General features: G+C 39.6%; 2 protein-coding genes across 2 annotated transcripts; one reads left to right on the top strand and one right to left on the bottom strand.

The window, feature by feature from the left end:
• Positions 1–377: 377 nt before the first annotated feature.
• LOC119746545 (immunoglobulin superfamily DCC subclass member 4-like) lies at positions 378–77,072 on the bottom strand. The gene is made up of 19 exons (XM_038223524.1): positions 76,802–77,072; positions 71,412–71,702; positions 51,698–51,842; positions 49,710–49,984; positions 44,098–44,256; positions 42,550–42,825; positions 41,666–41,800; positions 40,800–40,958; positions 39,370–39,675; positions 36,081–36,284; positions 23,523–23,618; positions 20,748–20,928; positions 18,725–18,861; positions 15,253–15,423; positions 13,377–13,511; positions 12,692–12,791; positions 11,040–11,241; positions 9,307–9,516; positions 378–8,201 (listed from the first exon to the last, which is right to left on the bottom strand). The coding sequence occupies exons 1-19, from the start codon at positions 76,869–76,871 to the stop codon at positions 7,521–7,523; spliced, it is 3,933 nt and encodes a 1,310-aa protein (XP_038079452.1). The 5' UTR covers positions 76,872–77,072; the 3' UTR covers positions 378–7,520.
• Positions 77,073–79,677: 2,605 nt separating this feature from the next.
• LOC119745730 (methionine--tRNA ligase, cytoplasmic-like) lies at positions 79,678–99,335 on the top strand. The gene is made up of 17 exons (XM_038222278.1): positions 79,678–79,899; positions 80,464–80,554; positions 82,915–82,996; positions 84,296–84,415; positions 85,728–85,994; positions 86,925–87,016; positions 88,350–88,466; positions 89,165–89,368; positions 89,759–89,960; positions 90,508–90,849; positions 92,916–93,033; positions 93,555–93,768; positions 94,555–94,791; positions 95,936–96,119; positions 96,923–97,000; positions 97,756–97,878; positions 98,383–99,335. The coding sequence occupies exons 1-17, from the start codon at positions 79,797–79,799 to the stop codon at positions 98,554–98,556; spliced, it is 2,748 nt and encodes a 915-aa protein (XP_038078206.1). The 5' UTR covers positions 79,678–79,796; the 3' UTR covers positions 98,557–99,335.
• Positions 99,336–121,896: the final 22,561 nt, after the last annotated feature.

Raw genomic sequence — 121,896 nt, 5'->3', positions numbered from 1 at the left:
GTTTTTCGAAAATGGCTTGAAGAAGGTTTCAGGTTGGGTCAGTTTCGGTTTCGGGTTGGGTTTGTACAACATTACTGTGTCCAAACAAACAAGTAAAATTTTGCTTAATGCCAGACATGCTCAACATGATCTATTTTTTAGGCGAAAAAAACAATGTAAGTCATGTCTGCAATCCAACAGATCAAGTCCCCTCCTCCATATGATGCTAGTGTGTCCTCACGACTCTTAATGCTCTACATTTAAAAAAAAAATTCATGCATTTTTTACTTGGAAAACAAAATATTGATTTAGGCATGTTTGGTACACTGACCAATTGCTGTAGCACTTTTCAATATCGTGCAGGAAAACTAAAACAAAAGAACACAAGACACTAAATATTCCATCCACCCGTATATTACTGGCGTGTTTTATTTTTTAGTGTAAGACAATACGTATATATATATTTATATATAGAAACACTGCTAACAGCAATATTATCGTCGTAAACTCTGCTCTCTCTCTTGTTTTCCTCCGTGTTATGTTTCTATACTGTACAAAAAATCGTAATGTAATGCTGTACGCAAACATTCAGTAAAACCAGCTGGACCCAAAGGAGCCTAGAATTTTCAAAACAAGGCAGTGTAGTGAAGTAGAAATAACCCAACTGCTTTGTGGCTGTTTACATAATAGAGAGCCGTATCCCAATCACTTGGCTACGACCGGGAATCGCACACGCACCTATGGTAGCCACTGGCTAGCGGCTGCAGCCATGGACTCGTGCATTATTTCCGGCTGTGGCCAAGCGATTCGGACACGGCCCGAGACAGAGGAGAAAGAAGTTGGGTGCTGAGTTCATTCCCAGTTGGGTAACAAGAATGGTTGGGCACAAGGATGGTTCCAACTTGGCCAAAGGGAAAATGGATCATACCAATTTTGGCTGCTAACAATGTTTCAATCTACAGCAAAAAGAAAACCTCGATTTTTTACGATTTCCATTTTCAATACATGCTGAAGTGCAAGGACAAGTAAACCAAAATAGGTCTCTTTTAAAATGTGACCGTGAAAATCTTGTCGTCGTTAAACATGTACAAGAATTTCCATTTGGAAAAGTTACTTAAAATATTCACCCTGCACTCTTTCCCTTTGCCCTTAATACCACAAATGTCCAAAATTTTGTTTTTGATTAAGGGGTGCCATCCCATTTTGAAAACTATTTCAGCCGAATATTTTGCGAGATGATGTCCAGATAAGGCCAAGAAAGACAAAATTCTAGTTTCAGATTGGCCAACTGGTCAGAATGTTCTTCGAAAAAAGGGACAACGAATCGCCATCATCTTAAAAAAGGCTCGTTATAAGCCCGAGTATTTCTCTACACCGCCTCAATCGAACTATCACTTGTCTACTCTGAGTAATTAATTGATGATCACAATTTGGACAAACTATGGCACGTCATTTTTGTCCCCCTTTTTCATTAGGGAGTCCAGCTGCTTACGTGTATGTCACCTCTGCACATGCACCACGTCCTGATTAATTATAATACTTATAATCGTTAAAACAAACACGGAAAAACTCTTACACATACGTTAATTAATTAATTCACAAGTTTAAAAAAAAAAATGAGTGACAACCTCATACAACTTGGGACAGACACACTAAAGACATGACAAAGTGCTGAGACGTGTTATACTCATCTTGACATAAAGGTCAATAAAACATTTGAAAACCTTCCTTAAAAGTATCTTTCTGATATCATTCACTGAACACAAAGTGAGCCGAGACAAAGGCAATCCAACAGAAATATGCAACAGATGTTTTGGACAAATCCAGTTTGAATAAAATTCTTAAAATGAGAAAAAAAAAGTCAGGAATTAGATCAAAATGCAGCATAAGTCAATTCTTTTTTGCGTCACAAATGTTCGATAAAACATTACTAAAACCATTTTGGGATAAAAAACATTATTAAAAGGTGACATGATTTTTCTGTCTTAAGTCTCAATCAAAATAACTTCCAACAGCTGCTCATTTTTGATATGGCTAATCACTGAATAAATTTCCATGATTTGGGCACAATCGTATATATTACAGGACTTTATTAATGTCTCTATATAAATATATTATTATATATACACAGAAAAAGCGCTTCGCTTTGTTTTCATTCTTCAAACACTGTGATTAAGAAATAAAAAAAAAAATTCAAAAAAAATCTTCCAAGATTTGTATATGTTAATTCTGACCATCTTTTATAATTCATGAATTCTTTCCTTTTTTGTATTTCCTCCCAAATGGAACAAAATGGTGAATTTATTTCACTCAAACTTTGCCTCAAAATGAAACATCTGTTGCATATTGCTGCTTGACAATGTTCAAATTTCCTCAGTATTTTGAACATATTCGTATCTGTATTTTTAAAGGCCGCCTTTTTTCCACATGTTTAAGACAATAACTTCTGAAAGAAGATATGTACATGTTTCTTTCACCAAAAATTGCCCTCAAAAATTAATAACCCGGTAATACCAGCACATGACAAAAAAAAAACCATTGTTTTTTCTTTTGGACAAATCCCTATAAAAACGGGATTGTTTTGACATACAATCGTGCACTTTTAAAATAAAACGCTTAAAAGCCAGGAGACAAACTCCCCTGCACCCGTATATTATCAGCTTTTTAAAAAAATATGTACATAGAGGTTAGTATGTCACGTCTGCTTCTCTCATCCAAAAAAAAAAAAAAACCCACAAACTTCACTGTTTAATACAAACCAAAAGGGGAAAAAAACGGTCCGCGTAAACGATTCAAGGAACAAAACAAGGGACTCAACAAGCATGTTTATCTGAATAACTGTAAACTTTAAGAAAAGAAATCCAGTTGACCGCTGTTGCCGTTGAAGACCTGAATGTTGGCCCGTTGTTTTTACATTATACCCGTATTTTACGTCTGGCCTCCTCCAGGCCGTCACAAAATAAAAAAAAGACAAAAACAAGTCGCGGCCAATCGGAAGCCTTTCCGCGTTTAAAAAATATCCGGGCAAACTTCAGGTCGACGCGGCAACAGAGTCAACCGGAGAGATGTTAAAAACAATGGGCTTTATTTACATCGTGGTTTACGTTACTAGACACAGGTACAATTTGGAGACGGTAACAGTTTTATAACACCAAATGCTATGGAAGATAAATGCATTGAAACAAAAACGTACGTAATTAATTATTATTATTTTTTTTTTAAACACATCTTAAACAATATACACATGGATATCACTCTGAATCTCGATAGGGGAATAACAGGGACGTATTTGACACACATATTTGAAACGGATATGTGAACATAAAAGTAACATGATTTGTGCATCAAGGTTTTGGTTCAACTGGGAAGAAAAAATCTCAGAGACCCCCCCCCCAAAAAAACCAACCCAAAACAAAACTAGAAAAAAGAAACAGAAATAAACAAACAATTCTAATGAACTCATATGGACACAGGTGCGACATTCATTTGTGTCATACAATTTACGCTCTCAAATTAGGATAGGCTTGCAAATAAACCTGTTTTTTTTTTACTATTCTTGAGGTAGTTGTGTGTATGATGTTTATTCAAAAAAAAAAAGACAAAAAAAGAGACAAAACACACACAGAAAAAGAAAACTGCATTGATCGATGAAAAATGAGGGCACACATTACAATGTACCAGGGTCTGATAACAGAACATACAATTCAAAAAATAAAAATTTAAAAAAAAAGGTTCCAAAATTAGCTGTACAAGTTAACTTTGATATATGGTAATTACATCATCCTGACTGGAACAAGACATTGTGGAGAGAACGGCAGATGTCATAACTTCACAAACGTAGCAAAATTACGATTAGCAAAAGTGTGATCGAGCATGAACATTTTGGGCGCAATAAATATGTCGCTTTTGTAAAAAGTTGATTCGTGAATGATTATAGAAATACATTTCTTTTCTTCCGAGACACCTGATATAACTGTTTGTTTGTTTTTAATCAAAAGCTGGGCAGCTTTACATGATTGCAACGTGAGGGGAAAAAAAAGAATAAAATATGAATGTTTCTGTACAGAGTATGACTTACGTTTACTTTATCGAAGTGAGGTAAATTTTTCAAGTAGAAGTGTGAATGAAACAATCGTTGAATTCTTGAATTCTTGACGGACTTGGGCCACACTTGAACAGAGCGTATTAACCTGAAATAGAATAACCGTTTACAGTTTCATAATAACTAGCGAACAGTAGTTATTACAATGCCAAATTAATTCTCATTGTTAGAAAAACTTGATGACAATTTTGTTGTTTGTACAAGATACACAAGTGCTACCGTGGCAAACATGAATACCCGTCATTGAATACAGTTCGGTTTTGATGTGTGTTTCTAATTGTGCAAGAAATTTACAAACACCTGATGATGAGAGAATGCCACAAACCAGACACAAAGTGGTCACGCATGCACTAAAGCAGTCTTGGACAGGGAACATGCTGGATTCACAATAAAATAGAGGCCGGGTGACAAAAATCCCCACGAAACTTCAAATTTGTGACATATCTATCCGAAACTGACAGAGAACTGTTTGAATATTTGAGTTCATCTCTCTGAGCCACAACAAAAATTGTTGATATATTATATTTACTTCTAGAGCGGAGTATATATTTCAACTATCCCCCCCCCCCCCCCCCAAGAAAGGTTTGTATTTTTGGAGGAAGAGATACCGGTACCCGGCCACAATTGATTACCATCACGGACCCCATCCAAACTGCGCTACAATACTATTTTACACTCAAGCTATTGTAAAGTGCACCTGAATATTCAAAAACCATTAGCATATCGTCACCGAAAAAAAAATCTACTTTTTGTGTGTGTGGATAAAACACGTGACAAAGAATACATGAACAATTATCTGTACAATGTTATTTTTTTTTAGCTTTTTTTTCTTAAGATATAAATTGTATAATAATGTATCATACATCATGTTTCCCTGAGTCGCATATGTAACACTTTTTCTTTTTTTTAATTTCTGAGGTAGAGTTAACCTTTTCCTCAAATAACGAAAAGGATGCATACCAAAAAAGAAGAATAATAAACAACAACTGAATAAAAATAAGACAAAAAGTGTATAAAATGACTAAAACCGTATATCAGTTGTAAAGAGGTGCAAAACGAACACAACATGCAACTTTACTTTTTTTTCTTTCTTAAACAATCGGTATATTACTACAATGATTTGTTTTAGATATATTACCGCCGTTACATGTGTAAATGTATATACACGCTGAAAAAAGAGTCAGTTTAGGAGCATGTGGGTGGATTTATGATGCCGCTAAACAAGAGGTTTGTCGGGGGAAGAGATGACTGTTTGTAAATGCAACTACATGGACGATTGAAAACAAATTTGCAATAGAGGGTGCGAGTCTCGCTAATTCACGCTCGCTTTCCACGTGAACGTCTCGGTACCAAACACTGACTAGTCTAGTCACAGACTCCCGTATATATCAGCGTGATTGATTAAACGGAAGTTGAGGTCAACAGTTTTCATTGTGCTATTCTCATCAATTGTGCAGTATTTCCAATATCTTATAAATTGTTATGATTTCTTTCCCTTCGCAGAGTCCGTCTGTTACCCTTGACTGGATAAGCCTAGTCGGAACGCAAAATTATTGCCAAAAAAGTAGGATGTTACACATCATGGATCATATAATGATACCAGGATGTACTGTATTCCCGTAAAATCTTGCAGGTTTTGAGGCCAACTCGCACGCTCTATTGCCGATACGGTTCAAGTATTATTGAAGATTTCACTGGCATCAAGAATATATCGTTTGCTGGTTATTGTAACTTCATCCGAACGTCGACTTTGAACAACTCCAAGGGGAATGGACATGCTTCACGGATTTCAACAACTTGCAATAAACACGAGTAGATTATGCTTGAATACCACACCTCTCATAAACAAACGGAGCGTCTCTGCTAACTACAAATTTTTGAGGTAATACAAGTTTTGTCCCACACAATCCCCACCGCGACCGTGAAAGATTGCGTGTTGTAGGCACTAGGCACGAAGTTCACAATCAAAACGATTGTGATTAAATGATATGGGAAAACTTATGATAGAGGTAAATTTTTTGGGGGGACAAAAAAGGACTCCCCTACGCATCTTGATATGTTGCTTTCTGCAGTTCAATATTTCAATTTGGCAGCATCTGCACCAATGTTAGATGTTTTTCACACTTTTAATGCGCAACTTTTTTTTTTCCTCAATTTTTTTCTTGGCATATTAATACAATCAATAGAAAGTGATAAATTATATCAGACAGTTACAAACTTCCACTCCGGTAGTATATCTGAATAGATCATGTAGATCAGCGCAGCTAAGCAATGCCACCTTGGCTATAAACCCGTCCGTTATAAACCAACTTTGTCTTCACCGCAAAGTGATTGGCAGGTAGAATATTAAGCAGAATCCATGAGATACTTGTTTTTTTCCCGAATCACAAATACTGTTATGAAACAGAAGACCCCGAAACGTCAACCAAACAAGCTTATAAATAAATAACAATTTTAGCAGCACAAAAATGGTTATTTCATGTTTTCATTTGAATACTCTTGCGTAAACTTTCCCAAAATTTCGGCACGGATCGGGGAAAGTTGTTCACTCCTCTTGAAAATGAATTGAGGAGTTGTCCACATATACCCGCAGTTAATATTTACTCTTACAAGCCAAAACGAGACTCAATCTCTAAAAATTGAGATTTCACTGATGAAAAATTTCTTGCCCGCGTAGGGATTTACCATTCAATCCTTGTGATACACAGAACAACCCGACTTCAAACTGAACATGATAAATACATATTAATACCTAAAATAAAAAAAAAAATCAAATTAATACATTTACATTAAAAGCAAAAACAACGCAAACGATAATAATAATAGTAATAATAATAATAATACAAATTTCAGTAAATAGATGTACATTCCATCTGGACATGTAACAATAGCAGCTATGAAGAGGTCACTACTTCAAACCCGTAGTGATTTCTGGGAGGTCAGATCAGGCGTGCGGCTTCAAGTTTTGTCCTTTCGTCCCTTTCACTCGGCGAAACGTCGCACAGTTTCCGGCGGTTTACAAAAACACACCGGGAGTTTCCTTTAAATTACTGTTTCACATCATCAATGCAAATGTGGTGTTTGTTTAACCTTTAAACATATTCTCAGCTGTCTGCAAAACTTCCACTCTCTTGTGGAGTCCGAAATAGCGGCGCCAATCCACTAAGTTGGCCGGTCTCGCATATTGTCCATCGGCCGTGTGTCGGTTTAATAGTTCTTCATTTTTTAATACAAAAACAATTTCAGTTTGATTTGTGCCCTGGTGAATGGCATGGTCCTGAGCAAGTGTATTGTTTTATGCCAAACACACAAATTGCGGCACCAAACTGATACTCCAAATACAATGTACAATGGTACATATCAGGTAGATCGGTTATATAAATTTATCTCTCTCTCTCTTCGTCATCTCTGCGCATTTTTTTGTCTTTTTCTCTCCTTCTTAGACAGTGGTTGAACAAGACCCTGAGCTTAACTCGTCCAGGACGCGGTCGAGGAAGTCCGGGCTGGTGTCCTGCCCCAACGACTCGGGATCCGTTGACCCGTGATCCCCGAGGGCTCCGTTGCTGCTGGCGCAGGCCGACGGCGCAGCGTTGGTGCTCTGCCCGCTGGGACTGATGACCCCGTCACTGACAGTCTGCTTCTCCCAGACAGATGACGGTCCTGTTCTACCCCCTGTCCCCTCGGCCTTGCCCAGAACTCGGCCCGTGTGTCTGGGCCACGTCAGTTCGTTCCTGGGCAGGCCGGGGGCCGGGGGCGAGGAGCGACAGCCCGGCGGCGACCTCCCGTCTGAATAATACCCGCTGGACCCTGAGCCTTCGCAGCTTCCGTTGCCGCCGCCACCGCCGCAAATATTAACACCCGTATGCGCGGCGTGGCAGACACCCTGAGATTGTGGGAGAGGTTGTTGTGGTGATGGTGGCGATGGTGAGGAGGGCAGTACCCTGGTGACCTTTGACCCCATCATGGGTTCGCCGTAGGAACCCGTCGAGGAATCGGAGAGCTGGGGACAGGGGCCGAGGCAACAGCTACTGCAATGAGGTAATTTGGCCACTGTGCGGTGGTTAGGATCCTGAGAGAATGCGGAGAAGCCGCCGGAACTGCTGCTGGCTTCTGATTTGCCCTGCAGAACAAAACAAAACATTAATATTTTTTGTTTTTACAAGATTCATGCATGAGGTGAACACATTCATCGGATTTGTAAAAAAAAAAAAAAAAAAAAATCAAATTTGTGTGCTTTGCCACTCAATTTTCAAGGAAATCATATTTTACATCACAAGTCCAGAGTCCAAACAAATGACAGGCAATTCAAGTGAAAAGTGACTGGGGCATTTCTTTTGTCATTGTTCACCTCTCGGTGTATGTGGTTTGACTTAAAATTTTATAGTAAATGACTTGTAATTATTAGAAACCAGCTCTGGAGTCCACTTGAGACTAATCTTGGGATTGCTACTTCTCATGCGCACTATACCTGCAATCCTGGCCAAATCTCGCTGGGCCCCCAAACCCCCCAGCCCCCGTTCAATGTTGTCTCTCATTGCGCGGTGTGTGCTCCATCCGCTGGAGAGAACAACATTGACCGGGGGAGCGGGGGATTTGGTGACCGTTGGAAGTTAAGGTTATTTCCAAGTGTCCCGACCATTTTGGCCGGGATTGTAGTCTATGGAATATCCCCTGCACAGCAAGGGTCTACGATATGCGAGCAGATTCGGCAATTAATTATGCAACTAGACTGCGTCTTGACCTCGAGATTCTGATCATTCAGTGGGCGCCTTCTATATCGGGTCTTCGGTAACCTGTTGTTGTATTACACAAAACATGGCAGCCAAATTGACCAATTAACAGCTTAGTCCACATTTCTGATCAAAATGACATCACAATTTTTAAAAGTCGACTTCAATTGGCTTGCGCGCGGGGTCGCAAAAAATTTGCATTGCTCAGATATATATGAGATGTTGGTTACAGAGAGAGGGCCATTGGAAATAGGTGGTACTTCAAGACTACATTATACCATGCTTTCATAATGTGTGGCACGATGTAATCTGAAAACGCTACTGGTCAAAGGAACACTAAACCGCGCTTGTGCCACCTGCTTGTGAGCGTGGTACCAACTGAGTCATGGCTTCTAAATTTGGACGTCAAATAGGTCTACGTCGAGGTTGTTCCAAAGGCTGCTTTAAAGCCCCTAAAACCCTCCTCTTTCGCTTCTCCTGCCTTTGAGTGCCTACCTGAGAGTTGTCCTCCCCCAAGTCAGAGTTAGTGACGCTCTCGCTGCCGGGGAGGAGTGCCATACTGGAGGCATCGGGGTCAGCGCTGCACGGTCCCGGGGGTCTGGGGAACCGGGAGGGGATGACCATACCCACCCCACCGGCGGGGCCGTGGTGATGGTAGTGGGACCGGACGGGACCGTTGCCGTTGATGATCAGAGGGGTGCCGCCCTAATCACAAGAAAGGGAAAGTTTTAGCGAGTCAACACTTTTGATGATTGTTATAATGAAACAGTCGCCCATGTACTTTAGAACATCTCTGAGCGCTTTCAAAATGCACTCAACTGCTGCTTTAAAGAGAATATACATCATTTGCTTTTGCTGTAATTTTCAGAAATGGATGGAATTGGGGGGTTGGAAATATATAGCAAATATAGTTACACTGACTTTTTTGAGGTTTTGGGTTCGAAAATGCTATAAAAAACAAGAAAAACAATCATTTTCCTGTAGTCTGGTTCCCTGACTCCATTTAAGAAGAAACAGAGCAGTTTACATACATTGGAGAATTGTAAGGTCAGGGAACCAGTCTAGCTGGCTTGTACCCGTTCATAGGTGTGTAATCGATTGCAAACAAGTGCGATGGTCAACTGGGGCCAGTATTTGAAAAAAGCCAGTTTTTTTCCAACGCTGATCGGCCGATCAGCGTTGGAAATTGATACAAAAATACCACTTTTCTTGAAAATGACAGTATACCAGGTGCCATGATTTTTCAGGATGCTTTACACTGTCATTCACTAACAGTCCAGCAAGGTATTTCAAAATGATTTGGTAGTTTTATTTTTTGATGTTTGCAAATGTTGTATTTTCCCTTTAAATAATGAAGCCTAAACCAGAACAGCGTATTTAAATACTCTTTCGTTTTGTTCTGTAAACTCATTATTTCACTATTCAGTCATTTCGCCACCTGAAAGGGGAGGGAAATTATACAGAATAACATTAGAAATTCTGACCAAGTGCAAAAGGACTCTATCAATCTGTGTTATCACTGAGTCACATTTTCATGATGGCATTGTCAAAAGGCTACAAGCAGTCATGTGCACACACGGATTATTATGGATCATTATGAAATTGATCTTTTGATGAATTGTTTCCGGCAATTTTGATGAGATCAAAAGGCTGCAAGCAGTCATGTGCACACACTGATCATTACGAATCATAATGAAATTGATTTTATGGTGATGAATTGTTTCCGGCAATATTTGATGAGATCATAAGGCTACAAGCAGTCATGTGCACACACTGATCGTTATGAATCATTATGAAAATGATTTTATGATGAATTGTTTCCAGCAATTTTGATATCAAAAGGCTACAAGCAGTCATGCGCACATACTGATCATTATGGATCATTATGAAATTGATTTTTTTGATGATTTTTTCCCCGGCAATTTTGATGAGATCAAAAGGCTACAAACAGTCATGTGCACACACTGATCATTATGAAATTGATTTTTTGATGATTTTTTCCCCGGCAATTTTGATGAGATCAAAAGGCAACAAGCAGTCATGTGCACACACTGATCGTTAGGAATCATTATGAAAATGATTTTATGATGAACTGTTTCCAAGCAATTTTGATGAGATCAAAAGGCTACAAGCAGTCATGTGCACCTACTGATCGTTCAGGAATCATTATGAAATTGATTTTTTGATGAATTATTTCCGGCAATATTTGATGAGATCCGCTCTCTAACCTTTGTGTCCAGGTTGCTGGGCTGCGGAAGCACCGACCTCATCGGGATGAAGCCGTTCTGTTCCGTGCCGTCCCCGGACCCCATGACGTACATCCTGCCGTCGGGGCTGGGCCTGGCCGCGTAGCCCGTGCACACCGCGCTGTTGGCACCGCCGGTGTGGTTGTGGCAGGACGCGTTGGGGTGGGCTTGCTTAAGGAGACCCCTGTGAGTGTGGACGTTAAAAAAAACGGGGAGATATAAACCAATTCAACTTCCCTGAGTCTTTCCCGATTTGTTGGTGCTTTCCCCCACTTCCCTGAGTTTTCCTTAATTTTTTTTGAGTTTTCCCCCAAATTCAACTCATTTTCAAGTTTTTCCCCCTGATTTCCAGAGTGGCAGGGAACCCTGTTGAAACTTCTTGGCACACCTGCTGGGTAAATTTGACAGTCCGGTGTTGGCGAATCGGGCCCAATAATGTGGCTTTCACGACGGGAATCAAGAACACGTTACTAGGTTTCGATGAGTTTGCCGACGAGAGACTTATGTGATCAAGCATTCATCACAAGCACATGTAGCTCTGACTTTGTCAATCACGATGCTAGTCTGGGCAGAATTTGCTGCTGTGACAGTCAACAATGGGATGGCTAATATCCCAACACAGGCTGGCCACACCATGTGCGTGGCGGGCTCACTCAAGGAGGCTCGTGAGCCCGATCTGCTCCTCATCCGATGCGACTTCCGCTGCTAACGCCAAGCTTTGTTTCTGACTCATCTCCAGTCGGGATTGTTTCCCAGTTTTTGTGGTTAAAGTTTAATATGACAGTGACTCAACTGACTCTTGCCAACTTGATTGGTTTCTTGTGGTTTTTTTTTCTTCTTTCTTTTCACGAGTCATGAATGGGCACGCATTAAAATTTCTGACTTGATCTGACAAGTGCAAAAGATTAGGCTCCACGAGGAATTGTCATTTCAACGGGTGACTCAACGGTCAAACCACAAAAGTCCACAGAGAAACCCAGGCTGTGATTTGATGATACTTGGCTCTTGATCAGATGCACGTTCACTTCGGACTTTTTCCAAATCAATGCTTGGCTACAGCTTCACCCTAAACCCTGCCGCACCCAACACAGTTTTTCAAGTGTAAAGGCTGTGGGACCTTGCTGCATTCAGCCATCAACGCCAGTGCCTAAATGAAGGATTCTGAAATGACGACAGCTAGTTCCATCGAACAATGCCACAGTTGTATCCTGGCTGCAGTTGGCAACCACAGACTCTGAGGCTTGTTGACAATTGAAACAATGACGGCTAGTCCCATTGAACAATGCCACAGTTGTATCCTGCTGTAGTTGGCAACCACAAGACTCCGAGGCAGTTAAGCCTACACTGAGCAGGCTTGTCATCTTGACAAGTGTTACATGTTGCTGCATTCAGCAGAGTTTTCTATCCAAAATACCCCAAGGGGTTAGGGTTAAATGAGCTACTTTTAAGAGCAGTTTTGTGAGGAAATAAGGTAATATTTTTTTTACTGGGGAAGGAGAAGGCCTCTAAATATTTCTAGCCAGGTTTTGCAAAGTTACCAATGTTTTTACGAAATTTTGGGAATTATTGGAGGAAAACAGAAACTCGTACATAGAATTCTTTTCACTTGTCACTAGTTATGTAATCGTTCTGACCTTTTCTTGCAGATGACAACAAACACTAGCATCACAATCAGGACGAACGCCGAGCAGACACCAATCAGCATGCTCTCCTGCCACGGCTTGCTGCCTACACCTACACCGAGGGAGAAAAATAATGAGTGACTCTCAAAATCTAACAGATTATAAAGAAACAAATTCTTTTCATCATTTTCAGACAGGAAGCATAAACTACGAAATTCCCTCAGTATGAACTTTCACAGTTTCCCAAATGATCCACCCTTATTTTGAAAAAACCAAAGTCTAAAGACCGGAGTTCCCACAGCAATGTTAAAATGAAATTCCTTGACTTTTCCACATTTTTTCCAGGACGAAATCAGGGCTTTCCATGAGCAATTTCCACGCAAGTGGCAAGGCACGCCACTCCCTTTCAGCTTTCCAGTTTGACACAAGACCACTGAGCACCACAAAAGCATCAGACCATGGTGCATTGAACATACATGTCCAACAAGCATACAGCGTACACATGCATACAGGGGGAAGTATAGTAATCTCTAATGCAAACTGGACGCCTGCCAAAGCCAAATATTACGAATCATCACGTATGAGTTGTCCAGGATTCCACGACTTTTCTAGGAATATCAGGATTTTTTTTCATGACTGTAGGAACCCTGTAAGACAGACTTCGACACAGCCTGTACTCATTGCATGATCTGTATACCTGTCTTAGCAGTCAGCGTCTGAGCAGCCACAGTGTTGGTTGGGGGGCCTTCTCCCACCTGAGTGCCAGCCCGTACCTTGAAGTAATACTTAGTATCGCTGGCTAGGCCATCCACAGTCGAGTGGTGGGCGGTGCCTGTTGGGAGGGGTGGGGGGGGGGAGGGTTAGAAATAAATAAATCAAACAGCAAGAGGTTAGAAGTTTTATTTTCAATATGTGGGAACAAAGGCAAGTGATTGTTTTGTAAGTTTCTCTCAAATTCCAAGCGTTATGTGCAATACAAAAGGTGCCTATTTCGCGGAGCTGCTCAATGGGCTCCGCGCGCAAACTGAGAGGGCGCTCATTTACCACACTTAAGAGTCCCGTAGACGGGACACGTACACCGCATGCGTGTACTGGTTTGCGCGCGTATAGTACGAAATACACACGACTAGTTTTATTCTGGATGTGCACAATACCATGACGTCTTCGCGTTTGAATGTCTCGGCAATGCGTTCGAATGTTTCTTCCAGTGGTGTCCCCCAACTCTCCTTTTCTTGCCGTTGAGGGGGTACTTGTGCAAGGGGGCCATACAAGTACAGGATACCATTGTGCTTTTTTTGGCATGCTATTACTGTGAGAGGGTCATAAGACAAACTACGGTTCAAAGCATTCAAAGTCCTGCAGCTGGTTCTCTGCTGTGTGTAGTACAATTCATGTGGCTCTAGATGGATAACCAGTGATGTAACCATACATTCAATGAAAGTGAGTTAATACTATGGGTCACGACAGTCCTACGATCCCATTCATCGTGTAGCGTTCTTGCGCTCAAAAAAAGAGAAGCAGCCTAATTTACTGTGAGGCAAGTTGAGTACAATTTTCCATTGTGTGCCATGCCCAGGGTGAGCAGTGCCACAAATTACAAACTATATTAAGTTAAAAATTTTCAAATGAAAGCTAGTATTATGTTCACGTGGATAGATTCACTTTCAGACACGCGAATCACAATTTTTAAAAGTCGACTCAGATTGGCTTGCGCGTGGGGTCACAAAAAATTAGCGACAAATTCATGACAGTGCCTCTCATTGGCCTCCATTAAAGGCCATACAAAGCGTGCTCAGAAGTTCTGGCAGGGAGCCAACATTGAATTTTAATTTCAAAGTTATATGAGTCAATGGATACAAGATATTAAGGGCCCCTCACACTGATCATAACTGGCGTTTTATGAAATTACTTCCTATGACTAACGAATCCCCGTGTGAGTAATTCATTAACACACCAATTTTCTAACTTCCAAAACAAATTATACGGGCCTCCGTGATTGAAGTGACGGAGCATCTGGATTGGTCCATGGGCTCTCCGTGCACAAGTACCCCCTCAATGGTAAGAAAGGGAGAGTTGGGGAAGACCACTAGGAGAGACAATCGAATGCACTGCCGTCGCCGCCCGACGCCAACGTGAAGACGCAATGGCTTTTTGCACATTCAGAACAGGACTCTCTCAAATGACGTCATTTCCTACAGACCAGACACGTGCATCGGCATTTTGAGCGTGAACTTGCATAACGCGCATCGGCTGCGTCGTATTTCGAACACATTTTGAGCAACAAGCGCGCGTGTTTGAAACATTTTCAACACTGCGCAATGCGTGCTTGATCTTGCAGTTCTCCTACCGAGATGGCCGTCTTTATGAGAGACCTATAGAATTAGTCATGCGTACTTAGCGCTATATGCGCATGAACCAGTACGCGTATGCGGTGTGTCCCATCAAAAAGCGCCCTCTCTTGTGCGCTCACAGAGCACATAGCAGCAGGCGCCCCCGCAATCTATACTTTGAATGATTCGTAATCTACCATTTTATCATTTTGCATTCAACAGATTTTTTGTTCATTTTCTTACCATTTCTGGCCTGTGAGTGCCATGTGTCTTCCGGCTTGCTGACGTCCTCATCATACAGGATGACATAGTGGGTGATGATACCGTTGGGCTGCATAGGGGGCTGCCATTGAAGCTCCACGGCGTGGGGGTCCAGGGGCTTGGCTAGGATGTCCTCGGGAGGGGTGGACGGGCCTAAAAACAGGTGGAATTTTTGTTTTGAAAAATTAACATATACATATTAATGAGTCAAATGTGCTCCTCTCATTGGTCAATTTTACCAATGCATTGTTGAAGTAGAAACGCTCTATCCTGATTGCTTAATGTGCGTAGTCACTCCCAATGCAACAGGATTTATTTTGTAAAGCTGTGCACAATTATTGGTCTGTTTCAAAATAGTCCATTGTCTGACTTTGAATACTTCCATCTACATGTTTACATGTAACTTGATACTTCTATGCTTTGACTGTAGGTGATTGACAAGCCAGCTGTGCCCACCACTTCCCTGTTTTTGTCGTTGGACTGAATTTGACTAGTCACAGTGCTTGCTTGAAATGTGATCTGACTGTTGGTGACTAGCCTGTGTAAAAGGCATGTCAGGGGAGGAGGACTGACTTTTTGACTGTCTGTGGCAGTTCAGATAGCAGCAGGGTTAGCCATGCATACTTTGTGCAGCACTAGCATGAACCAGTACGCTTACGTGGTGTGCATCCCCACTGGAGCTCTTCAAAGTGGCCAGAAAAGCGCCACCTAGTGTTCGTGCACAGAGTCCATTGCATGTGTAGTACATAGTTAGTGAAGTACTCAACCAAAATAATGCTAATGATATTGACCGTGCGGAAATAAGATAATGTTACTTGATACAACTACGCGCATCATTGAGAATGTAACTCAAGGAAAGACCGAGGGATGACCTTTCAGGTAATGGGTAACTTTACCTCCTATTTTTCCTTCATCAAGATGTTAGATTTAGTTATCACCAACAGAACTTTGCGCCCGAAATTTGATTGCACTCGGAGTATTTTTTTACTACAGGTTCAATTGTTGAAAACATGGCTTTAAAGACAACGCTGGGTGAGATTTCAGTTGTCTCAAAAGTCATAAACAGAATAATCGGTTCCTGATTAGGAATTGTTGGAATGTGCCATTTTGTTTCAACAACTGAAAAGTACAATTCAGCTCTCAAAAAAAGGAACCAATTGCTGAAAGTAAATTTCTAATGAAAGATATTAACAACAGATTGATTATTTATTTCTGGTTACTAAAAAAAGAAAAAGAAAAGTTTGATCAGATCATCAGAGATATCTCGGAAGCTGCGGGGCCAACGATATTGTATTCACGTACGAGTCACGTGACTGTGCCATGTAATTTCTGGAAGGAGAAGTGTTTTGAGTAAAACAAAAAAAAAATCAGCTTTTTGACCCCAGTGACCCCATGATGACCTTTGACCCTAGTTTGGTCATGTGATATGTTAAGGCTGGGCTACTGATACTTTTGACATAGTTTGGTTGAAATCGGTCAAAATATGTAGGAGCGATCGACAATGTCACGTTTGTTACTAACTTACTAACTAACGGACTAACAGAGAGACATGATGATTTGTTGAACTGCTATCCTGCAGCTAAAAATGGGATGTATACATGTACCAGCAATGAGGCTGAATAAAAACAAAATTGGCAAGTCAGACGCATTGAGTTTACGTAACAAGGAATGAACAGATTTTTACAGTAAACAAGGGAAGGCCTTCAACGAAAGCATTGAGTTTACATAAGGAATGAACGGATTTCCACAGTAAACAAGGGAATGCCTTCAACGAAAGCATTGAGTTTACATAAGGAATGAACAGATTTCCACAGTCAACAAGGGAAGGCCTTCAACGTAAGCATTGAGTTTACATAAGGAATGAACGGATTTCCACAGTAAACCAGGGAAGGCCTTCAACGATAGCATTGAGTTTACATAAGGAATGAACGGATTTCCACAGTAAACAAGGGAAGGCCTTCAACGATAGCATTGAGTTTACATAAGGAATGAACGGATTTCCACAGTCAACAAGGGAAGGCCTTCAACGAAAGCATTGAGTTTACATAAGGAATGAACGGATTTCCACAGTCAACAAGGGAAGGCCTTCAACGAAAGCATTGAGTTTACATAAGGAATGAACGGATTTCCACAGTAAACAAGGGAAGGCCTTCAACGATAGCATTGAGTTTACATAAGGAATGAACGGATTTCCACAGTCAACAAGGGAAGGCCTTCAACGAAAGCATTGAGTTTACATAAGGAATGAACGGATTTCCACAGTCAACAAGGGAAGGCCTTCAACGAAAGCATTGAGTTTACATAAGGAATGAACGGATTTCCACAGTCAACAAGGAAAGGCCTTCAACGAAAGCATTGAGTTTACATAAGGAATGAACGGATTTCCACAGTCAACAAGGGAAGGCCTTCAACGAAAGCATTCAGTTTACATAAGGAATGAACGGATTTCCACAGTCAACAAGGGAAGGCCTTCAACGTAAGCATTGAGTTTACATAAGGAATGAACGGATTTCCACAGTCAACAAGGGAAGGCCTTCAACAAAAGCATTGAGTTTACATAAGGAATGAACGGATTTCCACAGTCAACAAGGGAAGGCCTTCAACAAAAGCATTGAGTTTACATAAGGAATGAACGGATTTCCACAGTCAACAAGGGAAGGCCTTCAAGGAAAGCATTGAGTTTACATAAGGAATGAACGGATTTCCACAGTCAACAAGGGAAGGCCTTCAACGAAAGCATTGAGTTTACATAAGGAATGAACGGATTTCCAGAGTCAACAAGGGAAGGCCTTTAACGATAGCATTGAGTTTACATAAGGAATGAACGGATTTCCACAGTCAACAAGGGAAGGCCTTCAACGATAGCATTGAGTTTACATAAGGAATGAACGGATTTCCAGAGTCAACAAGGGAAGGCCTTCAACGAAAGCATTGAGTTTACATAAGGAATGAACGGATTTCCACAGTCAACAAGGGAAGGCCTTCAACGATAGCATTGAGTTTACATAAGGAATGAACGGATTTCCACAGTCAACAAGGGAAGGCCTTCAACGAAATTGTTTATTAACCAAGACTTGTAGTGAAGGCCGACAAGTCGGCCTTTATTTTTGGTAACAGGAAGGAAGGAAGGAAATCATCAATAATATCAGTCAGACTTTTATGGGCTCCTCATAAGAGGCACTTAGCAGAAGGAAACTACTGCTTGGTACATTCCATTTTTTTTTTCTTCAGAAAGAGCATCAGCTATCGAGCAAAACTGCAGGGAGAAGACACTGTAGAAGTTTCAGTTTTAGACGTGGGAGGGAAAACCCGAGAAGAATATTCTGGGGGAAAAACCCACGGAATCAGGTAGGGACTGACAACCCAATCCGAGTGTGGGCCATGGCAGGAATCGAACCCGGGCCACCGAGGTGGAAGGCGAGAAAAAAAAATTCTGTGTAAGTGTCAAACTTACGGTCTTCTAAGGTTTTTGCAACTCTGGCGTCACAGAACGGTCCCGACAGCTTTGTGCTGACTGAGCACACATCAAACACATACGTGGTGAAGGGGTCCAGACCTTCCAAGATCAACTCACTGATGCTGTTATTCTTCCTGTTAACCAAATTTTTTAAAAAGATGAAAAGGAAGAAAAAAAATTAATCACAATAAATACAGAATTTCCATCCGTCAAGCTTCCCTGAAATTTTTGGGCCTTAATACAGAAGCCGCTGGCATCTTGCAAGAGCACCTGAAAATGTGAAAATCTCGGTGAAATGAATTTCCTTTGCATGACATTTAACCCACATGACCCTCCGACACCATCCATTAACATACAATAACCAATTTCAATCATGTTAACAATTCCCAAGGTGTATATTCAGAAGACAAAACGTAAATTATTATTCTTAATGCAATCCCGGTGTTGTACACAAGGATGGTCTCAAATATCAAACTTCCTAGTGATTCTCCAGATGCTTGGGGTTGTATTTCACATTTTGTAATTTTGTTTTTAATAATTAAACAAAAAACATAAAAGGTGTAAGATAATAAGCAATTTAGGCTTGCTATAGGAGCCACAAATCAGAAATCTGATAAGCTTTTTCTGTCCTTTTTGTCTCCTTTGATCCTTTATCAAGATGTGGGTGGTGGTGCATGAAATAATTATCTAATGATTTCAGTGCGTTTTGTTTTTCAAAAGTGTGGGCTGAACTGTCAAGCGTTACTGATTCTCAATTCGGTGGTTGAAAACAAAGGTGTCCAGATGCTATCATGTTCAGGTGTTTCCAAAGAAAAACAATTAAGGACGGATAACTTATTCTATCAGGTCAGGTTGGCGTAGCGGTACTTTCCTCGCCTTCCACCGCTGTGACCCGGGTTCGAATCCCGCCTGGGCCAACATGTGGATTGGGTTTTCAGTCACTGTCTGAATCCGTGGGTTTTCCCCAAGAATATTCTTCTGGGGATTTACTCCCACCTCTCAAACTGTAATTTCTTCTCACTGTCTCCTCTCTACAGAATACTTCAGGCTTGCGAGCTACAGGACCAAGGGCGCTTTTGAGGAATCCTTGGTTTCATTACCAGAAGTTAAAAATAATAATAACTGTTGGATATTGCACAATCAATGTGGACAAATTTGAGGTAGATGCTTGGTGTTCTGCAGAGACAATTCTGACCAGTGTTCTAGTCAAGTCCACTAAAAGTCCTCGCAAGTAATGTTGAAGTAGATCACAAGTCCATCGCAAGACCTCCAGTCCCAAGTCAAGGGCGGATCCAGGGGGGGGCCAAAGGGGGCCATGGCCCCCCCCAAAACGAAACCAATTTTTTTTTTTTTAATGTGACATCGCAATAAAGGCAGGCAATGAGTACACCACCATCTTTTCCTCAAAAAAAATTGGTTAAAGTGGTCAGAAATTGCCTCAGATCGCACCACAGAGCATCTAGAATCCAAAAAATTTTCGGGGCCCTCACGGGCCCCGAACCCCACGCCGTAATTTTTTAGACCCACTTTTTTGGCGGGGACCAAATTTTTTTTTGGCCCCCCCCCAAAATTGTGTTCTGGATCCGCCCTTGTCCCAAGTCAAGTCACAAGCTCTTCAAATGAACTGTGACACGGGCGGTCCTCTTTCTTTTTTTAAATTTTATTTCTTTCTGGTAATGAAACCAAGGATTCCTCAAAAGTGCCCTAGGCACTGTAGCTCGAAAGCCTAAAGAAACCAGTAGGGAGACAATGATAAGAAATGACAGTTTTAGAGGTGGGAGGAAAAGCCCAGAGGAATATTCTGAGGAAAACCCACAAACTCAGGCAGGGACTGAAAACCCAATCCACATATTGGCCCGCGGGGGATTCGATAAATAGCCTGCGTACGTGTTCATCCACTTGTGAGCTGACTTGCAATACGTCTCCGACCAGACCTTGCGATGAGCTCATGACGGACTTAACTACATCACTGTTTCTGTTGCATGGGGGTTAAAATTAAAATACCACGGACTGCACTCACTCTAGGTCCAGTTGGATGGGCAGCTCCGTCTGCGACCGGTTCCCCTGCGGCCAGTAGCGCACGATGTAGCCAGTGACCAGCTGGTTGGTGACCGGCGCCTGCCAGCTCAGCCTCACGGCCCGGGAGCTGAGGGACTGCACAGCCAGACTGGTGGGGGACTCGAGGAACTGGTTAGGAACGCCTGCGAAAAACAGACGGCAAGGAAAGGGGGCAAGGGGAGGAAAGAAAACATCTGTAAATTCAAAATTCTATGAAATATGTATGCAGGTCATTCTATAAAATTCGGGATCCACGTTTTTTGCCGTAGGTCCCTGTTACATCTGACATCTGTGATTTTATAATTCTGATGCACTCCTTAATGCAGTCGTCCGAGAGAGTGGTTACGAATAGCCATCTACCTAACCCAACAAATAAACAAAATGGCTTTGCAGTCATTCTTAATGATACTTGAATGGCGAACTACAAAACACCAAGTCAACAGGGACAGGAAAAAATGTCTTACACTTTGGACCCTATCTTAAGAATGGCCAAAATCTATTTCTCCCTTGCAGTGGCCCTTGAAATTGTGGTTGGCAATTTCCATAAAAAAAAATCTTTCTGTGCACATTTCATTTGCATCGAATATGTATCGCCTCTAAGAAAATCAATCTACAATTTCTGCCCTCTGTTTGAGTGAGCAATAATTTAAAAGAAATATCGTTTACTCACTGACAAAATACATAATTCATTCCCTCCCCCAGGCAACGGGGACAAGAGAAATGGCACACTTTGGACCCTTAAATGAAGAATGACCATAATTTATTTCTCGTTTGCAGTGGTCTTTGAAATAGTGGTCGGCAATTTACATAAAAAAAATCTCTGTGTGTATGCATGTACATTTAATTTGTATATATGTCAACATTTGTATCACCTCTATGAATTTTTTTTTATTTAGCACACGTATCTACCAACAATTAGGTACTCACTGGTAATTATGTCTATTTTTAACGACAGGTAAATGAAGTTTATGAGAAATATGAGACCCATTATGTAGCACCTTTATAAAAGGCATTCAAGGTGCTGCGGCGCATGAGGCAGCCACTGCAAGAAACCATTTCTCTTAGGCCAAAAAAAAAAAGTATTCGGTCTCTGGTCAGACCAAAGTTCCGGAATTGACGCGGCTACGCGGCTTCTTTTTTTTTCTTCAAGCTTGGATTGTACAGACAAGTTGGGGTACTATTTTGCTTTTTTGGTGTCCTCATGTACATTGGTGTCCTCCATAATTTGCCATGGTGCTTTCGATCATTTGCCTTGGTGCAATTTCCCATTCCTTGGTGCTCTTTGGTAAAAAAAAAATTGAGGAGGGGCGGAAATAGAGGGCGCTGTTGAAGCTACCGCGGAACATTTTGGAAAAAAAAAGATCGACGCGCATGATTAAAATCGACGCGCGCGCTGACCAGAGACCGACTTATTTTTTTTTTTGGCCTTAGCGATAAGTGTTACCGGATTCTTAAACATCCATTACACAACTCACTGGACCTACGGCTCTACGTCCCATCCGATAAACGAAGCAAGAATGATCAAGTGCCTTGCTCATCAAGAGCACTTAAGCACCATGTTCCCACGATCAGGATTTGAACCCATGTACCACGGCACATGAGTCAAACACCGTAACCATTGGACCAAAGCCCCCCACATAAATATCAGTGTTACTTCCAGAGTGTTGCTAAAACCCCAACCATCAATATTTTGAAGGCTTAAGTGAGATTTGGATAATGCTGTCACAGTTAAAAACCTTTTGAGCTGGGGTATTAGGGGGAGAATTCCTCCATAATCCTCCAAAGCTCGTATTGATTTACAGGGAGATTATCCGTGGATATAGGCAACAAATTCCCTCGCTTATCGGGTACAGCTTAACCGGCTTTAACTCATCCCATCACACATGAATTTGTCCACGTGTTTTAACCACGGCTTTGTACATGTCTCCAAGAAGCAACAGCACACATGTAAATCTCAAAATGCAGGGTCCCAAATCGCACAATGCAAGGGGAGGGAGAGGCTTTTGAGGTTTGGCAGAGCATCAACCCTCCATGTGGTATGTAAGTCGGTGATTACGCACTGCTGCAGACCTTATGGAGATTTATGTGTTGCATGTTTCTCAGACGTGTGTTCTCTGTTAGGCCACAAAAAAAAATAAGTCGGTCTCTGGTCAGCGCGCGCGTCGATTTTAATCATGCGCGTCCATCTTTTTTTTTTTCAAAATGTTCCGCGGTAGCTCCAACAGCGCCCTCTATTTCCGCACCTCCTCAATTTTTTTTCACCAAAGAGCACCAAGGAATGGGAAATTGCACCAAGGCAAATGATCGAAAGCACCAAGGCAAATTATGGAGGACACCAATGTACATGAGGACACCAAAAAACAAAATAGTACCCCATCTTGTCTGTACAATCCAAGCTTGAAGAAAAAAAAAAAAAAAAGCCGCGTGGCCGCGTCAATTCCGGAACTTTGGTCTGACCAGAGACCGAATATATTTTTTTTGGCCTTATACACAAAGGTTTACTCACCCCCATCCCAGTGAAATATAATCATTGCCCTCTAAGTCCGCCCTAACGCGTAAGGTCTATACTCTGCCTTTGAGCCATTACCAAAAGTCACTCTTGTGAATCGCCTTTTAGCTGGGGTTCTCTCCAACACCAGCATGTGAGCATTAACGGCACAAATATATTTTCAACAGATGTTCAGTTTGGTTAATGGTTCCCTGTTAATTTGCAAATCTAAACTACTCTGGCCCGTACCTGGCTTTGAGGTGGTTCTGACGTCCTGTACAGTCTCATGTCCGTCACTGGCAATTGTGTAGGCTAGCAGTTTGATGACGTAGGTCGTATCTGGCTCTGTGCATGGGAAAACACAAAAAACATCCGAAATTTCAAAACAGAAAATTAATGAACATAAATGCAATTGGCCAACAGCTGGCCATGACAGGGCGAGTGACTTGTGACTGGCCAGTGGCTGGCTAGAGACTGGCCTGTAGCTGGCTAGGGACTGGCCAGTGGCTGGCTAGGGACTGGCCAGTGGCTGGCTAGGGACTGGCCAGTGGCTGGCTAGAGACTGGCCTGTGGCTGGCTAGAGGCCGGTCAGTGGCTGGCTAGAGACTGGCCAGTTGCTGGCTATGGACTGGCAAATGGGCTTGCTAGAGACTGGTCAGTGGCTGGCTATGGACTGGCCATTGGGCTTGCTAGACACTGGCCAGTGGCTTGCCGCTGGCCATGGGCTGGCCACTGGCTAGCTTGGGACTGGCAAGTGGGTTGGCTAGGGAATGGCCACTGTCTGGCCAGGGAATGGCCACTGTCTGGCCAAGGGCTGCGTAGCGGCTGGCTAGTGACTGGCCAGTGGACTGGCTTGTGGTCAGCCAGCAGTTTGAAGGCCATTGGTAAGTCAGTAGCTACATGTACATAATGCCAATGATTCCTATCATTGCTTCTTCAAGTAATACAGGTATGTATACACGTACCGGTATGGTGAATGTTTTGCAGAGTTTTTAGAGATCTATTCCCACAACACTTTCCATTGAATGACCACATAAATTAGCTACATGAAAACTTATTAAAATACTGGTAATATGAAGAACATCATGTTGGTATCGATACATTTTTTTTCCCGAGGTAGCGGAACTGCTGATACTTGACAGATTTAAAGAAGAACTTTCAGCTAATTTTCCTCACGGAAGTTCTCAAATCATGCCTGTTAAGTGGCTTTCGGTAAAAGTGTGGCATCTGACAAACAAAACAGCGCCTACGATTAAAATAACACAGGTCTAATATAATTTCCTTGAGACCGCTCATTTTTTCCCCGAATATTTGCATTGGAAAAAAAAAAAAAAATTATTCGGATATCCGATGGATGAACGAATATTCGAATATTCAGTATATTCAGCACAGCCCTATCACTAAGGTATCTCGTTTTGATCCTGATTGTTTACGAGCAATACTGACAAAACACAGCCATTCGTGCCTACATTATCCCAGTGCTGACAATTTGACATAAACACGTATACACAGGTACGTTCTTTAGCAATAAATATTTATTGCAATAAATTTTTTGGAATCGGCTTATGCCCTCCCATTTTTGGGTCAGGCAAAACAGTTATAAATACAACCTATGAAATAGCAATTATTTCCCAGAATGCAAACTGGTCTGTGTAATCTCCCATACCCAAAATGCCAGTGGGACTTTTGGTTTTTTTTTAGTGGGGGGCTCTTTCTTCATGAATACGATTAGAGTATGCACTCAATAGAATATACATTTTGGGAGGCGGAGCTTGCATAAGAACCACGTTCAGTGTGCACAGGCATCGGTTGTCACTGCCAGCCTATCAGCACAGTCCACCCAACTAAAACAACAACAACAACGCGGTGGACGAAATGAAAACACCCCGACAATAGATACATCCTGTTGACAACTGGTGATCTTTTTAGCCGGTCCCTATACATCCCACCCTGCAAAAAGAGAGTGTACGTGTGCGTATTTACATGGCCTCTGGTGGCCCGAGCGTGAGAATGGTACCCGGGTCAAGGATGCCCAGCTTGGCTTGGTCCCAAGTGCTTTTTTTCCGCTAAGCCAACCACATATCAAAAAAAAAAAAAAAAGAGAAAAAAAAAATTACAAAAGAAAAAATAAATAAATAGAAACCGCAAAACAAATGAGGAATGTACGTGTACGCACACAGTGCAGGGAAGGTGTAGCTGAATGCAAACGAGGATGAATAATATAATTACCGGCCGATCATGACCTGTGATAAGCGCTGGCTAGTATTTATGAGGGCCCGCAATGAAATCAAACCCTTTGATATCAGTTACAGCGGGCTGCCGAGCGCTCCCTGTGTTTTTCCACCGGGTCTTTTTAAAGGCTGGTACATTTTTATTCATCGGGCAGAATGGTATGAATTCTATTGTTACACATGTACATTGTATATAACAAAGGTTCAATTTTTTTTCCCCCAGTTGCTGATTTGCTGGTTCGGTAGTTTTTTTTTGGGGGGGGGGGGCCAAATCATGTGTGGTATCTGCTGGGTACAATGGTCCATCTGTTGTGATTTAAAATGATTTTTTTACCTATCGACTTTGATTAACATTAGCAAGTCCAAAAACAGAAGGTCTAACATAATGGTTATTAAATATCAGCACAAAAACAAAAATTCTACTCCATGAAAAGATAGTAGCAACATGTACTTCCTTAAATTCTTTTTTTTTTTTTTTTTTAAATAATACTTCATTTCGCTAAATTTAAACCATTATTTCCCCTTTCTCATACCTTTCAAGAAGAAAAAAAATATGTATTTTCTTTCATTTTAAAGCAGCATATCACACACTTTTTGACAACATGTAAAGCCTCATTAACAGAAATTGAATAACACATTTAAAAAAAATAATAATAATAAGGCAAAAAAAAAAAATATTTGGTCTCTGGTCAGACCAAAGTTCCGGAATTGACGCGGCCACGCGGCTTTTTTTTTTTTTTTTTTTTTCCTTTTTTTCCCCTTTTCTTCAAGCGTGGATTGTACAGACAAGGTGGGGTACTATTTTGCTTTTTTGGTGTCCTCATGTACATTGGTGTCCTCCATAATTTGCCTTGGTGATTTCGATTATTTGCCTTCGTGCAATTTCCCATTCCTTGGTGCTCTTTGGTAAAAAAAAATTGAGGAGGTGCGGAGATAGAGGGCGCTGTTGGAGGTACCGCGGAACATTTTGGAAAAAAAAAGATCGACGCGCATGATTAAAATCGACGCGCGCGCGGACCAGAGACCGACTTAATTTTTTTTTTGCCTAAAAAGGGTTATTTTTTATTTTTTACTGAATGAATTCGCAACAAAACATACCCTTGAAGACTATTTTTTAAAAATGCAATTATATCTTCTAAGGTGGGCTGGTACAAAATTTGCTAAAACTTCGCATATAATTGAATACCCCATTCAAATTATTCATGACAGGGCACCTCAAGCCAAGACAAAAAAAAAGTAGAAGGTTCTTGTTTCTGACCACGACCAGTAATTCAATACAGTCAAACCTGGAGTGCGGTTGGAGACCCTAGGAGCACTTGACCTCACACTGGACAACCTACGGCCATTATATCCCCCCCCCCCCCTTCAACCTGTGGTCAACAGTCCATTCCTAGAGTTCACTTCTTTACAAGCAACAAACACTTGTGTCAACAATGCAGGGCTGAAAAAAAAAACTTGCGGTATTCAGAACCCCACTATTCAGAGCCGATACTCTCACCAAACAAAGGCAGCAATTTTCTTCTTTTTTCCTTAACCCATTTTTTTCCCCAACCCATAACTTTGACCTTTTCCAATGGGGAAAAAAATCTATACTAATCTTTTCTAAGGTCAGTTAAGGTTGATTTTTTTTTATGGGACTCTATAAAAAAGAAATTGGTTGAAATTATTTTTCTCAGAATGTAATACATATTGGAATTGGTAGTTAACAAAAAAGACTACTCCCTTGCTCTTTTTGCTCCACAAAGGATTGACATACATGTAACTGATCCCTTCATGTGATCCTTCACGGTGATTTCCCTTGTTATTATTTTTTTTAACGACATTTTTTCCACGTAAGAAAACGATAAATAGTACACAGAGACAATATTCGGGGTAAAAAATACTTGAATTTTTTTCTTCAATTTCTTTAAGATAATGTACTAAGATTTGCTCAATAATAAAATCCACTGTTCTATGAACAATAAATTTGGCCTTCAAAGAAACTGACTATGGAAAATTATAGTGGGGGAGGAAGTACAGTAACAATACTCACCCTGATTAGCATGGCCTTAAACTTGGTCACCTTGGTCACATATCGATTATGACAGCAGCAACAAGAATACCCACTCAGTATAAACAACTCCGCCCATTTTGGCACGGCGCCAGAATTCAATCCCAAGACCAGATAAAAAAAAAAAAAGCGAAAGAGAAAGAATAAAACAAATTCCTGAGCCACAAGGGGACAGCGGTCAAGAGCGAGAGAGCCAGGTCATCCAGCCTGGCCAATGCCCCCAATGAGATTTACTTCGCTGGGGGAGTGGGGCAACCAGGGGGAACAGCCCTGGCAAGCCCAGGCTAGGCAAGGCCAGGGCCGAAGGGCAACTTACAGCAAGGACCTTTTTATATATCTGTGGGTGGAGAGAGCGCAAAGCTGTTGTTGCAACACGCTCAATTTACAACCCATATTGGATATTTAACAAGGAGGCCACAACAATTCCTAGAAGGGGGGGGGGGAAGGAAAAAATAATTGATGCTTTGTGGGGCTATATATAAACACCAAGCAGTGAAATATCTCAACCCATATTGGACATGAACGAGGAAGCCTATCAAAAAATCTAGGTAATAAAAGGAGAAAAAAGAACCATTTGTGGTCTCGTGAAGCTACCGAATAACACAGGCATAATAGGAAAAAAATTTCAAAGAATTATTTAAGCCTTAACAAGGCGCACCATAGTCCAGTGGTTACGATGTTAAAACTCAGGTACAATGGTACGTGGGTTCAAACCCTACATGGTGTTTGTACCCTTGGGCAAGACATAAACAATTGCCTCTCTCCACCCAGGAGTATGAATGGGTACCTGTGAGAGGACCCAATGTGCAGTCATATTGGCTGCCGCGTGGTCCCATGGCCTGATAAACGGGGGAATAACTGTAAAGCGCTTTGAGATTGTTGATACAATGGAGAAAGTGCTATATAAGCAAATCTTCCAATTTCTTTCTTTTTATTTATTCTTCAGACGCAAATGCCTCTGAAGGCAGCCAAGTTTGCCAAGGCTGAAATATCAAGCCATCTTAATATTTTGATTTGTCATTTAGCAGGTTGCAGCAATTTAACTCATTTTCAATTTGTCAGGAAAACAAATTGGTGCACATTTTTGCATTTATTAATTTAGGAGATTTGAAATGCTTTTGCTTTTAATTCTTGCTTTGTTAAATCAACCTTGATATCTACATGTACATACCGACATATGCAAACTATTTTTCCATCAACTGTTTTCCTGACATTTCCGACTATCGCCTTCTATGGAGGAAAAGGGCAACCTGACCGTACGCACCTGGACGAACACCATTATACTGACCACAATATTAATTGAAATGGCCAAGTCCAGGTGTCCGATTAAGTTCATTAAATTTCTGAATAATTTGGAAATGAAAAAATCAGAGTTGTACATGTAGTCAAGTACTTTCGGATTATTGGTACTTTCCCAATACTTTGTTTACTTCCAAATATTGAGCTGTTTATTGTGAAAAAGTGAGAGAAACATAGAAAAAAATAATAACTTGGGACTTTGGATACATAAAAAATACTTCTTAATTAAACTGTTGGGACAGAAGTACTCGAAAAAGTACTTGCAAAGTACCCCCGGCGAGTACTTTCCAAATGCTTTTGCCTTAAAATGCTTAGTTCATACAAGATTCTGATTGTCAAAAGGCTTTATTTTATTTTTTTTGGGAATTAAAGCATTCATTGTTCAAATAATCCAATGTCTAGTTTTAAGTTTTTACTTGGAAAATACTTGACTACAAAATTGTGAAAAAAAAATGTAAACTATTTTGCATAATGTACCTGTAGTGTGCAGTGTTGGAAATTTAATACGTATTAAAAAAAAAGGAAATCTGACAAATCTGGATCAAAACTCCTTGTCTCCCCCCCCCCCCCCAAAAAAAAGAATCACCTATTTCAAAACCCAAGAACCATCATGAACAAACCACAGTTGTCATCTGAAACTAGCCGGTGAGACCCAAAATTGAAAAGTATGGTTTCAAATAGCCTAAAACTCTTTTCATTGAACCGACTGCGCTGGAAGAAAAAAAACACCAAGCTGGGCCAAGAATGCTGACTGTTTACACTGGTCTCACCGCGGGCTACCAGTTGTAATAACCGTCCCGCACCATGGGTGTGACTAAACCTATTGGACGCTGCCCCCACAAAACACCTCTGGACTAGGAACGGCCAACTCCCCCAACGGGACACCCTTAACTTGACCTTTTTTTTCCCTACTTCAGCTTGATTCAATTTTTTTAAAATCAGCAGGGGGGGCTCATAGCCTGATTCTCTTACCCACTGGCTTCGGTCAAAAAGGCTGGTTGCGCACTAGAGGTTGTTGGGAAGGGGGGAGGGGAGAGATGGTATCCCAGGGTGCTATGTGGATCGCCAGTTCAAAGGTTGCATTTGTACAAGTAGGCCGGGGCACCGTTGCATAGTTTCTGTCCGGGAGGAGACATACTAACACACTAACTTGGCATCAATGCGAGCCAGGCAGCGTTACACTTGACACTGATTCTTTAGAGGTGCACTTGTCCACTTTGGATTAATTTCCAGCCACATTCACTGTAATTTGCTTTGACATTTTGGGCTCCGTCCTTCATTTCTAGGGTAGGGCAAGGTCGTCATGCGTTAGCACATGGGTCCCCATCTTGCTAAACCTCTGTCAAAATGATTCAAGGGGGCAGCTTGGTGGTGCTGTTAAAAAAAGAAAGAACCGGACTTATGCAACAGTAAACCTGTTTTGTAACAGGTTGGGCAAAGCGATGATTACGCAGTCAGTGACACCCGTTTCCCATTGAACCCATACGTAATGAGGTCACCTTGCATAAGCTGACATGGTCCAATGATCACAGGAATAAAGGTAGATCAATGGATGAGTGATTGGTATTTCACTTACCCTACTCCCCCCCCCCAAAAAAAAAGCTTGAAAGCTTAAAAAAAAAAAAAAAAAAGACCAGAGATTGTTGTTGATAAGTGAACCAGATCAAAATAACAATTATTAGAATAAGCTCAGAGGTACGTACATTGTACATATGTAAGTTCTAACCCATTGAACACAAAATTGACAGAATACCAACAGTGGACAATAAAGTTTTTGCAAGTATAATTCAGTTGGAATTTCTTTTGGAAATTTAATACTGGGTTTAGACCTTGAAAGTTGTACTTTTATGTAAGCACGTACGTACATGTATGCTTGGTACTACGAGAGCTTGTGACAAAAGAAATTCACAAGCAAGGCCAAACCGAGTAAGCAAGAAGCTTGCCAAAAATAATCTGAAACAGTGGCTTGCAGTGCCTGGAAGATTCACAATTGAAATGCGTTTGATATTTGAACTCACAAAAGGGCATCAGTCACCAACAAGTAAAGCAGCCTGGGGGGGGGGGGGGGGGGGAGTATTTCAATCAATGCACTGCCCATAATTATGAGTCCCAAGTGTGAGTACCCCCTCAACGGTGGAAATCCCAACGAGTCCCATATTGAAGGACATGTTAGCATTGTTTCTGCCTTGTCCCCATGCTGATGCAGTTGACTTACACTGGGGTTCACACAGAAATCTTGAAAAGAAATTTCGTGACTTTTCCAGGACAGAGGCAACGGGACGCCACTCCCTTTCTGCCTTCCAGTTTGGCACAAGACTATGAGCACCACGAAGGCACCGCAATGGTGCACCGAACGTGCAACAAGTATTGGGCATACATGTACCGGCATCATGCATAAAAAGGAAGTATAGTCAATTAGAATGCAACCGGAAGACTGACTTGGCCAAACATTACGCATCATCATGTATGGGTTGTGCAGGATGTACGTGTACATGACTTTCCCAGGACTTTTTTCTTGGAATACCAACTTTCCACGACTCCTTAAAAATACAAAAAAATTCCATGACTTTCCATGATACCTTTAAATTCCAGGATTTTTCCATGAAACCTTTAAATTCCAAGATTTATCCATGACTGTGGAAATCCTGTCTCGTGTACAAATACGAGTTTGCGAACGGAGCATTTGAAAATCTGGCTGCGCATACCTCCACACCATGCCAACACGTGCACCCAAACGTGCGTTCACCGTCGATTGTGGACGTCCTATTGTCCCTCTTTTGTTTGCACTCTTAACTTTTTAGGAAGGCTCCCATAGGTTTTGTACACGACCCCAATCGCGGACGTATGCTGGGAATCGTGGACGATATTGTTCTCTTTTGTTCTCTGGTATTTTTCCTCCACGGTTTGAAAAGATGAACACGTACATGTACACACTAACAGTAACACACGCAAATGATTTGTCCTTCCCTGGCCCGCAACTTGGCCACAGTGCTACATGTAATAACCATAACAGTCCCTATGCCAAGCCCGTAGATTTAAATTGTGTCTTCATCCCAATGACCTAATCCACTAACTTTCTGAAATGACTTACACGGAGTGGGATGAATATGCATAACTAATCCTATGCGCAGATATTGGGAGGGGGGGAGGGGGGTGTCTGATATAGGTCTTAAATTTGATTAATTTTCTTAATGCGTGGTCGTTTTACTTGGCACATCTTACAAGATGAATTTCAAGCCGGCAGGCCTTGTTTATTGGCACTTTCTTTCCCCCTAAGTGTCCCGCAGCCATCCAACCACGACCCCGGCCGCCCGGATATCCAAAAAGCCGCTAATCATCAACAATTCATCATCTGGCAAAGCAATCTCCCCAAGGAATGAACACTGATTTCCTAATACGCGGGCTTGTGTCACTTCCCCCATTTATTGGATCCCCCCCCCCCTTTCCTCTCTTTTACGGAATTCGTATGAGGTCAACTCATCAAATTGAGAACCAGAAGAAAAAAAAAAAGTTCCGTTCTCACCGACTTATTCATTGCCATTAATCAACTCATCCGCTTTATGAATAATGGAAAGTGGTCATTGTTGTCGCCAATACTGACCGCTTCCCATCCCCCCCCCCCCCCCTTCCTCCGGCTGATGGCCATACAGCAGTTGTAGCCAGCTTTAATAATTCCCTATGAGCGGACGCAGTAGCTGGGTGAGAAAATATATACAAACAAACAAAAGAAAAACAAATTGCGCGTAGGCGTCGCTACAGGTCACTTGTCAATACTGTGCCCGTGTCCAAATTCATGGACACTCCATCAGGCTTGAACGCTGTCCACATACATCAGTGGACAAAAATAGCAATTTGAAAAAAAATAGCAATTTGTAAGTATGCAAGGGAGGGTTTTTCATGCATGAAAAAAAAAAGGTATTAACAATAAGGCAGTCATGGATGAAACTTTTTTTTTTTTTTAACCGGTTGTGATATACCGGTACATGTGTTCTGCCTGCAAATTCCGGTAGACGTACCCCCCCCCCCCCAAGGAAGGTGGATTTGTGACTAAATTTATGCCACAAGAACACAATCCTGGCAAAATATTGTACTTCAGTGCAAGCAAAATCCTGTCTCATTTCCTTGTTTTCCCCCTTTCTGTCAGCGCAATGACCGCACCCACCCATAATCATTCACCATGGCCACCAGAAAAACGTAAACAAATACGACATGTCAGGGGAAGCCGTTGGGTAAGTAGTTTGGGGGTTGATTGAGGGGTCACTGGCCAGGGCTTAGCCCCTACCCGCCCCTCTGGCCCTTTGCCAAGCCCACTTTCTCCCTCCCCCCCCCCCTCCAATGCTCCAACATCCCACCCCTTCCTTCCTTCAGTGATGTGGGTCAACTAGCTCATATTTCCCCTGGGGGGCCTCACAATGACAACATCAATTCCCAGAAATAGGCCAGGTTTTTTTGTTTTTTTTTAACAGGGGACATCTGTGCAGAGAAGGGTTGTGGTCGTGGGCTGAAAAGCTACAAACTTCTGACAGAATAACAGACAATAAGAGCTACTGGTCTAAGCGAAAACAAACAAAAAAACAAACAAACAAAAAGGCAAAAATCAATAATATTCCACGAAAACTCAAGAAAGTCCCCTTAAAAATAATTTTTAATTAATGACCTTTTGGCAGACGCAAAATAGTCATATTTTCCCCCTGCATTCTAAGCTGTTTCACAATGATTTCCGTAAGTTACTTCACTGTCTTGCAGTAAAATTTAAATCTGAATGCACAATGTACCAGTACATGTACATGTATAATTAAAACACCAAGAGGCACTCTTCCATACATTCTGAAGTACACAATAAGCTTGGTTCCTGCATCTTTAGGACAATAAAATTCCATGACCTTCATGAAAATCCATGACCTACCAATAGTACATGTACATCAAAATGCAGATCAAAACTGTCCAATTTGTTCTGTGAAAACTGCTCAACGGAAACAGAAAAACAACACAACAAAGCAATGAGGACTTATCAACATCAAAAACGCGTGTACCGTATCGGCGAAATTGGTCGCAATTTGTCGGGGATAAAAATCTGATTTTCTGATGCTTAATTATGAATAAACGTGTGTACAAAGTTTACAATTTAAAAGAAATTAGTCCTCACAAAATTCCACGACTCTTCCATGACTTCTGTCATTTTTACAAACTTTCAAGACTTTCCCAGGAATTGAAAATAAAATTCCATGAGTTTTTCAGGTTTTCCCCCCAGGCGGCACTTTGAAAACATAACTAGCAAAATGGAAAGAGGTCTGTTTTTTTTCTCAACACTTTTTCTATAGTGGTGCAGCCACACTGCCTGAATTAAATGTACATGTACCGGTATGCATCATTAACCATATTTGTTAAAGTTCAACCGGTACGTTCAATTTGTCAGCTGCAATGAAAATTAGCCACCCAAGGCCTGGCTCCTGTTTTGATATCAAAATTAACGAGTGCACCGCAATTGCGATACAACTTGTGGACCGCGAACAAAAGCCATAAGGTGGGCGGAGAGGCTTAAGTATATTTAGTAAATTGAATAGAATTTGCCAGCTGTTGCTTTCAGCTGTGGCTGAAGCAAAATTGTAAACAGATAAATTGAACAAACTGGTTCGGAATGGATGGAAAACACAAGCTCTGGATTTGAAAGTTTCTTCTTTCTTTTTTACCAAAAGAAATTGTGATCAGAGGAAGTGATTCAGAACGGCCGACCAGGTGATGAGAGCAGGGTTGAGCCGCGCTGCTGTTGGGAAATTAATTCGTGACCTGAATATTAGATTCCATATCGGCTCACACTGACAAATGACCCTGCATTTCATGCATCTCGGGACACATCTGCACAAAACAGTCTCGATTAAAAAGGGACATTTTTCAATACTTGTGTATAAGATCACTTGAATAATTGCTTCCACTACAGTGTAGAAGAATACTGGGGGAGGGGGGGGGGTGTACACCTATTGGACTTCATGCATTAAAAAAAGACCGTAATATTTTTACGGCAATCTATTTTGTAATTGAGTCATAGTTTAAATATCAAATCCAATTGTTTTGTGACCATTGCAAACGTTACGAGCTACAGTAAATTATTAAATTTGCTTCTGAACTTGTTAATTTGGACAATAAAAAACAGTGTCCAGATGTTTTCATCTATTATTCGTAACTGTCCTTAGGCCGTCCTTCTGATTTGAAAATTACAGGCGTGTGGAAAAAGGCACACCTACCAAATTTTTCTAGGCGTGTGATTTTTCTAGGCATGTGATTCTGTGGTCCAAGCGGGACTGAACAATCTGGTATTTTTTTTTGTTATTTTTTTTTTTTAAATAATATTCAACTTGGTTTACAGTAAAGCCATTTTCTTTTCACCGACATACTTTTTCCCACAAATTATGAAGTATAATTATGCCGTAAATGTATGCCGAGGTGTGCAGTACAGAGGGATTCAGGCATGCGATTATTGGCACTTCTTGGGAAGCTTTTAGGCGTGCGATGGCGTGGGGGTGTGATCGCACGCCTCAAAATCAAAAGGACTGTTCAGGTCAGCTAACTCTAACTACAAAATCAACTGCCTAAATTAGGCGGCATTATACAAGCACCTTCTTGATCCAATTTAATGGCTCACTGTGTGCAAAGAGTTAATGGGGAAAATACAATAAATTTCCGGGCTTATTGTATTCTTAATCCAAATCTTAGGAAACTTTGGTTTGGCCAGACACTGAAAAAGGTCTAGACCTATCCGAGTTGCAAACTTTTGTGATTCCTGGACTGGCTTTCCTCCATTACTCGGACGCCTAAAACAGACATGCAACTGGGAATTTAGAAAAAAAAACGAGGAAACTCCAAACCGCACAAGACTTTGTACAGTATTTTTCAATTTGTTACGGCATTCATGAGAAGTAAAAAACGAGGAAATCAGCGGATCCGAGGAAAAGTTACATGCCTCAAAAAAAAAAACCAACACGCTTTGTATTTCATACAATGCACTCCCGTGCAGTGACGTGTTCACAGCTATACAAAATGCATGTGTGATGGAAGTTCAGGCATGGAAGCGTTAGCAAGCGTTCAGGCATGGAAGCAGTAGTGGCTACCAGAACCATCACCATAATTTCAAAAATCAGATCGGTGTATAAATGGACTACCATCATTCTAGTTACAAGTTGGGGGAACAAAAAAGTACATAAATAAATAAATAAAATGGTTCCAACTCACCTAAACCAGTGATGATATACTCAGTGGTGTTGAGAGGCAGCAAGATCGGTTCCGTGGCCGCGCCAAGCCCGCTGTCGGCATCGTACACCGAGTAGAAGAGCTTCAGGCCCAGGAGGTTCATTTCCGAGGGCTGGGGCGGATGGGGACGGACGCTGATGGTGGTGAAATTGAGATTCACCGTCTCGAACTGTGGTGCCTCTGGCCCTGAGTATTCAACAAAACAAAAATAAGTGAAGAAAAGTCCAATAACTGGTGTCGGCCAGAAAACAAAACCAAGCCTTTACTGGCTTGAATAAGCAAACTTTTTGATTCATTTTTGAGTCTTAGAAGCCATCCAATTAATTTGATAAACAAATCAAAATGACAAACAAGCAAAATCAACCCACATTTTGATATTGTGACAATGTCCTGGACAACTTTTTTTTTGTCAGTTGAATGTCATTTTTACCAATGATAATAAAAGAGAAATTGATAACGCGCATACAATCACAGATCCATTTCATGGCGCTGTAACAAAGAATAAACACACAAAATGATTCAGGGAATAAATGTTGCAAATGGAATCTACTTTGTTTGGCAAATGGAATTCACTTTTTTTTAACATTGGGGAAATTCCCCTCTGGGAAACAATTTTTTTCCTAAGCACCGAGTGATTTAAAGGAGAAAAACTTCACAAACTTGTAAAATGTGATGCGATCAAGCTAAATGAGTCGTTTGTCGACCCTGGTCAAAAAATGTTTTATTATAGATTTTAATAGAGCACAATATCAGCATTACTACTGTGAAAACCGCATGCTGATACCATCTTTAGTTCAAAAATTATAGAAGTCGGAACACCACGAGATGTGATGAAGTGATGTGATGAAGTGGCCCTATTTTGGCCTGTATCTCCAAATGAAAATTCCCGACAAACGACTCATGTAGCTTGATCCCATCACAAATACTTGGGTGGGATTTAAACCCATGTCCTCCTGCAGTGAGACAGGGCAGTAGGATGAAAACACCTTAAAGGAGAAAATCCCCTTTTCGGATTCAACAAACAAAAGTTTTATGGTATTTTTCTCTTTTTTTTCAATTACAAAAGTACATGTCACCTCTTGCCCTTTATTATCAAATTATGACAATTATCATAAACAGATATTTCAATCCACAATTTCGCAAATTATTGTCTAAACATGTGGGACAAAGCCGGCATGTTAAAGCAATAAAATGCAGGAATACCACCATTAATATTTTGTAGAGGCCCTAATAGCCATAATATTATTAAAGGGAATGTACATCATTGGCTTATGCTTTAATTTTCAGAAATGAACTATTTGAGGGGTTAGTATAATAGATCAAATTATTGTTACACTGACATGCTTGAAGTTTTGTTTTCGAAAATGCTGGAAAAACCAAGAAAAACAAAAATTTTCAAGTAGTCTGGTTTCCTGACTCCACTGAAGATGAAATGGATCAATTTACAGATGCCGAAAAATTGTACGCTAAGGGAACCAGTCTAGTTGACCTGCACCCATTCATTAACATAAAACCAATTAGCAAACAAAATTGGACTGAAAAAAAAATGGGAAATTTGGAACAGTAGTAAAAAATAGTTAGGTTTTTCCTACGGTGGTCGGCCGACCACAGTTGGAAATGTAAACAAAAATACAATTTTCTTGAAAATGACTTCACACCAGGTGCCATCATTTTACAGGATGCTTTAGACTGTCATTTACCAACATCCTGTAAGGTATTTCGTAAAAACTTGGTCATTTTATTTTTCGATGTTTGCAAATGTTGTATTTTCCCTTTAAGTGCATCTTTAACATTATTAATTTATTTTACTATTGAATAATTGTATCAAATCAATATAAGTTTATAGTTTCATTTTATTGTACAAAATACATCAAAGTAAATTGCGCCCACCAGCCATGAAAATTGAAATTATTCACTATAATATCAAATATTGTATCAAATCAATATAAGTTTATATTTTTATTTTATGGTACAAAATACATCAAAGTAAATTGCGCCCACCAGCCATGAAATGACATTTCAAACAACCGACAAAAAAACAGACAAGCAATAAAATTCACCGAGGATGTGACTTAAACCATTTCCCAATTTTCTCCCCGAACAGCAACCCTTCCGGTGCCCCTTGCCCTTCCAGAAATCTTAGCTACGCTGCTACCCTTGCTGCCCCCGGAAAATATGCGACCATCTGGCGGTCAACGTCCAATAATAATGCAAGGGATACTGCGACATCACGACCTGTCATTCAACCTTGAAAAATATCAGCAGCTAAGTGACAGTACAAAGCACATGCTGTCCAAATGGGCCATGTAAACATGGCTCAGTTTTGCTCGGGCCAGAGTTTTATAATTTTTTTCTCTCTCTCTCTGTAGATTCCGGATCATAGCAGAGCATATATCAGCAACTTGAATTAAGAGCTCCGCTAGCAGCAAATATTTGTAAAACTTTGGGGGCATCGACACATAGGCGGGTTGAGAATCAACAAAGTGGGAACTTGAACTATCAATAAAGCAAGAAGCTCGGGAGAAAAAAACAGCCAGCAGGAGAGAGATTAACAATCTTTTCATCAGGCCACTGCTATGGGTCAACGAATTTATCAAGCTGTCAGCGGGCTTTAATCCCCTGTCCCTACACTGGCTGGAGGGAGGTTGGGGGTAAAACAGGGTCACCATTTCCCAGGGGGGAGAACAAGATAGGGTGAAAAGGGTCGGAAAAAAGATACTATGTTGAAATTTTTGGGAGGCTGGTTGGGTTTTGGGGAGGATTTTGTTAAGAGATCACAAACGATCCGGCCCCCTTCTTGCCTGTAGGAAAACACAGTGGAGGTGTGTATATGATCATGTACATAGCTGGGCTGAGTAATGTGAAGACTCCTCCTTTGAATGGTATAAAAGTAAAAATCAGTATTTTGATTTTGGACAAATTCATAAAAAGTGTAAAATGAAATAAAAGGAGGGAATTTTGTTTACTCTGTGTGACTTGAATGCTTCAGCATGTATACATCTTTAACCCTAAGCACGCGAAATGGGTCATTCTATCGATTTGGGCTCCACATCTGACACCTATGATTTTATAATTCTGATGCACTGCTCCAAGAGTGATTATGAATAGCCAACTACCGTACCTACCCAACAGATAAAAGAAAATCGTTTGGAGTCAATTTTTTCTAATTTGTGGAATAAAATCTAAAAGTGGGTACTATCTGTAACATTTTGGTGATCTCGGCAAGGATCATCGGCACCAAGTTAGTATTCAAACAATCTCCAAAACTTACGCAAATCGCCGGGGACGCGGGTCTGCACCGTCACCCAGTCTGAACTGACGCCGAACCCTTCGGTGGTGGCGGCCGCCATGCGCACCTGGTAGATCTGCCCCGCCAGCAACCCCTCCACGGTGAACTCCGTCAGGGAGGCGTTGTTGACCATCGTGTCCTGCGACTGTGTCTCGCCGGTCTCCCGCACTGTGATGCGGTAGCGCACGATGACACCGTGCCGGAACTTGTCCGGCAACGGCTGCCAGTTCAAGGTGACCGTGGTTGGGGTGTTGCTGGCCGCCGTGAATCTGGGCGCAAAGGAGGGCCCTGTGGGAATATCAAGAACACAAAATATAGGTCACCTGTTTTTTAAACTTTTAAAAGGACTGCAGCAGAATTCACGAAACTTTGGGCAAGTCCACTTGCGCCACAATTTGTTGTGCAACATTTCATGCTGCGCGACATTTCAGTTCTGCCAATGTTAGAAACTCTCATAGTGCCTAAGTCCGCGACTTGCGCAAAAAATTACGGCATAACTTGCGCAATCATTTAAGGTGGCGTAAGCTGTGGCGTAACCACTGAAAATGACCTACTTACATGTAACAAGCAAAACGCGACTGTTGTGGAGCCTGTTATTGCACAACTTATCAAGCTTGATACAAGACACTCACAGCTTTTGTGTTTGAAGAGAAAGAATTGCTCTCCTACTCATGAAAGACTTTTTAGAGTCGCCACACGATTCCGAGGAAATTTGCACAAATGTTTTTTTTTAAATGGCAGGCAGAGGTAATTTAACAACTGTTTCATGAACAAACAAAATCATACATGAACAGCCGTTGAAAATGCTGTTATTTTCCTCGTCCTAGATGTTTCGATTATTTAAAACGTTGTGCAGCTACGCCAAGTTTTGCGAAATCGATCATAAGTTTTTACGTAGCTGCGCAAATCCTACGCAGGGCATATGTTACGCACTGCTCTGTGAAATCGGCTCCTGTTCACGTAAATTTCCGTGCAAAGCAAATTAGTTTGAGTACTGGCTAATATCAAAATGAGACTTTAATTACCACGGATTTGCTTTGTGCTATAAAGTGAGCTTTGCTTTCACCTTCGCTTATAGTAAGAACCAACCTTAACCCTAATTCCCTAGGGGGTGTGCAAAATCGTATTACAATTGGAGGATTCAGGACTGTTAAGGGTCCCTTCAGATTGTTTCTTCAGGTAAGCCAACAAAAACCTAAGGGTTTTCTTTCTTCGTATGAACGAGATACACACACTACATACGTATAAACCTTTAGTCTTTTATCCTACAGTTGCTCCTGAGGTTACTCACATGGAATTATGCAAAGTAAAAAAAGAAAATCAACAATTTTCCCCCAAAAGGACTTTTTGAGGCTGTTGAAGCGAAATAACAAATAGATGTTGTTAGATACAGCCAAGAACCTAAAACTTACTTGACTGCTCCGTGAGAATGTAATGCCGCTTGGACTCCTCGCTGGGTCCGTTGGTGGTCCACGACTGCATATAGAAGGAGTAGTTGGTGTGAGGGCTCAAGTCCTCGATCATGACCTGCGTGTCCTCAGAGTCATGTATCGCTTGCTGACCAATGCCATCTGCCAAAACAGAAAATACAGGTTTCAGTTCTGTTAACTCACTTTGCTGGATACTTTCTATCTTTCAGCGACAAATTTGCATTTTTTTCTGATGCAGCTTCCACAAAAACTCACTAAACTGAGGGCTCAGATTCAAGGCGTTATCCTTGAATACCACTACTTGGTCCTTAGGACTTTTTGATGCAAACTTTGTGACCATTGACAAGATCACTCAAACAACAATCAAAGTTTCATTGAAGAGTGACCTTTGAACACAGGATTGGCTCCTTTCCAGCAATTTTTTTCCAAATGGCATTTAAACCCCATCTGTTTAATTGATTGCACTGCATCATCAATGCATCAATTGTATCTTGTCATCACTGTGGTACGGTTGAACTATTAGCACACATGCATCACATTATAAAAACGTATCGCCTCCATGCAATTGCTAACGACGAGAACTGTTGGTAGTGACCTAAGTGGCGTTGGCGGAGATGGGCAGCAAGTCCGGCTGCGCTCGCAGCCAGACTAAGTTAAAGTTGGCACATATTAATTGACACAATTCTCGAGCGATCTCACTACATTGTAATTTATTCCCTAATGATGCCATAAAACACAAGAGTGTTGGGACTGGCTGAAACGTTACTGGGCGGTTTGGGACAATACAGCGACTAATGAGCAAACCGTACATGTGTATGGACACCGTGCGGGGAAATACCAATACGCACCTTTGACGGCCTTGTAGTGGACGCTGTAGGCGATGATTTGGCTGCGTAGCCGCGTTGGAGGCGTCCAGGTCACCATGACCGTGTTGGGGTTGACGGACAACAGGCGGATGTTCTGGGGAGGATCCGGCGGGTTGCCTGCGGAGCAAAAAAAACCCAGTCCAATTCATTCATGGGTCTCAGTCTCCAGCGCTGCATCGACATTTAAATCTCACCTTCTTTAACAAAGCTGATGAAACTCACTCCGTAAAATTTGCCATGCATTGTTTGCATGATCTGAAATTTTGGTTTAATTCCATTGGTAAACATCAGAGTAATAGATCTCCCTCATAGGACGCCATCTTCATAGGAAAAAAAACTGCGTGTTCAATGTTATCAGGTGCGTGTGCGCGCAGTGTGTAAAATTGTCTCAACACGCACGCGTGTTGCTTGCAGCCGATGCGTGTCATGAAAATTTGACACCCAAAAATACCGATGCGCGTGGTATCTGTAGGAAATGACGTCATTTGAGACAGACCTAATCAGGATAAAAAGTAGAACATGATTTTTTTTGACACGTACAGGGGTGTGAGTGACCACTGATAAAAATAGCTGAAAACAGCTGAAAAAGGTGTAAAAAAGCTGACCTTTGGAAATCTCCTATACATTTGTACACAGTAAGTAATGGGAAAAAAAGCTGAAATCCAAAACAAAAAAAGCTGAAATCAGCTCTAAAGCTGAGATTTCACACCCCTGCACGTAGTACCAATGCAAGTAGAGTGTGCCAGTAAGGGTGAAAAACCAAGCCCAGTCATGGAGAACTTGGATTAGTCTACAATGCAATCTCTCCTATTGGGCCCACCATCCAGCATTGGCCTGTAATATCTCTCTCTCTCTTTGATACTCACCATCAATGCGGACTTCCAGCTCGGCCCCGGCCTGTATGCTACCCCCCTTGTTCTCCGCCACGCACTGGACAGTGCCCATGTCCTGCCGGCGGACCCCGATGAAGACCAGGTCGTCCGAGGGTTGCTGGACCACCCGTGAGTCCAGGGCTGCCGGGTTGCCGTTGTGCAACCAGCGGATGGTTGGGGCGGGTATGCCCGTCGCCGAGCAGGAGAACCGGACCGTGCTGCCCAGGGGACCAAAGAAGCGAGTGGGCGACACCCTGAATGCTGGAGGCACTGGAATTACCCAGGGGAAAAAATGGAAAAAATGATTTATTTTTTTGTAATCTCATTAACATAAGCACTGTACAATCTGAGTTGCAATTGGGGGACACAACTTCCGAACACACAGAAAATGAAACATGGTGTCAGGGATATGTAAGTAAGATTTGAGGCTTTGCATGGTGGAGACTAAATAATGAAAGGTTTGCGGAAACACCATGTGCGAATAATTTCTCAACTAAGAGAATGGTTCTGAAAAGAACCAGAGGTATAAACTTGACGTTCCGGTCAGTATGCTCTGACCGTCTTCAGGAGAGTCTATGGGATATGTAAATTTTATGTGGATTTTGCCCTTCACCAATGTACTTATTATATTGACCACCCTATACATTCTGTGCCAAGTTGTCCTTGCAGTCAAAATCAAATCTGTTTTCAACAGTTAAGAGCTCAAAGCCTACATAAAGCAGGATTGACTGGCTGTGACTGTTTATGTAACTTGATCGACTGCAGGTGATTGATAAGCCAGCTGTGCATACCGCTTGCCTGGGGTTTTTTTGTCTGTTGACTGAATTTGACAAGTCACAGTGCTTGCTTAGAATATGACCTGACTGTTGGTGAATAGCCTGTGTAAAAGGCATGGAAGGGGAGAGGATTTTTTTGTTTTTATTGTCTGTGACTGTGCAGATAGCAGGAGGGTTAACACTGTCAATGCAGTACTTAGACTACAACACGGTACCCCTTGCTGTAACTTTTCATTGAATAGACAGTCTTTCTTTTGATGTACATGTAGTTACTAATTTGTTTCAAACATGAACATTTTCACTTTATTCAAAATCTTTGGTCGCACCACAAAGCAGAAAGTCCATAGAGTGACGATACGTCACTTTGTGGTGCACCAAACAAAATCTTTGGAAATATTTTGGTTCAGCATGTCTCTGGAACGCACGCTAAGTTTGAAACGACTGTAACCGAATTTTGCTTGAAAAACAAATTTACTAAGCTGTTATTTTTTCTATCGTGAAATATTGGATGATGAAGACCGGGATGCAACACTCTCCCCCTATAGGCCTTTATCGTGCTGCCACCATTTCAGTCATGTGCCCTGCATCAAATAACAGTACTGAATGATGCTTTTTTTTGTGCAAAAAGGAACCAGACTATTTTTCCTTCCAGCCTCGCTTTGGTTATGTTAAATTGAATGGGAAAAAATCAAAATGGCCGCAACATGATAATGGGCTATATCCTGTGGTTGAGTGCAAACCCCCCCCCCCCTCCCCCCACACTCACCCACAATGAACAGCTGGGCCTGCGCCTGCACAGAGACCCCAGTTGCGGTGTTCTCGGCGGTGCAGACGTACACCGCTTCGTCCTCTGCTGTCACCTTCAGCAGCTGGAGATTGCTTCCCCCGAGGTAGTTTACATCCTGCGTTCTGATTGGTCGGCCATCTGCGGGCGTCATCAAACAAGAAAAAGGATTGGTCAGGCTTGAAATAAAAAATATCACATCAACTACGTGAGGATAATGTCATGTACTGAAACAACAACGAATCACCAAAGAAAAGAACATTTACGATAGCAAAATATCCAAAATTGTGGCAAGTTTTGATGCTGAAATAGCTGTAACATTGAGGCTTCTGCCTGAAATGACATCACACCTTTGGTCATGAATACGCAAATTTGCATTAGCATAAAAACCAAAAAGGCACCAAAATGCCCTTAAAAATGGCAAAACGAAAATTGAAAATGAGGTTAAATGGGACACAATGGTGCATTTCCAAGGATTGCATTAGATGGCCCTTTAATCCATATCAATACCACACTCCAACTTATCACAAATTTTGAGTTGACAAACCAACAAAAAAATCAGCTTGTAATGTGACAGATCTGATGATGTACGAGTGTCCTGACTCCAGAGCAGAAACTGTGAACTCCGAAATGACTTGAACATGACTCGCGGGCCGCAACTCTTGACAAGTCAGCTAAGCCGTGCAGATGTTGAATCTATGACTGCTGCAAATCCACAGAGACACTGATGTGCGGGCACATTGAACACCCTGCTTTTCTGGGTCGAAATCCACTTCCCAATTGATGCAAGAGGCTTTAAGCGTTTCTCAGGGAAATCTTCTGCTACATGGAATCCCCGAGAGACAAGTGAAAGAGGCACCGGTATGACCTCAAACTGTCAGCGAATGTTTCCAGGAGTCTGTTGTCAGAGGGAGGTACAATGTACCTGTAGAGAGAGCACGCAGGCTTCGATAATTTGCAGCGACTGTTCAGAAGTGGGACAAATGGTGAACTTATTGGGAACAAGTGCAAGTGCACAACAGAAGTGGGACAAATGGTGAACTTATTGGGAACAAGTGCGAGTGCACAATAAGCTCTGGCCGTCTTGCATGACATGATTGTGCGTACAAGCCCTAGTCTGTCCCCGAAAATTGACAAAAATAAGCCCCCTAAGTTTCCCATAAAATATAGCGTGCTATATAGCGCGGTACGCGTATACACCACGTGAAAGTAACATTACTGCACATATTTTGCCTCCATTTACAAAATTTTCATAAACAACTTTACGAATTGTTTACAAACAACATTTAATAATTTCAATATGATTTTGCACACCCCCTAGGGAGTTAGGGTCAACTTCCTAGGGGGTGTGCAAAATCATATTGAAATTGGAGGATTCAGGACTGTTAGGGAGTTTTGTTGGTTTTTTTAAAATTAAAATTTGGTAGTTATATTTTATGGGAAACTTACGGGGGCTCGTTTTTGGTCAATTGGTCAATTTGGTCAGACAGACAGACAGACAGACCAATACAAAGTGACATGTACAGTAAAAATTGCAGGGTTTTTTTGCTTAAAAGGGGATGGAAGATTTTTTCTAGGCTCAGTCAGTTATCCAAATATTCGTTCTAGTGCATTTTTAATTTTTTGTTGGTTTACTCAGGCTGTGTATTTGTTTTGTTTTACTGCCGTCCCAATGGGAACCCTCTCAGTTTTCCTGTTTTTATTATTTCAATCTTTTAAATGACATTTAAATGCCTTCTATTAGCCCAACTGGCGAGTCAAAGTTATTAGATAAGGTATGAAACTTTTACGCCTAGCCGCGAATTTCCATGTTTTTTTTTTTTAAACCGGTCTGAGAAAAAAATAATCAGATACTGACACGCGTTCGGCTTTATTTTTCATGCCATTGCATCGCCAAATATTGTGCCAAAATCGCTAGTATAAATACAGAAAAGACAAACAAAAAATTGCAAAGAAAAAGAAAAACTCTTTTGTGGACTAGTGAAAAGGCCCGCGGGCTAGTTAAGAGTCTGGTTCACTAGTCCGGCTGGCTAGTGAAGAAAAAAAATATTAAGGGCGAACCCTGCAGTCAAGGCATGGTACTTCAGTTGACAAAACTGCCACAGCCTGTCAATTGTAGCAATATGAGCCCAATTTACAAAACGGTTACAAACCGTCACTTGATAGATTTTGACAGATAGGGTATCTCTCTATTTTTTTGCACAGAGTTCCTTCACTGTATAAAGGCAACACTTTCTTGATTGTTGGAAGGGGTTTTACATGTGTATCTACATACATTACATGTACACACCAAATTGCCACAACCGATCCGCACAGCTGTGCAGTTACAGGACTTGCATCATAGCTGCATGAAATCCAACACGTGCATTATTAACCTTGCCCTTTTGAACTAGTCAAAGTAAAGGGCAAGTACATGTGCAACTATATGTGCACAGTAACAACTGTTCCTTTACACACGCATGCACTCCTGTTGACAATTCATAAAATGTGTACACACAGCAACGCTTGCTCATTCAAGGTCATTATATGCTCTGCTGAAGACCATCGAAGGTGAATGACCCACATGTACTGGTACATGTGTACTTCGTTTCATAATACATCGTAGTGACAGGGTCCGTACTCTACATGTACATGTACATGTATGTGCCTATCCTGTGACACTGAGCACCTCAGCAGATATTTTGTAAGGGGGGGGGGGGGCAGAGTTCATTTAGGGAATCAATACATGTAGATTTTAAATATGTTTTTAATTTTTTTGGTTGCTTGTCTTTCAGAGTTTGTGAAATGGTTGCAAAGGGTTTTTGGTTTGGTTTTGGGGGTTGTGTGCATTTTTTTCCTCTTTTTTGGGGGGAGGTGTTTGTTTGTTCATTTTTTTTGGGGGGGGGGGGGAGGGGGTTGAGGCGAGAATTCAGTTATCAACAGTCAGCATGCGTTCGTGGCTTGTCCTGTACGAGAACATGTGCATGTGTTCGTCAAACGGCACAGCAATGTCATCGCTCACGAGTGTTTGTTTCACTCTCTTGTTTTGATGTTAGGCACTTAAAAACACTTGGCGATCCAAATATAGCACAAACTCGGTTAAAGGGTTCATGTACTTGTGTATGCAGGACAAAGACCTTTTGTTGCACACATCGGAGATGTGCATGTATTGGTGAACGTTGTTGACATGTTCTTTGTAAATGGCCAAGTTCATGAAATTCATTTAGGACATTTACCATAAAATTTTAATAGTGAGGTTTGACTTTTCTTTTTTATTATTACCTTCTCAAATATGTTGCAATGAAATTCAGTTTGAATTCATGCATGAAACAGTTGGAACTGCATATGTACACAACTGTAAGGGTTTAAGAAAGCAACCTTTGTGCATTACACGTATACAACAGATCAGGAGAACAATTTTTAAAATTTAAGGCGAGCAGTGCAGAAACTTACACTCTCAACACTACAAATTATTTAGTTTGAGAGAAAATTGCGTGTGAAAGAAATCTTTGAAAAAACAATTGATTTCAAATTTGGACCCAACAAATAAGAGAATTTATCACAGCGCAAAGCCTTTACTGTGTGGGCCCCACGTTCAATGCATTTTGCGACCTTGACAAAAATTGACCGGTAAACAAATATGACAATTGTGCGGTATCAGGTTACTACAGTGTACCTTGTTTCGTTTTGTACACTTGCCAAACAAAAAATAAGAAAAAAAAATGGCCTCGCTCATTTCATAAACAAACATACGGGGGAAAAAGTGCAGAAAAAAAATGCGGAGAGTAAACACTGCTAGGTTGATATCTGCTGTTTGATGTGTGTCATACGGCATGGACTGACCTAAGCTTTTTATCAACCAGCAAAAAAAAAAAGTGCGCAGAGGAAGGAAGGTCAGTAACCGACCGTAACACCACATGATTTGTGGACACTTGCCCAATCATCTTGAAATAACAGTAAGGGGGAAAAAAAAACATGTAAATTTATTGCCATGTGATTGCCCGGCCCAGCAATGGCCATGTGATTGCCCGCCGGCCCGAGCAATGACCATGGTATGAACAAATAATGGTTATGGAAGTAAATGGCGTCTGTATCTTTTACTAAGCAATCAGATGGAATGGCTATCATTTTTTTTTTACCATAACGCTGTGGTGATTTGTAACAGAAGTACACTGACCGATGGAGACGCAGACTAGTGAAACATCACTGACCCATGTGTCTTTGTCATTGTGTAATCATACAGTCACTGTACTATCCCGCTATCGCTGAATAAACTATAACTTTTTCTCCTAACAAACTACAAATCATGGAACCTGACTAGGTGCATTAGGGTAAACTTGGTAAACTTGGGTAAAAACGCCCAATTTTGAATTTTTTGTACAATATCTCAGTACTACTTGGAAATAAATGTGCGGATTTATGCAATGGGGGGGGGGGGGGTGCTACACGTCTCCTCTATCGTGTGCAAATATAATATCATGGTCATTTTATTGATAAGGGGAGATTTTCCCCCCTTTTCGGGAGGAAGTTTGGCGCCACATAATCTACAACCTTCAAATTGTATGCATCATGTTCTGCTTAGTACCTATACACGTACGTTTACTTTAAAGGGAAAATACAACATTTGCAAACATCAAAAAATAAAACTACCAAATCATTTTGAAATACCTTGCTGGGCTGTTAGTGAATGACAGTGTAAAGCATCCTGTAAAGTCATGGCACCTGGTATACTGTCATTTTCAAGAAAAGTGGTATTTTTGTATCAATTTCCAACGCTGGTCGGCCGACCAGCGTTGGAAAAAACTGGCTTTTTTCAAATACTGGCCCCAATTGACCATCGCACTTGTTTGCAATCGATTACACACCTATGAACGGGTACAAGCCAGCTAGACTGGTTCCCTGACCTTACAATTCCCTAATATATGTAAACTGCTCTGTTTCTTCTTATATGGAGTCAGGGAACCAGACTACAGGAAAATGATTGTTTTTCTTGGTTTTTATAGCATTTTCGAACCCAAAACCTCAAAAAAGTCAGTGTAACTATATCTGCTATATATTTCCAACCACCCAATTCCATCCATTTCTGAAAATTACAGCAAAAGCAAATGATGTATATTCCCTTTAAACAAATTAGGGATAACAGCATGGGCCAACAGTAATTGAACAGATCAAAAACAAGTGGCAAAGAATTGACTTGAAATTGCAACAATTGCTCAGTAGTGAACGAAAAAGACACAAGGGAAACGAACTCCATTTTCTCCTTGGCACCCATGCTCAGGTTGGTTGCTCTGCACAGGCATGCAACTGGGAATTTCGAAGGAAAAAAATGAGGGAACTCCAAACCACACAAGACCTTTGAACAGTGTTTTTCATTTTGAAATGGCATTCATGAGAAGTAAAAAAACGAGGAAATCAGCAGATCCAAGGAAAAGTTGCATGCCTGTATGCAATGACACTTCCATTTGGGTTTAGCTTACTCGAATGAAAATTGGACATAACGTGACCTGCGCCATGAGTGCACCATGTACTTCTCATCTCCACGTACTGGCTCTCATCTCTCATGAACAGGTGTAACATTCCGAATCTTTTATTCAAAGGGTTCCCCCACAACTCACCCTCTCGACTCCACGTTACTCGTAAGGCCCCGCCGTCGGCGAAGCACTCAAAGAGGACCGTCTCTCCTTCCAGGACGCGGTGATCTCGGGGACTCCCCACGATGACCGGTCCTCGACTGTCGTCCAGCGGGACCGCGGGCTCCTGCACCAGCACGCTGTAGGAGGGACTCTTGATCCGACGCTCGGCCACGTTATTGGTCAAGCACCGGTAGTTACCCGCATCGCCGGTCTCCACGCTGGACACCTGAAGGACTCCGCTGGGCAAAATGTTTTTTCTGGATTTGAATAAAAGTGAAAATAGAAAATGAAAGAAAACGTCAACAGAAGTATACTTTGATACAGTGCTGGGCAGCCTTATTATTTACTGAGCGCCAGAAGTTTCTTCAATGAACAAGGCAGACAAAGTATGCCACTTCGGCTTCACCGATGAGGCATTTAAATAAGTTAGTTTGTTTATGATGTTGGACTGATTTGGAACCTTTGAAAATAGTGTGCTGCAACACAACATTCTAAACTCCAAAACTTGAAGAAGAAAAAAAACGAATAGCGTACTTTTCGTTTGACACCTAGAGCTAATTTCTCTCAATAAAAAAAATTAAACATGTTGATTTTTTTTTAAATCTGGTAATATTAGAAATTAAATACGCCACAACTTTTTGTTCTGACTTTCTCCATTGGTGGCTGTTAAGAACTTCTGATTTGATTTTAGCTGGAGAAACGATACTGTATTCTCCTTGGACTTATTTTAAATATTTCTATGGAATTGTCACCATTTTAAAGAAATTGGATACTCAGCATGTCAATGAATCTCTCATGTAAATGAAGATTGTTTTTAGAAAATGGATGCCTGCCACAACATACTTAGTAAAAAAAATTACTTGTTTTAACACTGATTCGACGTTAAAGAGTATTTGCAAGACTGAAGTAAACTGTTACAAACATTATTTACGTTATTCATTGGGGAGTCACGTTGGCGTAGCGGCACTTTCCTCGCCTTCCACTGCTGCGACCCGGGTTCGATTCGTGCCTGGGCCGTTACGTTATTGAGTTTTCAGTCCCTGCCTGATTCCCTGGTTTTCCTCGGAATATTCTTCTGGGGTTTTTCTCCCACGTCAATAAAACCTGTGATTTCTTCACATTGTCTTCTCTTTACTGGGCCCCAATGTAGATCAGTGGATTCCACTGAATGGGCTACCCAGTTAACGGAAGAATTTAATAAAAATCTTTTGTGTCTGTATTTGTGGAGTATCTCAACATGTATAATGGGTTTGTCTTTGATCGTAGGGCTGCATCTTCATCCTTGGACACATTCCACTGCATAGTGCCACTGACAGGATTCAGAGACGACCATTTTGGCACACATCAAGCTGGCGAACCCCAATCTAATTATCTCTCCAGTGATCAAAAATTGGGCCAGCACCACAGCGCAGCAGAAATTACGCTGAGCTACCCCACAGGAAATGGGGCATGGGCCATTTGTGCACTTTCACCTCATTAACCCACATGTACCTACACAAAACTATCTACATATTAATAACACGGTCAACTGCACCGTGCGATTGGCATTAAACCGTTGTCCCTTCCGAGGGAAATAATACTCGCAACGTGAATCTGTGATGCAAAATTTCTTGGTTTCTGCAATTATGGTACAGTTTGCCTGTACAATTATTTTTGTGCGTGTCCAATCAAGCTCGTTAGCATTTGGATTAGATGCCAGGCCAATGGAGCAAGTTTGTCACAGTTTTTGACAACACAAAAAAAATTCAACTAATGCTTTTTCTCATCACAGCGATTAGTTTGCCCGGAGCGATCTGGACCAAGTGATTTATCGTTTCTGGATAGAAAAACAGGGCATTTAATTGACACAATTAACAAAGTGTGGCGTGCTGCCGGTTTGACACTAAATAATACACTTTTTTGTCGCTATCTGTGATTGATGTTCTTATGCGCACGGGGCGAGATTCCAAGTGTTGTAAGAGCTAACCCACCTCTGATCCTCAGAGACCAAGGCCTTGCCCAGCTTCCATATCACCCCTGAAATGGGAAGAGCCCCTTCTGATGAGCATTCCAACCTCAGGACTCCACCCCTCTGGACAGTGTCGGGCAGCTGGACAACACTGTATCTTGGTACATCTGTAAACAAGACAAAAGAGAAATCCGTCAAAGTTCGCTTGTTAACCCCTTTTTTTTTCTTGCAGGACTTTGATAGTTAGAATGGGAGGGTTGATAACGCCATTTTTATCAGGGGGATCTATTATTCGACATTTAAAAAAAAAAAGCTATTTGTTTATTATTTATTATTATTTAGTTATCATTGGAGCAATTGAAAAGAAGAACAGGGAATGGAACCACGTGGGTTTTCGCACTATAAGAATGGAAACCAACCCATTACAGTCAAATCTAATCCCATGTACTGGTACATGTGCCAAACCTAATGCCTATACTCAAAACGAAAAAAATAATATTGTTTACAAGCTACTTATAACAATGGGTGTCAAAGTACAAAAACAAAATCTAAGATAAGCTAACAATTCATAAATGCCAGCACTTCCTATCTCTTTTTGGGGGAAAAAAAGAGGTCAAAATTAGACGTGCAAAAACAACTATGAGGCACGAGGAGCTGTCTTTAACTGTAACAGCACTTAACCCTAAAAGAGCGGAGGGGGGGGGGGCCTACTTTTCCGCGATAGCCTTGAAATTTTTTTTCTCGACCCGAGCTGTTATGACTTTTTAACCTCGAGCTTTGTGCATCTTTTGATACCAAAAACATAAAAATCGGACTACAGGTTGTCGCGTAGCGAATAATTTTCTGGCGCTAAACGCCGTATACACAGAGCAGAATTCACATTCGTACATATGAATAATTAATTAGCCATAATTCCAAAACCCTTTGACCTATAGTCAAGGAATTTCTTGAGTATGTTTGTGAAGAGTTGCTCTATGCATGTACCGAGTTTCAAAATTTTTCGTCACTCTATGGTCGAGATCTTGGGGGGGGGGGGGGGCGGCCCCCCTGACTGAGGACGGTTAGGGTTAAAATACAATTTTTTTTAATAAAGTGTTTAAGTTACATTTATGCCCACTGGGATACACAGGTGTATGTCGACCTTTGGAACTCTTAGGCTGTAACTTGTTTAGGGCAATTTTAATTTTCCTCAAGTGACACCTCCAGGAAAATGACCGATACAGAAGAAGCATTTTCATGAATTAATTAATTAAGTTGGAGCTGCAACGTGTGCAAGTGACCACCGGCATCGTTGATCTTCACCACCGCAATGAATGAAGACCTGTATCGTATGCTCCAGTCAAAATGTCAACCCTTGTAATACTCGTGTAACAACAAACACACATGATATAGGGCCGATCCGGCCAAACTAGACAACTTGTGTTTAATTGTATACATGTACATGTACATCTGTACTTGTAATCCACAACCCCAAATACACTTCGGCCTACATGTATGCATACACTCTAGATTTTTATGAGTCTTTCGACCTTGGATTGAATGGGTCATACTGAAGCCATTCTCCACAAATCAGTGGGCACGGTTTTCGCAACATCCACACACACACATATCTGCTGTACCCCTGCGTCCATTCCAACCATTACATTCAATGGGGGACTGCTATAAAAATGGCCTGCACATTTCTGGGCTGAGTAATGAACCGACTTGAAGGAAAGCAGGGTATAAATGCGCCGCCAAAGGAATCTAGATAAATTTAGTGGCTATTACTGTGTGATGTCAGAGCCATGCAACTTCATAAAAAAAAACTCTCCCAAACACAGAACACATCCACCAAATGATATCACAGCACTCTGCAGTACAAGTCCCGACTTTCTCTAAGTGATGGGCGAGGTATTTTGGTTTCCTTGGTGGATATTAAATTGTATCTGACAAGGAAAATACCTAGAGGGAAGCATTTCAAGGTGTATCATGACTAAGCCAGCATAGCATACACACACACTGGGCTGACAACCTTTGTACATGTGCATAATGTACATGTACATATTCTACCCTCAGCACAAGTCACTTTATTTTGTTTATTGCAAGCAAGGTTTGGTTACAAATGGTCTCACAGAATTTCGTTTTTTAACAGGCATGAAACTGGGGAATGAACAAACACACACACAAAAAACACGCATACTGAAACTTGTATTCTTGTGGAGACATTTCTTTATTCTCGTGTAGTAAAGTTTTCGAGTTTGAAAGTGAAGTTTCAAAATGCTCTTATTTTAATCAGAATTAATTTCCTTGGCTGAAATTCGGACTTAATATCCCTTTTCTAAAACTCTTCTATTTGCGACAGATCAACCCACCTTGGAAATTCCTACATGTAGTTTGAGAAAAATCCATATATCTACATGTATTTCGTGAAAATCTTGTGGAGACGTATTCATCTGTAGAAATTGCCCTGTGGAGACGTATACAATCTTTTGTTCCCTATTGTGTGCACGTCTCCAGAGGGCACAGTGTATCAGATCACAACAACAACAACAACAACATCCACCCCAAACCCCCCTCCTCCAAACATTAGAACACGAAGACAAACGATAAGGACATAATGACATAGGATGATAAACCCCAATATCATATTGTTCACACATAGAGCTAGGCATCACACTACATGTACTTCACAAATTACACACAACAGTATCGCAGATCTACATGTAGGTGATGGGATTGTGCCTTTGATGATACAAGCATGGAATTTGGCACACAGTCAGAGTATGTCATGAGACAGATATTTGGCTATAGGGCCATCGCAGATTTGTCCTTTGAAAAAATGTAGGTAGAATAACAAGCAATGGCAGCCATTTTGAAAATTTTGTTAATTGCTTGTTATTCTTCCTATATCTTTTCAAAGGCACAATTCCTGCCCCACTTTAAAAAAAAAGGGGTGTCAACATTAAAACCTAATAATAAAATTTTACAATTTAGCGCTTGTTGGTAGCTGTACTCATTTTAAAAATTAAAAAAAAGGAAAAAAAAAAAGACCAAAGAAAATAGAAACAGAAGAGCAGATGTCGAGATGTCAGGAGTTGACCGGGATCAATAAAGGCAACGACCCTGTCCAATCTGCCAGCATTATTACCGAGGAAACTAGGTCACGAAATTCCACCAACGGAATAATGGATGCGAGCATCCATCAAAACAATTCTGGGCCGCCCTGCATTTCTTGACGATGATTAAACTTGTCAACATCACAAAATGATGTTGGGGGTGGTAGTGGTGGGGTGGGGGTGGTAGTGGTGGGGTGGGGGTGGTGGGGTGGTAGGCCAACAGGATACACTTTAAAGCATGTTGCATTTGCAAACAAAAACATATCTTTTTTGTTGGGGGGGGGGTTCATTTTGTTTAAATGTCATAGTTAATGCTTTTGTATCCATCAAAAGCAAATTTCTGGGGAATACAAACGATTCAATTCAAACTGATTTCTGTGCTCTGAAAGGGCCCACGTAATGTAATTCTGTTAATGCAATCCTTGAAAATGCACTTTTGTGTCTCATTTAACCTTACTTGCAATTTTCATTTTGCCATATTTTTCAGGGCATTTTGGTGCCTCTTGGGGTTTTATGCCAGTCTCGAGATCATGAAAAACAGCCACTATGTTCTTTTAATCATGGCAGTTGCATGGTGTTATTGTCTGTTAAATGCCACACTTTTGTTGGAATGTCGAAAGCCACTGTTGCCCATGATTTGACAGCTTCTATGAGAAATATTAGTTCAATTTTATTTTTATTAAAAATCGGTAAAATATAGGGATTTCAGTTGGGCTTGTCCATTTTTGAATAATTTAGTTTTCGATTATTTGAAAATTGCGTTTTACCAAATATTTGAATATTCGAAACACACTGATCAAGTTTAAAAATCGATAAAATATAAGCATTTCAGTTGGGCTTGTCCATTTTTGAATAATTTCGTTTTTGATTATTTGAAAATTGCGTTTTACCAAATATTTGAATATTCGAAACACACCGATCAAGTTAACACACGTCAGCTGCAGCTGCGTGCCGCGCCAGCAGAAAGTTGCAAGCAACGATTGACGCTATGGGCCGCATAGTGTTTTACATTAAGTATTTTATAACTGTCAAGGATTTTAACTTGCTAATAGGATGAGAACAACGAACCGCCGTCGACCAAAAAGTTACTGTCAACAAAATGTGGCATCTGACAATAATACAGCGCTGCAACTTTACGACAGTCATGTACGTATACATGTATATGTGTGTATTTTCTTTTTTTATCTTTCTAATATTCCAACTGGTAAAAAGCTACTCGAGTTTTCGGTCGATGATCAAATATTCGAATATCGGGACAGGCCTGCAATTGACCTATCAATCGCGTTAGAATCGCGTCAACGCAGCTTGTGAGATATTGTCCAATTACATGATATATCGGCACAAATGGACGTGGAACGCGAAAATGTGAGACAAACAAAACTTAGTGTACAAAAACTTCAAAGGGTTGTCTAAAGGGCGTGGCTAACTCGCAAACGGCGATAGGCCAATTCAGCTACATGTACCCCTTCTTTATATTATTTTAACCCTAACCATCCCAAATCCTCCAAAATCCTCCTTGCAAAATGGAGGATTTTGCAGGATTGAGGCAATGCGGCAAAAATGCGTGGCTGATTTTTGGAGGATGCACCGTGTCAAGGTCTTGGGCCGGACCTTGTGTTGTTAGATGGTCAGCCGTGCATAAATTTAGGCCTGAATTATACTTAAAATCCTCCGCACAGCTCCAGGATGTCACTGGCTCTGCCTCAACATATTGACAGCGACTGCTGGAGGATTTTGCAGGATTGAGGCAGGGGTCACCCCTCCAAGGACCACATTCAAGAAATAACGGAGGATATTGCAGGATGGAGGCTGTATGCAATTTTTACAAGGAGGCAATTATATGGAGGATTTTGCAGGATTGAGGTTGCATCCCAGCAAAAATGCCTCGGGAGTTAGGGTTAATTAATGAGCTCTTTTTCAATTTTTAATCAGCACAATTAATTTGGCGTATGGTGGCAGTTCCCAAATGGCAGATAACTTCTTTTGATAGTCGGTGCCAACTAGTATTTAACAACCGTTGAAAATAATCTTGAAAGTAGTAGCAAAATATACAATATGAGCTAATCACTGAAAATATAATGTAAAAATATCAATGGACCAGGAGGTTGATAGGGACCTGGAAATTGATAAAGATCTGGGCTAACGGCATCGTCAACTATGCAGGACTTTGAACACATGTATGTTATTGTCAAGTGTAAATAAGAGGCTGAACAGTATAGTGAACATGTTAAATACATAAATTTTGTAAACAAGACATTAAAGGGAATGTACAACATTTGCTTTTGCTTCAATTTTCAGAAATAAATGGATTTGGAGGATTAGTATGTTATAGCAAATATTGTAAAACTGACTTGCTTCAATAATTTGGGCTTGTAAAAACTTGGAAATGCTGGAAAAACCACAAAAACTAATCATGTTCTTGTAGTCTAGTTCCCTGACCCCACTTAAGATGAAACAGAGTAATTTATAGACTTTGGGGAATTGTAAGGTCAGAGAATCAGTCTAGCAGACTTGTACCCCTTCACAGGTGTGTAATCAATTGCAAAGAAAATGCATAATAACTAATTATGAAAAATTAGGAGCGGTTTTTGAAGAAAAAAAAAACAGTTTCCTCCAACGCTGGTCGGCCGACCAGCGTTGGAAAAATACAATTTTTCTTGAGAATGTCAGCACACCAGGAGCCACAATTTGACAGGATGCTTCAGACTGTCATTCCCTGACAAAAACAATCCAGTAGGCACCGTATGTCGTGATAATTTGATAATTTCGTTTTTTGACGTTTGCAAATGTTGTATCTTCCGTTTAAAGTTGTTGAGCGTAAAATGCTGGTAGTGTGGCATATTCATGCATACAATTTTCGTATGGTGTCCTAAATATATCTACATGTACATATTGTTTTTGTGTGTGCTTCTTTTAAAAGTCTTTGCTAGAAACGTGAGGCTGAACAATGGACATACAATTTTGTACAAACAATTTTGGACATAGACTTTAAAATGTTTTTTGTGTTGAATATGGGTACTGTGGCATATTTGTACAAGTATTCAAAATATATTATGTCTTGTTTACCAATAGTTTCATTTGTCCAGAGTGATCATGTGTAAATGATCTATACATGTACATGTACAAAACACAGTTTTATGTACATGTACATGTACCTGCTTGGAGTATCACCAAAAGATCCCTGAAAAAAATTTCTCTGGCTATGAGGTCATTCCTTTATGCCGGAACTACTTTCTTTCCAGCCCTGACCATGCCAGATAAGAAGGAATTATTTGTGCGTAGTGTGTGTGTGTGTGTCGTATAATGCAGGCCAAAGGGTCATGCACAGTGAACAAGTGTGTCAAGTACATGTACATGGCCACTGTTCCTCTGGAGATGAAGGTTATGCATTATATAAGCTCAGTGTGTGCGTGTGTATATGTACATGTACATGTACATAATGTAGCTGCAGTGTACATAGGCCTATGGTTTATCGGTATCCATGTGTACATGTACATGTACATACATACTTAGTAAACTGCACTGGTACAGTGTGCATCCTTGCTAATGTCTCCACACACATGCAGGGAAAACAAAAAACCAGGCCTGTTGTTACTGTGAGACTTCCAAGCTTTTCCAATTAACAATGTTAAGAGGATGGACTTTAATAAGGAGGTGATTCATTCCTGAGAAATAAAACCATACAAAAGCAATCAGTGGAACTGAGCTTTTGAATGCAGTTATCCTGTGCATACACATGTAGTACGTATATTGCCTTCAATCAGTAGGCTCCACAGGGAGAGGGGGTGCGAGCGGTTGACGGAACGGCCAAACGGTGGCCACTGCCATTATGCCCTCAATGCAATGCATTAGCATGTTCAGGGGCCAAGGAAAGGGAAGAGAGAGCTGGACTTTATGCATGCAGGCAGGCAGGCAGTAGTGACACACACACACAGGCACCCACCGCAGAGGTCCGCTGTGTGGACAAGTGGCCTGGGCGCTCACAGTATGCACAGCCATCAAGAAGGAAGAAAATCCGTTTCTTACTGCATAATGTTGCATTGATTTTGAGGGAATTTGTGCAATCTAATATGTGTACAGTGTACATGTACAATTTGTGTACTGTGTTTTGAGTAAAAAACAGTTGGCCTGTTATTTACATACTGTAGGCATGTAACAAATACATGTTACCTTTTTGGAAGAGTGGTGTTAAATCACACTGTAACAAATTGAAGTTCATGTTCATACATGCATCATTCCCCGTGTAATTCAGGCAAAAAAAAAAAATTGGTTCTGCTTCCGATTTCCCCACCTACCGGTACCCTACTCTGACAGCCCCTATCCTAATTTTTTTTTTTATGGGAAAAACGAGGAAAAACACCCAAAACCATCAATTACTACCTTTTACCCTTGACTACATGCCGATGCCTCACTACGATCGTACACAGAAAAAAATTGCCGGAAAAAAAATTTCCATTTCCTACCTTCCCTATTTTCGAATGCCATGTAATCAGAAGATTTTTTGTAGCCTAATCAAACCATGACCCATTTTTTTGGTTGAAGAATTATTTAACCCATCACACGCAGATGTTCGTGCTTCGGGTGAACAACCTTGAATTGTCACAAATGAGCCTCGACGATTCGACTGGCAAAGAAATCTGACAATGGAAACTGTGGTTATTATATTTTTTTTTAGGAGGGTAAAAGATTTAATTTATAGAATTTCTTTTTTTTGTGGGGCGGGAGGGGTTAAAATCATGATTTTTTTGAGAATTATTTATTCAGATTACTTAAATGTTACTTTTGAGTTTAACCTTTGAGTAAACTTTTTCAATAAATAAGTTGTCTTTTTTCCAATTTTTTTCTCTTAGGTTTTTTTAAAAAATGGTTTTGTCCTGTTTTGTTTTTATTTTTAGGCCCCACAAAATTAATTATTAGATTATCATCCATGCCGCATGCAAAAACATCTTAATTTTTATTTTAAATTTTTTGTTAATAAGTTGTCGTGCGGCCCGCCAAGCTTGAGGTGCTTATATTAGTCTTGTCAGTGTCACTCGTTTGCAAGCTGCTTACGTTGCGATGACATGAATTTATGAGCGTGAAACCCCCAAAATAACGTGGGGAAAAAAATTCATACACAAGGAAGGAGGATTGGCGTTCGTAGACTCAGCAAATCTTCATTTTGACGTCTTTCCAAATCCAAATGAACTTTGCTTGATAACTTTTTTTTTTTTTTGAAGAACTACGAAGGCGTTGCCAAACTTCGAAAAGCATGTATGCATCGATCCGTCATCGGCATGTGGCCTAGTACAACTGCTCTCGTCCGTTCTGCTAGCGTTCTACCTATGGATTCTTTTGGTGATGGGATAGGACCCAGGATACCAGAGCACTGCTGCTGAGCAGCCTGTGCGGAACACGCAATAATTTTTGTACGATCGAGCAACGATATCGTAAGCAGCATGTGGCCGTGTGTGATGTACGAGTACATGTATTGTTTTCTCTGATATTTAGTCCGAAACCGGCATCGCGTGTTTAAAAGTGAAAAATAAATAAGCTTATTATTAATGCCCGAAAGGTGAGATAATTTTTTCTTGGTCGATGAAAGTGCATTTTTCCGTGATGATTTTTAATTTTATGTACAGTTTTTTTTTCCGGCGGCGATTCCGTAATCCAACTTAAAGGCCTAGGTTACTCAACCTGACGGCACGCGCTAGGTACCAGTTCCAGACTTCGTCAGAATTATCAAAAAACACGATGTACATCCTTGCAGGTAATTTGTAAATTTGGTCTAGAATCATTGACACCAGGAACTGAAGGATATCTTGAAAAATCTTGACAACAGCTTCTCTTCTTGGCCCTGTGGCCCTTGCAACATGCTCTGATTGCATTGTGCAGTTGGCATGAACATGTACACGTAAAACATGAACATGTACGATTCATACATCACTGTACTGTACACCACAGCATTCAAACTTGCCCGCAAAAAAAAAAAAAGAGAAAAAAAAAAACCACCCACCCGCATAATTTTTTCCCCCCATCTGATGACAACTTATTATTTATTTTATGGGACCTTATGTGCTTATTATTCGTCTTTTTAATGGATTATGAGAGGCAATTCATTCATGTTTGCGAGTCAAGTACTCGGTAAACATACGCGTCGATCTTTATGTCTTTCGACTCGTCCAAGTAACACGTCAGCCTGAATCATGCACTCCATTTGTTCTTCTTTTCATGTGTCAATGTCCCCACGCACAGGGACCCCAGCATTTGTTTGTTTGGATTGGCTGTTAGGAAAATTAGACAATGTCGACGGCGTCGCAAATTGCTCGGCCAACGCACCAGTATCGAGCAATAATTTGTACGGCCAATTCACCGGCAATAAGCAAAACAAAATACATGTATAGCTGAGTACCAGCCACATGTATTAATCATAACATCGCATGACATAGCATTAGCTGGTGACCAGTTTCTGCTTAGCTAATATCTGCTGTGCTAAGCAAAATTCCCATGCCCGGCAACACTTTGAATGTTTGGTTTTGATATTGCTCCACATTGTGTCAAGAGCAGCACACACTGCTACGTGTATTTGTTTAATCACACAGGTAATACCTGTGTGATTAAACTGAAAACATTTGTGATGTGATCAGGCCACATGAGTCGTTGGTCGACCCTGGTCAAAAAAACTTTTATTACAGATTTGAAAAGAGCACAATCTCAGCATTACTGCTGTGAAAACCGCATGCTGATACCATCTTTAGTTTAAAAATTCTGGAAGTTGGAACACAAGAGATGTGATGAAGTGATGTGATGAAGTGGCCCTATTTTGGCCTGTATCTCCAAATAAAATTCCCGACAAACAACTCATTTAGTTTGATCACATCACATTTGTGCAAGGCCAAGTCAAAAAAAAATTTAAAAATAGTTTCTCGTCACCGCCCGCCTCCATATTTTTCCGATATAGTTTGTAAAATATGTTGTCAATATATTGTCTTTCGATTTGTTTCCACCTAAACTGTAGCTACGTGTATGTAGAAAAGGTTATGGCTCCTTTGGACAAAATTTTGTATCAGCAAAAAAGTCGAGAAAATGGAAGAAACCTTCCACCATCTTGGAAAATCCACTATCGTGGGGGAAAAAAGGGGGAGGGGGAAGTACCCCCTTCTTCATTTCTTCAAAAAGCCCCAACAAGAAATGGTTTTTTTACTTGATCTACATGTAAGCACTGTTACTAAGAGCTATAAAACAGAGCTAACAAACAGAATAATAATTTTGTTCCATTTTTGTTCCTCTTTTTTTTCTCTCTGTGGAACTGCAATTCTTGGAAGAATTATGGAAATGGTTAATGTCAGGGCCCCCAACTTTGAGCAAGAGCTGAGAGGGAGAATTTGGAGATGGAGCTTGATCAGGATTAATCGTACGCGAATTACTTTTGGATTCTGATGGTGCATTTTAGGCAATTTCTGACCACTTTAACCAATTTTTTTTAGCAAAAGATCATCATTTTAACATCATATTCGAGTTTTATTAATTTTGCGTGAGAAATCTCGTGTGCGCGTGAGAATGCGAGAAAAATCTGAAATGCGCAAGTCTCACGCTCAATCTGTGAGAGTTGGCAGCACTGTTAACGTTACTCACTGAGCACGCCGGGCAGTTTCAGGAATTTTGCTAGACATTCAGTATTAAAGTATTATAATGGTGAAAAACAGTTTTCACTATTTCAGAGGAATTTTTGGGTTTGAGTTATCCGTCACAAAATGAAGAGTAACACTCCAAGAAATCATGATCACAAATTTGGGTTGAAAGAGTGTTCATAGTAAGTGCAAGAAAAATGAATTTCTTTTCTCCAATTTTTCTTAACTACACGAAACAAAGGAATGTCCACACTAGGCATGCAAAGTTGAACGTGTGATGAAAGGTCGGTGTGTCAGCATTTGGCACTGTTCCAAACGGTGTTTCAACGCCAGGGTTCAAAGCCCCAGGGCAAGCAGTTTTATTCTCAGAATGTCAAGGCCGGGAACAATATAGAAGAAATTAACTCTTGATCAGGTCAATGGATTTGTTTCTGGCATTTAATTGGTACTACAGGCTGATAATGGCTTTAGTTGGGGTGCATATTTGATGTGGCTGGCAAACGGCCAATTTCGCAGTGCAAAGTGGCACAAGTGTTTGGAGTTTTTAATGAAAAGGGTAAGTTTAGTTAGGTATGACAAATTGACTTGAAACCATTTTTTTTTCTTTTCTTTTTTCACTTAAAAACGGAAGAGGTGAAACTCTTTAAAACAGACAGAATGTTGTAACTTTACAAAACTGTACATGTAAGACATTTTATTCGGAAGTTAAAATCCAAAAAAATTGGGAGTGAATTTGCATTTTTGTTCAAGGGTTTACAGTGTCAGGAACAAGATACTGGGCTATTAAATTTACCTTTTTTTGAGATAATTTGCTTGCTTAAATTTTAACGTGCCTCAATTTTCAAAAGTTTGTAGGACGATTTTATTTCTTACTCATTTTATTTTATTTCGACAACATCCGACAGCGCAGGCACCAGAAAAGGATGGATAAGACTTGGTAGAAGACGTTGAAGGAAATTACAGTTTCAGTAGTTTACTTTTATGAATGCGAAAATCATTTGATTCGCAAACCCAACCCTGAGCGGAACGTTTTCCAAACCAGTATGACAGTTATTCTCTGTTTTACATGGGAAAACTGAAACGTTGTACTTAAAAACTCCCTGCAACTTGCAAGATCATAAGGCAAATTTAACTAGCTGGGTGGGCTGCTAAAAATAGATATGAACTCTGTAGAGTATGGTTTGCCTTCGTCCAGATAATACACTGAACCTTCTTTTTCCTTGTTGACACATTATCGAGCCAATAGAGTTTCTTAACCCATGTCAATTGCGTAACAGGTTGTGCTAGATTACTGCCAATCAACAGATTTGCAAACAACACAAGTACTGGTATTATAACATGTGCTGCAGAGTTCATGACTTGCCCCAATCCCAGCCCTGATTGAAATGGGGCCATGCATTCCACACATGGCCTTGTGTAAATACTTATTACATCACCGATTCCTGGAAGCTTGTGGATGGGCTCAGGGCATTTTGTTTTGACATGCACATGTAAATTGCCTATGACATCATAACGCTCTGGATGTGAATGACGTGAAGGGCAATCTCTAACAATAACCACTGAAGCTGAGGAATGCAACTTCACCGAAATGAATGGATGCTGTGGAGGCGTCTTAAGCAACGTAGCAGTCATAAACCTGACTGGCACTTTTGCAAGGAACTTCTCTAAGCCTTCCAAATCCTCCACTGTGTAAGAAACCAATGAATGGCACAGTTGGGTACTATGCAACTTTCACAAGTAATGGTTGCTGGGCTTGACCTTGTTCGTTTCTTGAAATTGAAAACTACTCAACTTCATTGGGCCAGAAAGTGCAAAAACAGACAAGAAATCATTCTGAAGCAAAGCAGACATCTTTTAAGAGTTTTCCCCCATATAAAAAAAAAATGCGTGTGCATTAGAAAAGATTGAAATACTTTGGACAGATATTGGGTACACCACATGTATCTTTGCAAGTAAATCCTCCAATAAAATCTCTCCTGCCTTGTACCTTTTCCATGAAATTCAGATAACTTGAAAATTTATTGTGATCCCACCAACTTACATGCACATAAAATTGTCCACCTTAGCCTTGTTAAAATGGAGTATTCATGATACAGGTATGGAGTATAATTTTTTTTTTTACAAAACTCAGATTTTGTCTGTCTAACATTTCATCTCCGGCCCTCAGAATAATTTAGGAATTAACAGCAAAACAAACTAGCATACATTACACTTATATTCAATGGCCTTCATTCTGGGAAGCCATTGTATGCATTTTTACCAATTTTTAGCATTATTACTAATATAAATACACTTGAACTTTGAAGAATGTTTTCTTTCCACTTACATTCAGGAAGTTGTATAAAAATAAATATGATGTGAAAATAAAACAGAAACCACCTACTTTTGAAATTTATTGGAATAAAAACACAAATACCGATATGCAAATCGCCCTGCATTTGTTGAGCTTTCTTGGTGTGTGCACAAGTACTGGCGTATTTATCAAGCTCCGTGAAATGTGTTAACACACTCGTGATCAAATATGCATTATTTGACGAATTTAAGGTAGAGAGGACCATTCGCAGCTATCCAAAAGTAACCGACCAAAATAATGTTAAAAGGCTTACTTGGTTTAAAGGGAAGATACAACATTTGCAAACATCAAAAAAAAGAAAAAAGATCCAATTATCACGAAATACCTTACTGGATTGTTAGGGAATGACAGTCTAAAGCATCCTGCAAAATTGTGGCTCCTGGTGTGCTGACATTTTCAAGAAAAATTGTATTTTTCCAACGCTGGTCGGCCGACCAGCGCTGGAGAAAACTGGCTATTTTCAAAAACTACTCCATATTCCTTATATTTGGTTATTCCACATTTTCTTTGCAATTGATTACACACATGTGAACGGGTACAAGCCAGCTAAATTGATACTCTGGCCATACAATTCCTCAAAGTCTATAAATTGCTCCATTTCATCTTGAGTGGGGTCAGGGAACCAGACTACAAGAATATAATTGGTTTTCTTGGTTTTTCCAGCATCTACAAGCCAAAAACATGAAACAAGTCAGTTTAACAATATTTGCTAAAACATATAAATCCTCCAAATGCACTTATTTCTGAAAATTGCAGCCAAAGCCAATGTTGTGCATTCCCCTTAAAGATAGTAATGGCACTAGACTCCCTGTGAAATTATTCCTTCTGGCATGCTGTCATTTTGAAGAAAACTATAAAGCCGTTTCCAAAGATATGTCAAGGGACACATTTTTTGGAAATTTCCGTTGGTAGTTGGTTTGTAATTGGGTGAAACCGTGATTGGGTGCACGAAAGCGTTAACACAACGCACATGCACGCAAAGTTGCTATTATTCGTCGGTTCAGTGCTTGACATCGCGCAGCTGCAATCGGCTGAATGCGAACATGGCCCAGGATGATGATTTCGGGTGCAATTTAAAACAAGACTCGGCAACTTTTGAATTGAAATCGAGATCCTAGGAAAAAAAACTTTCTCGGAATATACAGCATTCACAGAGCTAAAGCTTCATCAGGTTAGTTGTTAAGCACCCTTCTTAAGATTTTGAGCACTTTGTTGCTTCAAACAAAAAATGCACAAATTATGGTCCACTCTGCCTTTAAATGTACGTCCCCACAGGAGCTCTGGCACCATTTCAAAAATAAAACAAACGAAATCAAACCAGATGTTTGTAATCAACTTTATGGAACTGGGTTACCATGAATGAATGATCACACTCCGTTATCCCCTTTGTGCTCATCATCACTCAATAATTTACGTCTCCGTCCGTCTTTGACAGATGGAAGAAATCAGAACTTGACAGAAACAAAATATGCATTCACGCGTATTTGATGAGATGTGTCCGATTCCTTGCAAATGACAATCACAAAAGAGTGTATCTCCTTTTTTTTCCCCCCGGTGGAACAGAAGCAAAACACATTTACATGAGACCTGCCCACACTTTCAAAACAATTTCTTTTGCCTATTATTAATCAGGATGGAATAATTTTGTCAATTATTTGTGTTTAAAGCTAGAATACGTGTATCATTTGCAGCTATCCAAAAGTAACTGAAAAAATTATTGTTGAAAAGCATACTTGGTTTAAAGATGGTAACATCCTTCTTTTTTTTTTTAACTTTAACAGGCAGAAAGTAAAACGAAAACAAAATTCAGTGACAGCGTTTTGGACACCGCAATCATTGCCGACTTAATGCATGCCTGCATGTTAAGCTGAATATCTGGTTCTGTGCTGAAAATAGGAGACATCTCCAGCAGAATTCTGTACCTTTTTTTTTAAGCTTCCCTTCAACTGAATGAAGTTCACTGTTCTCTTTGCATAGTTTTCACTGAACTGAAACAACTTTTGTTTTGGTTAATAATCTGTACATTTTAAGAGTTGTTTCTGAAATGAAATTTAAAAACCACACTGGTAAAAATGTAAATACTTACATGTACACTATACCCCGGAGCATTTTTTTTTTGGTAAACTGGTCTCCCCTCCATGCCTTTTTTTCATTGACAGCTGTGCACATGTATGTATGTAGGTCAGAGTCTAATCTGTTCCTTTTTCATGTGGGGCACACCATGAGGTGATGTGGGATCTGTGGCAAGTAAACCACACGCACATGCTTCTGCCTTTGTGTACATGTAAATCCCACACGCTTATTCCTAACCAGGAACAATTCTGTCCCCTGATGACCCAAAGTTCCTGGAAGGCACGACATGGTTGACCAAAAAAGGGGAGGCAACATTGAAGCCAAAAACACACGTGGATCTAATTCAGATACATGTTCACTAAACTTCAAGCACCTGTCATTAGTAAGATGAACCCCATGACACCTCTCCCCCCCCCCCTCCCCCCATGGTGCACCAAGAGTGCGTCATGTTCTTCATGGCTGTGACACAGGATTGCCTCAAAATCAAATCATGGCTTAGTGTGTTAAACAATTTATGGGGTGCATCACTTTTCCTCAGTGGGTGCATCACAAGCAGTGATAGGGGGAGGGGTTTCAAAAATGTTGCCGAATAGCATCAAAACTTTACATTTCGTACGTCACTACACTGACACAGGAATGCATAGATTTCCACAAAAGGATGACCCACTGTTGGACAATGACACACCACTCCCAGGGGTCAAGGGGTGTGTCCTACAATTGAGGTGTATTAAAGCTGAAAAGGTGTGTAATGAGTTTGAGTTGCTCATGCAAATTAGGCTGCAACGGTTGATTGCCTGCTATGAGGGTCATCCTCCGCGAAGCAGGCGTCGTGCGGTGAAGTCGCCTCCCCTGCGAAGCCTTGTGTTTAATAACAACATGCATTTAGGTCAGAGCATATTACACTACAGCATCTAGACATTTCATCTGTCTTCCTGTGCACAGTGCATACATAACATGAGATCGAGAGCACAGAACACCTTGAAAGCTCAATGATGATACTGTACACAGGGCAGATTTGACTTATCAGGGGTTTTACATACAACTGTACTGTATGGTTTGTGTCATGTCAAAAGCCCCAGGCTAGGCATGCATGGATGCACACTGGCTATTGATGGGGGGGGGGGGGCATGGGATAAGCTTTAAACTGCTCCCTTGCTAATGAAGTGATAATGATTACTTTATACAGTACAGTTATAATGCCAGTTACACACTGCAACAGTTATGTGCTAGACAAGTCTGGCGCTGTTCAATTAGGGACCAACTTCTCTGGCTTCAAAACCAGGGGTCCAATTTTTATTAAAGAAGAAAAAAAAAAAAAACACTGGACCGCAATGCCAGGAACTCGTAAAATTTACTGGACCAGAACATATTTTACAAGCCCAACACAATAACAACAAAAGAGAAGTTCTGTGGAAAAAGTTACATGTACCATGTGCATGATCGCAAAATATGCATCGCAGCACATCTGACGAGACTCCAAAGCCTGAAGCACACTCGAACTACGCGTGATTAACACTAGTGTACATGTACTGGGCATACTTTAGTTGTGCCGATGAATGGACAGAAATTTGGATATTCATCTGAGTGAAATCTAAATCTTCAAGTGGGTATTTCAAACCCTGAAAAACAAGCTTGGAACAGGCTGGTCTACCAGTGAAGAAAAAGGGACCTGTAAACCCTGCTTTACTTAAACCCCTTAAACTGAATTACAATCCCAGCTAATCTGAGACATGCACAGAAGGCAGAGACTCCATTCCATGCTGCAGTTAAATACTATAAGAAATAGCTTAGGATGATGCAACATTGTGAAAAACTTGCTTCTTTTCATGAAGAAAAATCACAAGTCAATATTTGGCCATCAGTTTGGCGTTTGTGTCCGGTTTCCTTGGCATAAAACGACCGGGAATATTTCGATTCCGCCTGGATGGGATGCCGGCCCATCGCAGGTTACTGCCCAGCTAATGCCGGCAACAATTTATAGTTTAGAAAGTTATTTCTTTTGATAGAATTAACATTGGTATCTTGCTGTGAGCATTTTCCATCATTCAGAGAAACCTATTTAAAACAGCAGCACCTTTTCGTAAACCTCTCCAATTATATTCCAAAACTCTTCTCCTTGATCTCTCCTGATCTTGACATCAAGCTACAACAAACACAGCTGGGCACACAAAGAATGCAAAGACGGGGGGGCTTGAAAGTTTAATGAAACAAAAGTGCTTGGTCTTCGATCTGCCCGCCTGCTAAGCCGGTTCCATCTTGGTAAACTACCAGCTTCTTTGTTGACAAGAAATCTTCTCTTGGAACTTTCAAGTGGGAGCGCATCAAATACCCGGTTGTTACTCCCTAGGCTGGGCGCTGCATCGCCGCATCGCCCCCCCCCCCCCCAACAACAACGTTTTGTGGTCAGCAACCGGATGGCGAGTATAAATCCATAACAATCGATTGGACATTCTCGGAGCGGCCCACAAGAAAGATCAGGGTCCCTGCCTATTGTCATTCAGTTTACCTTTATCCATAGATAGGATTACACAACTGATCTATACCGGGCAAACCTACCTGCAATAAGGGGTACACCTAATAGGGGGTCCGCGTGCATACATGTCAATGGAAGGGTTTTGGTATGGTAAACAGGCCCAATTCTTAGCCCTTGTAACCTTCCCACACCTGGCCAACCCCCATGCTTAGCGCACAAGAGCCAGGCTACCGGTGCACTGCTCACCCAACCGTAAGTACAATTCAACAGTCTTTTATTTTCTCTACCCCCCATCACTTAAAAAGCTTTAAGGTTGAAGACACCCTCCAAATTACTGGGTAATGATTTTCATCTACATCTCATTGAAATGAACTAATACCTTCATTTTTTCTTCGGGGAGGGGGGGGGGACAGAAGAGGATTAGAAGGAATGGGATTCACTTTGAATGCTCATGTTAAATGTACTGCTCTTCGGAGAAAACTGACTTGGCTGTATGAATAAGATTAAAGCTTAAAAAAGCTACTTTCTGAGTAGGACTACTTTTTTTTCACTCAATCTTCATGTTTGAAGTTACATGTTCAGAGCTCTTTGACACATTCAGAAGGTGATGCAGTGAACACACTGTTATTCTCAAATGAAATAATGATGCCGTCAATATTTTCAAAGGAATCCCTAGGGACGTAAGATGGACTAAAGTCGGGCTCACACAGTCGAAGTGGTTGCCTGGTAATATGCAGACTTGTTATAACAATATTAATTTGAGAAACATTTCTGTAAAACCGATTCAAAACTATGGATTTGCACCGTTGAAGTGACTGACTGATAATATGTAATAATAAAATTATATTAAGAAACCTTTCTGTACTACCAATATCACTAGGTTTTACAATAACCTTTTGATGACAAAAACGAAGAGGTTGCCTGATAATATGCAGACATGTTATAACAATATTAATTTGAGAAACATTTCTGTAAAACCAATTCAAAACTATGGATTTGCACCGTTGAAGTGACTGACTGGTAATATGTAATATACTACCGATATCACTAGGTTTTACAATAAAATTTTACTGACAAAAACATATGCATGAACATATGTTGCTCATAATCTCCTTGAACTTCTGAAAACCACATGCCGACTTCTGCAGAAGTACTCATGCTTTGTTTAAAGGTGAAAACGCAGCGTGTTCACAGGCTTTCTGGTATGACCAGTTTCTGTCAGTTTTGTGAAATGACATAATGGCATCTTCAACAGTTCATTCACGTTATCTCATTTTGGCTAGAAATCTTCTCCACAAGTCTATCACAAGTCCCAAGTCAAGTCATAAGCCCTTCATATAAACTGTGACGAAGGCATTCCTTTGTTTATCTGCAACTGTTGTACTTGTGAAAGGACTTGAGATTTACAGTCATTTACTTTTGACTGGACCTGTGACGGACTTTTGACGGACTGGACGATAACACTTGCTATCAGGGATATCTCGCCCAAAGTCAAGGTTCTTCCTTAACCCTTCAAAATCCTCCAAAACATCCTGGTGGATACCGAAAGAGCTGGGAAGATGCATGTATACAAGGGTAGAATGCCATGGTCCAGTGGTTGCGGTGTTTGACTTGTGTATGAAGGTGCGTGGGTTCAAAACCTGCCAAGAACATAGCGTTTCTGCCCTTGGGAAAGACACTTTTATTGCCTCTCTCCACCCAGGAGTACAAATGGGTACCTGTGAGGATAGACGACTGAATGTGCACTAATATCAGCTGCCACGTGGTCTCGTGGCCTGATGAACGGGGGAAATAATTGTAAAGCGCTTCAAGATTGTTGATATGATCAGGCATGCAACTGGGAAGTCACACAAAAAAAGAGGAAATTCAAATTTTTCCAAGACTTTGTACAGTGTTTTTCTATTTTTCAATGGCAAACCAGGGAAGTCAAACAAGAGGAAATCAGCTGATCCAAGGAAAAGTTGCATGCCTGTATGATGGAAAATGCTATGTAAGCATTACAGTCTATTATATTTTTAATGGGCATAAGTGAGCCAGCAATTACAGGTGACAATGTACCAGATTGCTTCCAAACCGGAAACCAGTAAACCACTTTAAAAAAAAAAAAACCAACATTTTAAAGGAGTACTTACTAGAAACTGTGACTGTTGCCGGACAACTGCAAATTCTGCCCACCTCGTTGGACACGCAACACTGGTACTCTCCGCTGTCACGCTTTGGAAGCACGCTCGGTAGAAACAAGGAGCCGTTGGCCAAGACATGCCGGTCCTCGCTGGGGCTGATGGGCTGGCCGTTGTACAGCCACTGGACGGTCAGTGGCGGCAGGCCCGTTACGCTGCAGCCGAGGGTCAGCAGCTGGTTGCGCAGCACGACCGTGCCGCTGGGCTCCTGAGTGAAACTTAAATCTTCAATAGCATATATTCCTGAGGAAAGGTTGAAGACAAAAAAAGGGAAGTGGAAAAAGGTCAAGCAAATTTCTTTTCTTTCTCATTTTTATGAAACAACCCAACGCCCATAGCCCAAGATAAAAACAAATCAAACCACATAGAGAGCGCAAACCTCCGCCTAGGCCAAACAATTCCCCGTCATATTGTCAGTACAGCCAAAAGAAATACTCGCATAAATGGTGAAGAATCCTTTAAAAAAGCCTGGATCCAGACCCAGATCCGGATCACACCCAAAATCTAATCAATTTGTACTTGTACCAAGGACCATCCCTAAAAAGAATTTCATGCAAATCCGTCCATAACTGTTTCAGTTATCCTGTTAGCCCTGCTATGCCCAGTGAAGTTGGCAAAGAGAATTATCAGACCTTTCAAAACATTTTAAATTTGCCTGACTAAAAAGGTTTTGAAAGGTGAAATAGTGCTGGAACTTTGGGACTTTTCAAAAGGTTTCCAAAGGTGAAGCAACTCTGTGGGCAAATTCAGTAAGTTGCATTTCAATACCTTTCAAAAGGAATTGAAAGGTGTGGTAGTGCAGTAACAATAAATTCTGGAGGATTTTAAAAGATCCAGCATTTTTTTTCCTCCAATTTGCCAGCACCCAGATTTTGAGGTGTTTTGAATGGTCTAACTACAGGAAAAAGATAGCACTTGTACTACCTTTTTATCATTATTTTTATTCCCTGAAAAATCCATCCATTGTTACCATAGAGCGCTCAGGCGGTTTTAGGCAGTACAAGGAATACTAGGTAGGGCGGTTTGGGGCGGTATAGAGATGGCTTAATATCATTAGATTGACTTGGCTCGCACTAAGATTGGCATGGCTTCTATGCGCCCAATTTGAATGTGTGCAACATTATCGAGTGCTCTAACTTGGCTTGCGCACTGACCCATGCTAGCACTTTGCAATTCCAATAACACAGGCGTGGATGGGAGTAAACACGAAACACAGCCATCCACCATGCGTGTAATCTTATTTCTTTCTTTCTTATGTTCACTTCCTCCTTTTCTCTATTCTTTCGTCTCTCTTGTGTCTTATTAATGCAGCCCACTAATATCCCTTCCATTCACTGTGTAAACACAAAAGAGATAAAGCACGTTACATAATACTAAGCCTTTGCGCTCCTAATGTCTGTCAGCAAATAAATAAATCAATTTCTATCTTTAGGGCCATCCGCCTCCCTGGAGTAATTAGATAACTGGTAACGACTCAAAACAATTGTGGTACATACTTCAAATCACTATTTCATGAGAGATTCGAAGTGTGATTTGAACATAACTTTATTAAAAAAAGGAAAAAAAATTAAATGAAAAAAAAAAATTTTAAAAAAATTTGTTTATGCCCAATTCCCCATTATTTCCCCCTCTCTAATGTCTGTTTTCCATTACAGATAATTCTAACTTCTGCTTCAACCATTTAACATTGTGAACGCAAAATAGGAACGGATGTCAATTGAAAATGTAGAATGCACCATTTCCCTTTGACAATTGTTGTACATCGTTTAATTTCTAATGCTTCGTGTCTTTTTAGCATATTAAGGCTGAAAGAAAGTTGCATAATAATGGCAATGCCCTTAAACTTATAATTATGTTTTGTGTCTATTTAAAACAAGGCACAAAAAAATGGTGTGTTTACAGTAACGCCTTACAAATTATCCAAGTAGGTACGTAGGAAAATAATTTTACTTAGTAACTTTTCAAAAAATTGTCGGTACCTTTTTATGAGGTACCTTTAGTGGTAGTCTTTTTAATTAACCTGTTTTGCATGTAAGGCATTTTTATTTTCCAAAATACATTTTATTTTACATTTTTGGACAAATGTGGCAATAAAAAGTTTTGAGGTCGGCAATTTGTGCAATAAAAATCCAAGTACATGTAGGTCGGTTACTAAAAACACACAACTGGGTATTTGTTGCCTAAGCATATAGGGTTTTACTGTAAAAGACAATTCAATACAAAGCTAACAGCGATTCCTCACTTGGATATTCAATTAAATTAATTACTGTTGGATTAGCACGGTGATGAGCTTTTGAGCTTTTGGGCTTTGTTCCCACTGCAGAAGGGAATACCTACGATATCTTCATAGTAACGCTGGTCACTCAGAAAGATTTTTATGGAATCAATTTGAAATTATACGAATTTAGGCCAAGCAAGGCAAGCTTGAAAACAAAACATTCCGTAAATCCATCGCGGAAAAAAAACCACATAATTTTGTATACTGGATAGTTTAATCCCATCATTTCACCACATTTCACATGTTTTTCAGCCATGAAACAAATGTGTGGTTTTTTTTTTTTTGTAGGAAAAGTTTGTTTTTAGAAACTGACTGTCCCTGCTTTCAGTGAGAATGGCCCCTTTAAAGTTTTGGAACATAAACATAAGATCCAAATGTTTTTTTTTTAATTCATTTATTCCAAAACAAACTGAACTGCCATTAGAAAAGGTTAAAATTGTGTCCATTGTATACACTCAAACTTGTTTTTTTTTTATTAACTAAATTTTGTACAACTGCATAAAAACAAACACAATATGTAGAAAGTATTAGAACTACCAGTTCATCTGAACTACTACGTATGGATTTTTCTTTCTGAATTAAATTTTGGCCTCTTTGTCTGTTGCATCTAGCCCATATAAAGCTGGTATGTCATTTCCTGGTGTCCAAGTGGCGGCCATTTAAAAAAACAGACGGCGGCCATCTTGAAAAATAGCCCTTTGGCCGTTTTGGAAAATGGGTCAGGCGGCCATTTTTGAAACAAAAAAAAAAAGGGCATCCTCCTTCCTTTTTTTTCAAAAAGGCTGAACGCCAAACATGTTTGCTTTTTTATTTGGCCCAAGGCCAAGTAAAAAAAAAACGAAACAGTTGATCATCCGGGATTTTTCAAAAAGAGGAGGATGAGGGCCTTTTTACTTTTTATCCAAGATGGCCGCCAAGTATTTACATTGAAAATGGCCGCCAATTTGGTTCAAAATGACCACCAGCTTTTAAGTAGCTATCCTAATAGTTGGTAGAGTCAAAATAACATGTTCTAGTTCTATGTATTTTATTAAAGTGAAACACAAGAAAAAGTTAGCTTTTTGAGTTGAGAAAAAACATTAAAATGAAAGAAAAGGATGCGGCTGGGCGGGGACGATCAACTTTTTTTTTTAACTTGGCCTTAACCAAAAAAAACAACGAAAAGTACGTGTAAAAACACTTTGCTCATTTAACTTTTACCCTGCTATGCCCAGTGCAGTTGGCAGAGAATTATCAGACCTTTCAAAACATTTTAAATTTGCCTGACTAAAAGGGTTTTGAAAGGTGAAATAGTGCTGGAACTTCGAAACTTTTCGAAAGGTTTCGGAAGGTGAAGCAACTCTGTGGGCAAATTCAGTAAGTTGCCTTTCAATACCTTTCAAAAGGAATTGAAAGGTGTGGTAGTGCAGTAACAATAAATTCTGGAGGATTTTAAAAGGTCCTGCATTTTTTGTCCTCCAATTTGCCAGAACCCAGATTTTGAGGTGTTTTGAATGGTCAAACCACAGGAGAGTTAATACAGTTGTAATATCATCTACCCTTGTAACTGTTCATGCAGCACTCTTGAGTTGTTTGTTACTGCACTTTTATTCGTACGTACATGTGTGTCCCTGAACTTCTCATACCAGTGTATTTTTTAATGACCCTGTTGTTCATTTTAACTTGTACAAAGGAAGTATCAATATGTACATTTTGTAACCTGCTTTTATAATGGATTTTTAGTTATGCACCATACAGGAGTCCAGATGGCCATGAGGATACTTTTAAATATCTAAATTTCCATAATAAACAATTGAGTGGCAGGATTTTTAAAGGCAAATATCTTTTGTTTTGAAATTTATTCTTTAACCCTAACCTTCCCAAATCCTCTTTGCAAAATGGAGGATTTTGCGGGATTGAGGCTATATGGCAAAAGTGTGTGGCTGATGTTGGAGGAAGCACTGTGTCAAGGTCTTGGGCCGCACCTTGTGTTGTTTATGCTCAGCTGTGCATAACTTTAGGCCATTATACTTGAAATCCTTTGCACTGGTCCAGGATGTCACTGGCTCTGCCTCAACATATTGACAGTGATTGCCGGAGGATTTTGCAGCATTGTGGCTGTATGCTATTTTTACGTGGAGGCAAAAATTGGAGGATTTTGCAGGATTGCAGTTGCATCCTAGCAAAAATGCCTAGGGAGTTAGGTTTAAAGAAACTACATTATCTAAATCTAAACAAGAATCACCACTACCAGAAAATCTGGTTCATAAAAAGGCTACTTCTAAAAGTAAAAACAATTTAACCGGAGTATTTTTATTAGCAGTTTATTTTTTTTTGTCACAAGTATTAAACCCTACAATTGTGAAGTGTGGTTTTGCAGTATCGGTCCACACATTTAGTGTGAAATGATTAAAAGACGCAAGTCATGCAGCCTAATTTATTCACGCAAAAATGTGATGATAAACTTGACATTTCAAGCATGTCACTCAGTCATTGTCAGGAATTCCTTATGAAATGTTGGAAAATGTTAGGGATTCAGTTGAAGAAAAAATTACTCTTCCATCATGAAGGTATATCCCAACAATATTACCTGATGTAATGCATTGATTTTCAATATTACATCAGCATGAATGCACCATCAACATAATCACATCATTAGCCATAGGCAGCTAGCCTTGGCGGTTCATGATTTATTTAGCCTTCACGCCGCGAAACCATGTCAGTAGGCCAACAAAACGCTTGGCCTAATTGTGTTGTCACACACACCCACACATCATACAGACTAAGCTCTAAAATCAGCAGGGTAACTACTTTCCCTTCTTAGATAAAACAGGAGAACTGCCGAGTCCTAACTCCGTGTGTGCGGCGCGGTTTGACTCAACGAGCAGCAGGCCGCACTGCAATGGCCGTCATTCTGTGCATATCCCAATGCGAAGGCCGCGCTACAGCTAATCATCAATGGCAAGGCCATACACTGTGTACACACAACACACACACACACGTTGAGTACATGGGGAAAAACACTGACCCTCCACTCTGTTCCCCACAACAAAACCCCGGTCTATCGGTATATTCCAACGCTCACCTTTCAATATCAGTACGCTGACGAATGCAACAATCGAGGGCAGGCTCTTGCTAGCGATTTTGGACGCCATGTAGCCGTAATATCATGACCCGAAATGTGAATTTTCCATGTCCTTCGCTCGGTGGTGGACGTTAGGATTTTTGCTGGGATCGACTGGTCACGACCTGGCCATGGGCATGAATACAAGTGTCTCATTGCCAGTGCTGTGGTCACCAATGACCTCTGTGCTCCGCTGCATCCACATAGTCCGCGTACGCGATTTGACAAGACGAACTATTTGACTCGGGCTGACCGCTATTTCGGCGTGAAGCTATTGGATCGTGCGGTCGCACTCCCCCTATAATTTCCCCAGATACGGATGGCTGTTGGTGGTTCACCTGTGTACAACCGCACGCAGTCAGCAGTTAAATTATTCGGGGAATTTGCGCACGTACGATCACGTACTAGTATTATTTTTGATGAATTTTCAAAGGTGAATGACTTGATCAACTCATGAGTACTATTATGGAGGTAGGATGTAGAACGTAATGTACACGTGAACCGGTACTTCACACACGCATATCGCACGCAGCAGATCGAGAGGCATTTATATAAATAAAAAAAAAAATTATATGCGGTCCCCGACTGAGGTCATAAATTCGCTTTCCGAAGTGCATTGACGATAAATTCAAAATGAACACGAAGCAAGTAATATCAAATTGAACATTTCGATCACGGAGCTGTGAAAAAAAGAGCAATTGATCGCTCCATGTTTGAATCGAATTGTGGACTTATCAGTGGCGGGGTGAAAGGGGTTTACCCCCCCACCCCCGCCCCCTTCCAATTCCAGGGCCGCAAATTAAACTTGGATCGTAACAGGGAAAAAATGCCTACTAAATCCCCCTCTTGAGGCAAACCTGGATCCGCCCTGGCTCATGTGGCTTTTATTTTAAACACACTGATCTCTAAGATCACTATCTTTTTCTTTCTCTATTTCGATAAGGCATGTGCAAAAGTGGAAATGATATTATCATACCGATGGATTAAGCACGACTTGGTATACTCCAGCTGATGATCTTGAAGACTAAGAAAAGTTAAAGTCACGGTAAACATTCATTTATAACTACCGCACTCGTTTTTTTTCTCATGTACCTCCTACAACAAAGGACTCCTGAGCCTTTCAAATTATTGCAAACTTGAAAATTAATTGTGAATTGAAAGGTGTCCTCTCGAAACCCAGTACGGATTAAAATCCATCTTATTAAATTGATGTTTTCTATGAGGTTTCTTCTTCACATTATCCTTTATTTAAAGAGCTCAACAAAGTCACAGGTTCTTATTCCCCATCTGCTTCTGCTGGGTATAGTACTGCAACAATACCGCGTTATTGGTATATCATTTTAAAGCTTGGAATGTTAACTTTATCCCTGGTAAGTATTGGTTTGATTTTAAGAAGGGTTTTGAAATTATTCGTGTTCAAATAGAGGCATGTCAAAAACAAACTTAACCGATTTAAGGAAATCAATCATGCACATTTTTATTAATGTGGAAATGCTTCATGTTCATGATGTGACGATCTCGTTGCCTTTTAGTTTTTGTGTTTCCTTTTCTTTTTGATCCAAGTAGACTACACCTTCAATAAATTCCTAAAATTGTTCTTCGTTTCAATTTCAATGTGTTTTTAATATAAATCAACTTTGTTGTCAACAGCTTGTTGACTCGAGTTTGCATCTGATGTAACCATAATCGGTTTCCCTTGAAATCGGTTGAGTTTGTTTTCGACATGCCTTTATTTGAACACAAATAATTTTAAAACTCATTTAAATTTCCAACCAATAAACTTCGGATTCCAAGCTTTAAAAAGGTATAACAAATAATGGCGGTACGTGTTTCTGCACCGTCGCTAGATCCTCGCAAAAGTTGCGGGTATTTTTGGGACGCGCTGTAGTCCTATGTCTTCGTATCAGGCTTCAGTTAGTTGTTTACAGTTGTCCGTTATAACAACGAAGACGTTGATATAAAGCTGAAGGATTTTCTTTTATTTGTTTCGACCTTTCGGGAAATTTTGCGTAAGATAAGGCCCATTACCATTTATTACGCTGCCCTGACCCATCCTAACCCTACTGGATTTCCACTTAGACTACGGTGAAGCTATTTTCATAGCAATTCTAAAGTTACTTTTGAATGAGACATGAAACGAAAGGAAAAAATCAGCTGTCGTGAATTTGTTGTGGAATAAGTACTTTACAAAATTTTGCGGAGCTTGTGTGCGTCGGATGCTTACAGGCAACCCAAACTAATAAAAGCCTTTTTATCCCCAAAAGATTGCAGACTCTCATAAGTATTTTTTTTTCTCCTAGCAAACAAAATATTCGCATTGAAACTTCTTTGGGAGAAAATTCATTATCCGTTTTGAGCCAATTTTATCCGATTTTAAGTGATTTCAAACCAACCGTGGCATAATGTGTATAAACGTGTGTTATTCTAAGTTTCAAACCGTGTTCCCCCCCCCCACTTAATCGTACGTCGTCTTGACGTCATTTATTTTAAGCCTGGTTTTCAAACATGACTTTACTGGTGTGAAGCAATTAGCGCCCTCATACGGTTGGTTTTGATTCTGAAGAGATTTAGGCGCTAACCTAAGTTACTTATGGTTTCAGCTAAAACAAAGGTCCATGTTAAGCTCCACGAGCATACATTTTTCAAATACGAAGCCAAGATGATTGGAGTAATTCGGATCAATTATGACACCAAGGTTTTCAGAAATGATTCCGAATCCGGCTTAGCCAGGATAAATAGGCGATCCTTAAACAATGCCGAAGTTTAGAAAACTCCTTTCCGGTCGACGAAGTTCAACAACTGAGGGCGCTAGTGCTTCTGTGCGGTCAGAACGAAAATGAAACAGTCGTCTGATACATCAAGCACATGTAGCTGATGCAAGAGTGTAAAATCGCCGTTTAACTTCCAGCTGTCATTTTGTTCCAAAATTCTGTCAATTTTGGTAAATTTATTCAACATGAAACTGCTGACTGACAAAGGAAATCAGCACAGTCTTAAGGCTGTCATTGCTGCATCAGTCACTGGCATCAAACTGGACTTGAAAGAAGTTGGATACACGGGTAATGATGAGTTATGATTCACTGAAGTAAACTGTACTGAGCCTAGGCCCTATCAAAAGTCAACAACTCGGTCCCCATGGGAAAAATAAAGATAGTGGATATGTCACCCCACTTGTGTGGCCTCGGTATTGCTGCGCTGTACGTTAGGCCACACGTCTGGTTTCCCAACCTGCTGGGGAGTTTAGTCCGAAACTGGTGCATATGGACTCCAGAAAGATGTATAACTCTCTCGAAAAATTTGAAGAAAGATTACCTAGTAGTAATCTAACTCGAGGGCAAACGATGAGAAATCAAAGAATACAACCATATACAGTGGTATGTAAAAAAGTGCTTAAAAAGGGTGCGCCAGAGTTTGGACTAAACTCCTCAGTACTGAGGATCAGTATAGATTAGATGTTTACAAATTGTGACTAATGTTAACAAGGATCCTTCAATATTTATGCATTGGCTGAAATTTTAATGAAAGAACTATATTAATCATTTGCAGCCTAAAAAACTTAAAAATATTGTAAACTCGATGAGAAATCATGTATTTAAAAACGGATTTCTTTTGAAATTGTACAGATCAAGTTGTGCCTTACTTGAGGAAGAATCGTTTGCCTGTTCTTGATTGCGGCAACGGAGACTATATATTCTCAGCGAATAGCATATGCAGGTGGGTTTGTATCTAAGTCCTTGGATTTACCGTAATTTTCGGAATATAAGCCGCGCGGCGTATAAGCTGCAGCACGCAAAAATCTGCAAATTAAGATTTGAAGTTGGCGTATAAGCCGCATCGGCGTATAAGCCGCATCGGCGTATAAGCCGCATCGGCGTATAAGCCGCATCGGCGTATAAGCCGCATCGGCGTATAAGCCGCATCGGCGTATAAGCCGCACCAACCACAGCGGTTAAATTTTGTAAGGCCTCCAAATTCTAGTCAAAATGCTCTGAACCAGTTCCATTTACATTACGAAAGCTATAAAAGGGCCACAAAAGTTATGTCAAATCATTTACAGTCAATTACTCTTAACAAATATGGAAATTGATGATGAGAAATAAAAAACGGGAATTGCTGCCGGCTGGCTCGTCAGTGAGCCTGTGCCGGGGAATAACATTATTTTTCCCCAGCACTTGAGAGAGTATGCAACCCACCATGTGTTGTCTGACTGGAGCGCTACAAATCCTGCTTTGTGGCAACAGACGCTGAGTTGTTTTGTCCTAAAGGATAAACAAGTCTGTTTTTACAGCAAAACTTATCAAATTGTTGTGATTACTAACGAGTAGTAACGTCAAAGTTCAAGTTTGGATCGTAACTTTCTTCGAAAACAGTCAACACGATGCTGAGATTTTTGTGGACGAATCCATTAATTTCGTAAGGGGTGATTTCACCCCTGTTTTGAGTTTTACATCATTTCTTGAATACATTTCAAGAAAAAAAATTATATTGTGACGTTGAACAACTGATTATCAAATAAAGATATGTTTCAAACTCCATAAAAAGTATTAGTTGTCTTTTTTCTTTTTTTAAACGAGGGAAATATTGGTAATTATTGTTCCCAAGAAAGTACACCCCTTTTATTACCACAAATGGTGTGGTCCATGGGGAATCCATGCAGCATGCATGCAGCATCACGTACGGCCGGTTGGTTGTCGATGTCCAAGGGACAGCTTTCACTAGCTAGCCGTACTTTTTACCGCTCGGTACCTTTTTGTGGGACGTGCTTTCGGTTTGTTAATGGCGTTCTTAATTGATAATTATTTCAGCAACACATCTCTTCTTGTACCAGTACATTAAATACACATGTAAATGTCATTTTTATTCTTCACGGCTCGGCGTATAAGCCGCCCTGTGTATAAGCCGCAGTAAACATTTTCATGGGCAAATTCAACGTATAAGCCGCGGCTTATATTCCGAAAATTACGGTAGCTGTGGTACAATGAATGTGACTTTGGATGGAATTTCTCTCGGCTGGATTGCAGCAGGAGTGTAGTCACTGAAATGCCACCCAATTTAGTTCATTGTGAAGTTTATTGTTACTACAAAATCATGTCGGTGAAGGGCGTCACCCATTTTGAAAGGAAAAAGGAAACACATTTATTTGCTATGATTTGTTTGTGTATAATTATGAAGTCTATTGTGTGTTCATCAGCATAACGTTCCACATAATTGTCCAATTGTTTAAACAGCCTTATAATTGAGTATTTTTTAGCCCATAGACTTTTTTGGTCTTGACATGTGTAAAATAAACCTGTGAATTAATGATATAATAGCCTTGGTCAATGCTCTCGTCGTTATTCGTCCCGTACGCGGTCAATCGTCGGCATATATCCTCACGCGCTATGCACATGCTTGTAAAAATACAGCGCGAACAGCGACCTCACTTCGGCCACTGTTTTTATGCAAATCAGTTGGAGACGATGTCGAGCCTTGGTTCAATCGTCGGCCAAAGCTTATGTTTTTCTTTACTTTGCGCTAGATTTCCAGCGCATGACCTCGTATGCGAATACAGATAATGTAGGCGGGGCTAATATGTGGAGTGTCCAATCACACCTTGGTAAATCATCAAATTATTTGCAGCTATTCCGGCTTTTGCGGACGTGACAGACTTTTGCGGACGGACGTTTTTGTGCATTGGTGCCGTGTGCAGAGACACACAATGTGTACGTGTATGGATTATGTACGGTGCCACGTTTCACTATGCAAGTTTCCACGCAACGATCGACCAATAAGAAAACGACATTTAAGGTCAGCTAAGGCTATTAACATAATGAGCACCACCCCCAAAACCTCACATGGACGATTGAACCAAGGCTCGACATCGTCTCCAACTGATTTGCATAAAAATAGTGGCCGCGTGAAGTCGCTATTCGCGCTGTATTTTTACATGCATGTGCATAGCGCGTGAGGATATATGCCGACGATTGACCGCGTACGGGACGAATAACGACGAGAGCATTGACCAAGGCTAATGATATAATGAAAACTCTGTTTTGTTGTTTTTAAGGACCTGTTATTTTTTGTTCACGTTTTAGATATCTACTTGCACAAGGCGGCTTGGATGTTGACGATACACAGGTGGATGAGTGGCTGGAGTGGGAGGCTACTCAACTACAGGTATACAAGTCTGATGTGGTCCTTCATAATTATGAGTGACTGGAATCGAAGGCTACACAACTAATATGTCTTCTGGGCTCTTACAAGTTTGATTCCTACCGAGTCTTTCTCAAATGTGACCTGTTCTGTCAAAATCAGACTTTTCTGGGCATAAGGTCAAAAAATGATATTTTTACATACTGTTAACATATGTTCTTTTTCCTTTTAATAGGTGGTTTGATTTTTGAAACCAGTCATTCCTGGGCAGAGTTATGCTATTTTGAAGTTCATTGTGTCGAAAAGTAGAAAATGGAGAAAATGGCCACGAATGTCACAAAACAGTTATTTCTTTAACTGATATACCTTATCAAAATCGTCAAAAATAGTATATGTAGAGTTCAAATTAGGGTTTCAAAGTTTTATATTATATTTTAGACATGTTCAGGATTACAAATATGCAAAAATTTGAAAATCGATAAAAATCACCCCCACAGCGTTTTTTGGCCCTATCTCAATTTCAACCTCTGCCCAGAAGCGTCTGCTTTTGACAGAACAGGTCACAAATGCCCTTCAGAAATACAAACTTTGCTTTGCCCATTTTCTTGACTTGTTCAGTTTTGAAATGGGCATGCCATCACCAATTTATAAAAAAACAAAAAGTGAGTGCCTTCTTTTGAAAATGAACAGGGAACCTCCTTGCCTAGTTTGAAAAAAAATAGGGCAAGTCGCAAAATGGGCACAACCAACCTTAGGGGCTTCAACTTGTTACCCCCCAAAAATCTGTAATTTTAAAGTTGAACAAAGAAATTGACGAGCGGGGTTTGAGCCTGCAACCTCCGGATTGCTGCTGTACCAACTGAGCGATGCAGCCCTTTGTTGGCGGTTCCCCATTTTGTCAAAGTCTGTTCAAGGTTCGATAGTCAGTAGCCATAAACCCATGGTATTTCGTAGCTTTGAAGCATTGCTAATGTTGCTAGCATCGTGACTTTGTCACTTGGGCGTGATCCCTGGTTATATACGGGTTCATGGCTTGTGACTAGCGCCCCATGAACAAAGAAATTGACAAAATGGGGAACCACCATCATAGGGCTGGATTGCTTAGTTGGTAGAGCACTGGAACGGCAATCCGGAGGTTGCAGGTTCAAGCCCCGCTTCAGTGAATTGCTTTGTACAACTTAAAAATATTATAATGCACCTACTAAGATCCCTTTGTGGTAAATTTGAAAAAAAAAATCTATGTTCACAGTGGAAAAGTTTTTGCAAAGATTGAGAGTTCAGACTCTCCAAACCTTTTGACGCTATTATTTTAATTTTTTTCAGCCTGTGCTAGGAGTTTTTCTGGCGTCATTATATGGTAGCGGCAAAGCCAACGTCGACAGCTTGAAAAGTCTGCTGACTCACCTGAACAGCTTACTGCAGGGAAAGCAGTTTCTTGTCGGGGTAAGACCAGATGAATTTTTTTCCATGACCCTTAAGGCCCGTCAAAATCCTCAATCCGCTGAGAAAGTGTGACGTCACCACCTCCTCAGGCCAGCTGACTTCCTTCACAATGGTTCACAGTGGTTCACATGCTTTCCATAACGACAAATTTCACGTATGCTAAACATACATGACCACAGACAGCAACTTCACATCCTACTTTTATAGAACATTTTCACAAATAAGAACCTGAAAACGGTTCACTGCCTTTCAGCAGATTGTCACCACACCGGTTACAACCAAAGTTGTGCTTATTTTCACTTCAAAGAGGAGAATCAAGCCAATTATGAAATGGATTCACGGCAGCCCTAGCGTAAACCACGGTGTTCACAGAGCCGTTGCAGTGCGCGTGAGCCAGTGATCATGGTTGCACCGAGTTGCCCTGTGAGTTACGGCGATTCCAGGGAATGGAGAGACGAGCTGGTGGTAGGAACAGGGACAACAGCCTGGAAAAAGACATACCGGGGACAGAGAGAGTGGCCTGCTTTTGGAGAGGCCCAGACTGGGACCTGGAGTGCTCTGAAACACGCAAATCTAAAATCAGGCCAACTTTCTCCATCAAGCAAATTTCTCCAAAAATTCAATTGGGCAAAGAAAAGGTTCTCAGTATTTCATCAACCAAGTTTGCAGACTCAATTCAATTTTTCAAGGAGACTTTTACGTCAATATTTCGCACATGAGAGGGAAGTCAAGTGATTTCAAAATGAGGCTAAAGACTAGACTGGTACATGTGCAACCATGGTCCAACCATTTGAACAGACTGACCTCTTCATTCATTGTCATTAGTCTGGTGGCTGACTATGGAGACATGAGTAGAAATAGAGACTAGTTCCTGGTTCATGCCACATGTTTGTCTTCGCACAGTTGATTGATGCAGTAGGGCTACCGAAGCGGTGTTGGACTGGTTGTTTCAGGTGCCAGTCTATTGTCTTGTATTGTATGTTTTCAATACCTTAAGTTTTGGGACTCTCATACACAGTATTGAGAGTCCCAAATTGTTGGACTAGGAGAGGCCTTTACCATGCAGTGCGACGATATAGGCTGATGATGATGATGATGTTGATGATGTCGCCACAAATTATGCCACCTAAAATGATTGCACAAGTTACGCCATACTTTCTTGTGCAAGTCCTATCATGAAATGTGTCATAACCGGAAGTATTGCACGCGTGAAATGTTGTGCCACTTATGTAACAAATTGTGGTGCAGGTGAAGTTAAGCCATTGCGTAAACTTTTTTGAAATTGGCTGCCGTTCTCTTGTTTTTGCTGCAGAAAGGTATATCAGCCGCAGATATCAGCGTATGGGCAGCCCTATACCCAGCCCAGGCCTCGCGGTCGGACCTGCTCCCCCAGTATCCCAACGTGGAGTCCTGGTTCATGGGCCTCAGCGGGCAGAGCGCGTTTGAGGCCGGCGTGTCTGCTGTAACCAACGGCAAAGGAGCGGGGAGTTTCAAGGCGTCCATCCTGGCTCAGCCCCTTGTTCCGATGCCCGTCGCCGATGCCAGGACCGCCAAGGATGAGGAAAGCTCAGTCAGTGAGGTAAACGGAATATTTGATTTAATTTTTATCAAGGGCGCTTTGACAGAGATTTTAAGAGCATAGTGAATGAACCTGAATTTGTTTTGTTTTTCAAATCTTGTACATCCATTATCTAGTAATGGTCAAGGAGATTACAGACTAGGAGTTTGGATCATTTCTCTGAATCATTAATTAGATATCACGGTGAATTGGCTCCGTCACGGACATAACACTTCCTTTCGTAATGCTGGAATTACCCTCTATTAGAATTTTTGTTCCGAGGGTGTGTGTTGATTCATCTTTCAGAGTGTATACCTCTGGTTCTTTTCAGAACCATTCTCTTAGTTGAGAATTTATTCGCACATGGTGTTTCCGCAAACCTTTCATTATTTAGTATCTCCACCATGCAAAGCCTCAAATCTTACTCACCTTTCAAAACCAAAACTTGACCCAGATTTCATGGGAAAGAAGTGGGGTTGTCTTATTAGGGGCAGGATTTTTTTTTTTCAGATTTTTTTCTGATTTGGGGATTTTAGAAAAGCCTAAAAGAGAAGTTTTCATCACCATATTTTTGTCCTTGAGGGTCAGAGGTTAATATGAAACAATTGAAATGGGCAGTACTTTTAATTTTTGCCTTTTAGACAAATACATGAATGTACTGTTGATATACCCAGTGTCATGCTAGGGCTCCGGAAAATATTTTTGTTCTCCCCATGTTACCCCTGCTTGCACATGTAGACAAATCCAGCAATCATACTGAAACATTTGAAGGTGCCTGACTATTCCTGTATAGAAAACAACATTTCCTCACCAGGAAAAGTTCACAGTTCTCATTCAAATGGAACAAAAATCATCATGGATTTGCAGAAGACAAAAAGTATTTGTGGCTTCAGTTTATGTATACGCCCTGAGTTTGCGTTATCGCTACTTCGCAGCTTTTTCTATCGGCAGGATGTCAGCAGTGAAGAGATGGAGGGCGCCAGACAGGCTTGGCTGTACGGCAAGGCTACGACACCGACTCCGAGAGCGAGAAATCACCCGCTGTAAGTGCATAAATTGATAACCCTCAAAACATTCCACAAAAATTGATAAATTAACATTTAATCAGAAATAATGTTATTACCCCAGCTTTGTCTAATTTGACCTGTGGCATACTGTTGAACATTGTAGAAGTCACATTAATCATTTTTGTTCCAAAAATTATGAAATATGTTAAAATACAGAAGACTATATGACACCTTTCAAGGTCCTGACATTTTATTTTCTGGCCAGGGACTTGGTTTGATAGGCTACGTACAATTCTCTTGCCTAGAGAGCTACATGTGTTTTCTAGGTCTTTGTCAGTTACAAGTACGTGAGAACATGCTGAAAATAGACTTTCACTTAGCCGTACTGCCATAGCACCGGAAGCTGATATGGCTATACAGGATGGATAAAAAATATGAAACGGAGATATTATTGCTAATTGGAACAGAAGTAGGGCACATGTGAATCAAAGGGAGATATCCTCTGTTAGGGTTGAATCTCCTCTTTAAAATGACACCCTGATCATATCATTTAATTCACGGTTGACTGAGCAGTGACCAATTTTATGAAAGGGTCTATTTAGAGAATTGCGCCACTTTTCATAGTGAAATCTCTTTTTTTCCCCACCTGCCTTGATTGGCAACCATAGCCTTTCACTCTGTGACAAATGACACCACAAAAACCACAATTGAAAAGTGGCGCAATTCTCTAAATAGACCCCTTCATAAAATTGGTCACTGCTCAGTCAACCGTGAATGTAATGACATGATCAGGGTGTCATTTTAAAGAGGAGATTCGACCCTAACAGAGGATATCTCCGTTTGATTCACATGTGCCCTACTTCTGTTCCAATTAGCAATAATATCTCGGTTTCGGTTTTTTTGATCCACCCTGTATATTTCTTAAAAGCTTGTAAAGTGTACAAGGTATTTTGATGGGAAGTGTATTCATTACCCCTCTTTGGTGCCTTTCCCTGTACCCTTCCTCCTCCCTATCCCTTCCCCTATCCCTCTCCCCCTCCCCTCTCCCCCCTGCCATCCATTCCCCCTTCCCCCTTCCCCCCTGCCATCCATTCCCCCTTCCCCCTTCCCCCCTGCCATCCATTCCCCCCTTGCCCCCTTCCCCCCTGCCATCCATTCCCCCCTTGCCCCCTTCCCCCCTGCCATCCATTCCCCCTTCCCCCTTCCCCCCTGCCATCCATTCCCCCCTTGCCCCCTTCCCCCATCCCATCCCCGTCCCACACCCTTTTCATGATCTGCTTTTTCTTCCCCTCTGGAGTCTGGTCTGCCATAACCAAACCATAAGTCTTACCCTTTGTAAACCACCATCATTTTTCCCTCCATTTCACAGTCTACCAGAGGAAGGTCAGCGTAACGTCTTAATCACCAGTGCTTTGCCTTACGTCAACAACGTACCTCATCTGGGTAACATCATCGGATGTGTGCTGAGTGCCGATGTATTCTCAAGGTGTGTGTATTTTATATGTCTGACTGAAATTATATTGCAAGGATATTTCTATTTTTTTTTTTTAAATAGTTGGATTCTAGATGCTCTGTGGTGCGATCTGAGGCAATTTCTGACCACTTTAACCAATGTTTTTTTGAGGAAAAGATGGTGGTGTACTCATTGCCTGCCTTTATTGCGATGTCACATAAAAAAAAATAAAAAAATTGGTTTCGTTTTTGGGGGGGCCATGGCCCCTTTGGCCCCCCCCCCCGGATCCGCCCTTGGTCAATGAGAGGGCCCTCTATAGTCCATTATTATGTCGCGGCCATCTTGATGTTTTCCCATTCAAATCAACGTAACCTGGAAGGAAAAATAGTCTGGTTCCTTTTTAATGTATTGTTACGTATTCAATATTGTTATTTGAATACAAGGAACATGACTGAAATGGTGGCAGCATGATAAAGGTCTATTGTATGGCAATATGAATCACAAGTAATTTAATACTGTCATTGTCTTGCCTTTTAGAAACCAGGTCAAGAAACCAGAATTTTTGATTACAATGTCATCGAATGATCTTTGTATTAAATAAAAATATGAAATTATCCATAAAAATATGAAATTATTTAAATCGAAAAATAGCAGAAACATTTCACAGCAAGTTTTACCCATTGGTTATTTTCACATTCAATCAAATTTACTTTGTTTGAATTTTCCGTCAGATTTTGTCGGTTGAGAAACTACAATTCTCTGTACATCTGCGGAACCGACGAGTACGGGACGGCCACAGAAACCAAGGCCTTGGCGGAGGGGCTCACACCCAAGCAGATCTGTGACAAGTATTACAAGATTCACCACGACATCTACAAGTGGTTCAGTATCGACTTTGACCATTTCGGCAGGACCACCACCCAACAGCAAACCGAGTACGTCAAAACATGGACGGTTGAGAATGGAACACTAGGGGTGTGCATTTACGGGTAGTAGGGAAACAGGGTACCCGTTAAACAAACCCAACCCCTAAATTCAAATCTTTGGAATTTGCCGTTCAGATTGTTCACAAGGGTCTGCCCGATAATGCTACCACAAGAGACAAGTGTGTACAGCAGTGTTGTAGTTCTTGAGACCGGTCTTGGTCTCGAAACCACTTTTTGCTGGTCTCGGTCTCAGGAGCTGTGGTCTCGGTCGTGGTCTCAGTCTCGGTCCCCCGTTGGTCTTGATATTTTGGCTGGTCTCGATTCGAGACAATTGGAGTAAAGTGTCCTGCCCAAGAACACAAATGCCATGATCCCTATATTGTATTTTTTTTTAACCAGGATTGCCCAAGACATTTTTCTTCGTCTGCACGAGCGAGACTTTCTCCTGAGGGACACAGTGGAACAGCTTCTGTGCGTCAAGTGTAATCGTTTCCTGGCCGATCGCTTCGTTGAGGGGACCTGCCCGCTTTGCAACTATCCCGACGCCAGAGGTGATCAGTGCGACAAATGCAGCAAACTCATCAACGCCACAGAATTAAAGGTAATCACTCAAAAACCATTAAACTGTCAAACGTTTTAATAACTTGAAGGGTACTGGAGGTCGCAGGTTTAAATAACTAAGCTCCCTTGATTAAATCATCAGAACTGATCACAACAGTGCCCACAGAAAATTAACATGTAAAAAAAAAAAAGATCAGTGACTCAAAAAGGTAGATATTGTGATTTCAAGTCAAACATAAAAAAGGCTGCCAGTTTGTTTCAACTATCAGCGGCATGGATATCTGTCACAATAATGTTGAAATGTGATGCTCATTCTTCCGTCGTTGTTATGCTAATCCTAATGGATTCATTATGGAAAATCTAACACGGCATTAGAGCGTTTTGCAGGATTGAGGAAGGAAGACCAGAAGGCACCGTTAAGAGGAAACTTCAAAGTTGAATTGCAAAGAATTAAAGTTTAAATTCAAAGAACGTGCCGCCGGTTTCCTGCATAGTGATTGATTTTAAACGTCAAGTTTAAGTCAAGTCTCCAATATAACTGCCGTTTCTTGCACTAAATTTGATTTGTCAAATCATGTTTTAACCAGAATCCCCGCTGCAAGATCTGCAACGACTCCCCGATCATCAAGACCTCGGAGCACCTCTTCCTGGACCTGCCCAAACTGCAGTCCCGGCTGCAGGTGTACTACGACAGGGTCTCCGCAGCGGGCGACTGGACGGCCAACGCCAAGCACGTCACATCGTCGTGGCTGCGGGACGGCCTCAAGCCGCGCTGCATCACGCGGGATCTCAAGTGGGGGACTCCGGTGCCGCTGGACGGCTTCCGGGAGAAGGTGTTCTATGTTTGGTTCGACGCTCCTATCGGGTATCCGTCTATCACGGCTAATTACACGGATCAGTGGGAGAAATGGTGGAAGAACCCAGAACAGGTGAATGACAGAGTGCATCTGGCCAAATACTACTCTGCTGTTACTAAGGGAATAAATGTGTGCTCCAGAGGTTTTTATCACTCTGTTTAAGACCACTTAGAGTCTGGGTGCTGATAATTACCCGAGCCGGAGGCGAGGGTAATTATCAGCACCCAGACTCTAAGTGGTCTTAAACAGAGTGATAAATACCGACGGAGCACATATTTATTCCCATTCATAAATACCTTTTCGGTAAAAAAAAATCATATAATTCGTTCAAAACATCCCGATTTTGTTCAACAAATGCACTTTATGCTTTTTGAAACATCCCTCTTGCAAAATAATGGAGTGTTCAGCTGGCGAGTATGATGTAAACAACCCTTTTATGGAGATTGACGCGCGCGTATCATGTTCCGCGCGATGTCGCGCAGAACGCACCTGGCGCGTTACGTTTTGAATTTAGAACTATAAAATTCTGACTCCCTGGTAGTGTTGCGCATGCCTACGTGAGGATTTTGAACGTTCAACCAATGAAACGATAAGAGGCACTGGATTTTTAGGAGTCCACATTTTATTGTGACACTGGAAAAGTGTTTAAGACCAGCTAGCCATGTCTTTATCATCCGTTTAAGACCGGCCACGTGACGGGCTCTCGACCAATAGGAATGCGTAAACTGTCTTAGGTATTTATGAATATTTATTGGTCATCAAGTCAGACAACAATAAACCTAGAAGACAGTACACTAAGATTATACTTTAAACAACATGAACGGTGATTACGAAAACTCACCGTTGCCCGAGGCCATTCAGTTCCCAAGAAATATTAAAAATGAAACAGTTAACAGAATTTTAAAAAGCAATCAATGCAAACACAACTAACCTTGTAAAATATCAATAATTTCAAAAGAAACATGTATGCAAAGGGATAATAGAATTTAATTTCCATTAAAAAACTATGAACCTGTACCCTCTAACATGCTTCAAATGGGCGTGGTATTTTTAAAATGATACCAGTCGACAAACAGTGCTATTGTGGCTGAATTAGGAAGGTTAAAGTCCGAGTTACAAATTTTCTTATAAGTCTGCTCTTTGTAAGTCTGTTTGTGAGTCTACCAGTGTAAGTTGGCTAATATATCTTTTTAAACATTGGAGTGTCATGGCCTAGCGGTTAAGAGCACCGGACTCATGCTCTGGTGTTTCAGAGGCAACAGTGGCGTGGGTTCAAGCCCGGGCCCGGACACTTGTGCAATTAAGCAAATTAAGCCGGAGGTCCTGTGTGTTGGATAAGGCCTGACGCACGTAAAAGAACCCAGTAACACTTATCGCTAAGAGAAGGGGTTTGCCCCGGTGTTTCTGGCCTCCTAGTTATACTCCCTTGTGGAAGTCCGTAGGATGAGAACCAACCAAGTACCAAGAACCAAGTCACCCGTATTATATTTCTGTAGTCTATATCATACTAAACTAGAAAGCACTCAGAGAGCACAAACCTCCGCCAAGGCTGAACAATTCCCCGCCATATTGTCAGTACGCCCAATAGAAAAACTTGCATATCGCTGGACTTGCATATTTTATTGCACATCCCCCACTTCCCCATAGTATCAAATGGTTGAGTCCATTGACCTGTTGGTTTCAATGTTGTGTGCGCTCTGCGCTCATAGACTGCACGCTGCGTTGCCCACACACGTCTCGACACATAGCATATTCGCACGTACGAAAAGTTGAAAGAATCCTTAAAAAGATCCTGCATCCAGACCCAGATCCGGATCACTTCCAAAATCGAATGGATTTGTACTTGTACCGAGGACCACCCCTAAAAAAAATCTTTTGAGTTATCCTGCTTTTTGAGTTATCCTGTTAACAGACAAACCAACATACAAACAAACCAATAAACAAACCAACACCTATGAAAACTTCTTGGCGGAGGTAATAAGTATGCTTATAGACAATGTCACTTAGGACATCATGCCTATCGGTCCCTGACAGGCAACCCATAGGTCTTCTTTAAGTCTTCCTGTAAGCCTGCTTCGTATATGGCTACAGTCTGGAGAAATGATAACGTGCTTCGTCTTTTTTTGTTCTTCTTTTAGGTGGAGCTGTATAACTTCATGGCCAAAGACAACATACCATTCCACAGCGTCATTTTCCCCTGCTCACTGATAGGAGCTGATGACAACTACACTATTGTCAATCACCTCATAGCAACAGGTTTGTAAGAAAATGACCAAACTACTAAGCATAGAATATTGCTTAGCAAAAGATATATTTGCTGAGCCAAAAAATAAGCGGAGAAGATGTTACAAGCTGTTAACTCCGTGCACAAGTACCCCCTCAACGGTTACAACAAGAGAGGGACGTTTGACGGCATTGTGCGCTCATGCGAAGACGCGACCGTTTAATGTACCTTCCCAAATCCTCCAAAATCCTCTTTGCAAAATGGAGGATTTTGCGGGATTGAGGCTACATGGCAAAAGTGTGTTGCTGATTTCGGAGGATGCACTTGTGTCAAGGTCTTGGGACAGACCTTGTGTTGTTTATGCTCAGCTGTGCATAAATTTAGGCCTAGATTATACATACTAGAAAACCTCCACACTGCTCCAGGATGTCAGGAAGTAAGGAAATAAGCTTTTTGATAATAATTTGCTAGGTTACTTTTGGGATCAATGCAGATGATGCTATATGCCTTTAAACGGACTTCAGCAAATAGTTCAAAAACCTCAATTTTCCAGAATACCTGAACTACGAAGACGGCAAATTCTCCAAGAGTCGCGGCATCGGAGTGTTTGGCGACATGGCCAAGGATACGGGTATCCCCAGCGATATATGGCGGTTCTACTTGCTGTACGTCCGCCCCGAGACCATGGATAGTACATTCAGCTGGGCCGACCTGATGCTGAAGAACAACAGCGAACTGTTGAATAACCTGGGCAACTTCATCAATAGGTAAACTTAATAAAAAAAAATTACAAACACAAAAAAAGACATAAACGTTGTGTCCGTGCAACAATGTCGTATCTCCTAAAATGGCGTGTGACGTCATGTACGTGAAACGCGAGTTTTCAATGTCAAAAGGTCGTATTTTGCTTAAAATAACCTGGATGTACATACAAAGTCAATGGACGTCGCGATTTGCAAAATATGACCATGTTGCACGGAGCACATTCGTGCGAGTTACGACTTTGTTGCAGAATCGAGTTTTGACCTTGTTGCACTGACGCGACAACAACAAAACCAACAAACCCCTAAAAAACAAATAAATAAACAAACAACCCAACACCCCAACAAACCAAAAAGATGAATCATAATGAGCAAAAACAAGTCAGTTGCCTTGGGTGTTTTGGCATTTTATTCAGAAATCAGTGGTAAATAATGTACAGTTCCAACTATTGTGAATTCTAGTATTAACTTAAAAGCCTGTTTATATGGAAATGTGTGTGTGAATAGTCGGATGGCTTTTAAAAAAAGACTTTGCATATGAAAATTACGAATGCATTGAGATTGCTATCAGTTGATGATGTACTCTTTACAAGTGCATTACCCTCCAAAAGTGAAATTGATAACTTTACAGCCAGTTGATGGTTGACAGTAACATTTTCTAATAATATTTGGGGTGGTAAGAAGCTTTGGAGGTCCAATTTGGGGATTTTAGGAATTTTGTAGAAGGTTCTTAGAAGTATAATAAAATATTTTCAAAAGAGTAAACATTTTAAAAATTATTTTCTTCAAAAGGTGTCTGGCGTTCCTGGAGAAGAACTTCGGCGGTGTCGTTCCCGAGATGGCTCTGGAAGCAGACGACGAGCGGCTTCTAGCGCTGGTCACCCGAGAGCTGAGATCTTACAAGCAGCTTCTGGAGAAATCCAAGATCCGGGATGCCTTGCGACATATTCTCAACATCTCCCGCCTTGGCAACCAGCACATACAGGCCAATCAGCCCTGGGTGCTGGTCAAGGGCGGAGACAAGGAGCGGTGAGTGGGGGGGTTTGCGAATTTCACAAAGTAATCTGACAAATAATTCTGATTATTTGATTGAATGAAATTGATTAAGAATTAGACTATTGAAATTGACTGAGCCTTCGTGCACCTTGTCCCCAAAACACCACTGGGTTGGTTCGAATCTCACTCGAGGAGAATTGTTCATTCAGTCTTTGCATTTCTTTTGTGGATTTGCATCTGGACTAGTAAGTAGGCTGTTTTGGGTTCGAGTCCCGCCTAAAACAAAAAATCTCCACATGCATACTATATACTCTGCAAATGTTTCTACATTGCCTTAAGCACTAGTGAGCGCAAGATAATGGGTTCGAATCCCACTATTTCACCAGTTGCTTTATAACTACTTTATGCACGCAGCGACCTAAGCACATGAAAGCAGGACGTCTTGGGTTCAAGTCCCTCCTATGCAACCCTTTTAATAATATTATAATAATAATAATAGTGATTACCCTGGATTGGACATTTGGGAGACATCCCCATAGACTTGTGCACAAAATTGTTCAAACTTAAATATGCCCTAACCCAATATTCCCTTGTCCTTTTTCCACGAATTTCGGTATGTTTACTAAATAGACCACGAGCAACAAATATAACCTAATTGCGACAATAAAATTGTGCCTCTAAAGGGGGGGCCGTGACATTAGGGAGACATGAAAATGTCTCCCTAATGACTGATGTCTCCCACCATGCGAAGAAATTACGATACCGTGTCTCCTTAATGGTACCATTACACGTGTAATATTAATAATGAAAATTTATAAAGTGCCCTTATCCGCCGCAAGCGGCGCACATGGCGCTGCACTGCATAACAACCAGAAAACAATAAGAATAAAGAAGCACCTGGTTGACTCGACCCTTCACCCGTCAAGCTGCAACGTCACGCTCCATCAATATAAACAAAAACGTATAGACTCTTTAACTCATTGACCCGAGCACAAGAAGGTCTAGGGTTCAACTCCTATTAGTCCAAGCTTGTTTACTCAGTCTTCATATTAAAACATTTGTTGAAACAGCATTTGAACCTCGGACCTACAGAATGCCAAAGACTTTGAGAAAATTTGCATATTCAAATCCAGCCTCAGCCAAGTTTCTTGATTGTTTACTGTGTCTCTCAATTAAGGGCAAGGGCGGGCACCGTGACCGGTCTCTGTACAAACATCTCCTGCCTGGTATCCACCATGCTGATACCTTACATGCCGGTTACCAGCCGCACCATTCAGGAACAGCTCAACGCGCCGGCGGAATGCAACGTCATCACCGAGAACTTTGTGTGCTACTTAGTGCCGGGTCACAAGATTGGCACGGTGAGTTTGAAAGAACCTTTTTTTCTGTACGTAAACAAACCTCTCGTATTATATCCTTACCACTCAACCACCCAGCTTGCAGGATTGAATCTGTAGGCCTTATTCAAGAGTCGGCCATATTGAATTTAAAAGCGAGGTAAAATCAAGTTAATTACATATTAATACCAGTGTGCTCTGATGAATAATTTAAAATTTGTGATTGAACATACCTTAATGTTTTAAGCCACAGTAATAAAGAATTGAAAGTGAGGCCAGAATGCATAAATAGTCTGGCACCATCCCATTCAACAGTTTACAATTTATAAAATACAGTCAGGGAACGTGACCAAAATGGTTCCTTCGTGAATAAGGTCCATAGCAGTGGGTACCTCAACCAAGCTAAAATACATTCGTGAAGGGCAAACCCAAAAATTGAATTTACATCTCACTGATGTAAATTTCACCCTACCAATATTGTGATTAGAACCAGCCAGCCGATCCTGGCAAACGTTGCCGTAAAGCCGTAAGACGTCTGCACTAGGAAACAGGAGGTTGTGGGTTCAAGTCCCAACTGGATTTTTTTCTCGTGAGCCCTTGGACAACACCGAGTGTACAGTGTTTTTAAAAATAGGTCGGTGAAGGGAAAAACCCAATATTGAGTTTACATCACGCCGACGCAAACTCCATCCTGTAAAGAGAATTCATACTTATTTTGAGATCCAGGAATGTATCATGACACCAATCAGGGGTAACGAAATACAAGTTCATTGATCTGATGTTTGAATGCTGCTGATAGTTTAGGAATTATTTTTGTCTTTCCTCAGCCCAAGCCTTTGTTTGACAAGCTCGACCCGGCCCTCATCGACAATCTCAAGAAGAAATTCTCAGGCCAAAAGAAACAGGTACAAACCTCCATTTCATGAAATTTTTTTATTTAAAAAAAATGTACCCTTTCAACAAAGGAAATTCCTTTTTACATATCTCGCAAGTGTTGTCAAATCGACAAGTATGTTTGCAGTGAAATGTCATATGTTTTTTTCATCGCTAACGATGGACAACAGATTCTCCTCTTGGAAACTATCAGACAAAAGGCGGCGCTCTTCGTTGTGGCATTATTGCTGATAGACGTACATTTTTGTCACGGTTTTGCCAATTTGCTAGTCTATGGAATATCCCCTTGCACTGAAAGGGTCTATGATATGCGAGCAGATTCGATGATTAATTATGCAAAACAAGACTACGTCTTGACCTCGAGATTCTGACCATTCAGAGGGCGCCTTTTATAGCAGGTCTTCGGTAACCCGTTCAAGTTGAAAGCCAATATCGGGTCTTATTAGATCTCTATGCCCGTTGTATTACAAAAAATGGCCTCCAAATTGACCAATAAACAGCTTAGTCCACATTTGGGAATGAAATGCATCATGTCGACTTCGATTGGCTGGTATGCGGGTCGCATAAATTTGCATGCTTAGATATATCAGACGTTGGACTGGAGACAGAGAGGGCTCCGTTTGACAATGGGTGATAATCAGGCTACCAATTTGCCAGGCGCGCCTGTTATTTTGCAAAAACCCTGCACAGGCATGAGTTATGCCAACTCAGTGATGGCATGTAATTCTGTTATTCATGTGTGATGTTCCTTTTGTCTCTGATATAGGACAATGGTTCCGGTGACGTGAGCGCGACCCCAGTCAGTTCAGCACCTGTTGTTGATGGTCCAGCCACACCTGCCGCTGATGCTAACGAGGTCCAAAGATTGACTGATGAAGTCACAAAACAGGTCAGTTGATCCGGTTAAAGTTATTCAATTTATTTCTGTTAAAAAAAAATGATCTTGGAAACAGATTTTTTGGGGGGCAAAAACTTAGTAAGTTGCAGTGTAGTGATACGTGTGTGAACACTTCAAGACAACTTTTAAATACCGTGTAGAAAGAAAACACTGCATACGCATACTAATTGCCATGTATTTGTATACAGGCTAGTAAAAAAAAAAACAGTCAGATCACATTCATGTAAACACTGTCAAATTCCATCAACAGACAAAAGAGGTATTTGGTAGGTACAGCTGGCATATCAATCACCTCCAGTCAAAGCATGGCTGTATCAAACTAACAAGGGGACTCTTAACTGTTAAAAACAGTCGCTTGATTGATTTTGACTGCTGTGATGGTGTAGCGAGCATATCATGTTTGCTGCATGAATATCTATTCCATAGACTATTGATGACATGTACAGCTGAATCATATAAATGGAACCAAGCCAATATTTCATTTTGTTTTTCCAGGGGAGCGTCGTCCGCAAGCTGAAGTCGGAGAAAGCCGAGAAATCAGAGATTGACAAGGAGGTGAAGAAACTGCTGGCACTCAAGCAGGAATTAGCAACTGCCTCTGGTCAGAATCCCGCCACGCCCGACTCCTCCTCCTCCAAAGGCAAGAAGAAGAAAGGAGGCAAGAAATGAGGAACAATTTTAAAAATTGCTATGAGCATTGCTCCTTTCGATCATTTGATACCAGTGGCCCAATTTTTGGACCGAAGCTGATAGCCTGTGTACCTTATCAGGACAAATTGAAATGGATCTGTGTTGATCAAAAAAGAGACTTTTGCAGACAAACTAACAAAGTAAATTAATTCAAGAACTTTGTGATTGATTGGGTTAAAACAGGGTCTCAGTTTGTCCCTTTACTTTATATGCTGTTATTAATACCTCAAATTATGACATTTCTGTGGACAAAACTACTCTCTCGTATTTTGATTTGGAAAATATAAACTAATAATTTCATCTTTAAAAAAGTGTAGAAAAGTACTCAAAAGTGGCTACGAGTTTCCCAACCCGCACCTTAAATATTCACAAATTCATCATTTCATTTAAAAAAAATAAAAATAGTTTCACTTTTAAAGAGCACAAGTAGTAATGTCACAGTTACATTAATTTTCTGATAATATTATGTTTAAAGAGGTAAATTGTGTACACCTATTTCTTTTTCATTTACATGTACATGTATTGCAATCTTCTAAGTGCACATTTTTATGAAACCTACATTATGAATATTTAGAATCAGTGAAAAAAATATTGAAAACAGTTGTTTATAAACGCATACAAATGTTACTATAAATTGTTATCAATTAAAAATTTTATGCAAATTTCTCCTGCATTGTTCAGAGTTGTACAAGTTTCTGAATGAAATGAAATAAATGAAATGTCTGAAGATCCAGGATTTTGATTCAAACGAAAATTAACTTGATGTTAGACTCCAACCTTTTTTAAAGGCAATTTACAATCAGACGTTTAAAGTATTCGTTGTTAATTTGTGAGCAGATTGTAAAAGAAAGTAAAAATCTTAATTTCTTTTTTTTTCGTGAAAATTGATATTTTGGATTAATTTTCTACCATATTTTCGTCGAATAATTCCTTCTAAAGAACCCCTCTATCCAAAAATCGGGTAGGAATGGACTCTCGGGACCCTTAGGCAACTTCCTTTCAAGTTTGGAAAAATTTAATTTTTCATCCAAAATTGAGTAAAACTGCGAGGGGTTAGCCTTACATTTTCATTAGAATTTGACCAAAAAATGATTTTTTTCTGAAAACATGTGAGAAATGCTATTGGATGCAAGACTAGCACATAGGCGTAGCCAGCGGGGAGGGGGGGGGGGAGGTAAGGGGAGTATTTCCCCCCCCCCCAAATATTTTGTAAAGACTGCCTTTTTCCATTCAAACACCCTTTTTTTTAATAGGGTTTAACACCCCCCTTAACTTTTAAAGAGTGCCCTTTTTTAAGAAGTGCCTTTTTGTCTAAACAACTTCCCTTTTTGTGGCATCTGCCGGCCATTTGGGGTGCCTTTTTCTGAATTGCGCATCGCCCTGAAAAGCACCATATGTTGGCAGTTTCAGTGCATAATCGTTGTTTTGAACAGCGCCCCCACCGACAGATGATCCCCCCCCGCGTTTTGATTTCACAGAGGCCAAGTGTCCGGAGAAACAAACCGTCTACATTCCCGTACTACAATTCGCCTCTTCGTGAAAACGCAAAACGGCACTTTTGGGGAATTCGCCCATTCGTTAATTAGGTCAATTAAGATTAAAATCTTAATTAGGTCAATTAAGATTTTAATTAATTTTTTTAAAGTATAACCTCACCAGGTTGTAGATATATTCATATATTTATTCATATTCACCAACCCCCCCCAAAAAAAAAATTCGAAAAAATAGACGATTCTCATGAAATTCGTGAAAACAGTGACGTAATGTTGACTTCTGTTTCGTCCATGGAGCTAGCTAATGCACATAGCAATGTTCAATGTTTCTCTGCCTATTCATACCAATCGTTTTTGAGCAGTATTCTAAGGAAGCCGAATGGCCGAGTGGTTAGATTCCTCGTCTACGAATCGCGGAGCCCGGGTTCGAATCCCGTCGATGTCTTTTTGCTTTTCAACGAACGCAGTCAGTCATTATATGATGTTTAATTTCCCGTCGTAAAACACCAACAGTACCTTAGCTTAATCGGTAAGCACTGCTGCTGGTACTGTCCGCGAGTTCCAGGTTGGCGCCTTCGTACAGGTTCAGGGCATGTGGTCCACTCGGAGGATCAGGGCTTAGGGGCCGCCCTGTTCCTCCCTTAGCTCTTTGCTTTTACATGGTGCCTGGCCCTCCGGGGTTATATGGATGGATAGGGAAGGAAGTGTGTATTGGTCGGGGACGCCGAGACCCCGGAAGAGAACTAAGGGATCGGCTGGGGCATCGTTATGGCTCAGACCGATCCCTGAAAGCTTGGCTAGCACATAACTTTTTGATTTTTTTTTTAAGCCTCTGTTTTTAAGCTTTGGTTTAGTTTGATATTTACATCTGCTCGGCAGGTCTCCGGTAGTATTAAAAACAAAACAAAGATCTATGTCATAAATCAATGAATATTTAATAATTGACTATAATCAAAATTAAGTTTCGTTCAATCATTATCGTCAACGTTTTCACGACGGGGATAATTTTGAATTTTTTTGTGTGTGTGTGAAAATGAATAAATATATCAATTTCTACAACCTGGTGAGGCTATACTTTCAATAAATCAATTAAAATCTTTATTAAGGCAAAACAAAAAAAGTCGGTCTCTGGTCAGACCGAAGTTCCGGAACTGATGAGGCGACGAGTTTTTTTGTGTGGCTTTTTTTTCAAGCTTGAATTGTACAGACAAGGTGGGTACTATTTTGCTTTTTTTGTGTTCTCATTATACATTGGTGTCCTCCATAATTTGCCTTGATGGCCTTCATCATTTGCCCTGGTGCAATTTCCCCATTCCTTGGTGCTCCTTGGTACAAAAATTTGAGGAGGTGCGGCAATAGAGGGTGCTGTTGTAGCTTCCGTGTTAATTGGAAGAAAAAAAGTTGACGTGCATGATTAAAATCGACGCACGCGCTGACCAGAGACCGAGTTTTTTTTTTTTTGGCCTTAGCCTTACATTTTTATTAAAATTTGACCCCAAAATGACTTTTCTGAAAACAAGTGAGAAACGATGTTAGATGCAAGACAAGCATAACTGAATACTCAGACACCCATCATTTTGAAGGAATGGGCAAAATATTGAAATATTTTTAATGAAAATTGAAATTTTTGATTGATTTTCTACCACATTTTCGACGAATAATTCCTTTTAAAGAACTCCTCTATCCAAAATCAAGTGGGAATGGACTCTAGAAACCACAACGCAACTTCCCTTCAAATTTTGAAGAAAAAAAAATATCATATTTCACCAAAAATTGAATAAAAATGCAAGGGGTTAGCCTTACATTTTCATTAAAATTTCAACCAAAAAATGACTTTTCTGAAAACAAGTGAGAAATGCTATTAGATGCAAGACTAGCATAATGGAATACTCGGACACCCATAATTTTGAGGAAATGCGCAAAAATATTGAAATATTCTTAACGAGATTGATATTTTGGATTGATTTTCCACCATATTTTCGACGAATAATTCCTTCTAAAGAACTCCTTTATCCAAAAATGGACCCTTATGGACCCTTTAGACAACTTCCCTTCAAGTTTGGAAAAAAAAAAATCATATTTCACCCAAAATTGAATAAAAATGCAAGGGGTTAGCCTTACATTTTCATCTAAATTTGAATCAAAAATGACTTTTCTGGAAACATGTGAGAAATGCTGTTGGATGCAAGACTAGCATATTAGAATACTCAGTCACCCATAATTTTGAGGTAATGGGCAAAAATATTGAAATATTTTTAATGAAAATTGATATTTTCTATTGATTTTCCAGCATATTTTTGAGGAATAATTCCTTCTAAAGAACTCCTTTATCCGAAAATCAGGTGGGAATGGACTCTATGGACCCTTAGGCAACTTCCCTTCAAATTTGGAAAAAAATCATATTTCACCTAAAATTGAATAAAAATGCAAGGGGTTAGTCTTATATTTTCATATAAATTTGACCAAAAAATTACTTTTCAGAAAACAAGTGAGAAATGCTGTTGGATGCAAGACTAGCATAATGGAATACTCAGACACCCATAATTTTGAGGTTATGCACAGAAATATTAAAATATTCTTAATGAAAATTGATATTTTCGATTGATTTTCCACCATATTTTCGACGAATAATTCCTTCTAAAGAACTCCTCTATCCAAAAATCGAGTGGGAATGGACTCTTTGGACCCTTAGGCAACTTCCCTTCAAATTTGGAAAATTAATTTTTTGTATCCAAAATTGAATAAAAATGCAAGGGGTAAGCCTTACATTTTCATGAAAATTTGATCCCAAAATGACTTTTCTGAAAACAAGTGAGACATGCTGTTGGATGCAAGACTAGCATAATAGAATACTCAGACACCCATAATTTTGAGGTAATGGGCAAAAATATTGAATTATTTTTAATGAAAATTGATATTTTCTATTGATTTTCCACCCTATTTTCGAGAGATAATTCATTCAAAACGACTCCTCTATCCAAAAATCGTGTGGGAATGGACTCTATGGACCCTTAGGCATCTTCCCTTCAAAGTTGGCAGCATTTCGTTTTTCACCTAAAATTGAATAAAAATGCAAGGGGTTACATTTTAATAAAAAATTGACCAAAAAAATGACTTTTCTGAAAACGAGTGAGAAATGCTATTAGATGCAAGACTAGCATAATGGAATACCCAGACACCCATAATTTTGAGGTAATGGGCAAAAATATTGAAATATTGTTAATGAAAATTGATAGTTTTTATTGATTTCCACCATATTTTCGACGAATAATTCCTTCTAAAGAACTCCTTTATCCGAAAATCAGGTGGGAATGGACTCTATGGACCCTTAGGCAACTTCCCTTCAAATTTGGAAAAAAAAATCATATTTCACCTAAAATTGAATAAAAATGCAAGGGGTTAGTCTTATATTTTCATTAAAATTTGACCCAAAAATGACTTTTCAGAAAACAAGTGAGAAATGCTGTTGGATGCAAGACAAGCATAATTTAATAGTCAGACACCCATAATTTTGAAGGAATGGGCAAAATATTGAAATATTCTTCATTGAAATTGATATTTTCGATTGATTTTTCACCACATTTTCCACGGACAATTCCTTCTAAAGAACTCCTCCATCCAAAAATCGAGTGGGAATGGACTCTATGGACCCTTAGGCAACTTCCCTTTAAATTTGGAAACATTTCATTTTTCACCCAAAATTGAATAAAAATGCAAGGGGTTAGCCTTACATTTTCATTAAAATTTGACCCAAAAATGACTTTTCTGAAAACAACTGAGAAATGCTATTGGATGCAAGACTAGCATTTATAATGGAATACTCGGACACCCATAATTTTGAGGTTATGCGCAAAAATATTAAAATATTCTTCATTGAAATTGATATTTTCGATTGATTTTCCACCATATTTTCGACGAATAATTTCTTCTAAAGAACTCCTCTATCCAAAAATCGAGTGGAAATATTCGCTATGGACCCTTAGGCAACTTCCCTTCAAATTTGGAAAAATTTAATTTGTTATCCAAAATTGAATAAAAATGCAAGGGGTTAGCCTTACATTTTCATTAAAATTTGATTTCAAAATGACTTTTCTGAAAACAAGTGAGAAATGCTGATGGATGCAACGCTAGCATATTAGAATACTCAGACACCCATAATTTTGAGGTAATGGGCAAAAATATTGAAATATTTTTAATGAAAATTGATATTTTGTATTGATTTTCCAGCATATTTTCGACGAATAATTCCTTCTAAAGAACTCCTTTATCCGAAAATCAGGTGGGAATGGACTCTATGGACCCTTAGGCAACTTCCCTTCAAATTTGGAAAAAAATCATATTTCACCTAAAATTGAATAAAAATGCAAGGGGTTAGTCTTATATTTTCATATAAATTTGACCAAAAAATTACTTTTCAGAAAACAAGTGAGAAATGCTGTTGGATGCAAGACTAGCATAATGGAATACTCAGACACCCATAATTTTGAGGTTATGCACAGAAATATTAAAATATTCTTAATGAAAATTGATATTTTCGATTGATTTTCCACCATATTTTCGACGAATAATTCCTTCTAAAGAACTCATCTATCCAAAAATCGAGTGGGAATGGACTCTTTGGACCCTTAGGCAACTTCCCTTCAAATTTGGAAAATTAATTTTTTGTATCCAAAATTGAATAAAAATGCAAGGGGTAAGCCTTACATTTTCATGAAAATTTGATCCCAAAATGACTTTTCTGAAAACAAGTGAGACATGCTGTTGGATGCAAGACTAGCATAATGGAAAACTCTGACACCCATAATTTTGAGGTAATGGGCAAAAATATTGAAATATTTTTAATGAAAATTGATATTTTCTATTGATTTTCCAGCATATTTTTGACGAATAATTCCTTCTAAAGAACTCCTTTATCCGAAAATCAGGTGGGAATGGACTCTATGGACCCTTAGGCAACTTCCCTTTAAATTTGGTAACATTTCATTTTTCACCCAAAATTGAATAAAAATGCAAGGGGTTAGCCTTACATTTTCATTAAAATTTGACCCAAAATGACTTTTCTGAAAACAACTGAGAAATGCTATTGGATGCAAGACTAGCATTTATAATGGAATACTCGGACACCCATAATTTTGAGGTTATGCGCAAAAATATTAAAATATTCTTCATTGAAATTGATATTTTCGATTGATTTTCCACCATATTTTCGACGAATAATTTCTTCTAAAGAACTCCTCTATCCAAAAATCGAGTGGAAATATTCGCTATGGACCCTTAGGCAACTTCCCTTCAAATTTGGAAAAATTTAATTTGTTATCCAAAATTGAATAAAAATGCAAGGGGTTAGCCTTACATTTTCATTAAAATTTGATTTCAAAATGACTTTTCTGAAAACAAGTGAGAAATGCTGATGGATGCAACGCTAGCATAATTTTTATTGGAATACTCAGACACCCATAATTTTGAGGTAATGGGCAAAAATATTGAAATATTTTTAATGAAAATTGATATTTTCTATTGATTTTCCAGCATATTTTCGACGAATAATTCCTTCTAAAGAACTCCTTTATCCGAAAATCAGGTGGGAATGGACTCTTTGGACCCTTAGGCAACTTCCCTTCAAATTTGGAAAAAAAATCATATTTCACCTAAAATTGAATAAAAATGCAAGGGGTTAGTCTTACATTTTCATGAAAATTTGATCCCAAAATGACTTTTCTGAAAACAAGTGAGAAATGCTGTTGGATGCAAGACTAGCATAATGGAATACTCAGACACCCATAATTTTGAGGTTATTCACAGAAATATTAAAATATTCTTAATGAAAATTGATATTTTCGATTGATTTTCCACCATATTTTCGACGAATAATTCCTTCTAAAGAACTCCTCTATCCAAAAATCGAGTGGGAATGGACTCTTTGGACCCTTAGGCAACTTCCCTTCAAATTTGGAAAATTACTTTTTTTTATCCAAAATTGAATAAAAATGCAAGGGGTAAGCCTTACATTTTCATGAAAATTTGATCCCAAAATGACTTTTCTGAAAACAAGTGAGAAATGCTGATGGATGCAACGCTAGCATAATTTTTATTGGAATACTCAGACACCCATAATTTTGAGGTAATGGGCAAAAATATTGAAATATTTTTAATGAAAATTGATATTTTCTATTGATTTTCCAGCATATTTTCGACGAATAATTCCTTCTAAAGAACTCCTTTATCCGAAAATCAGGTGGGAATGGACTCTATGGACCCTTAGGCAACTTCCCTTTAAATTTGGTAACATTTCATTTTTCACCCAAAATTGAATAAAAATGCAAGGGGTTAGCCTTACATTTTCATTAAAATTTGACCCAAAATGACTTTTCTGAAAACAACTGAGAAATGCTATTGGATGCAAGACTAGCATTTATAATGGAATACTCGGACACCCATAATTTTGAGGTTATGCGCAAAAATATTAAAATATTCTTCATTGAAATTGATATTTTCGATTGATTTTCCACCATATTTTCGACGAATAATTTCTTCTAAAGAACTCCTCTATCCAAAAATCGAGTGGAAATATTCGCTATGGACCCTTAGGCAACTTCCCTTCAAATTTGGAAAAATTTAATTTGTTATCCAAAATTGAATAAAAATGCAAGGGGTTAGCCTTACATTTTCATTAAAATTTGATTTCAAAATGACTTTTCTGAAAACAAGTGAGAAATGCTGATGGATGCAACGCTAGCATAATTTTTATTGGAATACTCAGACACCCATAATTTTGAGGTAATGGGCAAAAATATTGAAATATTTTTAATGAAAATTGATATTTTCTATTGATTTTCCAGCATATTTTCGACGAATAATTCCTTCTAAAGAACTCCTTTATCCGAAAATCAGGTGGGAATGGACTCTTTGGACCCTTAGGCAACTTCCCTTCAAATTTGGAAAATTAATTTTTTTTATCCAAAATTGAATAAAAATGCAAGGGGTAAGCCTTACATTTTCATGAAAATTTGATCCCAAAATGACTTTTCTGAAAACAAGTGAGACATGCTGTTGGATGCAAGACTAGCATAATGGAAAACTCTGACACCCATAATTTTGAGGTAATGGGCAAAAATATTGAAATATTTTTAATGAAAATTGATATTTTCTATTGATTTTCCAGCATATTTTCGACGAATAATTCCTTCTAAAGAACTCCTTTATCCGAAAATCAGGTGGGAATGGACTCTATGGACCCTTAGGCAACTTCCCTTTAAATTTGGTAACATTTCATTTTTCACCCAAAATTGAATAAAAATGCAAGGGGTTAGCCTTACATTTTCATTAAAATTTGACCCAAAATGACTTTTCTGAAAACAACTGAGAAATGCTATTGGATGCAAGACTAGCATTTATAATGGAATACTCGGACACCCATAATTTTGAGGTTATGCGCAAAAATATTAAAATATTCTTCATTGAAATTGATATTTTCGATTGATTTTCCACCATATTTTCGACGAATAATTTCTTCTAAAGAACTCCTCTATCCAAAAATCGAGTGGAAATATTCGCTATGGACCCTTAGGCAACTTCCCTTCAAATTTGGAAAAAAAAATCATATTTCACCTAAAATTGAATAAAAATGCAAGGGGTTAGTCTTATATTTTCATATAAATTTGACCAAAAAATTACTTTTCAGAAAACAAGTGAGAAATGCTGTTGGATGCAAGACTAGCATAATGGAATACTCAGACACCCATAATTTTGAGGTTATGCACAGAAATATTAAAATATTCTTAATGAAAATTGATATTTTCGATTGATTTTCCACCATATTTTCGACGAATAATTCCTTCTAAAGAACTCCTCTATCCAAAAATCGAGTGGGAATGGACTCTTTGGACCCTTAGGCAACTTCCCTTCAAATTTGGAAAATTAATTTTTTGTATCCAAAATTGAATAAAAATGCAAGGGGTAAGCCTTACATTTTCATGAAAATTTGATCCCAAAATGACTTTTCTGAAAACAAGTGAGACATGCTGTTGGATGCAAGACTAGCATAATAGAATACTCAGACACCCATAATTTTGAGGTAATGGGCAAAAATATTGAATTATTTTTAATGAAAATTGATATTTTCTATTGATTTTCCACCCTATTTTCGAGAGATAATTCATTCAAAACGACTCCTCTATCCAAAAATCGTGTGGGAATGGACTCTATGGACCCTTAGGCATCTTCCCTTCAAAGTTGGCAGCATTTCGTTTTTCACCTAAAATTGAATAAAAATGCAAGGGGTTACATTTTAATAAAAAATTGACCAAAAAAATGACTTTTCTGAAAACGAGTGAGAAATGCTATTAGATGCAAGACTAGCATAATGGAATACCCAGACACCCATAATTTTGAGGTAATGGGCAAAAATATTGAAATATTGTTAATGAAAATTGATAGTTTTTATTGATTTCCACCATATTTTCGACGAATAATTCCTTCTAAAGAACTCCTTTATCCGAAAATCAGGTGGGAATGGACTCTATGGACCCTTAGGCAACTTCCCTTCAAATTTGGAAAAAAAAATCATATTTCACCTAAAATTGAATAAAAATGCAAGGGGTTAGTCTTATATTTTCATTAAAATTTGACCCAAAAATGACTTTTCAGAAAACAAGTGAGAAATGCTGTTGGATGCAAGACAAGCATAATTTAATAGTCAGACACCCATAATTTTGAAGGAATGGGCAAAATATTGAAATATTCTTCATTGAAATTGATATTTTCGATTGATTTTTCACCACATTTTCCACGGACAATTCCTTCTAAAGAACTCCTCCATCCAAAAATCGAGTGGGAATGGACTCTATGGACCCTTAGGCAACTTCCCTTTAAATTTGGAAACATTTCATTTTTCACCCAAAATTGAATAAAAATGCAAGGGGTTAGCCTTACATTTTCATTAAAATTTGACCCAAAAATGACTTTTCTGAAAACAACTGAGAAATGCTATTGGATGCAAGACTAGCATTTATAATGGAATACTCGGACACCCATAATTTTGAGGTTATGCGCAAAAATATTAAAATATTCTTCATTGAAATTGATATTTTCGATTGATTTTCCACCATATTTTCGACGAATAATTTCTTCTAAAGAACTCCTCTATCCAAAAATCGAGTGGAAATATTCGCTATGGACCCTTAGGCAACTTCCCTTCAAATTTGGAAAAATTTAATTTGTTATCCAAAATTGAATAAAAATGCAAGGGGTTAGCCTTACATTTTCATTAAAATTTGATTTCAAAATGACTTTTCTGAAAACAAGTGAGAAATGCTGATGGATGCAACGCTAGCATATTAGAATACTCAGACACCCATAATTTTGAGGTAATGGGCAAAAATATTGAAATATTTTTAATGAAAATTGATATTTTCTATTGATTTTCCAGCATATTTTCGACGAATAATTCCTTCTAAAGAACTCCTTTATCCGAAAATCAGGTGGGAATGGACTCTATGGACCCTTAGGCAACTTCCCTTCAAATTTGGAAAAAAATCATATTTCACCTAAAATTGAATAAAAATGCAAGGGGTTAGTCTTATATTTTCATATAAATTTGACCAAAAAATTACTTTTCAGAAAACAAGTGAGAAATGCTGTTGGATGCAAGACTAGCATAATGGAATACTCAGACACCCATAATTTTGAGGTTATGCACAGAAATATTAAAATATTCTTAATGAAAATTGATATTTTCGATTGATTTTCCACCATATTTTCGACGAATAATTCCTTCTAAAGAACTCATCTATCCAAAAATCGAGTGGGAATGGACTCTTTGGACCCTTAGGCAACTTCCCTTCAAATTTGGAAAATTAATTTTTTGTATCCAAAATTGAATAAAAATGCAAGGGGTAAGCCTTACATTTTCATGAAAATTTGATCCCAAAATGACTTTTCTGAAAACAAGTGAGACATGCTGTTGGATGCAAGACTAGCATAATGGAAAACTCTGACACCCATAATTTTGAGGTAATGGGCAAAAATATTGAAATATTTTTAATGAAAATTGATATTTTCTATTGATTTTCCAGCATATTTTTGACGAATAATTCCTTCTAAAGAACTCCTTTATCCGAAAATCAGGTGGGAATGGACTCTATGGACCCTTAGGCAACTTCCCTTTAAATTTGGTAACATTTCATTTTTCACCCAAAATTGAATAAAAATGCAAGGGGTTAGCCTTACATTTTCATTAAAATTTGACCCAAAATGACTTTTCTGAAAACAACTGAGAAATGCTATTGGATGCAAGACTAGCATTTATAATGGAATACTCGGACACCCATAATTTTGAGGTTATGCGCAAAAATATTAAAATATTCTTCATTGAAATTGATATTTTCGATTGATTTTCCACCATATTTTCGACGAATAATTTCTTCTAAAGAACTCCTCTATCCAAAAATCGAGTGGAAATATTCGCTATGGACCCTTAGGCAACTTCCCTTCAAATTTGGAAAAATTTAATTTGTTATCCAAAATTGAATAAAAATGCAAGGGGTTAGCCTTACATTTTCATTAAAATTTGATTTCAAAATGACTTTTCTGAAAACAAGTGAGAAATGCTGATGGATGCAACGCTAGCATAATTTTTATTGGAATACTCAGACACCCATAATTTTGAGGTAATGGGCAAAAATATTGAAATATTTTTAATGAAAATTGATATTTTCTATTGATTTTCCAGCATATTTTCGACGAATAATTCCTTCTAAAGAACTCCTTTATCCGAAAATCAGGTGGGAATGGACTCTATGGACCCTTAGGCAACTTCCCTTCAAATTTGGAAAAAAAATCATATTTCACCTAAAATTGAATAAAAATGCAAGGGGTTAGTCTTACATTTTCATGAAAATTTGATCCCAAAATGACTTTTCTGAAAACAAGTGAGAAATGCTGTTGGATGCAAGACTAGCATAATGGAATACTCAGACACCCATAATTTTGAGGTTATTCACAGAAATATTAAAATATTCTTAATGAAAATTGATATTTTCGATTGATTTTCCACCATATTTTCGACGAATAATTCCTTCTAAAGAACTCCTCTATCCAAAAATCGAGTGGGAATGGACTATTTGGACCCTTAGGCAACTTCCCTTCAAATTTGGAAAATTACTTTTTTTTATCCAAAATTGAATAAAAATGCAAGGGGTAAGCCTTACATTTTCATGAAAATTTGATCCCAAAATGACTTTTCTGAAAACAAGTGAGAAATGCTGATGGATGCAACGCTAGCATAATTTTTATTGGAATACTCAGACACCCATAATTTTGAGGTAATGGGCAAAAATATTGAAATATTTTTAATGAAAATTGATATTTTCTATTGATTTTCCAGCATATTTTCGACGAATAATTCCTTCTAAAGAACTCCTTTATCCGAAAATCAGGTGGGAATGGACTCTATGGACCCTTAGGCAACTTCCCTTTAAATTTGGTAACATTTCATTTTTCACCCAAAATTGAATAAAAATGCAAGGGGTTAGCCTTACATTTTCATTAAAATTTGACCCAAAATGACTTTTCTGAAAACAACTGAGAAATGCTATTGGATGCAAGACTAGCATTTATAATGGAATACTCGGACACCCATAATTTTGAGGTTATGCGCAAAAATATTAAAATATTCTTCATTGAAATTGATATTTTCGATTGATTTTCCACCATATTTTCGACGAATAATTTCTTCTAAAGAACTCCTCTATCCAAAAATCGAGTGGAAATATTCGCTATGGACCCTTAGGCAACTTCCCTTCAAATTTGGAAAAATTTAATTTGTTATCCAAAATTGAATAAAAATGCAAGGGGTTAGCCTTACATTTTCATTAAAATTTGATTTCAAAATGACTTTTCTGAAAACAAGTGAGAAATGCTGATGGATGCAACGCTAGCATAATTTTTATTGGAATACTCAGACACCCATAATTTTGAGGTAATGGGCAAAAATATTGAAATATTTTTAATGAAAATTGATATTTTCTATTGATTTTCCAGCATATTTTCGACGAATAATTCCTTCTAAAGAACTCCTTTATTCTCAGACAACACACAAAACCACACAGTGAGAGTTGATTTGACTTTTCTGGCATAGATTTTTTGAGCCGCTAATTTATTTCTCCTCGGTCAATGTTTAACTGTATTAAATGTCCGTAAATACGTTAACAAGCTATAACATACCAATAATTACCTATTTGCTAAAAGATATTTGCCTTAGAAACATTTTAAACAAGCTAAAAACGGGGCACGCTTGCCCCAAATACTTGCCATGCTTGGCATCACTGGGCCCGAAAACTTGGCACGCTTGCCAACCATTCACTAGCCCCACCAGAACAAGTGGATGCTAGCCAAAGTGTTTTGTCACATGACTTAAGTATTTGTCACGTGACTTTAGTATTTATATGCCTATATTACTCAAGAAGTTATTTGTAGTTAAAGCACACCGATTTGGTCCACCGCTCGTAGATACGGTTGGCATGCCCCATCAGTACAAATGGGTGCTTGGCGTACTTTTTTACAAAGATTAAACACAACTTGTTAAATGTTTAACGTCCAAATTCAAAGGTTTTACTTAAGAACTATTCACCCAACTTGTTTATTTAGTTTGAATTGAGGCACTGCCCGTCGCTCCCAGCCAACTTCGCCCATTTATAAAAGTATAAAAGTATGGTGGTTGAAGGGGAGGAGGTGGGTTTATTTTTGTTGTTGCGGTCTCAAAAAGCTACGCCGAACTGGCCTTTCATCCACGGCGTGCACGTAGTGCGTCTGTGCGCGCGCGTGGACTTATCACATTTGTATCAATATTTATATCTCCCTTGGAAGTTACATCAACTTCTGCCTATGAACAGCACTTTTGGCTTGATGCCAGCAATGGATGGCCAGCTGCAATTTGGGCAATCAAAATGTTTACTAATTCCATACCATAGCAACCATCCGCTGATTAACAGAGAGTTTGAAACTCAGCCAGCCGTGTGTTCGTGGAGAATAATGTATTTTATCTTTCAGTGATAAAATGAATTATTCTCAGACAACACACAAAACCACACAGTGAGAGTTGATTTGACTTTTCTGGCATAGATTTTTTGAGCCGCTAATTTATTTCTCCTCGGTCAATGTTTAACTGTATTAAATGTCCGTAAATACGTTAACAAGCTATAACATACCAATAATTACCTATTTGCTAAAAGATATTTGCCTTAGAAACATTTTAAACAAGCTAAAAACGGGGCACGCTTGCCCCAAATACTTGCCATGCTTGGCATCACTGGGCCCGAAAACTTGGCACGCTTGCCAACCATTCACTAGCCCCACCAGAACAAGTGGATGCTAGCCAAAGTGTTTTGTCACATGACTTAAGTATTTGTCACGTGACTTTAGTATTTATATGCCTATATTACTCAAGAAGTTATTTGTAGTTAAAGCACACCGATTTGGTCCACCGCTCGTAGATACGGTTGGCATGCCCCATCAGTACAAATGGGTGCTTGGCGTACTTTTTTACAAAGATTAAACACAACTTGTTAAATGTTTAACGTCCAAATTCAAAGGTTTTACTTAAGAACTATTCACCCAACTTGTTTATTTAGTTTGAATTGAGGCACTGCCCGTCGCTCCCAGCCAACTTCGCCAAACGCGCGACGCGCGCCCCATGGGACGACAGGCAGTACCCTCACACCCTTACCCCGAAGAGTAGAACCCCAAAAGAGAAAGACTGAACGAAACAAATACTAGCGCCAGGGCCCTACTGGAGTTGTGTATAACTATTACCAACTGAGGATAGAGTGCGAACTGCTACCATTTTTTTTTTTTTTAAAGAGTTAATGTTGCAAACATCATTAATGCTGTAACGTCATCGGCATGCTTGCCACAAATCTTAGGCACTCTTCCTAAACCACACAAGCTGCCTCTTTGAAATTTTTGAAAATTAAACATGCATTATAATAATACACATTACAAAGTCAGGTATTATAATCATACGCCACAACTTGATCATTGGATAACGTTGTCAAAAGAGGTAAAACTAATTACAAATGTTGATTAAATGCTTTTATATATTTCTCAAACCAATCCTGATCGATATAGATTCAATTGATACAAAGGGGGAAATGTTAGTGGCTACCTTCTAAGCTGGCCTACAAAGTGGCAAAACCATTCGTGGACAAAAAGAGGACGAAATGTACTATTCTCCCGTGGGTAGATCTAATATAAATCAGTAAGGGGAAATATCCCCAACATATCAACCTCCTATTGTGAGTATCACTAACGTGAACTAAACAAATTAGCTATTATTGCTCCTGAAAAAGGTGAAAAAGCCAGTACAAAACCCATCCTGGTGGAAAAGATCGAAAAAATTCCCTTCCGGCCCCCAAATAGGCGACCAAGTTTTCTTTGTAGTTTTTGGAGCAAAATTATCTGGAGGCATAAAGATTTTTTTTTTTTTAAACTTTTTAATTGTTTATGTTAACTTCCAAAAGTACAATTATTACTTAAATCCCCTTAAAACAATGAACTTGTTGAAGTAGCCGTTATTAAATGTAAACGGTCAATGTATAGCTATAGCTAGTCATTCAAACTGTTACCTGAAGATAAGTATTCCGTGTTCAATATAAAATACAGTACAAAATAGCCAGGACTATGTACAACCTACAACCCAATACAATGACATCAAAAGCATGAATGCAATTTAGAAAATTCCAAGTTGTAATTTACTTAGCAATATTCATTTCATGTCAAGAAATGTTTCTAACCAGCTTTATCTGTTTCTTGTTTTTGAAGCCCAATTTTCTTTTTTTTTGAAAAATCATAACCAGCAGGAGGCTTAAGTACGGTGCATCAACGTTAACATGACAATGGGAAATATTATTACACTTACAGGTAGGCCTACATATGAATAGTACAATTGGGCTGCTAAAGATCTGCGTCAAGCACGTAAACGCGCAACGTGTGGTTAAATGTATGTGTCTACGGATCATATAACTTAGCGTACACTTTATGTTGTATTATCCTCCTCAATGCCATCATGCTTTTAAATCGCGTCAACTTAATTGAAATGGATGTCCATAGAATTTAATAGGTCATGGTCAAAAAAGTGTGCCGCTTTTTCTGTTGACAGCTTTTTCCTGTTGACAGTTATTTTCCTGATATTCGCCTTTAGGCAACAGTTTATAATCTGGACGCCAAACTGGCCAAATTGCTGGACGATCAGTACCAACCGAACTTGACAAGATGTCCAACCTTGGAAGACCTCAATGTTGCAAATCTGAAGAGCATTCGATGGTTTGAGTCCCGGTCCCAAACCAATTTGTAGCGTGTGCTATCCCCTGGCATCCTGCAACAGAAAATACTCAAAGCAGTAGCTATCCTTTGCAAACATATCTATCTTTTAAATGTATTCATTTATTTTTTGTTTATGTGTTCGTTAGGTTGTTTGTTTGTTGGGGTGTTTATTTGTTTTGTCAGGGTGTTAGTTATCATTATTATCATTATTATTATATAATCTACAGCATCCCACAAATGGGCGACAGGTTCTTTTTTTTTTTTTTTTTTAATTTATTTGGCAAGTCACATCTGGATTTTGGCAACATGCCATGTGGGGGTGACAAATTGGAGTCACCCTATTGTTAGAACGACCCTTAGAACAAGGAATGTTTGTGTTGCAAATTATCTAGCTCGAGAAAATCACCAAATTTCGTGAAGAAAAGATAAAAGGTAAACTTGGATTAGGTGATAGTTTAGGTTTGTGCACAAGTCTATGGTAAAGTCTCGCTGTTATAGCATTAGTAGAAATTTTTACTATTTAATTATTAAAGTTTGTAGTATAGTATTTCATTATAATTTTGAATGTCAGTATAAATTCCTATGGCTTCACAAGTTGTCCCAGGTGACAGAAAAGGATGTCAAGCTAAACAGGAGAGAAACTATACCTCGAATGAATAGGTCCCCCTTAATTGTGTGAAAAAGAATCTAGCATTTTGCTGCAATCATACAAGGTTGGGTTAATTACACATTGTCAAGCGGAGCCTACTGCGTTTTTGGACTCTTTGGCCAGGTTCCTTGGGTTAACAAGTAACATGCCTTTTCAAAATAGGTTAAGAAAGTGCCCATCCAGTGATCTCAGATCTGCCAACCTGCTCCGAAAGCAGCTGCTCTGACAAACAGCGATCATGTCATGTTTGGCCAAAATCGCAAATTTATGTGGAAGTACTATCTTATCTTAGGAACTGTCAAGATTAATCATGCCAGTGGGGACACTGTCACTCCTCTTCTTCTTCTTGTTTTTTTTTTAAATTTGCATTAAAGTGCTTTCTTTACATTTAATTGTGTAGGCCCTACAATTAATATCATCATGATTATGTTTATAACTATGTAATTAGCATTACATGCACTGGCTAAAAACTGCTCAGGTTGCACCGCGGTGTTATTATAGGCCCCGGGGCCCCTATTTATTGTATTAGGAACCAATGCCGAAAGATCGGCTCAAATTAGCTGCAGAACAATAACATTTGTCAGACTAGAAATGGTCTGAAAAATTAATTAATTGCCCAGGGCTGTTTTAGCTCTAGTATCTTATTGGATTTTTTTTTTTTTTATATATATTTGTGTGTTTGTTAGTTTATTTATTTATTACTATATTAGGCTATTCATTTACTTCTTATTATGTTTTACGGTTACATTTGCACTCTGGCCACGATTTGAGACAAATACAAATGAAACAAATGAAATAACTGAATAGGCGCAAGAGCCTAGCCCCTGCTAATTCTTTCATGAGTTTTAGTCCTATATGTTAGGAAAACAAAACAAGCCCCCAATGCATGCCTCAACATGTCGTAATATAGGGCCAACAAAGGCCTATTAATTATATTATTAAACATAAATGGCTGGCTGCAAAAACAAAACTATTGATAAAATTCAATAATTATTATTTTTTTTTTTAAGAAAATGAAGTAGGGACCAGGTATCTCCGTTGAGGGAAGTAATTGCAAAAGTGAATGAACAAGTCAACTGCACACTTAGAATAGCTCACGCTCATAGTCATAGCTTTAAGGAAACCAGGATGTAGGCCTAGGCTTATTAATTATGGCAAACAATTAAGCTACCCAGGTATAAAGTTGACTCAGTAGGCTACCAAAGTTAAGGCCTCGGTGATCAAGTGATGCCTAATCGCCATGATTCGCCTTCAGCTTGCAGTGGATAGGCATTTTATTATCGCGCTTAACGGTCCCCGAATGATCGAATTTGTATCAAATCGGCCTAGGCCTATGCCGACGTCAACACCGATGCCCCGTCTGAGTGATCATGGTGATATTACATTCAATGTGCCGTAAAACTCATCAGACATATTGGACAATTTTTTCAGTTTAAATATCAAAATCATTAATTCAACTATCCAAATTAGGTCAAACCATGAAGGTATGAAAGTAAATTGTAGGATTCAATCAAATGTCGATCGATCTCCGCACTTTCAATAGGGCCCTACCGCTGGCTGCGTATAATTGAGGCCTAGCGTTAAAACTAAACTTCACACGATATTGCACAGTACAACAAACAAACGGGCCCAAAACAAATGCTGTGTGATTGGAAAATTCTCACCTTGAATTCCATCATGCCTGGCATGTTTGAGCATGATGTCCAAGCCATTGCACGAAGCGGGAAATCTCGAGAGAGGGTCGTGACGAACAAAGATCCAGCGTTCACACTGTACTGCAGGCCGACACGTTGCCGCGGTCAAGCATGCCGAGAACACCAGCCACCAGCACCGGGGCGGATTGAAAGCTGGGCGGGGATGCACCGCCCGGACTCGGCTGGAACGCACCGTCATGACCGTTGATTTAGCACCTGGACTTCGGTGTCCGTAAACTTATGAAGGGCCATGATTCAAATAGGACTACACAAGCTTCAATCATGGACGGCTGACATAATCCAGTGGTGATTCAGCATTCCAAAAAGTACGAGTAGGCCTAGGCCTATAACGCTGAGAATTCATGTTCTGGAAACCTTGGACGGCTGTGACAAATCGCATGAAATGTCGACAAGCGAGCGGATCGCTTGGGCTGACGTTCTGACGAGGCATCTTGTAAAAGCTGTATGGTCGTACTCGTAGGATATACGTAAATGCCGTCTCCAAAACCCCCAAAGATCACTGAAGTCAGCTGCATAACATTTGCAAATCATAAGTTCACTAACCGAAGTTCAAATGTGAACGAAAATCCATGGAATGTAAGCAAACAAACGCTTATTCCAGGAGAAATTTATTTTTGTTGTTGCGGTCTCAAAAAGCTACGCCGAACTGGCCTTTCATCCACGGCGTGCACGTAGTGCGTCTGTGCGCGCGCGTGGACTTATCACATTTGTATCAATATTTATATCTCCCTTGGAAGTTACATCAACTTCTGCCTATGAACAGCACTTTTGGCTTGATGCCAGCAATGGATGGCCAGCTGCAATTTGGGCAATCAAAATGTTTACTAATTCCATACCATAGCAACCATCCGCTGATTAACAGAGAGTTTGAAACTCAGCCAGCCGTGTGTTCGTGGAGAATAATGTATTTTATCTTTCAGTGATAAAATGAATTATCCGAAAATCAGGTGGGAATGGACTCTTTGGACCCTTAGGCAACTTCCCTTCAAATTTGGAAAATTAATTTTTTTTATCCAAAATTGAATAAAAATGCAAGGGGTAAGCCTTACATTTTCATGAAAATTTGATCCCAAAATGACTTTTCTGAAAACAAGTGAGACATGCTGTTGGATGCAAGACTAGCATAATGGAAAACTCTGACACCCATAATTTTGAGGTAATGGGCAAAAATATTGAAATATTTTTAATGAAAATTGATATTTTCTATTGATTTTCCAGCATATTTTCGACGAATAATTCCTTCTAAAGAACTCCTTTATCCGAAAATCAGGTGGGAATGGACTCTATGGACCCTTAGGCAACTTCCCTTTAAATTTGGTAACATTTCATTTTTCACCCAAAATTGAATAAAAATGCAAGGGGTTAGCCTTACATTTTCATTAAAATTTGACCCAAAATGACTTTTCTGAAAACAACTGAGAAATGCTATTGGATGCAAGACTAGCATTTATAATGGAATACTCGGACACCCATAATTTTGAGGTTATGCGCAAAAATATTAACATATTCTTCATTGAAATTGATATTTTCGATTGATTTTCCACCATATTTTCGACGAATAATTTCTTCTAAAGAACTCCTCTATCCAAAAATCGAGTGGAAATATTCGCTATGGACCCTTAGGCAACTTCCCTTCAAATTTGGAAAAAAATCATATTTCACCTAAAATTGAATAAAAATGCAAGGGGTTAGTCTTATATTTTCATATAAATTTGACCAAAAAATTACTTTTCAGAAAACAAGTGAGAAATGCTGTTGGATGCAAGACTAGCATAATGGAATACTCAGACACCCATAATTTTGAGGTTATGCACAGAAATATTAAAATATTCTTAATGAAAATTGATATTTTCGATTGATTTTCCACCATATTTTCGACGAATAATTCCTTCTAAAGAACTCCTCTATCCAAAAATCGAGTGGGAATGGACTCTTTGGACCCTTAGGCAACTTCCCTTCAAATTTGGAAAATTAATTTTTTGTATCCAAAATTGAATAAAAATGCAAGGGGTAAGCCTTACATTTTCATGAAAATTTGATCCCAAAATGACTTTTCTGAAAACAAGTGAGACATGCTGTTGGATGCAAGACTAGCATAATAGAATACTCAGACACCCATAATTTTGAGGTAATGGGCAAAAATATTGAATTATTTTTAATGAAAATTGATATTTTCTATTGATTTTCCACCCTATTTTCGAGAGATAATTCATTCAAAACGACTCCTCTATCCAAAAATCGTGTGGGAATGGACTCTATGGACCCTTAGGCATCTTCCCTTCAAAGTTGGCAGCATTTCGTTTTTCACCTAAAATTGAATAAAAATGCAAGGGGTTACATTTTAATAAAAAATTGACCAAAAAAATGACTTTTCTGAAAACGAGTGAGAAATGCTATTAGATGCAAGACTAGCATAATGGAATACCCAGACACCCATAATTTTGAGGTAATGGGCAAAAATATTGAAATATTGTTAATGAAAATTGATAGTTTTTATTGATTTCCACCATATTTTCGACGAATAATTCCTTCTAAAGAACTCCTTTATCCGAAAATCAGGTGGGAATGGACTCTATGGACCCTTAGGCAACTTCCCTTCAAATTTGGAAAAAAAAATCATATTTCACCTAAAATTGAATAAAAATGCAAGGGGTTAGTCTTATATTTTCATTAAAATTTGACCCAAAAATGACTTTTCAGAAAACAAGTGAGAAATGCTGTTGGATGCAAGACAAGCATAATTTAATAGTCAGACACCCATAATTTTGAAGGAATGGGCAAAATATTGAAATATTCTTCATTGAAATTGATATTTTCGATTGATTTTTCACCACATTTTCCACGGACAATTCCTTCTAAAGAACTCCTCCATCCAAAAATCGAGTGGGAATGGACTCTATGGACCCTTAGGCAACTTCCCTTTAAATTTGGAAACATTTCATTTTTCACCCAAAATTGAATAAAAATGCAAGGGGTTAGCCTTACATTTTCATTAAAATTTGACCCAAAAATGACTTTTCTGAAAACAACTGAGAAATGCTATTGGATGCAAGACTAGCATTTATAATGGAATACTCGGACACCCATAATTTTGAGGTTATGCGCAAAAATATTAAAATATTCTTCATTGAAATTGATATTTTCGATTGATTTTCCACCATATTTTCGACGAATAATTTCTTCTAAAGAACTCCTCTATCCAAAAATCGAGTGGAAATATTCGCTATGGACCCTTAGGCAACTTCCCTTCAAATTTGGAAAAATTTAATTTGTTATCCAAAATTGAATAAAAATGCAAGGGGTTAGCCTTACATTTTCATTAAAATTTGATTTCAAAATGACTTTTCTGAAAACAAGTGAGAAATGCTGATGGATGCAACGCTAGCATATTAGAATACTCAGACACCCATAATTTTGAGGTAATGGGCAAAAATATTGAAATATTTTTAATGAAAATTGATATTTTGTATTGATTTTCCAGCATATTTTCGACGAATAATTCCTTCTAAAGAACTCCTTTATCCGAAAATCAGGTGGGAATGGACTCTATGGACCCTTAGGCAACTTCCCTTCAAATTTGGAAAAAAATCATATTTCACCTAAAATTGAATAAAAATGCAAGGGGTTAGTCTTATATTTTCATATAAATTTGACCAAAAAATTACTTTTCAGAAAACAAGTGAGAAATGCTGTTGGATGCAAGACTAGCATAATGGAATACTCAGACACCCATAATTTTGAGGTTATGCACAGAAATATTAAAATATTCTTAATGAAAATTGATATTTTCGATTGATTTTCCACCATATTTTCGACGAATAATTCCTTCTAAAGAACTCATCTATCCAAAAATCGAGTGGGAATGGACTCTTTGGACCCTTAGGCAACTTCCCTTCAAATTTGGAAAATTAATTTTTTGTATCCAAAATTGAATAAAAATGCAAGGGGTAAGCCTTACATTTTCATGAAAATTTGATCCCAAAATGACTTTTCTGAAAACAAGTGAGACATGCTGTTGGATGCAAGACTAGCATAATGGAAAACTCTGACACCCATAATTTTGAGGTAATGGGCAAAAATATTGAAATATTTTTAATGAAAATTGATATTTTCTATTGATTTTCCAGCATATTTTTGACGAATA

Source organism: Patiria miniata, unplaced genomic scaffold, assembly GCF_015706575.1.
Source record: "Patiria miniata isolate m_02_andy unplaced genomic scaffold, ASM1570657v1 HiC_scaffold_7, whole genome shotgun sequence".
Lineage (NCBI taxonomy): Eukaryota > Metazoa > Echinodermata > Asteroidea > Valvatida > Asterinidae > Patiria > Patiria miniata.
This window is presented reverse-complemented; position numbering and strand designations above follow the sequence as displayed.

Coding starts and splice junctions, on each gene's coding strand:
- LOC119746545 (XM_038223524.1), bottom strand. CDS start 76,871: ATGGCGTCCAAAATCGCTAGCAAGAGCCTGCCCTCGATTGTTGCATTC. Junction 40,959..41,665: donor CCACTACAAGGCCGTCAAAG/GTGCGTATTGGT, acceptor CTGTTTTGGCAG/ATGGCATTGGTCAGCAAGCG. Junction 9,517..11,039: donor CCAGCAACCTGGACACAAAG/GTTAGAGAGCGG, acceptor TCTTGTGATTAG/GGCGGCACCCCTCTGATCAT.
- LOC119745730 (XM_038222278.1), top strand. CDS start 79,797: ATGAAACTGCTGACTGACAAAGGAAATCAGCACAGTCTTAAGGCTGTC. Junction 87,017..88,349: donor AGAGCGAGAAATCACCCGCT/GTAAGTGCATAA, acceptor TCCATTTCACAG/TCTACCAGAGGAAGGTCAGC. Junction 88,467..89,164: donor AGTGCCGATGTATTCTCAAG/GTGTGTGTATTT, acceptor ATTTTCCGTCAG/ATTTTGTCGGTTGAGAAACT.